General features: G+C 54.7%; 1 protein-coding gene and 1 long non-coding RNA gene across 2 annotated transcripts; both read right to left on the bottom strand.

The window, feature by feature from the left end:
* Positions 1 to 51,906: 51,906 nt before the first annotated feature.
* On the bottom strand, positions 51,907 to 104,876 carry LOC116574369. The gene is made up of 4 exons (XR_004279247.1): positions 104,714 to 104,876; positions 54,768 to 54,960; positions 54,374 to 54,534; positions 51,907 to 53,449 (listed from the first exon to the last, which is right to left on the bottom strand). It is a non-coding gene; the product is annotated as an uncharacterized LOC116574369 (long non-coding RNA).
* Positions 89,651 to 94,788, bottom strand: SOX1 (SRY-box transcription factor 1). The gene has a single exon (XM_032315098.1). It carries the CDS (start codon positions 93,997 to 93,999, stop codon positions 92,812 to 92,814), a length of 1,188 nt encoding a protein of 395 aa, XP_032170989.1. The 5' UTR covers positions 94,000 to 94,788; the 3' UTR covers positions 89,651 to 92,811.
* Positions 104,877 to 142,166: the final 37,290 nt, after the last annotated feature.

Here is a 142,166-nt window from a genome sequence, read left to right on the forward strand (position 1 = left end):
ACGTGGTCTTGGTTGCGATCACCGCCAAGCTAGGAAGTACAGAATTTCGCGGTGCGACCCACTCCCCCGAAGGAGGGTGTCTGAGAGGGTGTCCTCCAGCCCTCCGTCAGGATCGGTCCGCAAGTCACCAGAGAGGGAGGCGCTGGTCTCTGGGCTGGGCTGGGTGGGGACGTGAGCCGGGGACCTCGCCTCGGGGCCGACCCGCCACCGCGTCTTCCCGGAGCCTGGCTGCCCAGTGACCGTGAGTGCCCGCACCCCTGGGCTGGAGGCCCGCGTCCCTTCCCCGTCAGGGACGGTGCCGCGTCCTCCCTCTGTGCCCAGGGCGCTCCCTGCCTGTTTCTCCCTCAGTCTCACCATGACAGGCCGCGGCTGAACCTCCGGCGTGTCTCTAGTGAGTCGACCCACGCAGGTGCGGGCGCTTCCCCGTGAAGCTGATGAACTCATGGCACAGTTGGGCGCAGAAGGCTAAGCCCTCCGGCCCGCCTCCTCTGGGGACAGTCGGACAGAAGCAGGAAAAGAGCTGAAGGACCAAACCATGGAGGACGAGCGGCTTGGGAATAACCCGGAAATGACAGCCGGTGTCTGCGAGCGTGGCCAGGCCATCCCCGCGGGGAGTGACCCACCCCAGAGCAAGACACAGGACAGATGTGTGGCACCGAGCCCTGAGGCAGGTGCCCGGAGGTCTCGTCCACACTTGTGCCGCCCCGCAAGCTGCTGAGAAACCAGACTTGGACTCCATGGACGTCAAGCACTTCGGGCTGGGTGAGATCTTGCTGTTGCGTTGTACAGTGTGACCCGTGTGCGTCACTGAAGCCAAGGACCCCGGCCACGCAGAGCCGGCCCCAGTATGGGGCGGACAAGATGCACGGCCAACCGGCTGGCCGCAAAGCCGTTAACCTGGGTGCTCGGAGGCTGGGTTTGCAGAGCAGGTGGACGGTCCTGGGCAGAACCACCAAGACCAGGGCAGCCGGCGCAACCCCCTCCGTCCCGGCCGCTCGCAGGCTGCGGGCAGTGGGCGCCCAGCAGAGCTCTGTGTCCTGAAGTGAGAGCCTTCCAGCGGGAACTGAGACTTTGCTGGGCGCAGGGCTCACCCCACGGGCCGGCGTCCCCCGCGGTTGTCGTCCTGGCTTTCCTCGTCTTCTCTCTCGCTTCCTCCAGAGCATCCCTGCCTCGAGGCGACATCGTGGAAGTGGGTCACAGGAAGGGCCGTGGGACAGGAGCGGCTGTGGCCGCGGTATCGCCGTGTGGACGGACATCGTCCCCTCCCCGCCCCCCTCCCACCGGCCGCCTTCCTCACTGTCCTCTGTCTGTACCCTTCATCCTGGGCCGGGTCCCGAACGCAGGCGCAGAAATCAGAGCAACGGGTTGTGAGGAGACGAGGGGGCCGGAAAGTCGCCACCGAGGCGAGCGCATCACGCGCTTGGCCGTTGGGCTTTCTCTCCGAGCAGCTTCCCTTTGGCCGTTGGCCCAGAAGTTATTTATAATCCAATAAAAATTAAGAGGACTTATGGGAAGGATTTGCTTACAGACTGGATTGGCTCTGGCATTCAATTCATTGCTAATGTTAATTCCTGCTCGTTCTAAAAATTCTGAATATAGAGCCATTCTCTCTGCAGAGAAATCAGCAAGTAAACAGCTGAAACGAGCCTTCTTTCTTCCTCGGCGCTGGACACCGCGGGCCCAGCCCAGCATTAGGACGCAGCAGGTGCCGGCCGGCGTTTACCTCGGGATGTGGATGTAAAAAGCCAGGAGAGCACGGGACAGGCTGTCATCGCCCCAGCTGGGCAGGACCCCACTTTGCAGAAGCAGAAGGGACGGAGCTCCCAGGCTTTCGGCGGAAGGAAAGCTCAGAAGAGGGCAGATGCCCACGGGAGCACGGACATCTGGATGCAGGCGGGCAGCCCCTGTGCCAAGGACCCCGTCCTCAACTGCTTGCTCCGTGCTGTCCATCCATCTTTCCATCCCTGCTACTCCGGACACCCCAGAGGGCTTTGAGTGCCACGTAAACAAGGCTGAGGGAATGACCAGGTGCGGGCACGTCCGAGCCCCCAGGACATCAGTGCACAGACTGGTCATGAGACAGAGGCAGAGTGGTCTTGCTTTCTCCCGCGACCACACGCACTGACGGTGACCCTAGGGCGTGTGGCACGTGGAGGCCTGCAGGGGGGCTCACTCACAGACACCACAGCCCCGACCGTCAGGGGCTGCAGCCGTCTCTGGGCCCCACTGAGACATGAGGGGGACCCGCAGCTTTGACCCCGGGGGACCCTTTCTGGTGACCCCACGCTGCCTCCGGGGAAGAGCCCTGTTTGCAGTCGGCGCCATCGCCTCCCTAGATCCAGGGCGCCCTGGGGGCATCGAGGAACCTGTCCTCTACCGAATGTCTGCAGGACACAGAGAGGACCCACAGTGGCTCATTGGCCACTTTATCCCTCTGTGCACACCGTGTCGGCGTCCTAGGGCTGTTGTAAGAAGTTACCAAAACGCAGACAACACAAGAGAAATGTGTGTCCCCCAGTTCGGGAGGACACACGTCTGAAATCAGAATGTCGGCGAGGTCGGGCCTTCCCTGAAGGCTCTGGGGTTTCCTTCGCTCCTCCTGCGGCTCCGGGTGGCTTGTGGCCGCGCCCCTCCTCCCCCGCCTCTGTCCACACCGGCCGTCTTGTCTGGTGCCCGTCTTCTCAGAGGGACACCAGCTGTAGCCGACCCTCGCTTGGTTACAGCCTCACTCTGCTTCCTACTCCCATCCCAGGTGCTGCGGGTTAGGGACGCAATGTACCTTTGGGGGGACACGGTTTAACCCGTAACACAACCCCTGAAAAGTAACAAATCGGGGAACGTGGGGAAATCAGCTCCGGGAAGGCCAGCGTCACCGTGCCGGGGGCCGCAGCCTCGCGGGTGGGACGTGTTGTGGCGTGTCCTCGTGCACACCCGCCCGCTGGCCGGAGCCGGTGGCCGAGAGCTCGCGGGCATGATCTCTGCCGTGTGGCTGACCTCCGGCCCAGCGTGCGGGGCACGGCTGACCCCAAAGCAAGGAGCATATCCCTTAAAGCAGGCGGACCTGGTCCAGATGTCCAGCTCTGGCTCTGCTCTGGCTCGCCGACAGGTGGACTTGGTGCCGTGACGCCGAACCGTGCCCGGGAAGGCCGGCGCTCTCGCTCCGAGCTAGAGGTCCTGGCCGGCGCTGAGCTTCCAGAACGGGCAACGACCAACGCGGAGCCGCATTCCTTCGTCGGCTCCTTCACCCAACCCTGTCGGCTCAGCTTCCGGCCGGCTACCGGCCTCGCGGCAGCCACGTCCCTCGTCTCCCGCAAGTGCGGAGCTGTGCCCCTGACCCCCTGCTCACCCCTTTACAGAGGCCCCGGGGACCTGTCTGGAGGCGCAGGACGAGGCTGTCACGGCCTCGCAGCCAACAGCAGAGCCGTGTCCGGTGTCCGGCGCAGGAGAGCAGAGCGCCCGCCGCCGGCTTCCCGGGTCCTCCCCCTCGGCACTCGCCATCGCCTCACGCCAGAGCCATTGTCCCCTCCTGTCTTCAGCTCGTTCTTCACTGAAAGACTTTTCCACTTACTTCTTCAGTTGCGAGCGTGTGCGTGAGCAGGGCGAGGGGTAGAGGGGAAGCAGAGGCCCCAGCCCGGACCCTGAGTCGTGGGTTCCGTCCCGGACCGGGGAGATCATGACCTGTGCCAAAACGGCCGATCTTCAGCTTTGCCGGCTGAGCTGCCCCTGCACCCCCGTCTGAAGTGTTGTAACACGTTATTTGGGTGCCTGTTCCCTGTGCCTGTGGGCTTGACGACCCCCGTCTTTGCAGCATCTGTATCGCCAACAATGCTCGGCTCAAAGACTCGGGGGTGTACCGTTGCTTGGGGGAGAAACGCTCAAACCCAACCAGAAGAGGGCAGGAGGCGACGGTCCTTCCGCACAGCCGGCTGCCCCATCTTGGGCAGCGCGTCCTATGCACCCCTGCGCCCCCGGGTCCCCGTGGATCCCAGAGACACCAGGGAGGACGAGCTCCCATTCTGTCCCGAATCTGCAGCTCGGCCTGCCTGGTCTTCATCAGGGAAGCTTTCCGCACTCTCGTAAAACCCCACCGGCATTACACATCCTCCCCCCAAGGAACGAGACGTATTTCCATCTTAAAGGAAATGTGCTCCTCGAAACATCCGATTGCGCTTGCCGTGCGAGGAGGGTGAGATCCAGCTGTTACGTCCGTCCTCAGCCCCTCGTGCTCCGAGCTGGTGCACGCGTTCTGTGTAATTACCCGGCTTGTGTTTCTGGGTTTTAACGATTTTCCTGGTAGTTCCTTGGATATTTTTTCTGGGCTAATTGCTTGCTTTGCATCTCACTTCCCCAGGACTTCAGGGGGCGGCGCGCTTCCCGGGGGGTTCGCGCGGCCACCCCTCCCTCCATGCCCCATGCTCACGTGATGGGGGTGCGGCTGGCCTGGGCGACGCGCTGACCGCGGGCAGGTCCTCTGCAAGTCGCCGATGCCGGAGCTCTGGCGGCTGTCTTCCCCCGACACCCGCCCCCGCGGTCAGCCTCGCGCGTCCACACAAGGACACACTGTTCGCCACCATCTACTCGGGCTAAAATACCTCAGCCACCGACGACCTTGAACGAACCCCACGGAGAAGCACTGAATACAGCAAAGCCGGCCTCCGGCAGCTCGGAGCGCTCTTATGTAACCGCGTCAGTTGGATCTGGAGCTTCTCATTAGCCCAAATTACAGACTTGCGGCCCGCTTCTCGGGCTCCGTGCCGCCTTGCGCCCGCTCGCCTCGCCCCTGCACGGCGTTGCTGGGGGAGCCGCTTCCTTGGCAGTCGGGGTGGGGAGGCTGAGGGCGGCCGTCTGTGTGGTCCATCCATTGTCCATCCATCCGGGAAGCCATCCAACCTGCAACTTTAACCCCAGATGTCCAGTAAAGTCTGAAACGTTGGCCGACTCAGGCTGGCTGAGGAAATAAACACTTTTTCATCAGGGCCTTTCAGTGGGCCCAGACAAAAGACTTGGCTTTTTCCGATGGACATGTGGAGTACGATTTGCAAAAGATCGTCTCTGCGGTCCTGGTGACAGGGAACTAGAAACTTGGTCTTGCATTCCAATAATATACATTTGTAGCCCCCAAGAACCAGTGCTGTGAGTTCTGTCCCCCAAAAAGGTACGGGGAATTCCTGACCCCCAGAACCTCAGACATCCCTGTATTTGGAAATGAGGTTGCTGCACGAGTAATGGTTAAGATGAGGTCATACTGGAAAGGGCGGGCCTGAATCCAGAAGCCCAGTGTCCTCTCACGAAGTGGGGTCTGGGCTCACGCCGGCCCCCAGGAGAGCAACAGGTAGAGATGAGGGCAGAGCCCTGACCTGTGTCCACAGCCCCCGAAACACCAGGTGTTGCCAGCAACACCCGAAACTGGGGGAGCCCAGAACAGATCCTGCCTTGGCCTCAGAAGGAGCCATTCCTGCCCCAGCTGGGCCTCCGGCTTCCAGCCTCCGGCCTGGGGGACCAGCCCTTCTGCTGTCTGAGCCCCGTGTCTGTGCTGCTTTGTTACCAGGAATGATAATGCAAACAGCATCCGCTAAGGAAATACAATGAAACAGGAAATGTTTGCAGTGGATTTGGATAAAAAGAAAATGATCATTCACCCATTTTTTCCTACAAAATTTTGTGCTACCTGCATGGATCCTGGGTCTTTAATGAATCGTCTCTTCCTCCCTCTGCCTGTCCCCCCCATCACTGTCTTACACTGATGTCGAGGGCCCCCAGAGGCCCCCAGAGGCCCCCAAAGGCCCTGTCTCCCACCTTTCCATGGAGCCTGCTGGGCCCCTTGTGGACTCCGCACAAGAACATCTTCCAGAACAAAGCTGGAGGTCCTGAGGGCCCTTTGGTCTCACCCTGTCACTGGGGTCCCCCACCCCATGTTCCGTTCCCAGCAGCTTGTGTCCACCCCAGGCCACGTGGCTTGGCTCACACTGTTCCCTCAAGCAGACAGCAATGGCCTTCCTGCCGGCTCCGGCTGGGACATTCCTGGCCTCCTGGGCTCCGCTCAGACACGGCTTTTGTAGAAAGCGTCCCTGGTTCTCCCCTGCCAATGTCAGCACTGACGGCCTGGAGTCTGCCTCTCTGGCTTGGAACCTTCCAGAAGGAAAGCTGTCCATTGGACGATTCTGCCCACAGCGGAGACCCCGCATCCCATGGGCAGGAGGCCCTGGAAAATGTGGTTCTCTCCCTAGGCTTGTGACTCATGGCCTGTGAGCACAGGGTCCCCCCAGCGATTTCGGGGAGCAGCCCCAAGGAGCCTGAAGTGCATATGTCTGTCCGTCGCGCGCTGCCCCCCGCACCCCCTTCCCTTTCCTGCCCCTCCCTGTCCTCACACGCCCAGCTCCCCCTTCTGAGGCTGACGGCCGAGCGTGGACACACACCCGGGGGGAGCCGAGCCACTCAGGGGCAGAAGCAGCTGGATGGCCTCTGGCTGCTGTCCGCATGGCGAGGTAAGCCAGGTTTCCCGAATTCCTCTTCTTTATGCTTAAAAGTCATCTGAAGCCCAGGATTACCTTCAGGTCTCCGTCATTCTCACTGACCTGCGTGAGACACGGAGGAGGACCTTGACCAGAGCTGCGCACGGGGGCGGGGGGGCTCTCGCTTGGTGCCAGAGACAAGCGGCAGGAACCGGTGCCGCGGCGTGCCTGCCGGGCCGCGAGGGGACGGCCCCTACCTGCCTTGGGCCTCACCCTCCCAGGCTCTTGGCACAAAGTCCCTGCACGGAAGGGCGGAGAGCCCGGAGAGATGACCAGAAGACACAGGAGAAGGAGGACGAAGACAAGGAGGAGCCCACGGCTTCCCAGGGCGGACGGGCCCGTCACGCCGGGTGCCGCCGTCACCCACGGACCTCCGCCCGCACTACTGCACGGCTGGGGCTGGGCGTTCCCGCTGGGGCGTGTGCAGAGGCGAGGCCGCGACTGGAAGCCCCCGCACAGGCTCTGTCTTTCTTGGGACACCCCTGCCCCTCCGCCTGGATCTCCCCACTCCGAGCCCTTCTCCTGGTCGGCCCCGGCCCCGGCCGGCTCTCACGGCGGGCCCGATGCCGTCCTGCTGGCCTCTCACTCCCTTCTCACCTGCCTCGTCGTCTGGCAGCGGTCGGATGGGCAAGGTGGCATTTCTCGGGCACGCAGTCGCTGGGCTCATGGAGGACCTGTGGCCGCCCGGAGCCGGGAGCGTCCTAGGGCCTCGGGCGGGCTGTCCGAATCCCAGGCCCAGTTGTGTGGAGTCAACCGGTAACTCGGGTAAACACGAGGCGAGGCGGCACCTCCTCTTCCTGCCTTCGCATCTGGGATCCCAGAAGTAAACGACACTGCTGGTCCAACTTCCCTGGCTTGTGGGTCCCGAGAGGGGCAGGAAGGCGAAGAAGAAGGGGCTTCCAGTCCGAGCGCGAGCGCTGTCGGGGCAGCTACGTGAACAAACAGGAAACAACGAGTCAGGCGGGAAGTTCGTCCCTGCAGTGCCGCGGGGCCCAGCAAAGCCTGCCGCTCCGTGGCTCGGGGGCCTGTGGTGGCCGCAGGGGTGAGCTCCGCCTGCCGAGTAGGAAGGTGAGACAATTCTCGAGGGCGAAGGGGGGTCATTTAAAGGTGCGGAGGGAGCCCTGGCCTCCCGCGGGCTGCTGAGAGAGGTCAAGGTCAAGCTCTTGGACAGCGAACGCGAAGAGCTGTCTCCTGCCGGGCTCTGGCGAGCGGCTGCCGGGCTCTGGCTTACCGGGGCCAAGAGAGGAAGGACAACGCCAGAGGCGGCCGAGGCTCGGAGACACTCGGTTAAGGATCCTGGGTCAACGCGTCTTCTTCGAGGACCCGTTTCAGGATGAGACGAACAGTTCCCACTTCACGTGGCGACTAGAAGACCTGGAGCTTGTTTCCCTCGATGAACTTTGAATGAACTTGCCCCGTGTTGGTTCTGGAGCAGGACGCACTTCTGTTTTCTACATTTGAAGGGTTCCAAAGAGGACCGTCGTCCTTTAGATGGGTTTTTTGGTTTGTTTGTTTGTTTTTAACTGCAAGAGCGACCTTTTCAAGTCGTCTTTATTTCTCAGGGTCTCCACACCCAATGCAGGACTCAAACGCACGCCGCGATATCAAGAGTCCAAGGCTCTTCTGGCCGAGCCAGCTGGACGCCCCGGGTTTCTTGAACATCTCACTTCGTGTGTGGTTCTGATGAGTACGGTTGCACATGCACGTGTGACAGGCCGTGTTGTGCTGGTCTGGATGACGTAAGGCCAGGACCCCAGGGCGGCTGAGGCCCACAGTGGCTCTGACTCTCCGCCAGACCCGGCCCCGCACACACACGGGGCCTGTGGGGTGACGCCCCCGGCCTCAGGCTCCGCACGGCTTCGCTGCACTGGTGGGAAGACAGGCAAGGTCGCGGCCCCGGCTACCTCCTCCCCACCCCGAGGAGGGTCCCCCCGCTGGAGCAGATGCGCGAGTGAAAACCAAGCTTGTCTTCACCTAACAGCCCAACTTTGGAGAAGACGGAAGAGGGCAACAGGCCCGGCCGCGAGACGCAGCCGGAGAGCAGGCAGGGGCTTTCCTCGCCCTTCTCGACCCGCCAGACTTCGCAGCCACGGGCGCGTCTGTGTCCATAATCCTCCAGGACGCTCTTCTGCCACGTGAGCTGGAGACACGAAACCCAATTAAAGGACATGAAACCCAATTAGAGGACAACTTACACACTGGCGACTTTTCCTGCCCTACCGAGCAACGGCCTCCTCGAGCTTGCCGAGTGCGGCTGGCGTTCCCGTTCCCCAGGCGGCACACGCACGAGGAATTACCGTGACCGCCTTCCCTGCGTGTGCGCGTGTGCGCGTGGCCCTTCCAGCCCTGCAGCTGGCGGGGGACGATGCAAGTGGGCTACTCGGGTTGCTCAGGGGGGTGGGCAGGGAAACAGGTGGACGGGACGAGCGGCGGGGCAGCCGGCCGGCTCCGGCATGAGACACCAGCACCTCGGCCCCGACATCCACCGGGCTGGGCTTGCCCTGGGAGAGGCTCGGAAACTGGCTGCGCTTGAGCCTGTTCTGGAAATACAGCTCTTGGGCGGAGGATGCGGCCGCCGGCAGACACGGGGTTTTGGGAGAAGCCCATCCGCTGCCAGAGTGCCTGTGGCATCCCAGGGTCCCCGGGGCTCCGGGGCTCGTCCCCAGCAGCTCTTCTCCGCTGTGTTTTCTCGTGGGGACGTTTCCCATCACGAACGCTCTCGCCCGCCATCCTACGCTAAGGGCTACTCAGGCCGCGTGTGAGATGGTCCCTATCTGGGATGAAAACACGAGGATCATGCCCATTTTACAAGGAATAAACGGGGGCTTAGTAGAAGCACATAAAGAGAAGAAAAATCAGGATTTTAATACAGACTACATCTCCGGTTATTGGGATTTCTTTTCTAACCCTCATAAATTTTGCTAAAATCTGGTGGAGACTTTTCGAGCCTTGAGAAAGGTGCTCCCTAGATGCGCTGGGTTTCCGTGGCTTGTTTGGATGCCGGAATCCCCGGCTTGCGTCAGAACTCTGGAAGTCATGGAGGCCCACTCAGCGGCCAGCAGTGCTCCCGGGGCTGCTGCGGTGCGACGGGTGCCGGGGCCCTCCGTGCGGGACTGACTCCGTCCTACGTCCGAAACTCTCCCACGGGTCAAATGAGGCTCTTATTTTACTGTGGTGGAAATGATGCCCAGGCTGACCATAGCCAGTTCTATACTTACCCGTGGGCTCTGAAAAGCTAGCCCAGAGAAAATTCAGAAAAGAAAGAGGTCAGTAAAGATAATGTTGCTTTACAAGATAAGTGGGGCGCCTGGGTGGCTCAGTGGGTTAAGTGTCTGCTCGGGTCACGGTCCAGGGTCCTGCGATCGAGTGTGTCTATCAGGAAATCTGCTCAGTGGGGAGTCAGCTTCGCCCTTCGCTGCCCTTTCCCCCTCATGTTCTCTTTCTCTCTCTCTCAAATACATAAATAAAGTCTTAAAAAAAAAGATGGTCGAATCACCCCCAAGATCGAGCTTATTTCGCCCAGTGTGTGTTCAGGATTCATAATCACTCACCAGTCACATACACTTTTTGAAATAATTCCTTAATAAAATATTTGGCATCTCATTCTTCTCAGTGAGTCAAAACCACACACTTTTTGCAGATTCTTGAGTCTCCAAATGGCAGCACTTCCTTCCCGGTTCAAGTCGAGTCCTGTTACACCTGCGCCGTCCTTGTGGGTGTAAAGGGCCCCCCCCACGCCGAGACGCTCCAAGTGAGATCCCCACGACCCCCTAGATGTTCATCAGCTGCATTTCCGTTACTCGGCTAACTGGTCCACCCCTGCTAGTGTGCGAAGAAATTGTCCCAGCCGCGCACTGACTGGGGTGGGCTTGCGTCCCGGTTTGGTCTGAGAGGTCACTCCGCCCGCACTGCCCGCACTTTCATGCTTGATTCTGTCCTTTCCGTCTGCGCTGGAACTGTAGGCCGCTCTTGGCTGTCCGCAGTGAGTAACCCAGGCCACCCCAGCTGCTGCCTCCGCGGCGTGGGTGAGCTCAGAGCTCCGCTGCCCAAAGCGGTAGGACCCCGGCCCCGCCCGGCAGGGGACCCACGCCACGGAATTTGGTGGAAGCAGGCGTCCCTTGTACACAAGACAGAGGGACTAACTGGGCTCACCATCCTTGCTGGTGTCCTTTTTCATCCTTGGATTGACAGGAGAGACTCTGCAATTCCCAAAGTCATACATTTCAAATTTGGCTTAATAGGGCGCTCTTCAGAAGCTGTGAGGAGAGAGCGTTCAGGGTGGGCTCCTGGGGTCCAGCCACACGACCCATCCTCGCCCAGACCAAGTCATCAGAAGGCTGGCCCAAGCCTTTTAGGGCAACCTTTGTCCCTCTGCTCTGCCTTTCGGGGGTTCTGTCCTAACAGGTGTTACCCGCAGGTGTGCTCTTAGAAGAAAGATAAAACCCAGCCGGTGCCACGGAGACCAGGGAGGCCCAGCCGGGAGCGTCGGACGCTGGGTGCGAGGGGAGGGTCTTTGGGGGCTTAAAGCAGCGGCTGTGCTAAAGTTGGAGCAAAATAATGAGGAGTGTGGGGGAGGAGAGGGGGAGGGGCCGGCCCGGCAGGAGCCAGGGCACAGGAGCAGGCTCCGAGTGGTGCTTGTGCGGCAGCTCTGTGACCTTGGGTAGGACACGTCACCTCTCTGAGTGCCCGTCTCTTCAGGTTGGAATCAGGTGAGTTTGGTATTCCTAGCTCTGAAACCCTAAGTAGTACCAACGGGTTAAGAAAATGTCAGGGTAATTCTAAAGTGCTTCTCTTTATGCCAGCATGAAAAGGTTTTTTTCTCATATATGATGCAAAATTTTAATAAGCTCATAGTACCCCAGCTCGACGGATGTCTTTTCCTTGAGTGAGTCTGAGTTGACAGGTAGTTTGGTGCTATTGAAACAATCTGAATTTTCTGAATTAAATCTCACTCTAGTTATCTGCAGGATTTTAACAACTTTGTGATTTGGAGACAGCACTCTTGTCTAAAAGTTCACGGTAGAAATCAAATTAGCAATTCACCGTGATGCCCTGGTTAGCCAGGGCCCCACTGTCTGGTGGCGATGATCTTCAAGGGACAGAGACGGAAGTGAAGGGGTCAGCCCGGAGAAGGCGGGAAAGGGGGACAGGGACTCCGCACTCCGAGCCGTTTCCACCCTGTCCAGCAGCCCCGCTTCCTGGAGTTGTGGCACTTGCTGTCGGCCACGGAGAGCCCGGGAGGGGTCAGCTCTTCTCTCCAAACATCTCAGAAAAGACATACTCCCATTTACCCCCGAAAGTCTTCTAGCCGTAAACATGGAAGTTCAAATGGGCTACGGCTAAGGCCAGATTAGGGAAGAGCGTCCAGCCTGGCGGCCGGGGCTGGGGGCGGGGGGCAGGGGGGTGTTGGGCCCGTACAAGAGGACCCGAAAGCAACACAAGCCTTTAACTGGAGCGTGTGGGGTTTCCTCGCCCACCCCCGCTCGCGCACTTTTTGTTGCAAATAATTCAACATCTCATTTGCCCTAATTTTCTTTCTTTATATCTTTGTAGCTGAGCTTTTCTTCCCCATTCATGTCCCTTACTAATTGGAAGGTCTTTTAAAGAAAGTTCTCTTTGACGTTTGGTCTCTCAGATATTTTGTGTTCCTCTTTTTTTTTTTTTCCTCCCTTAATAGAGAAGTTTTAAATTCAAATAAGAATTAAACTTTCCTCAACAGGGGGCAGAAAATGCTGAATGGATTGAGCTACAAAACTGAATTTTTTATAATATTTTTGTTATGCAAAGAACAGTTTCCTGAACAAATACCGTGACTATTTGTATTAAGTGGAAACACCTTGGAGTATAAATGCAAAACTCCTCCAAATCCTTTTTGGGGGAAAAAAATCATGAAAGTCTTAAATTAACAAATGAAAACATCGCGTCCAGTGAAATTGTTTCCTAAATATGCCTGAAATCTGTCATAATCTGTTTTCCTGGAACAATACAGACGTGGCTCCAGCCCGGCGTCACTATCATTTTCCAGACAAAGGTTATCTGTGCATTATACTCAATATAGAATTTTCAAATTTGGAAACATTTTATTATTACAGTAAACGGCTATTGCTGTTTTTAACAGACACCCTGTCAGAAGGTTTAAAAAATGTATGCCTCGGTTCATGCAAAAAAAAACACAAAGGTCAAAACTTTTAAAATGTCACTTCTTCTGCAGTTTTGCATAGAAAATACAGGGGATCAGTGGGAGGGCTCCCTGCCCATAGACACAGGCAGCGAGGGAAGAATGTTACCCTGCTGCCGAGTTTCCACTTTCCCCGCAGCTGCGGGCTGAGCAGAAAGGCACTGTGGGAGCCTATTGTTATCCCAGCTGGGTAATAGTTTTCTTATTTTACAGTCAGCAACCGAGGGGGTTGGGGTGTCTCCGTAAAGTGCCGGAAAAAAATACATAACTCCTGCAAATAGATCACTTTCTCCCTCCTCTGCGAGAAGCAGGAATCTATAAATTGTGTACTTCGCTTGGCCCTACCCGTGTCATTAAACAGCACAAACAAAGCAACCCCCCCAAGGACGGGAGTCTCGGATTCAACGACGTGTTCCTCTGCCAAGCCGGGCTGTTCTCAGCGTCCGCGGGCTGCGGGCCACGGCTGCCTCCCCGTCCGCCGTCCGCCGGCGGCTCTTCCCTTCCCGTTTGATTTGGAAGCTGCCTTCCATAGAGAGGAAGGATGGGCTAAAATTTTCATTTCAAGTGTTTTCAGCCAGGAGAGGGCCGGCACGCAGGTCCCCCAGCTCGCGGGCTCCCGCTGGGCCGCGTGCGCACCGCGCGCTCTGCAGAAGGCGGTCGGGGGGCGGCTGAACCGTCGTGGCCCAAGGCCCGGCACGGCCTGGACTTCAGGCTTGTTTTGCTTTTGCTTTGTTTTTAACTGCGAATCACCCATCGTGTTTTTGTTACCATGGAAACCCCATTTTTAAAGGTGAAAAGTCACCGACCTCTCACCATTTCCGCCGCCAGAATTAATATTCTAGCAGCTTGGCAGGAAGGAGGCGCCTGGCGCTCGTGGGGCAGCCCCGAGGTGAACTATCGAATCTCCAGCCTTGAAGTCACGAGGGGACGGTGCTTGCGTATCTCATGAAGCCAAATCACCTTCAAATTGGGTGTTTCGAAAATAATGAGACTGTTTGGTGCAGAGACAGATGGCGTCATGACGGGTAGAAACCACTTGGATTTTTCAGTGACCGACAGTGTCAGCTGTCTCGTTTCTGCGGAAGTTGCCTTCACGAGCTCGGCAAGGTCTGCTCTGCTTACCTGGATCTCTGGGAACCAAGAACGGAATTTTTTAAAAAACAGCAATGAGTAGGGAGCCGTCCTAGAACCTGCCGCCGGCTGCCTGGGGACTCGGGGCTGAGGAGAACCCCGGTGGGTTTGTCTCTTAAAAAGCCCGAGTACACGAGAGCTCTGGCCTTTGTTCTCGGGACTGGTCTGAGGCGGGCGTCGTGTCGGTCCTGCTCTCGGAAAGGACGAGCAAGTCGCGCAGACACGCCGCTGCGCGTAGACGCGCCCGAGCCGCGCGCTCAGGGAGCGCTTGCCCGTGGGGCTCGGGGCGGCCGCGGAGGGTCCGGAGGACCGTCCAACGAGCCAGCGGACACGGGTGTCGGCGCGCACGTGCGGGTCACCGTTGGGGTGTTTTCTGAGAGCGCGACGCGGTGCCCTTGAACGGGACGGAACAGCGGCAGCAGCAGGCAGAGAAGCAGCCGAGTGTTAGCGTTTTGGCTGTTTGCTGTGTGTGTCAGGACCAAACCCCCCGTCGCAGGGCGGGTGTGAGTGACCGAAGGAGCCGGGGCGCGTCAGAGCTCACGGGTCCTTTCAGGAGACGCTTCTCCGAGATGTGCCGCGTCCCCGGGGACCACGATGTGGGGACGCGGACACGCGCGACCGGCCTGCGGCTCCTCTCCCCTCACCTCCCTGCACAATGACGGTGAGGATTAAGCCTAACATACTTCCCCATCACTCTTTGACCGGAATTTGCATACTCTGTTCATTTCTAGAAGGCTGGTATGCAAAACAGGCCGAAACAAAGATCCCGAGGCATCGAGGCATGGGCGGCTGAGGCTCGAGAGTTGAGCTCAGGCCCTGCCCCACGCGGATGTCAGGGCAAGGGGCCTCTGGTCAGCTCCCGGGAGAGCTGAAGGAGGAGAGCCTGTCTCGGGTGACAGCCACTGCGAACAGCAGCGCCCACGGGAAACCTCACGCGCCGCACCATTTTGTGATTTCCAGTTTTCTTGTCTGTCTTCCCTACCAGGCTGTGAGCTTCTCAGGGTCGACCGTGGGCACGTGCATCCCAGAACTGCAAGTCCCAGCCCCGTCCAGAAACCTCTACTGAACGAAACGACAGGCCGATGGTTGAAATCGCAGCACATGGCTGAAATCTGGGACCAAGGGAAGCGAACCCCAGCAGACCTCTTCACCATCAGACCCCACCCCCCACCCCCCACTGGTCTGCTCCATCCTTCCCTGCCGTGTCCAAGTACCGATGTAAAGATACACCAAGTCCAGATAAAACATCTCTGCTCTAAAGAGACAATAAAAACTGTGATACAAAGAGATAAGTGATTTTGAAGAAAATTAATATTCTGTTTTGTCTCTTTTATGTAAGTCTCACTAACATCAATTGTTGCATTTCAATTATCCTATTGGGGCAGTGGCCTCTTTTATTTAAAAAGCTTTTGTTGACTTCCTGGCATTTATCCTTGACATATGAACACTCCCAGAGACCACTTTTGGCAAACAAGAAACTCCTTTTGGCATCTTGGGGAGGCAGAGCATTAGAACAGTGGGGTGGGGCATCTAGCATTAAGACATGATTGTGTATCAATTTCCTCACTGGTAAAAGAGGGGTAATAATATCTAGTTCCTTAATTCTCCAAGTTATGATGCTGACAATAGGATAATGCAAATGAGGACTTCGGAAAGATCCACGCGAATGCATTTTAAAGCAAACTTGAGTGTCAACCTTCCACTGGTTGCCAACGTCAGGAAAGGAGACAGTAAATAAAATGAATCCTGGGTAGCAATGAACTCTGTACCCCTTGGGGTCAGCTCCAATAATAATCATAAGGACTGAACACTTGCAACAGAGAGTACACTATTGCATTGAGTGAAAAGGCATGGTCCACAGAAAACAAATATTCTTGTGCTAGAATGCTAAAGTGTCTAGCAAAAATGAAGAGTCACAGGAGGGAATGGGTTAGAGTATGACTGTCGTATCCCATCTGCTTTGTGTTAAGGGGGAAGGGAGGGAATCAAGGTCTTCGGTTTCTGGTTGTCATCCAGCAGTTGAAAGTGTGTATGAATCATCAGAATGAGGAATGATGCATAGTCACTAGCTGCATGGAAAGCGCAGAAACGCCAAATTAACAGAAGGAAAAATCAGAAAGACTGTCAACTAAATCAAACCATCCAAAATGAAGAAAGGGAAAAGAAAGCAGAGTAAAGTTTAACTGAAACTAATAATGATCATTGCATAAGATAAGAGAATAAAATATCTGTTTTACACTAAATGTGAATGAGATAAATTGCTCTCTTAAAATCAGAGGTTGTTAGACTATTTTTTTTTTTAAACCAGCTGTATGTTGTTTCCAAAAAATCCTTCTAGAAAAGGTAAGGAAAAGTTGACAGGAAGGAACATGCAAACAATATAAACACATGCAAACAGAAAGAAAGAAGTGGCAATATTAATAACACACAATGAAGAACTTAGGACTAATGGCTCTGAACCAGATAAAAACAGTCATTATGTAATAATAAAAGTCACATTTGATAAAAATGAGCCATTAATCGGAATTGCCAAAGAATGCAGTAATTAAATATAAACAAAAACAGTAAAAATAAATAAAATCATAAAGTAACGTGATATAAGTCAAATGAACATTGACCTATGTGACATATATGTTAGTGAGAGAGTTAATGAGAGATTCCAATGCATTTGGTTTTGATGCGCATTCAATGGCCTGAAGTAATTAGAACTCCCAGAAGTGCAGATCTCACTTGGGTTCTTCATTCAGATCATAACAGGCGATACAAGAGCCAATCTCAACAACTATCTTGGGCTTCTCAGTTGCCCCGACAGTCTTAACATTAATAGGTGACCCAGACAATGAGGTAGCCCACTGTGTAAGCGGTCAGTAACTCGGCTGATCTGCTCAAAGTTAAGGACTGGTGCTGTGTGGGAAACTGTCTAGCCGCCTACCTTACGAATGGGAGTCTAGACCTTACAGAATAATTTTGCTTCCTTAAGAGAATTAAGATCATCACTAACTGTATTCCTAAATATGTGCAATCTTTCCTCAATAGACATGACCTTGCTTCCTGCGTAGACGTGTTTGTGAGTTTTATGTAAATTAAATCCCATTTTCCAGTTGACTAACCTACCATTTCAAATTTGTTTTATTTCTTTCTTGATTGATTCTCAATTGACAGTGGCTCTTACATTCTAGCTGTAAGGTTTTCTTCCCTCAGCTTTTCTACTGAAGCATTAATGATCACTAAACAAGGGATTAGCTGCCTTTGGAGACAACGGCTCAAAGGAAACCTTCAGTGAATCCTTCTGTAAAGTACCCTTTTGTTAAGTGAAGGCTCCTCGGTAGTGTGAATAGTAACCCCATAATTTATCTGTTTGGTAAGTGTAGTGGAGCTCTCTTTTTGTTCTGCAGCCTCATAGCCCTCCTCTGGTAACTACACCTTTGGCAAGGAAAGCTCTGAAATCACCTGTTCTCAGTCGACGTGGTCCCTGGGCAGGGTCCCGTTCCCACCTCCAGGCCCAGGCCCTAGCGGTGAGCGCAAGGCAGTTTCCACCCCCGGTGGCTCATTCCAGGACAGGCCGCTTGCTCAGCCACAGGCAGAGATGTGGGGACTATGGAGCGTGGCCCCCAGAAGAGAAAACTCCTTTGCCATTAGAGCTGAGACCCAGGAGGATGTTGCGGATGGAACCAGTGACTCCATCTTGCTGGTGTACGAAGGTCAAGACTGAAGCCAACCTTGGCGAAATCAGAGTGAGAAGAATTCAACTCCTAATTACATGGTTTGACTCTTAAAATGCTCGTGCCTGAAACCAGTCCTACCCCTGAGATGTGCTTTTCAGGTGAGCCAACTAATTTTTTTTTTTTTTAGTCGAGGCAGGCTGAGGATGTGTTTGCTCTCTCTCACAGCCCTAGCATGCTTTCAGACATTGAACGTTCCAATTTCTGTGGACTAAATTTTCTTACAAAAGCATCCACTTATCTAACAGGGTAATTACTGACCTTTCTTTAATTAACATAGTTGTAATATTTGTGCAGAGAATAACACAAGGAACATTACTCTGAGGTTCTAGGGTCCTTTTCATAGTCTTGCCCAGAGCTGGGGATCCCCAGCGGCTGCAAGACTGTATCTGGGTGCTTTCTTGATCAAAGGAGGAGAGTTTTCTGACGACACCATAGAAATTTCTAAAAAGTAAATTCCTGGGCTTTCATAAGTCCTAAGTCATGTAGCCAGTGCATTGAAAGCATTTGAAAAAGACGACGTCTGCATGAGAGCGAAGCAGCCAGGGAACTCTGTGCATGTCTGGACAGGAGAGTCCGTGTTCAGAGTGGAGACACCCCAGCCAACTGCCTTCTTGTATTTTCCATGATAGTGGCAGCCATTGGTCTCAAGACATATTTGGAAACAGGCTGTGGCTGTGTCCCGGGGTCGCAGAGACGGATCGACGGCGTCTCCCAAGGGCTCGGGCTCCTGTTGAGGTGTCTGATGGAGCTTTTGCATTCGGTGGGTTAGAATGAGCGGCATAAGACCCAGAGCGAGAACCTGAGAGATGCCGGCTTCTGTCCCTGGCGAGCAGTCGGACGTGTGCTCGTCACCGGCTCCTCTCCCTCCCTCGTTTCTCAACAAGAGCTAAAGGTCGGAATCCATCGGAGGTCCCAGATCCTCCCTGACAATGACCTTGATGGCGCACGTGCGATTTGAAAGGTGCGTGGGAGATTCCCTCATCTCCAAATACTGCCAAGTCCCGTGAGCTGGCATGTTTGGCTCTTGGGGAGGCTTTCTTCCCGGCGTGTAGACCCTCCTTCTCTGCTGGGTCCTCATGGGGCCTTCCTTGCTGTCTGAGCAGTGGGGGCGGTTCTCTGGTGTCTTCCTCTCATAAGGGCAACACTCCCATCACGGGGACCTCGTGCTCTTGAGCGTGTCTCAAGCTAATCGCCAGCGCTATGCCCAGTCCTATCGCGTTGGGGTTCGGGCTTCAACATAGGAATCTGGACGGGGACACAGGCATTCAGTTCACGCCCCGTCGACGCTTCGCCTCAGTCCGCGCTTCTGCTCCCTGCTTCTCTCTTCTCTGCCTGACCTCCCGGGATTCAAGAAGGAGGAGCTCTGTCTGCCTTTGTCCGTGCTCCCAGCATGACTCTGCCCGTACTGAGTCCTCCATAAATGTTTGTGGAATCAACCAACGCATCACTGGTTCGTCCCCGAATGTGTACACTCTCCGCAGGAAAAGACTGGAAGGAGCAGTCCTGGGGGGAGAGTGAGTGGCTTCCAGACGTGGGGGCCCTTCCTGATGACTGGCTTTGGAAGGAGCTTTTGGAACTCTCAACTTCTAACGGGCCATGTGCCCAAGAAGCCAGGATGGGCCACTGAGGAGTGGGAGTAAGGACATTGTCCATAGAGCCCGTGAGGCTGGGATGAAGGGGTTTGTGTTTTGTTCTCCTCACCCAGCCCACGAGAGAGGCAGTGACTCAGGGTAAACGCTCAGCCTGCCTGAAACAGCCCCAGGATCGCGTCCTGCAAGAATCTAAACGTTGTGGGCAAGAGACAGGAATGTGACGGACTCTAACAGCCCCGTCCCCCCAAATCCTGCAGCCTCTGGGTCCCGTGTCCCCTCTTGCTTGTACATCCGACTGCAAGCATGCCCGCGGTCGCCTGAGCATTTCACTCAGCTCTCACTTACGGCCGACTCTGGGAGAAGGCATGAGGGACCGTCCACGTTCGGCGTTCTGTAATTGTGAAAGGCTTGAGTGTGTGGCTTTATAATCAGAAAATAACCAAGAAAATATCTAAAATCATATTCCAGTAAGGTGGAGGAGGGGGCAGGTGTAAGGAGACCCCAGATGGCTGAGGGCGTCGGACGCCATGTTCTCATCCCACCCGGACCCCGGTTCCGTCCGGCTCTAGCGCTGTGCGTCTGGAAGACTTGGGGAGCGTGAGGTGAAGAAGGGCCAGCTCTCAGGGCACGGATTCTGCCGGAATCACCCTGTCGGCTTAGACCGACCGGCTCCAGAGTGTGCAAACCTCCCTCAAGGGGGCCCAACTCCCGCGGGCTTGCTTCTGCTCCTGCAGGCCCCGAGAGCAGCCGTCCGCTCTCCAATCTCCCACCAGCAGCACACGCTGAAGGTCTGAGATCAGGTGGAAAGACCGCCTTCTGGTTCTCACTCGGCTCTGGACGGCTTAGCTATCCCACAGGCCCCGCGAGGCACACAATGTTCTTTTGAACGTCAGGTCTCATCCGTACGAAACAATACTAAAATTACTAAAATCCCAGAACTTTATAACCCAAATCACTGAACCCCAGTAGGTTAGTTCCCGATGGCTACTGGAACAAAGCACCAGACTGGGTGGGTGAAAACACAGGGGTTTATTTTTTAGGGTCCTAGAGGCCGGTCCTATGCACCGGCCTGTCAGCCGGGCTGTGCTCCCTACCCGGAAGCTCCAAGGGAGGACCCTTCCTGCCTCTTCTGTGCCGCCAGTTGCTGGCCTTCCCTGGCCTCTGGACGCCGTGATCGCGTCCACCCCTGTGCGTCTCCTGTTCTAAGCAAGACCCCCACCGTGTTGGCTGAAGGCCCGCCCTACCCCAGGAGGAACTCATCTTGACTAATTTCGTCAGCTGTGACCCTCTTTCCAGATCAGGTTGCGTCCTGAGCTGCTGTGGTTGAGGACTTCTACCCGTCTTTTTTGGGAGATGCGACTGAACCCCAAAAGTTCAGATTTTCACTGCTGGCAACGTAACTGGACCTACCGCTGGAGCATCACGGCCTAATCTACCTTATTCGCTTAACAATTGGTTGTTTGCTCATCACCCTGATCAAAGAGGGAATCCTGGGCCTGAAATGCCCGGCAGATCCTTTCACCTGTGGGGACCGGCTGCTGCACTCGGGAAACGGGGCTGCTAGGGCCACCCCCTCTGCGGGCGTCGTCAAGGCGAATCCACGCCCGGGGTCCTGGCACAGAGCTCTCCGTCCTACCCCCGCCTTGCCTAGCCGAGAGGGAGTGTGGACGGGCCCGCATCGCCCGGAGGAGAGAGACCGCGTGGGAACGGTTCTGGGGAATTTCAGAACCAGCAGCGCTGACAGCCGAGTGCTGGGGCTGAAGGACTCCACCTTTGTTCCCTAAGTGCCATCGAGCCCGCTCGCAGGAGGTGGGTGGGCAAGGCTGTCGGCGGCAGGAGGCAGCCGCTTGAGTCTCATCCGCAGCTCCTCTGTGACCTTGACGTGTGACCTTGCAGAAGCTTCTTCTTCTGTTTAATATGTCTGTGGCTGATTTCTTGTTCATCTTTCAAGAGCAGGGGTAGTCATGAATATGTGTTTCCTGCAGGTTTGGTTTTGTAAACCTCTTCCTGGATGAAAAGCTCCGTGCAGCTGTGAAGCATTGTTCTTATTAATAACCTCATTTTGGCATAAAATCTCCCACTTCTCATACTTCATGTTAATATTCCACTGCAGAAAATATGCTACAATAACAACTTGTAGGACTTTTTGTCATCTCTTGTGGAAACGGGTCTATATAAGAAAATAGCTAAATTGTTCCAAAACAGAATATGTATTTTTTGTCTTTCCTTGTCACTGTGCGAACACGGCTGTGTCTTGTATATAGAAACGTCAGTTCCGCTGCCCTTGGACCAGCGAGAAGTTGCCGTAACACAAACATCGACTGGGTGCTTCAGCAGCAGGAATGTGTTTATTACAGCTCCGGAGGCTGGGCAGGGCAGGACCAAGGCTCTGGTCCGCTCGGACCCTGGCGCGAGCCCACTTCCTCACGGGTCAACAGCGTGTGCTCACGTGGTAGAGAAGGAGAAGAGAGAGACGGACAAAGTGCAAGTGCTCTGGTCTCTTCTTATGAGGACACTGATTCCGTCACGAGGGGCCCCGTCCTCATGACCTCGTCCAACCCTAATTACCGCCCAAATGTCCGCATTATGTCTGGAGTTTGGGCTTCACAGGGTGGACCTGGGCGGGGAGCACAGGTCAGCCCCTGACACCAGCGAGACTGTTTGCAGCAGAATGACTCTGTGCCGACCCCCTCAGCATTGCCGAGAGCTAGCGCCCGGAGTTTGTGTGGCTGTTTGGAGCTGAGCTACAGAGAGCAGAATCACCGGTTCATCACGCTGATGTCACCACCACTCTGCCCCCTGGGTGGGCCGTGGTCAAGGCTGCTCCCAGGACGCCCTGCACGGGCACAGGGGAAGAGCTCCCAGAGCTTTGGTGTGGGTGCGGGAAGCAGGGGGAACCTGCCCTGTGTGAAGTAAGGATTTGGGAGCCTCTTCCTTGACCAGCTTCCAGGCGAAGAGCAGAGATCTGAGCTCACTGGGCAGCACCGGGCATCCTGGATGGGTGTCTAAAAGGCGTGGACCTCTGGTTTTGGGCTCCCCAGAGTCAAAGGACTTCTCTCTCCCCCTTGGCGGCTAAGCCCCCGTGATTGTGGGCAAGTGTCAGAAGACACAGCACAGGGTCTGCCTGCCAGCCTCGCTCCCTCACTCACACCCTCTGTGCGACCTCCCTTCAGCTTTGGGATAAAGGGGAAGCGACCTGGATGAAGGCCAAGGTCATTCCCAACGCCTGTGAGCTCAGCCCGGAGCCCGGCTGTAGGTCTTTCAGATGCCAGGTTTCCTGCAATGGGAGCATCCTCTTTGGACACGGTCCTAACTTCAGACACAGCGAAAAGGAAAGCCAGGTTTGCTCAGGAAGCCCATGGAGTTGCTGATGGACTTTGTTAAGCCACACACTTCCCAGTAAGTCCTTAAGCTCTTAATACAGAGAGACGCACACAGGAACTCCTCCAAAAGTGTACAGAAGCGGAGAGCCGGCGGTTAGGTGTTTGTGGGTGTCGAGTTCACTCTGTGTTTGTGGGGGGTTCGCCCACACCCCAGACTAGGAGGAAAGTTGTGGCCGTTCACTGCAAGCTCTTGACCTTCTGTCTGCGGCGTCCGACAGCATCTGGCTTACGGAGTCGGACGGTTGGCGAGACCCAGGATGACAGAGCTGTAAGCCAGATCAGGAGAACCACGTGTCGCAGGAAACCTTCCTGCTGGAGGAGTCACATTCCTAATAGCTGTGCTTTTCCATAAAATGCAATTAATAATTCATCCGGCCTTTGTCTATCTTAACTCTATTGTCTTTGCACAGAATGTGACATACCCACAAGTGTTCGGTTCCAGATTCCGAGAGCACACAAAGCAGAACTCCTCATGAGGCCAGCCTCTGGGTTTGGTGAGAAACACACAGAACCATCCTAAAAAGACTGGGCCCCGAGGGAGGGAGCCGGGAAGCTGTCACGCCTGCTTGACCACGATGGAAAGTAGTATGTGTGATCGGGGACGGCCAAAGGGTTGAAGGATTGCTCGACCCATTAAACCGGCTGACCGCGGCGAGGAGCTGGGCTGACCCGATGATCGTTTCCGCAGGAGATGTGGTTGAAAACAGCCTCGTCGGGGCAGGTAATCGCGGGAAACTGGCCTCGGGAGAAGGTGCGGCCAGTGGGGCCAGAGCGCTGCCCCGGATTCTATCACCTGTCATCGTTCAAGCACAGTAACGAGATTGTAGTCACCCTAAAGCGGCCGAAAGCGGCGGCCTGGCAGTCTGCCGCGTGCCTCGAGTGTAGAGCGATCCAGGTCTGGCTCCCCGGAAGCTGTCCTGGCCACCTTGGAGGACGTCCTCCGAGAGACCCCGGTCAACCTTCCAGCTTGCATCTGAGCAGCAGGTGCGAAACTTGCAGACGCTTTCTTCCCCGCCGCGTGACTCAGACCCGAGTGAGAATATGACCCCGTCCCAGGCCGCGCCTCCCCGCACCGGTCTTCCCTTCCCGATGCGGCGCCACACGCGTCCTTGGGCCCCGACTCCGCACCCTCCCCTCCCACGCCGGGGGTTCCCCGGGGTCGCGCCAGTCCCACCTGCAGAGGGGAAGCCGGGAAAGACCAGAGCCCCAGACGAAGGGTCAGGATCCTCCTTCGTGCCTGACAGAAGGCTGACCCTGCGCGACGGGAAGCCGGTCAGGCCACCATGCGGGGCCGCCGCGCTGTTGGATGCCGCCCCCCCACCCGCGCTCACACTTCTCGGGCCTCAGCGCGGTCCGGCGGGTCCGTAATCACCGCCTCCCCCTTTCCCGCCGCTTCTGCTGCCGGTGCTGCCCTCAGGGCCGCGGTGCGGAGACGGCGTGTGGGGTTACGTGTTGGACTGGGCTTTTAGCAGAAGAAACCCGGGCTCTGGCGTCCAGCTCCGGGGCCACCGTCCCTTCAGCGGCGCCGAAACTGGAGCTCGGAGAGCGCGTCTTTAGAGACCGTGGGACACCCTGAGCTCCTGTGTGCCGCACAATCGTTCAGGACACGCAGGAACGTCCACAAACGGCGGGTCTGGCCGACCCCGGGCTCCAGCGGGACGACCCCACGGGACGCTGTTTCCAGAGCGCGCGCAGCCCCTTCCTTTCATCCTCCCGGAGACCGTGTGCTGACGGCCACCTCGACGACGGCCCGCCAGCTCCAGCACGGTCACAGGAAGGAGACCGTCGGGCACAAGCTGCATCCCGGGGAGGGAGGGACGTGCATGTGTCAACAGTCTTCTGTGGCCCACGCAGCAGAGCGCCTGAGGTGCTGGGATGTGTGAGCTCAGACAGCCTTGGGATTCTGGATGCTTCTTTTCTGGAACTTTCCCTGTGTCGCGGACTGGCCCTGCAGTGACCTCTCTTGCCGTGCATTTAGTGTTTCTCATCTGTAAAATGGAAACGGTGGCTCTCGCCTCGTCATGTCCCGTCCCCACGTCCTCGGCCACCACCCTGAGGTCACGAATGTGTCACATGAGACAGTTTGGGTGGAAGAGCCTTCACAGCCCAGGGCCTGACCAACGTGGGGCCTCACGTCTGCACCCAGAGCACTCAGCGGCTCAGCCCAGCCGGTGACTCTGGGAGGGGCTGGCTGCAGGGCCCCGGCACAGCCCCGCGGCCGGGAGCTGGGGGAGAGCGTCCTCACGGACCCCCGGGCCCACCCACCATAAATGGACTGTGTGCCATCAGTTCGCCGTTCCAGTGAGAATGAGTGCACGCAGCCCACGGCGACAGGCTCAGAGGCTCTAACAGTGTGCGTCGGCACGAACCCCTGCCCTGCTGGGTCCTCAGCCAAGGTGGGCAGCGCCGGGGTTTCCGTCTGGTTCTGACCCTCCTTCCTGCATCAGCCACTTTGGATCTGCTGCTGCACCCGCCTCTCGCCCCTCATCACCTGCCCCAGCAAGTGTGCCCCTCGGGAGGCACCGGAGTCTGCAGGAGTCCGGGTCCCCTTTTGCCGCCAGCGATCTTGGGTCACCTGAGAACGTCCAGTTCTGCTGGACCGGCCGAGGTCCCGGTCAGAGCTCCCCTCCCCGCGTCGGGGCATAGACATGCGAGAAGTGGTCCCCACAACACCTGTCTGGAACCAACAGACCTGAGGCCCTCCTTGCTAATGTCCCGTCTGTGGCCCCGTCACGGCTGACAACACCTGTCTGGAACCAACAGACCTGAGGCCCTCCTTGCTAATGTCCCGTCTGTGGCCCCGTCACGGCTGACAACACCTGTCTGGAACCAACAGACCTGAGGCCCTCCTTGCTAATGTCCCGTCTGTGGCCCCGTCACGGCTGACACCAGCTGGCGTCCTCTCTCCTCTGGGCTTCTCGTCGCTAGCAGCACGGCGAGGACAGATTGGTTCCCTGGTTTCCTCCCACAGGGACAGGACAAACGATGAGTCAGTGCCACAGCTGCAATGACCCAGCAGTCAGAGGTGTCCCACCATGGAGGGGCCTGCCCCCTGTCTGATGTGATTCCCAGGGAGGGGCTCTCGGGCCCCCAATTCCTGGACCTGCACTGAGCTAAGATGTTCTGTGGTTGCCTTGGCAGTGCACGAACCGGAATTAGGAAACACAGAGGCGATCGGCGCGGCCCCTGCCCCAGGACCCCACACAACTTGGTGGAGCACCCATTAAAAAAATCAATAAAAAAATGATGCAGGGCTCTCTGTCATCCCAAAAAGGCCAGGAGGGTCTCTGCCACAGCTGGTCACCGGTCTCCCCTCTGAGGCTGTCCCCCCAGCCAGGCTCCTGTCCGTCACCAGAGGGCCTGCCTCCCGCCTGCTCACGCTGGTGGATTCAGCGATGATTCGGGGACCACCTTGCGACTGTTTCTCACCAACGATTTCTATGACACATAGCAGAGGAAGGGCAGATACAGCAAGGTGAGCTGTGGGTGTAACCACAGGCACCAACACTGATCTCTGAAACCCCATTCCTCGCGGGGAGGACCCGGAGCTCCTTGGAGAAGCAGCCGACCTGGGTGCCGACGCCGACCGAGGCTTCTGCCGACCGAACACAGGACGACCGGGTCATCCAGGTGTAGTGACCACAGTGGAATGAAACGCAGCACAAGTGTTTACATTTATGCCCCTAAATGCCTAATGAACACTTAAAAAAAAATGTAGTTGGTACCACCGGAGCATGCGAATGAAGAATCCACTACTGTGAAAACTCGCAAGCGAAGGGGGGAAATCCAGTACTTCTCCCGCCTTCCCAGTACGAGGCCCACCGCTGGGCAGCCAGATGCAGCACGAGGAAAGTTTCGTCTTCGTGGAAGGGCTCCGGCTTGCCAGTAAGTGGAGGAGAAGGGATGGAGATAGACAGCACCGAGCTCCCACCCGTCGTGTGACCGCGTCTCGCCACCAAGCAGCGAGACCCACGAGCATCACCAAGACGGAGGCCCAGCCGGGCATTCGCTGCCTCCGGACGGAGAAAGCGGCCCCGGACCTGACCTTGCCCCCCCGCCCAGTCAAAATCTGACCGAAACCCCAGATGGAGTTTTAGTCTACCGAGGAGGGGACCATCCCACCAACCCAGCGGAGGCACCGGGGAAGCTCCCCCTGAAGGCACGACGGGCCCATGACCGTCCCCTTCAGCAAACGTATCCTCCGGTAGAAGGAAGGGGCAGGGGCAGTGACGCGAGTCCGTCGCCAGCGACTCCGGAAGCATTCCGACCAATCACAGGACAGGAGCCCAAGTCGGATCCTGGTTCCTGTGAATCTTCTTAAAAAACTGAAGAAATGTCCTTATTGTGACCTACCAAAGTCAGACACGTGGCCCTAAAGGAGACGACTGGGTGGAAAATGTAAACACTGACCAGGTACTTTATGACGTCTTGAAATTATTGTTGATTTTTTTAGGTGTGATTATGAATGCAGTCATGCTTTTTAAAAAAATGATCCTTTTAAAAAACTTTATTGTATTTTCTTATATATATACATGTTTAAAGATTTTATTTATTTATTTGACAGAGAGAGATCACAAGTAGGCAGAGAGGCAGGCAGAGAGAGAGGAGGAAGCAGGCTCCCTGCCGAGCAGAGAGCCCGATGTGGGGCTCAATCCCAGGCCCCTGAGATCATGACCTGAGCCGAAGGCAGCGGCTTAACCCACTGAGCCACCCAGGCACACCAATCAATGCCTTGTTTTTTTAAAGATCCCACATAAATATTTGCACATGAGAACATATGGCACGCGGGGTTTCCTGGAGCGGGAAGTGAGGCTTTCTTGGGGCAGAGCCAGGTCTGTGAATTGCTGACTGCCCAGATCAGTGTGGGTGCATGGGGTCATTTTACCTACTCTCTCCACTGGTGCACGTTTGACACCATTTTAGAAACGAAGCGTGTCCTCACTGATGTGTAGTCTCAGATTCCTGGAAACCGGCACGTTCTTATGGCTGAAAACCCGGCGCCCTCCTGCCCGAGCGGCATCGCGCCGGGTGCATGTGCTCACACCGGAGTGTGTCCCCGCCCGTGTCCTGGAGCCCATTTCTGCACGAGAACAGGGCACGGATTCTAATTTGCTCTCTCTGGTGAACAAGATAATGAATTCTGGAGCCATTGATTCAAAACGTGTGAAATTGTGCCGCAAAGTTTGGAAAACTTTCAGAGGTTACATTTTGACACCCTGGGATCTTGCCTTTAACAATGACAGAAAGCCCCACAAAAATACTGCGTCTCATCTGGTGTGAGCCTTTATCTTCTCTTGACAGGTTATTGCTGGTTAAATTGTAATGCTGACTTACAGGCAGGACTCTTCACGGAAGCCAGAAATTAAGGCTTCACCAAATGGTAATAAAGCTATTAAAAATGCAAACAGCAAACAGCTACACTGTACAGGTTAGACAGCTAATCCAAACTAGCAGTTTAAAAAGCAGAGCAATTACACTTTTATTTAAATGCAAGGAATATGAGCAAGAGCAGAAAGAGCAGCCTTGTTTAAATGCATTCTTTTGAATATTTATTAGAAATAATACATGTAGTTAAGCCACTTATCTGATTTCAGTGAATAAGTAAAATGCAAAAGATCAATTTTCATAATTATACCAAAGAAGTCTGTCTTTCATAAAAATCTCATTAATAACACCATTATTACTGAAAAAATATCTCAGTATTATTATTGTTATTCTAATTATCAGCAAAATGCTACTGATAATGTTGTCATAAAATTCCCTTTTAGTATCCTATTAGAGAGATAGACTAAGTAGTGGTTTAAGTTAAATCTAGACCCTAAGTGGCATTATAAAGATCTTCTTTGTGTATTTGGTTAAAATACATTATGTGTATAATTACGTAAATTACCACAAGTTTGGCAAACAGGATTTCATGTGCACGCACGTCGGTGCACCGCCCATCCGTGTCGGGCGCTCGGCGCGCCGCACCCACGCGCCGGCCCACGGACCGGGCGGGCAGTGTGGGTGCCGAAGAGGTCACACCACCGGCCGACCTGATGTGCAATAGTGTTGCTTGTCGGCCAAGGTTGGGCGCTGCTTCCAAGAGTTTTTCTACCTTCGCCCCCGAGTAATAATCCACCTGTGCTTGCCAAAGGGCCCCATTTCAGAGGAGCTCCTTGCCCAGGTCGACGGCCCAGGGCCACTCCGGCCTGCAGGGTGGGCAACCACCTCGCTGGCCTGGGTCGGGTCCATCCCCAAAACCCTGAGCGGAGGAGGTGAGCCTCCCGCATCACTTCGTTCCCAATCGTTTCGAGTGAAACAAGGGGTTACCTGAATCTCTGGCAAGTGTTGTGGCAACAAAACAAAACAAAAGGCGTTTGAGGCGTCTCTTTGTGTGATGCGCTTAGGGAGAAACGGACCGAGGCAACTGAGGGATGCACTGATCACTGGGGCTTTGCTCCGAGCTCGGAGACAGGATCCTGCAAACCCAGGTGTGCTTGTTGGCCCGGCAGGTTCTGCTCCCGACTCCACGGCCGCCCCGCGCAGGGGACACTGGCTGCCCTTCTGGCCGGACCTGCGGGGAGGTGAGCGAGCGCCCCCAGTCCGTGTTTGAGAACGACACAGACTGGATACACCCGCAGACAAACCCTCTCTTACTTTAATTCCTGTTTGTGAGCTCATCTGGGGCTCACTCTGGCTGCAAACGAAGATCTCCGATACGTGAGGCATTTAAAACGTAAGCCGTCGGGGCTCCCGGGTGGCTTCGTGGGTTAGGCCTCTGCCTTTGACTCCAATCAGGATCTCAGGGTCCTGGGATCGAGTCCCGCATCGGGCTCTCTGCTCAGAGGGGAGTCTGCTTCCTCCTCTCTCTCTGCCTGCCTCTCTGTCTGCTTCTGATGTCTGTCAAATAAATAAATAAAGTCTTAAAAAAACAAAACAAAACAAAACCTTCACTAGACTACAGATTAAGCGGGCTTTGACAGGGTTACCTGGGAGCCTAATTTCACTTTCTGTCCCAACAACAACTGCGCTGTTGAACTTGGGGCGTGACCTCCTTGTAAACGGGGCAGTGCTCACTGCTAAAGGGGGCGGCGCTCAGAGAGGGTGGGCCTGGGGTGTTGGGAGCTTGGGGCACAGGCTGGGTGTCCCGGGGCCTGTTCAGGGTCAGATGGTTTCTCAACCAGCAGAGTCCCTAGACGGTCTCCCCGCTGGGAGCTCCAGGACAGAGGGGATGGTCCCGAGCTGGTTTCCATGACACCCCAAGGTCACCAGACCAGAAAAACAGAGACGCTGGCCCCTCAACATGGTTTCAAACAAAAGGTTAAAAGGTGAGCTGTAAAGGGAACCCCTGCCAGAAGCTGTGACCCAGCTACCCGCCGGCCTGGTCCGGCCTGGTCCACGCTCAAGGAGGGCCTCGTGGGTGCTGCCCCCGTCTGGACGCTGCCCCCACCCGCGTGGAAGGGCCAGTCTTTCCTTTTAATTTCCAGTCAGTCACGGAATGACACTTGTGTGAAACGTAACGAACACTAATTACTACACAAATGAAAGCAAAGTCACCAACGAAACAGGCCGATTGTCACCCAGGGCTCGGGAGACACTGCGGCGCTTCGCAAAACTGCGGCTGAGCACTCGGACTTGTCCCCTGCGGCGGGCCGCCCCCCCCGCCCCCCCCGGCCCTGTCGTCCATGTGGGGACCCAGCGAGGGGCCAGCCCCGGGCAGCGGCGAGGCGCACCCCCATCCCGGCCCCCGTCGGAGGCACACTCGGCTCCCGCCCCCGCATCGCAGCGCGTCCCCGGTCTCCTGTCCGTGTCTCGTTCTCACGTGGCTTCCAGAAACCGCCGCGTGGCCGCCGCCGTTGGAGATCTGAAACCTGCCCCTGGGGCCCCGCTCCTCTCAGGGACTATTGTCCTTCCTGCCAAAGTCGCCCGGGACGCTGCGGAGGAAAGCAGACCACGGCTGTTTCCAGACGGAGGGCGACGAGAGCCCACCTCGACCCCCCTCGGCCAGGGACCGGGAGCCCCGCAGGAGCCCGTCGCGGAGGTGAGGTCACGAGCGTGTTGGCCTCGGGCCGGCACACTCCGTCGTTCCCAGGGTGGGGAAGGGGGGGCTTTGGGAAGCTCTCCTGACCCTGCTGAACCGGCTTTCGCTTCGTACCCCGAGCTTGTCCGCAGACCCCCGTGCGCCTCAGGGGAAAGCCCTGGACCACGCACCAAGGAAATCCTCCACAAGTTACCGGTTCCCAGAATCAAGTGACCGTCAGGTTCCTCGAGGCGACCTTTTTTTTTTTTTTTTTTTTGGACAGAGATCACAAGCAGGCAGAGAGAGGCGGGAAGCAGGCTCCCCACTGAGCAGAGAGCCCGACGCGGGGTTCGATCCCAGGACCCTGAGATCATGACCTGAGCCGAAGGCAGAGGCTTAACCCACTGAGCCACCCAGGTGCCCTCGTGGCATCTTTCTGTTGACGAGGACGGGGTGTCTCTATGCAGGGGGGGTTGAGTGGACACGCCATGCAGGGGACCCACTCACCCGATTTTTCTGTCTTATCCGTGAAGGTGTCAGCAAAAACCCCTCGGACTGTGTTCTCAAGGAAAGGGCCCACCAAACACAGTGACCTAACGAGTGTCGTCCGGCGGGAAGGGCCATGCTCCCCCGGTGACTGATCCGGCCGCGCCCAGCCCGGTGTGCCCACAGAGACAGGCAGCTCGGGACCCAGCTCCTCGTGTGGAAGGTCACGGCTTCCTTCTCGGTGTCTGTCTGGTGGGTGACGGGGAGGGTGCCACCCCGCCCCGCCCCGCCCCGCCCCCCAGACCCCCGACTCCGGGATCCCTGACCGGCAGGACGGTTCCATTCACTTTGTGCGTGTGAGGCCTTTGATCCCTCCCTGTTTCCAGACTCCCCCGGTCACTTGCTAATGGCAAGAAAGCACCTCTCGTGGGTTATGACGGCCACTGCGCTCAACAAAGGCAAAACGAGCCGCGTCTCTCGCTGGTGGCCCCGGCTCGCCCGGAGCGGGGTCGACGTTACTCCTGCCCCGTGTGCACGGGTGCCTGAGCTGCCGTGTTTGACAAGGACTGGGGGAGGCTGTTTGCTGCTGCAGGTGATGCACCGACGGGGCCTGTTCTGTTCGAGGACACGGCTCCGAGCGCCGCCGCGGAGCGCAGCCCCCGTGTCCCTTCCGTCAGCACGGACACACGGACTCCCAAGCTTCACGTATGACATGAGGGTTGCTCATCAGTCGCCGGGGGCGTTGCGCACCTGCCCACGCAGGGTCAGGGACGCACTTTGTCCTCAATCAGAAATGCGTTGGGCCTTCGCTCGCACAAACCCCTTTGCTCGATGTGGCCTGGGTTGCACCCTACTTACCACCTGTTGAGGGAGACGGGTGTGGACGGCAGGTCATGCCACGGGACACCCTCGCTTGGCGTCGGCAAGGCCAAGCATCTAGGCTCCCGGCAGTGCGGACCCTGAGGTCGAAACTGGAGCTGAGACCCCGAGTCTGACGCTCAACCCGCCGAGTCCCCCCGGTGCCCCGAGGCACAGGCATCTCGGCCACGCGGAGATACACGTGCCACTGTTGTCTACACCCATAGCGAGGCCGGCAGGGACAGCAGCTGCCCCAGGATACCCGCCGCCGCACAGACATCCTGCAGACGCTGGTTAGACACGTTGACACTCACAGGGCAAACCTCCCAGTGGTCAGAACAGACAGCCCTGGTGCAGACGCCAGGGTCGCCCAGCAGACACACAGAAGCCTTGCCGTCCCTGCCATGCGTGAGCATAGTGTGAGAGTGGCTGGGAGCCGGTGGCAGGGGAAGGACCCCTGCCCCGGGAAGATGTCCATTGTGGCCCTGAGACCCTGGCCCAGTGTCACATGTCAGGCGGACTGCGTCTAGGGCATGTGGGCGCTGGAACTGCCTGGTGCTGGAGGCGCGGGGGTGACTGTCCCGCCCGTGCTCAGCACTTGGGGGCTGCCGCACTCAGACACGCCGGCACGCTGGCGAGCACTGGGCCTACTGCGTGCAGCTGGCATCCACTCCGGTGACAGTGCGGTGACGTGGCTCACCTCCCGTGTGAACGTGGGGATGACGGGACCAGAAAGGCCCAGATCTGCGAGTCTTCAGGCTGTGTGGATGGCTTTGGCCCCTCGTGTCTCATTTACCAAGTGTCACGGGTCAAGAAAAGCTACTTGATCAGGTGCGCCCCATGGGAGCGTTTTGCTGTCGATCTACCAGATCTGATGATGCGGGGCTCCCCTGCGGGACGGTGGGGACTTAGCACTGGGCCACTTGTTCCCCTGCCCGCAGAGCTGTGTCCCAACCATGCTCTCTGCTCCAGGCTGTGAGGTCCCGGCCGGCGATGCTTCTCCTGCCCTCCCTGCCGTGGTGACAGCCACCTGCCCAGGCAGCAGCTGCGGGGACGTCTGTCCACCCGTCCGTGTGTCTGCCATCCTCCCGCTCTCTGGCGCCGGCCAGCCTCAGGGACGACCTCCTACAGAAACACTCGAGCAGTTTCCACAGACCCTCGTGGCTGCTCCTAGCCACAGACGGGGCTCCTCTGCCTCAGGAGACGTCTGGTGTGCTGTTCCGACTGGCGACCGTTTCCAGGCACTGGGGACATGTGGGCACCGGATCCCTGGGCGGGCTGGACAGCTGTCACTGTTGTAAACCAGATGAAGGGATGGAAGAAGGAACAACCCCCCCAACCCCCCCACCACACACACTGGGGCGCAGACGCCAGAGCAGGTGAGAGCAGTCCAGCACTGAGGCGGGGCCCCGTGGAGGACCCAAGAGGTGATCCTGATGCCCTGCAGGGAGGGACCTGGGAGCAGGAGGCTCCCGTCTAGCTGGGGAGGGCAGTGGGGGGTCGTCTAGCTAGGGAGGGAGGTGGGGGGTCAGTCTAGTTGAGGACGGTGCTGGGGGGATGGTCTAGCTGGGGCAGGCAGTTGGGGAGACCATCTCTCTGGGGCAGGTGGGGGGGTCGCAGGGGCCCTGGGTGTGTCTGGAGGGTGGGGCGGGAGCGGCCAGCGCCGGGGCGTGGCTCCTGGAGGCACCAGGCCGCCGTCTGGGTGTGTTGAAACGGCAACCAGAGGCTGCCTGGGTTTTTCCTTAAAGGAACTTCGAGCTTAACTCCGCTTCGGGTCGTGCCACGTCACGATGTCACAGCGTGCAGGCCCCTTATGGTGGCCGACATCTGGCCGGTGTCCCTCACTCCAGGGCCTGCAGAGGCGGCAGTTTGTTGTTTGTTCGACTAATTCACCGGCCCGTTCCTGCCCCCGGATCTCGTACCTGCAGTGGAGACGTTGAAAATGTGTGTTTGCGAAATCCTGACCAGATGTGGCCCTTATCAGTCGAACAAAGACCCCCCCTCCCCACCCCCTCCCCGCCCCACGTCCTTCTCTGTGCCTCGGGCGCACGGCGCTGAGGGCCCAGGGGACGCATTCGCAGGGGTCCTGCGGGCTCCTGACAAGCCGGCTTCCGGGCCCTCTGCCGGGGGACGGACCAGGGAAGGGGAACACCCGGCCGAGGGGCTTTCACGGACGCCCGAGTCACCAGCGGCTTCTTAATTAACTGGGCAATTTAACAGGAAGAGACTATTCAGCTACGGCCGTCCGGGAGCGCCAGGTGAGCCGTTGTATGACTTTGTGTCCTCAGGATGCCCTGGCGTTTTTGTTCGGTCTCTTCTGTGGCTTTCCCTGTACGGGGACTCAGCCTGGCCTTCCTGCCCCGTTCCTGGCCCCTCTCTTCCCTGGGGGAATGTTTCTGCGGACTCAGCGCCCACTCCCGCCCTGACAGGAGGCCTGTGACCTTAGTGACCTTAGGGTCTCTTCAGGGCATTTTTATCTTGATTTTAAAAGGACGACTCTAGGGCTTGTGTAGCTTCTTTTATTTAAAAGAAAAAGTCAGGGGCGCCTGGGTGGCTCAGGGGGTGAAGTCTTTGCCGTGGGCTCAGGTCATGGTCTCAGGGTCCTGGGATCGAGCCCCGCGTCAGGAGGGGATGCAGGAAGCCTGCTCCACCCCCCTCCCCCGCCTACCTGTGATCTCTCTCTGTGTCAAATAAATAAATCTTAAAAAAAATTAAAAAGAAAAATCAGAGAATAACTGGACAGAAAGGTTCTGTGCAGCGATGGGGGGAAAGGCCTGGGGGGCTGGGGGAGGGGTCGGAGGCGTCAGGGGCGGCCAGCAGGGACGTGGGATGAGCCCAGCAGCAGGGGCGTGGAGGGCAGAGCCGGTGCTGCGGTGCTGCCAGGAGTCCTGAACGACCGGCCGGCTGTCCGGTAGGGAGAGACCCCGATCAGCCAGAGACCACGTCCTCAGGGGCCGTAGAGCGTCTGCAGATAGAGCAGCGGGAGCAAAACCCCAGCGGGCCGCATGGACAGCGAGGCTGGCAGCTTGGAGCGCCCACCCCGTGCCCCCGTGGGAGGCTCATGACGGGAGATGGCCAAATGCATGTGGACGTAGCCCAGGACTTAGTGTGGTTCTTTAGGGACACATCAACGAAGGACACTAACAAGACCAGTAGAGAGGGGCAGCCGGCAGAGCAGAGGGCGGCCAGCGTGGGCTGGATTCTGTCATTTCCCACCCACGAGAGCAGGGGTGAGGAGGGACACAGCCACAGCCTCTGCTGGCAGAGGAGGACGCAGAGTGGGGTCTCGATCGCCACAGCTGAGAAGTCACCCCGGTGCGTGGCAGGCCTGTTGTCACAATGGGGCAGAGAGCCGGCCGCGCGGAGCCCGGCACCGGGGGCCTCCCAGCACCCCACGGGCCGTAGCCAGCTGACACGGAAGCTGCTGAAAGAGGGCTCGATGTCAAAGTGACACACTTCTGCTACCTTTCCTGTGAGAGAGAAGTGGAGACGACACGCACGCACACGCGCACACACACACCCCTACTTTGTAGAAGGAAACCAGGCTGGAGAAGCCGACCAGCCAGAGGTATTTGTCTCTGGGGTGAGTGGAAATGAGGCGGAAGGAGGGGAACCGGCTGAGGTTTCCCGCCACACGGGGTGTGTGTTTTCCAGCTCGAAACCACGCACAACACAAGGAGCCGCGAGAAGTGCCGGCCTTTGCTTTGTGAGTTTGTGCCAACAATGCACTGGCTCTGAGTGGTTTTGTTCCTTTGGCATCTGGGAGGCAGGGGTGTGGGGAGGGAGGGAGCTGAGTGTGGAGCAGGGGAGCTGAGGGATGGTCTGCAGGGACCTGCACGCTGCAGGGTGCGCATGAGTCCGAGCTCTGGCCCGCAGCTCCAGCCAGTACGCACGCCGGGAGGCACGGCACACCACAGACGGCGCGTGCCCTACCGCTCAGATCTGCTCCCATAAACTCTTGTCGGAAGCAACACTCCTCGGAGAAAATTTGATTTTAGGTCTTGAACGCAGAATAGCCTTTTGTGTTGGAAAGTGAGAAAAAGCGGAAAAATGAGTAGGCTTCTGCTGGCCGCGAGGCTGTGAGGCGCTGTTGCCTCGGGTCTGCTGGTGTCCCGGACACTGGTTAGAATAGCAAACGAGCGACCTTGTCCTTGACAGCGAGCACGAGAAGGCCGGCTGGGGAGGACCCGCACACTCAGGAGCGACGGCCGTGTCCGTGGGAGACGTCTGGATGCTCCTTCGGCCTCCGAGTCTGCCGGCTTTGACCCGCGCCGCACGGCCCGGGGACGGCCACACTGGCCGGGCTTCTGCAACAGAACTCAGGAGAAACACAGGCTTTTACCGGACAACAGGCGGCAGGCAGCCTGGGAGCCAGAGGCTCTGCGGACGGTCCCTGTGTTCTCCCTGTATGTGTTTTTCTCTCCTGGCCCCACCCTGAGGCCAGCCCCACCTTGGACCTACACAGGCACAGTAATGGGGCCATCAGCTAAGATCCCAAGAGAAAACCCATCTCTGCAGAGGCAGGGTCCAGGGGAAAGGACTCCGTTCTCTGAAGAATGACAGACATCCCTGTTGTGTCTTACTCTCTCTCTTTCCTATTGTTCTTTGGCTCCCAAGCAGCCAAAATTCTAGAGAAATTCTGAGCAAATCCCATTTATCTGGCCAGAGGTGTTTGGAAAAGGGATCACGAGATGCTGCCGAGTGTGGGAGAAATCGCAGAGGGGAGAAAGGGTCTCCCCGATTCTGCATGAGGCTCACATGCCGGTAACGGCCCTGAAGCATGGAAAGAAGGCGTGTGGGAACGGAGCTGCGACCGAAAGCAGCTCCAGGACGCGTGGGAGGCCGACCCCCAGCACCGCACAAGCTTTGCAAACCTCACTGGCATTGGGATCAGCATCCCTCAAAGTCAGGAGGGATTTGCATTTTGGACCCAACCAGGTGGGCTGCCCGCTGCCAGACCAGCAGGAATCAACGTCCTCCACAGGGTCCGGAGTCTCAGAATGGTCTCTCGAAGTGACCAGCATGGAGTCCTAGCTCGCTTCACGTGCACAGAGCAAACCAAATCTGGCCAGTTCTCAGAGGGAAAAACAACCAAAGGGCGTCACCCCTGAGATGACAGAACAGCTGGCAGACGGGACGTTTCCTGAGCCCGCGCGCGAGGGCGTCACGGGACAGCTCGCGCTGCAGGCCAGCAACCACGCCTTTAACGACTGAAAAGAATCGAAGCATATAAATCGTGTAGTTTAAACACACTGGCATTAAGAAGGAAGTCAGGGGGCGCCTGGTGGCTCAGTTGGTTAAGTGTCCAACTCTTGGCTTCGGTTCAGGTCATGATCTCAGGGTACTGAGATCAAGCTCCATGCTAATGCCTCCCCCTCTGCCCTCTCCACACTGGCACGGGCACACAGTCTCTCTCTCTGTCTCAAATAAACCTTAATAAAAAGAAGGAGGAGGAGGAGGAGAAGGAATTCAGTAACAAAGGATATTCCCAATTATTTGAATACTAAACAACACATTTTTTTAAATCACCCATAGGTCAAGAAGAAACTATCAAGCAAACTCAGAAAATGTTTTTATCTGAATAAAAACTAAGATATAACATACAAAAAGTAGAGGGATGAAGCCAGAACAGTGCTCAGACAGAGAGAATGAGATTTAAATGTTCACATCCAGAAGTAAACAACGTCTCAAACCACAACTCTAGCTATCCACCTTAAGGAGCTGGAAAAGTACAAAAAAAAAAAAAAGAAGAAGAAGAAGAAGAAGAAGAAGCTGGAAAAGTAAGAGCAAAGTAAACCAACGCGAACAGAGGAAAGAAAACAATGAAGCGACCTCCGTGAGGACGGGGAGCCACAGAGGAAACTAATGAAACAAGAAGCTGGTTCTTGGGAGAGATCTGTGAAATGGTGCGATCCCGGCGAGACCACCCCCGAGAAAAGGGGATAAGATACAGGGATGAGCACGGGAGGAGGGGAGAGAGGCTGTCGCCACGGGCCGAGAGACATCACAAACAACTTCAGAAATACTGAGAACAACTCTTTAACCATACTTGATTGCTTAGATGAAAGGATCAATTCCTTGAAAGACACCCAAAACTCACTCAAAAAGAAAGAGAAAATCTTAATTGCCCTATATCTTTAAAGAAATTGAACTCAGACTCGAAAACTTAAAAAAAAAAAGATAACCCTCTAAGTCCAGAAAGTTTCGCTAGAAAATCCTATCAAACATCTAAGTGAAATATGACACTGATTTACACAATCTCTTCCAGAAAACGGAAGAGGTAGGAGTCCTCCTCAGCAAACTTATGAGGTCAGCATTACCCTGATACAAAACACACAAACACATTATAAGAAAACTGCAGACCAACATTTTTCATGGACATTAGACCCAGAAGACCTCAGCAAACAATGAACAGAAAAGAGAAAAGAAAAGTAAATAAATACAATTTAGCAATTTATAATAAAAACCATATATCATGACCAAGGAGGTCTATCCCAAGAACTCAAGTCAGGCTCAACATTTAGAAATCAATAAACATGCTGACATACTAACAAAACAAGAAGACTCATATAATCATCTCATTAGGTGCAGACAAAGAAACAACCATGCTCGACAAAAACCCTCAGCAAGTTAGGCATAAAAAGGAACTCCCTTAATGTGATAAAGGTGATCTGTGAAAAACCCATAGCTTACGTCGTACCTAAGGGTAAAGACAGAATGCTGCCCTCATAAGACAGGAACAGGGCAAGATTGTCTGGTCTCACCACTTCTGTTCTCTACTCGACATCATACTGGAAATGTTTGCCATTGAAACTAGGCGATGGGAAGAAATATAATCTGCAGATTGTGAAGGAAGAAATAATCCCCATTAGCAGAGGACATGGTCATTTCTGTCACAAACCTGTGAGATCCGTATTAAAGGTCCCAGCTGTGTGGAGCAGGGGCACGAGTTGCGCAGTCCAAATAGAAAACAAAATTCGTTGTACACCTACATACTAGAAATAGACAACTAGAAATAAAATTTTTATTTTTTAATATTTTTATTGATTTATTTGAGAGAGAGACAGCGACAGAGATAGAGAGCACAAGTCGGGGAGGAAAGGAAGAAGCAGGCTCCCCACTGAGCAGGGAACCGGATGCAGGACTCAATCCTGGGACCCTGAGATCATGACCTGAGCTGAAGGCAGAGGCTTAACTGATTGAGCCATGGAGGCACCCCAAAACAAAACTTTTTAAAACTACCATTTCTGGAAGAATATTGTTAAAATGTCTATGCTACCCAGAGCAATCTACACTTTCAGTGCCATCCCTATCAAAATACCATCAGCACTTTTCACAGAGCTGGAACAAACAATCCTAAAATTTGTATGAAACCACAAAAGACCTTGAATAGCCAAAGGAATGTTGAAAAGGAAATCCAAAGCTGGTGGCATCACAATTCTGGACTTCAAGCTGTATTAGAAGCTGTCATCATCAAGAAAGCACAGAACTGGCACAAAAACAGACACAGATCAGTGGAACAGAACAGTGAGCCCAGAAATGGACCCTTAACTCTATGGTCAACTAATCTTCGACAAAGCAGGAAAGAACATTCAATGGAAAGAAGACAGTCTCTTCAACACACGGTGCTGGGAAAATTGGACAGCCACGTGCAGAAGAATAAAACTGGACCATTTCCTCACAACACACCAAAAATAGACTCAAAATGGATGAAAGACCTCAATGTGAGACAGGAATCCATCCAAATCCTAGAGGAGAACACAGGCAGCAACCTCTTCGACCTCGGCCACAGCAACTTCTTGCTAGACAGGGAAGGCAAAGGAAAACAAAGGCAAAAATGAACGACTGGGACTTCATCAAGATCAAAAGCTTCTGCACAGCAAAGAAAATGGTCAAAAAACCAAAAGACAACTGACAGACTGGGAGAAGATATTTGCAAATAACATATCAGATAAAAGGTTAGTATCCAAAGTCTATAAAGAACTTATCAAACTCAACACCAAAGAACAAATAATCCAATCAAGAAATGGGCAGAGGACATGAACAGACATTTCTGCAAAGAAGACATCCAGATGGCCAACAGACACATGAAAAAGTGCTCCATATCACTCGGCATCAGGGAAAAACAAATCAAAACCACAATGAGATATCACCTCACACCAGTCAGAATGGCTAAAATCAACAAGTCAGGAAATGACAGATGCTGGCGAGGATGCGGAGAAAGGGGAACCCTCCTACACTGTTGGTGGGAATGCAAGCTGGTGCAGCCACTCTGGAAAACAGCATGGAGGTGCCTCAAAAAGTTGAAAATAGAGCTACCCTATGACCTAGCAATTGCACTACTGGGTATTTACCATAAAGATACAAATGTACTGATCTGAAGGGGCACGTGCACCCCAATGTTCATAGTAGCAACATCCACAATAGCCAAACTGTGGAAAGAGCCCAGATGTCCATCGATACATGAATGGATAAAGAAGATGTGGTTCATATATACGATGGAATATTATGCAGCCAACAACAAAATGAAATCTTACCTTTACAACAACATGGATGGAGCTAGAGTTTATTATGCTAAGTGAAGTAAGTCAATCAGAGAGAGACAAATACAGTATGATTTCACTCGTATGTGGAATTTTAGAAACAAAACAGATGAACATAGGGGAAGGGAGGGAAAAAGAAAATAAGATAAAAATAGGGAGGCAAACCATAACAGACATTTAACTCTAGGAAACAAACTAAGGGTTTGCTTGAAGGGGGATGGGGAGAGGGGGTAACCAGGTGACGGGCATTAAGGAGGCACACGATGGAATGAGCACTGGGTGTTACATTCGAGTGATGAATCACTGAATTCTACTACTGAAACTAACAGTACAGTATATATGTGTAAACTAAATTGAATTTAAATGAATTTTTAAAATTTTTCAAAAAAAATTTAAAAAGCCCTACCATTTCAAAGGTAGTATGAAAAATGAAATATTTTGTATCACAAATATGTACACTATCTGTGTGTTGATAACTACAAAACACTGACAAAAGAAATCAAAGACCCAAATAAATGGAGAAAAGTGCACGGGCTGGAGGTCTTAATGTGGTGAGCACGTCAGCTCTTCCAAAGCTGGTTTCTCTGGAACCAAGACAAACCCCAGGATCCTTTAAGACAAACTGACTGTAAAACCTTCACGAGAGGGCAAGATTACCAGAATTACCAAAACAATTCCGAAAAAGAACAAAACCGAAACTATCTGACTTTGATACCTACTTCAAAGCTCCCCGAAGCAAGACAGTGTTGTGCCAAAAGGACAGGTACATAGTTCACTAGAAATAGAGGCATACAGACATGGTCAATTGATTTTGGACAAAGTACAAAGACAATTTTGTGGGGGAAAACATAGTCTTTTAAACAAATGCCTCTGGAACCATGTGAGTTTGTATGAAAAAATTTAAAAAGAGCCTTTAACTGTTAAATCAGAATTGATTATAACCCCAAATGTAAAACATAAACCATAACCATTTTTAAAAATGTAGAAAAACTTTGTGAGCTTGAGTTCAGTGAAAAGGTCTTCAATTCAGCATCGAAAGGATAACCCACAGAGGACAGATGAACGATACACCGGCCTTCCTCAAAATTAAAAACTTCTGTTCTGCTCCCACCGTGCTGAGGAGAAGAAAAACACAAGTGCAAATTAGGAAAGGTATTTGTAAAGCACATGCCTGACAAAGGACTCGTGTATAAAGTATAAGAACCCTCAAAACTCGGCAATAAGAAACCAAACAACCCATCATCAAATTGGCAAAGTACAGGAATGTAGGTTAGACCAAAGTAGATGTCTCGACGGCCAGCAGGCGCATGAGGAAAGGCCCGCGCGTGAGTCAGCGGGGAGCCACACATTAGAACCCATGAGATGCCTCTATACTTAGTGTCTTTAGTGTGTCTATTAAATGGCTAAAAAAAAGTAATTATGCTACTAAGTGTCAGCAAGGCTATGGGGCGACTGGGATTCTCATACAATGGGAAACGGCGCAGCCATTCTGAAACACAGTCTGGAAGCTTCTTACAGACACAACCTGACCATAAGATGGAGTGTCCCTGCCTGAATGCACGACGGTTATGCAGAGGAGATGAAAACCAGTGTTCGGTTTTAAAAAGTCACGTTCACAAATGCTTTTAGTGTATTTTTTGGCAATGGTCAAAAACCGGGAAGAACGCGGGCATCCCTCAGATGGAAACTGCAAACGGGCTGGTGCCCGCCGCGGACAGGTGGGCAGGCGGCAGTCAGGCGCGCAGGTCAGGTGTGCGGCCGGTGTCGGACGTGGCGGGCAGAGCGTAAGGAGCCAGAAGCAGAAGGCTTCCGTGTGCCGCCGACCTGGCCGAGGCGGCGCTGGAGGGACAAGACCCCATCAGTGCCCCTGGCTTCGGGGCGGGGGCGGGGGGTGAGCGAGCCTGAAGGGCGGGAGGGCGTCGGGTGGTTTTGTCTCTCGGCTGTGCTGGGGATCACATGTTTGCGTTTGTCGAAACTCGTACACCCGTGCACTCAAGCAGCTGAGTAACGTGTGCGAATTTTTCAAACGCTTCAGCAGAAAGGTACATCCACTTTGACCCATTCTTCCCTTAAACATTTAACTTCTGATTGTTTTGAATTAACCCTAAAAGGAAGGGGAAGTTACTGATGTCCTTCGCCGAAGATAATCACAACTGACGCCATGTGGGTTTCTTCACATTCTCCGATGCAGACATTTTTCCTAGTTGGTTCTGATTTCTTTGTTTGCAGGTCACTGTGTACATGACCTGCGCGCGCTCGGCCTCACGCAGGCTCCGAGCTCTTCCTCCTGCAGGCCACGGAGCCCCTCCGCCTTTGCCCATCCCCCCCATCTGCCCGTTTCTTCACTTCTCTGGGGGTCCTCCAGCAGCGGGCCCTCGCCCTGCCACATTCGCTCCGACCTCCTTGCTGGTTCTCATCCTCCCCAGCACCGAGAAGCTGAGAGCTGCCCCCAGCCTGACCTGCTTTCTGCAAGCCGACACCCCCCACCCCCTTCCCTCCCCCCCTGCCCGGTCTCCCCCAGCTGCTGACTCAGAGTCCGAGAGGGGGGCAGTGCCTGCTGCTGGGTTCCAGGCGATGATGTTTTCTAGCACAAACAGGAGCTGGGCAGACGCAAAAGAGAAAAATGCCTTGGGATCCGAGTGAGCCGTCCATCTGTTATCTGGAAGTGCGACACTCTGAACTTAACAGTATTAGCTGTGGAACATGAGCTTGGAGGAACAGACTTTTCTGGTATTTTCTTCAAAGCAATGAGGTAAGTCCTGGGTGGGTAGCCCACACCGTCCCCAGGAGAACAGATGTCCTCGGTCCCCTTCCCCGCGGACCTTCCCGTCAGTCAGGGAAGACGGCGGCTCTGAGGCATCCAGACAAGGGTCGAACTCTGAGGAATTTCTACAGCCGCCATCCTTGGTTTCAGAAGCGTGTTTGTCGACATCCTTTTAAGCGGTATAATGAGCGAACACAAGGCATGGGTTGGAAAAGATGATTCCTCACGTCCCTTACTGGATTGTAAGAAATAAATTATTCTTTACCTTAGGAACACTCATATGGAATTCTGAAACGGTAATGTTCCAGGTTAAATACAGGCGCGGGACCCACGGCTGTGCTGTGCGCGCATCTGCCACACGGAGAGGGAGGAAAGGTGAGCCGGGGTCGGGGGGCGCTGAGCACACAGCCGCAGAAGGCAGGCGCCTCCGTCCTTGGCACAGAGTCTGAAAGTTCTGTCTTTGTTTTCTTAGCTCAGTCCAGGGCCTGTGGACACAGTGCCACTCGGCTTGGCAGGAGAAAGAGCCTCACCCCTGCGATCCCGCCTCCCTCCGGCTGCCCGGGGGTCTCCAGGGGGCAGATCCCATTCCTGCCCCCACAGACGCCCAGAATCCAAAGACCAGCCTGCACAGTAGGGGCCACTGGTGAGTCCCGGGCCAGCTGGCACCGTCGCCGGTGTCCGTGGATGTGGTTCTGACTCACGGTCTTCGGACAGCCTTCTTTCTCTTCGTCCTTCTCCCAGAGAGTGCTGCCTTCTGAGATTAAAAAAAAAAGAAAGAAAGAAAGAAAAAGAGGAAAAAACTCTTGATTTCAACGCACGCACACACACACGCGCGCGCGCGCACACGCTTGCGCCCTACAGTACAGAGCTTGTATTTGGAAGTCTGCACACAAAAAGAAGTCATTCATTATATTAGTCATTTCTTCCTGCTATTTCCCGAAATAGCCGCAAAATGAGTTTAGTACTTCTTAATTCAAATAACCAAAACCCACAGTAATTATGCTGTGTTTGCGTGTACCTTGATAAATTGAGCGCGATCACAAAGCGGTTTTCTGGCCGTTTCTCTTAAACAACTGTTTTCATGAAATCTAAAAATGACTATAATTAATCTTTGTATTTGGGAATTTCTGGAACATCCCTAAGTAATTGTCTTCAACACTTCTTGGAGAACAGAATGATGGCTCAGTTTCTAAGCACAAACATGTCTTGGAGAAGAAGCCCAACTCCCAGGAAAGTGACACGTTCCACGCACGTCCCTGGGGTCACTGGACCCACTGAGGCCCACGCGTTTGTCCCACGAATACGCCCCCCACCTCTGCCCAAAGACTTCATCAAGTTAGAACCGTCGTGGCTGGGTCTAGGGTCTTCCGTCAAAAGTAAAATATCGCATTTCCCTTGACCAGAAAATCTTTTTTTGCCTCCAAATTTAGAGCTTTATAGCTTAAGGCTTTGAATTGGAGATGCTATAGCTCTTGCCCTGAGATTCTCCAACGGTCGACTAGGTGTTGGCAGATTCACACCAAGAAAAAAGCGAAGACCTGAGCGCTTCCTGTTAAGGCCAAAGTCAATGTCTCTCCCTCTCTGAGAGCACTGGTGAGTCCCGGGCCAGCTGGCACCGTCGCCGGTGTCCGTGGATGTGGTTCTGACACTGGCGGATGCTGCCGTGTCTGTCCCTGCCCAAGAGTCACTGTCAAAGTGAAAATCCAGCAGGGGCCTCCCCAGGGGCTGTGCCTTCCCCTGAGATGGGAGGAGCTACTGCCACCATTCCCCCACTGACACCCTCCTTCAGCCGTCCCGGCAGAATGTCCTTCTTCCTAGGGAAGGACATTAAGGGATGGTAAAAACACAAACAGGAATTCCAGCTTCCCAGCCGTCGCGGTCTGTGGGAGAGCCTCGACTGTTTGCAGAGGGAAAGCTGGCCTTTGCTGGGCCCTGTGGGAAGCAGGGGCATTGGGGGGGGGCAGGTGGGAGGGGGAGGGGGAAAGGGTGCTGCGCTCTGCTCTGTCCCAGGAGCGCTCGGAGCTCTTTCCGCAGCCGGTGCTAGAAGCCTCTCGCTCCTGCTCCTGTTCTCCCCCGGTCCCTCCTCCCCTCCACCCCCCATCCCCCCTCCATCCCCTGCCGCTGCGTCCAGCACATGCAGGCGCTGTCCTCAGGGCAGCAGAGATGTGGCCGATGGAGGCCGGCAGCCCCTCCTGAAGGGACCTGAGGAGCACAGGACAAACCCATGATGACGAGGCAGTGTTGCAGGTCCTCACTGAGAAGCGGCCTCCGAAGCCACGGGGCTGGGGCACAGTGGCTGACAGGCTCAGGGACAGGGGTGTGCAGCGGCCCGACCCCAGCCGGCTGGGCTGCCTGGGCTCCCTGAAGCCACTAACAGTACTCGTGTTTTTGTTTTTGTTTTGAAGTGTTATTTATTTATTTATTTGACAGAGATCACAAGTAGGCAGAGAGAGAGGAGGAAGCAGGCTCCCCGCTGAGCAGAGCCCAATGCGGGGGCTCGATCCCAGGACCCTGAGGTCATGACCGGGGGCTCGATCCCAGGACCCTGAGGTCATGACCTCAGCCAAAGGCAGAGGCTTTAACCCGCGGAGCCACCCAGGCGCCCCGAGCACTCCTGTTTTAATACCCAAATCGCCCACCTTGAGGTGTGTGTCCATGAATCCCCCGGCTCATCACGCCCCTGAAGTGGTCCTGGCTCCCGAGGGTCTCTGGAAAGGGGGGCCTCTGAGGGGTCCCTGCCCACCCCCGCCTGGCTCCCGACTCTGGGGTGAAGACTCACCGGAGCCTCGGCTACCCCAGAGCTCCGAGACCCACGCATTAGGGGCCAGCGCTGCTTCAGTTTACAGTAATCCTGCGGTTGGCCCAGCCCCGGGCCCGCAGTGCTGAAGCTGATCTCCTGGACTGACTGGCCCTTCAGAGGCGCCATCAGGCCCGACGTTGCCCAGGGCCTCTCCTCCCCGCGGCCCAAGCGGTGTCTGGCCAGGCAGGGGACATCGGGCCAGGAATGCAGGCTGCACGCTGGGGCTGGATCCCTCCAGGCGTGGGATGCCCTGGTCGGGGGCGGAGGTCAGGCCTCAAGGGGACCCACCTGCTTCCTCAGCAAAGGAAAGAGAAGTAACCACATAAGAGGTAATCCACATAAGAGGGGCAGCTGTGAGCCCTTTGGGGTTTGCTTCTAAAGCAGGGAGCCTCCTTGCCGTCCCCCTGTGCTGGGCTCCCGGGGTGACGTCACGGAGCCCGCGGGCTCCCATCTCCCTGCTGCCTGCCGGTTGACAACCCTTCCCCTTGGAGGTGGACGTGATGCTTTGTGCTCCCAGAACCATGACCGGCCGGCCAAGCCTCCCCTCCATGGAGAGGGAGCCCAAGCCAACCAGCCAGGGCCCATCTCTGTCCCCAGGAGTGGGGTGGAGGGGGCTCTCCCTGCCAAGAGGCTCCAGCTGGGGGCCCAGGATGGGGGGGACGCAGAGAGATAGCGGGATCCACACAACCTCCTTCCCCAGCACCCTGCTTCAGTGACTGCCTCCGACCTCCTCCCTGGGGCCTGGGGTGTGGAGCCCTCATCAGGCTCCTGCTTTCCCCATGTGCCGACCCACCTCTGAAAATGGGGCCTCTCTGGGGGCCCCTCGCAGCAACCCCTACCAGAGCTTCCTTGCCTCCTCCTGGATTCCGGGGCTCCTTGGCAATCCTGGGTATTCCCTGGCTCAGAGACAGAACACTCCAAACTGCCTCCCACTGCGCGTGGCTTCCTGCCCACGTCTCTGCTTCTCTCAGGGGTGTGGTCCTGTTGGCGGAGGGCACCCTGCTCCGGGCTAGTCTCACCTCAACTAATCACATCTGCAGCAGCCCAATTTCCAAACAAGGTCACATTCAAAGGTGCAACATGTCTGTTTTGGGGACACAAGTCAACCCCTAGCCCTGCTGCTGGGCTGGTTGGCCCTCCCCGAAGCTCACGCCTCCTGCTCCCTCCTGCTCTGTGCACGTCAGGCCTCAGGCACCCAACACCATCCTGGTGGGTCTACAGTCCAGTGTCCTGCCAGTCCTCACGGGAGCCTCGTGACCACCATCCTACCTTCCTGCGCTTCTCTCCTGCCCAGGAAGTTGTGTGCCGTGAGCCCTCCTGGGGCTGGAAACAGGCTGGAGGACAGAAGGGAGCCAGGACTGCCCCGGGCACACCTCCCTCCTACCCTCTTCCAACTCATTTCTCCAAGCCTTTCTCTTTCTGGGAGGGTGGCATTTTCTGTGTTTGCAACCTGTAGGCATGGCCAGCCTCCTGGCATCATTTTTCAGAGCCTCACTTCTAACTTGGGAAGGAAAAAACCCCATGATTTCTCCACCAAAAGACGCGGAGGGCACTGCTGTTTTATTTTTCCTCACTGATCAGCAATGACGGGTGATAAGAATTTCTCTTTCTTCTGTGTTTCTCTGCAGAGGTCCGTGAGCTGCGAGGCAGAGCGCTTGTGTAGCCTTGGAGCCGGTTGCTTGGATTGAAAACCTGAGTCCCACCCACTCAGAGTCCTCCTCAGGCTGTGCTCACAGCCCAGCTGCAGGGGGCCACTCACGGTGGATCCGGGGAGGTCCTCCAGCTGGGGGCCGGCAGGCAGCGGTGCATGGGGCCGGGGGCAGACTCCAAGCCCAGTCTCTTCACACCCACCCTTTGCCTCAGATCTCCCACCAGTTAATTCTGAAGCAGAGAAAACCTCGTCTTGAATGGTTACACCGTTTCCACGTGTACCAACTAAGGAGGCCACAGAGTTCTCTCCGCGTGTGCACTAACTGTTCAATCATAGGTGTCTCGAGTGTGGCTTTCACAAGGTTTAAAAGGGAACCATTTTTCCAGACCAGAACATGAATGAGATTGAAATGTCTCTTTGAAACTCCATAGTTTCATTCGTGTCTTTAATTCCTTGAAAAATCAACAAAACAATGACATCTATAAATATGTAAGCATTAATTATGTATTTGTACCTTTATCACCAACGTTTAATTAAAAGCCCCTCATGGCAGGAGAAACATTTTATGCTTTATCAATTGTGTTAATTTGATTTTTTTTTTTATTAAAAAAGCCTGGAAAACTATCTTCCCAACAAGCCTCATGTCTGCATAGCTCCATGCTCCTGAGTGTGCAGGATCGTGTCTGCTTGGTCCCACCTCCCACCCTGCCGGCACATCCTGCTGCCCCCACGTGGAAGGGCAGCTAGGCACTCTACTGAACCCCACACCGGCCTCACTCAGCAAACTCCGGCTGCAAGACCCCTCATGCCTTCCTCCCCACTGAACGGCTTGAGAAAGCATACACCTCCTTGTATCACCGTAAGATTGTGACCATCTGCCTCCAGGGGCCCCAATGCCATGGCTCGAGCACCCCACTCTCCACCTGCAGCCATCCTCCGTCTCTGTCTCCTCGTGTCTCTGTGTCTATCTCTCTCGGTCTGTCTCTTTCTCTCCATGTCTCTGTGTCTCTTTTTTCCTCTCTGTCTCTGATCTTCTCTCTCTCTGTCTTTGTCTCTGTGTGTGTGTCTTTGTATCTCTCGCCTATCTCTGTCTCTCTATCAGTCTCTCTCTGTCTCTGTCTGGGCTCAGTTGCTCTCAGATTCTTGTCAAGGACAATTCTCAGGGACCAAGGAGCAAGCCATACCATTTACAATGGCCCTAGCAGTGAGAAATCCTGGACCAGGAGACATACCCAGAATTGCAAATCTCGCATCTGCTCAGAATCACCAGACGGGTTCCCTGTTGCCCAAAGAGTCGTGCACAACCATGACCTACATTCACGCAATTTGGTCAAGGCCCCCCCCCACCGCTTGATGTCTTCCCCAGTATCATCACCCTCTTCACGTGGTCAAAGCTTTCTGTTCCAACCAAACCCAGGGTGCCCCACCCCAACTACACTGCAGCCCCCCCTCCATGCTCCCTCTGCCCAAAAGATGCTACCTGCCACTCGGGCTTTCCAGAAGTGGCCTTCGTTTCAAGGTCCAGAGCCAACGCCATCTCCCTCAGGAGCTTTCCCTGACTGCTCAGCTCCCAACCCTCCTCCCCCAGAATGATTAAGGCATTCCTTCCTGTAAACATCCCCTGTAAACACCACCCCCCCAGCTTGCACTTTCCTCACTGTGACTCTCTTTTTTGCCTCTGCATCTTTGTACATGCTGTTCCCTCCTCTTGGTTCAAGACGGAGGTCTCTGGATGTCCTGAGGTCTCTGGCTGTCCCCTGTGACCTCGTCCAAAGCAGATGCCCACTGGCCTCAGGGGGGCTGACCCACCGCCCCATTTCCAGACTGCTCTCTGCCCCCATAGGACTGAGAATTTCTTTCCTGCTTCTTTTTCTTAAGAGCATGGATCATAACCAGGATCTTTTTGAGTTTCATGTGCCACCCTTTGCAAATACCATGAATATAACAGATCCCTAACCGACGGGATAGATCACTGAACCGAAGGCTGACCCTCTGGTCTTCTCCTTTCTTACGGGAAGAGATGAAAGTTACTGTTGTAATTATGACTAAACCGCAGCAAAGGATCTGCTCCCGCCCGCAGGTTAGGAATAAAAGGTGATGCCACGGGTCTGCGGAAGGTGCTGTCTGGGGCTGAGCTTGGCCAGAGCTCCCTCCGTGTGCCCCCATGTCCTCCCCGAGGGAGGCGCACACGGAGAACAAGCTCTAGTCAGCCCCGGGCCTGCTCGGCTCCGGGAGGAGGAGCGGCCTACGGAGCTGGGCCCCTGAATGGGACCCGCACCCGCCGGCGCTCGGGTCCGGCCGCAGGAGGGAGGCGGGAGCTGGTGCGGAGGAGGCTCAGCTGCCCCGCGCCGCAGACCCAAACCCTCGTGCCGTGCACGCGGAGGTCGAGGTGCAGAGAGCCGGGGCGCTCGGGACGCCACACCGGCAAGGTGCCTACGCGCCCGCAAGCCTTCCGCTAGGCCTAGGAGGGCGTCTGTGGCTTGAAGACGAGGAGTGCTGAGACGCAGCCCCCGAAACTCCGAAGTCGAGTCAGGACGGCGCCCTGCAAGCGTCCGCGGCCCGGGGAGGGGTGAAGGCTGACTGCCGTCCTTGGTCGGGGCCAGCGGCGCGGGGGGCACCGTTGGGGGCGGGGGCCGCGGGGAGTCAGCCGGCCAGCCCAGACCCCTGAGCCCAGCGGGCAGATTCGCACCCGTCCTCGCGCGAACGCAGCGTCTTACAGGAAAACACGCTCTTCGTTCCGGATCGCAACTCGGATTTATTTCTATTTCCGTTCGGCAGCTGCTCTCGGGGCGCAGCTGCTCCGGCGTCCCCCGTGGCGGGCTCGCCGGCTGTCGCGGCAGCTCGGATGCTCCGCTTGCCCGTGGACTGGCGTCGGGGTTTCGCGCCCGAGCCCGTGGGCCCGTCGGAAGCCGCGCCAGCCTGACCCCGCGGGCAGAGCTGCGGCCGCGCACACGCGCCCGAGTCAGGGGCTGCGAGCGGGGTCCCGGCCCCGGCTGACCGGCCGAGCGTCCTGGAAACCCGTTCACGAGCAGCCGTCCCGTTAGCGAGAACAAATGGTCCACTTCTTCGGTCTCCCGTGATGGCAAATAAAGTCTGGCGGCGGCGTGAGAGCCAGGAGGGAAGCCCTGGAGGGAAGGTTCCAGGAGGATGGCCGGGGGCGGGGCGGGGGGGCTGGCGCTGCCCTCCCCCAGGCCCCGCTGGTGAGAATCGCCTGCAAGAGGGTCCTGCCCCCAGCGCCCTGGTCTCTGCAGGAAAGGCCCCGGCATCTTCCTCTCCAACTTTTGTTCCGGTCCAGGGAATCTGGTCAGCACCGTCGGTTTTTTCAGAGAGAAGCGAGGCCGGAGGTCAGGTGTCAGAGAGAAACAGGTGAGCAGGAAGGGCCTGACACCGAGACTGGACATCACCAGCCTCTTGTCCATCCCAGAAGGAGTTAAATAGTCCAACAGCGTGTCCTGAACTTGGTAACATTTCAGCCTTTCTACAGAACGTACTTTGAAGGAAAGAAAAAACCCAAGAGCAACGGACTGATATGCAAACTCGAGTGACTGGCTTAGAATCAGAGAAACTTGAGAAATGTCCGCTTCCCATATAAGTTGTCTAACTTGCAAAAAACATGTACAATTTGCTTACCACCATATTAAATCTAGATAAGCTCGCTCATTTACCACAGGGCTTCATTGCTTATCTGTTTTTGAGACATCTTGTAATAAGACTTTTTTTTTGGTCGGTAGTGCTTTTTCAATCAATGTAGCTGACACCAGATAATTTGAACACAAGGGACATATCTCACTGGCCTTGTGTGGACATTGACCTAATTTAGCTAATCTTAGATTATTTATCCAAAATATCTTGTCTGCAAATATTTGAAAGTGTATAACCATTATCGACTTTAGGGGGAAAAGAAAAACAGGAAAGTGAATGAGAGTCTCTCTGGTTTTATGATATGATAGAGCGAATGAGAGCACGCAGTTCGCATATTAAAGCAGCAGCAGGAGAAGTTAGCTGGGAACTTTGCTAACGTGTAGAATCTGCCCTGTGCCCGGATCTCCCTCCCCAATGCTGGTCAGTCACGTTTGGTTCTTTTACTCCGAGATGATCCCAAGGAAGCAGAAAGTGGTTAAATTCTTACACTTTGTGGGCGCCTGGGTGGCTCAGTGGGTTAAGCCTCTGCCTTGGGCTCAGGTCATGATCTCAGGGTCCTGGGATTGAGCCCTGCATCGGCCTCTCTGCTCAGAGGGAAGCCAGCTTCTTCCTCCCTCTTTGCCTGCCTCTCCGCCTACTTGTGATCTTGTCAGATAAACACATAAAATATTAAAAAAATAATAAAACAAATTCTTACACTTCATTTCTTAAAGTCATCCCAGTAAGTTCAACGCCAGCAAATGTGAAATCAGCCCAGAGAGCCGCCTGTCACACTAACACCAATGCCGTCTTACGGATCTGGAGTGAGTTCAGATCAAGCGGGACGCCTGAGGCTCCTCAGCCGCTCCACGCTATAGTTCTAGTTCTTTCCCTGGAAACTTTGTCAAAAACAGGCAGTCAGATTAAGTATTTCTGTTAGTTTCTTATTAATTAAACATAAGCCTCAAAAAACAAAAGTGATATTTTCCAAGGAATTAGTACAAGAAATAAACCATTTCCTTAGTTTACCCATAAAATCTGGATCATTCTCAGTACTCTACATTTTCTCTTTCCCTTAGTTAAATTTCATTTGGCCAAAAAACCAGAACTAATGGATGTATCCATGAGTAGCAGGTAGAATTCCTTTTACGATAAAAATGATTTTTAAAATTTTATGCCGAATTGTTTATGAGATGGGTCCGATTTGTTGGCACATAGACTCAGCTCACACTCGTGCTGAATTGGTTCTTCATTAATTACGCAACACTCCAGAAGTTAATGTGTAAAAATACGACGTGTGCAGACTGAGTATGCAGGCATGCCCATGTTCGTGCCACAGTTACGCTGAATTTATTTAAACAACATTCTCGGCACAAAGTCTCCTTTCTTGCTGTCATCAAAGGATGAAATGTCATTTCTAAGTTTTATGACTTTACTGCTAGAAGTCTTGTCTCTAAACTGTTAATGCAGACCATTTAAGAATATTTTATTTAAAATAAAACATGTTTGCAAATATGTTTTATTGTCATCTTTTTGACCAAGGTGTGACTCCCCAGGTTTTCGAAGCCCTGGGTCCATTGTAGGAACAGACGAATCTGAAATGACTTGCTTTCTTGCTCGGCAGAAAGCACTTTGAAGGGCTCTGAATTCTCGCTCAGGTCTCCTGTTTGTTTTGTGCAGGCAGCGGTGGGGGTAACGCCCTGCAAGGGAGAGGTGCTGCAGAGGGCCGCCCACACGCTGGCCTGAAATTCGAAAAGGGCCGGAGAGGGTTGCTTCAGCCCCCCCCGGGGGGACATTACCGGGTAGCCTGTCGCCATCTGCATTTCATCAAGACCCAGCACTTGTAGCCAGGTCCTTCCAGAGCTACTTGTGAGTGCATCAAAGATTGACGACTGGGGTCACAATACAGCGATTAGGCAGAATTAAAGTTAAAATGGGAAGAAAATGAATCGAGCAAGAAAACACACTCTGCGTTGCCTTTCCACTCCACTGCTCACTCCCGCGGAAGGAAAGCAGCCTTGATCACAGATGACCTGACGGCAGCACCAGGAGCTCCGCAGGTTCTGCTTTGCCTCCTGCGAAACGTCATGCTCGGCCTCGCCCTCCAGGTGAGCTTCTCCTCCTCCATCTCTTGAGGGCACGAGGAAGGTCCAAGACGGCCCCGTGGGCCAATTCAAGTCTCAGGTGGGGGTCCTGGGGGTACCTGAAATGCCCCATAGCCACATTTTCCAAAGTAAAAGGAGCAAGTGAAAAGAACTTCAAAAACGTGTTCAGTTTTACCCCCTACATCCACATTTCACTCATTTCAACATGAAATCAAGAGGTTTCAATGTCCCCTGAGGCATTGTACAGGCCTTCTGTCCACCCCCCACCTTCACAAGCTGGAGGGTCCGGCTGCCCCCTGCACACCCCCGCGTGGACTGGTCATCTGTAAATGCTCCGGGGCCACCTGTGGCCGGTGTCCCCCAAACTGGGTCACGGACATGTGAGTGGGCAGCTGGGGAGAAAGAACCCAGCACATGGGAAACAAGCTTGGAAGGGTCTGCCTGGAAAGCTCAGAAGAAGGGGGTCGGGAACATCCCCTTGTCCTCACGGCGTCCCTTCATTGTGGGACTTGGTGAGTTCCGTCAAGGTCGGCTCACGCATTCTGGGTGTGTCTCTAACAGGAGCCAGGGGGTCACTGGCCACATCACCCCCCCAAGCAGCCTGCCCCACAGAACCCCAGACGAGCAGCATGTGTGGGAATGTGCAGAGCACGTGCGTGTGTCTCTATGTAGCATGTGCATCTGTAGGAGAGAGAGCCTCTGCCTGTTTGTGTGAAGGTGAGTGTACACTGTGCGTTGGGTGAGGCCCTGAGTGTGTAAGGTGTGTGTGGCTTGTGTGAACATGTCGAGAAGGGGAGGGAGGCAAGGGCGACTCCAGGCTCACAGCCCGGGGTTGGGCGCCGGGCCACTTCCAAGTGGCCTCTGCCAGCAAGATGGCCACAGGACCACTGCAACTTTCCTGTGCCCATTGGCTCTACCCACGGCCACGGCCTCTTCGGGCCTTTGGCAAACCTATTTTGGACACCCCCAGTGAACCCGACACTGTCTACGCCCTGCAAAAGCCCGGTCTCCCCGGAACTCACATCTCCACGTGCAGCACAGGCAGGATCTCGAGACAATGGCGGGGGCTTCCGGCTCCGCCTCAGCCACTGTGGCCCTTGTGGGAGAGGTTCTGGGCCCAGCGATGCAGGAAGAGGGAAACACAGAGACTTTCGAGAGTAGCCACAGGGTCCAGGCCCAAATCCTACATTCGGGGAGAAAAAGGAGTGTTCTAGGTCCCCTCCCTAAAGGCACCCACAATGAACCAGAGCCGCCTGCAGTCGGGGCATCTCACCGGCACCCCGCCCCCAGCCCCCAGCAGGACACCGGTGGGGCCTCCTCTCCATTCATCTCAAGTTCTCCACGTGTCTACGAACACATGATTTGGTTGCACCCCTTCCAAATCCTACCCCCTCAGTCTGTCAGGAAATCATTCACCTGGAGAGGCTTCCGGGTACCCCCGGGAGCCTCTGGGCACCCAGGAAGACTTGACCCTGGGGCACCTTCAGTCTCCATGTCTGCCTCTCGCTCCGGGGCTGGGAATGGCCTGGAGCCTGTCTCTGTGTTGACTGCCTTCTGGGAAAGATGTCCATCCACGACGAGGAAGGGAGAGGACAACCCACACGGAATCCTGTGTAAAGAGGCAGAGGAAGGACAGGTTAACAGGTCAGTTGTTGGAGGAAGAAGCCACCTTCGTGGGTGCCCAGGCCTCCCTGGTCCAGCCGGCCTCTGCGTCCTTGGAGCTGGCCTCGGGGAGGCTCAGGGATGCAGTGGGCCAGAGCAGCCAGCACAGGCCGCCCCTCCCGCCACACGGTTCAGGAAAAACGAGGTCACCCTGGAAGGGGGGGGTGGGGGCGCAAGGTGGCCGAGAGGGAGAAGGGTGGCCATATGGTCGTGGTGCGGTGGTAGCCTGCGATGCGCCGGGACGGTGAGTGGTTCGGAGCGCCGCCGTCGAGCAGCGATGTTGCCTTCCTGACCAGCTTGTTTGTTCTGGGCCAACAGCTCGAGTATGTGTTGTTGGGAGTTCGGTCTAGAGAGAAGCCTTCAGGGGCTCTCACTGGCCTGTCCCGAGAGCAGAAGCTGGCGCCTGTGTTAGACGCTCGCCACCTGTTACGATGGCTGCTCTCGGGAATTTAAACTTGCAAGCCACACTCAGAAAAACGTGAGAACCTCGAAAACTCAGAGTTGCTTGAGTCAGACATCCGAGCTCCGGAGCCCAAGGACCGTTTTAAAGTTTTCAGATTCTCCAGAGAGAGGAAAGTGTGGATCATCGGTGTCTGTCCCTTGCCGAGCCCCTCCTTCCCCTCCCGACAGGAGGGGGTCTGTGGTTTGAAACTTGTCAGGGAGAAGAGAGACTTCGCCGAGAAGGCTGCTAATGAATTCGGATTGTATGGTGCTCAAATGTGATGTTTTGCAATGATGACATTAGTGTGGCAAGCGAGGGTCCAGGGCGACAAGTCTGCGCAGCTGCTCGCACTTTGAAACGCGCGGACAATGGGCGCCAGTGTTCCCGGCGCTCGGCCTCCCCGCCGCATCTGCATAGTCTGTTCTGCCTGATTGACCAGCGGCTCTGTCGCGGGGATCAGTATTGTTCGCAGATCACTTCAAGACGGCCGAGATGACGAGATTCAGGTGAGAGATGAAGCCGCCACAAAAAGCCGCCCGGGAAACTCCGCCCCGGGAAACTCCGCGCGGCGGCCGCCAGCTCCCAGGGTGGATTTACTTGTTTGCCTTCGAGACCTCATCAAGCTGCTGGAAGGGAAACTGAAGACCACGGAGTGTAGCGGACCTCACAATGCCCTGCTGGGGGGCAGTTTCGGGTCCTCCTTTCCGTAAAAATCCAGGACACTTATGGCACTTTATTTCAGTGTACGCCTTTGCTCTTAGAATTCTAAGAGTCTGCCAAAGGAAAACAAATAGTTTCCTTCTATGAGGCCCCAAACTGTCGCAAGAGAGACCGAGTTTCTCTTTTCCAAAAACACCATTTTGAAAAGTGGCCATGGCGCTCCGTTGGCTGGCGACTCTGAGCTGAAGGAAACAGAGCAGGTTTACTTCCAAGTCACCAGACACAGGGCAATCGGCCTCCTGAATCAGGCTCACACTCGAGTCACAGGCACTGAGACCTGCTGGCCTGGATTTCATGACACTGATGCGTTGACTTCTGCTCCGAAGACAAAATCTTTGTCATGCAAGTGCCTTTCCGCCCAAGAGGCCTCAGCTCCATCCTCCTACCCCCAGCACAGGAGCAGGGTGGGGACTGAGGCCCTGGGACACGCTTTCACACCCCAGGTCCTCTCCTTGGGGGTTTCAGTCACGGGAGTGCAAGTATTGCCAATAATCTGCAGATTTGCGGATCCTGGAGGAGGGACCTACGGCGGAACAGGTGGCCGGGGCAGGAAGGGAGGGAGAACCTCTTCTGCAGAAAGTAAGGGGCCGCGGGGCTTTCTCCCAATCAGGACTTGATTATGGCACCGACAGTTCCACCGCGTGGACCTGCAGGCCGCATCCTGGGGCCGGAGCTCCCAAGGGCCAGGCCCAGCTAGACCCCTGGCTGTGCCCGGCCTTGCAGCTTGCAGGACCTCCTCCTCCTCCTCTCCACCTCCCCTTCCTCCTGCTCCTCCCTCCCTGTCTCCCTCCCTCCTCCTCCTGCACCCCTCCCTGCGACACCCCCCCGCCCAGGAAAAGCAAGACCCACAGAAGGCGCTCTGCTGCACCCGTGGGCACCAACCCCCGGAACGCCGAGCTGCCGAGTTGTAGGCAGTAGCGGGGTTGGCCGGCAGCCGCCCCGCCAGCGCGGGGGAGGCCTTTCCCTGTCCCCACCCGCGTTCGCTGCCGATCGCAGCAACGCTCATCTCGGGAATATAACGATTAATCCAGCCGCAGGTTCCCAGATAAGTGATTGTGATGGAGATTGTTGGCGAGAAAATAGACAATTATCCGCTGTTAGCTTTACATAAAGATCGCATTAACTCAAATTAGTTATCAGACAAAAGAGCTTCGGCGCGCGCGCCCTGCCCGGGCCCTGCCCGCGGGACCCCCGGGCGCAGCCAGGCCCAGCGCGCAGCGCAGGGCGCAGGGCGCGGGGGCGCGCACCAGGCGGACCTCCGCCCGGGCCTCACGCAGGGACGCTAGTACCGCGTGCGCCGGGCCGGGACTCGCAGCCCCGCACCTGATGCGGTCTGGGGCGGCCCCCTGGGGACGCCCCGTGCCCGCGCCTCCCCCACCCCCTGCCTCGGCGGCGCTGTCCTGGGCCCGCCCTGGGGCCCTGGTCCTTGAGAGCGAGCAGGGCACGTCCTTCGTTCTCCCAGAGAGGCCGGACCCTCCTCTCCACCGCGGAATCAGACTCACTGCAAAGGCCTCTTGATCTCTTCGAAGGGGCGACCCCGTGACCTGCCCCCACTCCACCCCGCACTGTCCCTCCCACCGCACTGGCCAGGAGGACTGATGGGAAAGGGGGGATGGGAGAGAAAGGGCACAGAATGACCCTTGGAGCTGAGTGTCAGTGGCCTGGGGGACCGTCGGGGACCCACAGCGCCAGGCTGGGGCAGAGACCCTGCAGGGCAGTCTGGACGCTGGATGACCCGGCGGTGCGTCCTGTCCACACAGCCGGTTGCCTCCTGCGCACTTTGACACGGGCACATGGGAGCACAGGTTTTGCTGAGGCCGTGGGTGCAAAGGCAGCCCCCCTCTGCCCAGCGCCCCAGGCCAGCCCACGCCCGGTGCGGACCCCAGTGGCACAGGCGAGCTGGTGCTCCCCCGAGGTCTGCCTCCGGGCCCCCAGGGTCCCTGGGCCCTGCTGAATAGGGCGGATAATGACCCCCGGTTCCCAAGGCAGGCTTTCTGCTGCCTGGTGAGCTTGGATTTGTGTGGTCCAAGCCCTTCCCAGCTTGCCCCATTCTGTCACCAGGATAAGGGGCTCCCTCGGCTCGTTTGCACCTGCGTCGCTTTTGGCTCCTTCAGGAATGCGCTGAAGCTTGTAATCAGCTTTGTGAAGCCATTGAGTGCACGGCTGAGCGAAACTTCCAAAGCTCGAGGAAAACTCGCCCGCTGAATAGGAGCCAGCATGGGGCTGCTCTCCAAGCCTCCGCGCTGCCAGATTCCAGCAGAGCCCCTCACAATCCCTCACAATCGCTCCGCGCCGGCTCCGCGCTTCCCCACACTGAGAAGAGTGAGAAAAGAAAAGCGACAATCCCAGTCACCGAGGTTAGCCGTTTGTTCCCAGATTAATGGCAAACGGCTCCTTCTCCCTGCCCTCCCCCCAGCTTAGCTCCCAGCCCAGGAAACAGGGCGGCACAGGGACCAGAGGCCAGTTTTTGGAGCACCCGTCTGATTTCGCATTTTCCGCTGAGCTTCCCCCAGCTCTGGTCCCCGGGGAACCCCCGCCTGGGCCCTGTTAGCCGCGGGGGCCCTGCACCTCGCTGGAGATGAAGGCGAAGCTCAGAGTCCCATATGTCAGCCCTGCAAACTCTCCTAGCCCACGCCCCCGAAAGGAAGACACAAGCTAGTCTGACTCCTTCTCAGGGGCCCCGCACCTCCTTGGGCAGGAGAAGGAAGATTCAGGCAAAGCGGAAGTTCCCGGCCATCTGCGGTGTGTTTGTGCTTTTCTAGACACAGATGACTTCAGGACCTGAGGTGCTGGGTTGTCGCAGCCCCCGGAATGGCCTCCAGCCTGTGCTGACGGCCCTGGCTTGGCGGGTGGGGGCTTCCTGGCAGGCCCCGGTTCACTGTCCCTGCCCAGGTGCCTGGAGGAGAGGCCGGCCCAGGCTGGCTCTGGCTCTGAAACAGAAAAGTCTCGACAGCTGAGAAATGAGGCAGCTTGCAGAAGGCAAACGCATACTCGTCAGCTCAAGACAGAGCAGCACCAGGGCCGGGTTCTTTCCTAGTACCGTGCCCGGTGCCAAATGCTGTGCACTTGCCTCCCCGCCCTCAGAGCCCGGAGGCAGGCCTTCAGAAGTGTGGACTCGGTTTCCCGACCGTGGATCGGGTTCTTCCGTCAGTGAACCCTACCAGGCAGGACTTGGAGGAAAAAAAGGGAAGGCTGCTTAATGCTCTGCGTTCAAAACCGTTCACGGTTGCTGCGGATTTCTTTAGCTCCTGAATTTTTTCTCACCTTGAAGTGGGAGCCTGTCCTCTCCCGCAGCACGTCCTGTGGAAGGTTGATCTGGATTTGCACGCCTGCGCTCCGCCCTGCAGACGGGTTTCCCCTGCAGACCGGCTTCTGGCCCCCAAGCCTGGCTTCCGAGGGTGCATCCTCAGGCCGGGCTGTGGCTTGGTGCTAGAAATAGTGCCTGGCGCGTGGAAGCCCTTCAGGGGCCTCTTCCAATACCCAACAGATAGTGCAGCCCGGGGCAGGGAAGGAGCGGAGGGCTCCCTCTGTGGACGCCCCCAGGGCAGTGGCCGTGGTCACACTGTTCTCTGGGACCTGGAAGGGGCAGGAGTTCTACTCATGCCCCTGGTCGTGCATCAGGAGCCGTAGGTGGGAAGTGTGTCTGGGTGTAGAGGGGCTGGTACCCCAGAAGCTCTAGGGACGGGCCCACAAGTCCTCGGGGGCACCGATTGTTATCAGCAGTAACAGGAAGCAAAGAAGCAAAGGCTTGGTCCTGTCCTGTAGCGCGTCAGACGGCGCTGCTTGACAGGAAGAGATGCTCCAGCTCTGGACCCCACCGGGGCACAGCGAGAGGAGCTGGGGGCTCAACGTGGAGTCAAACATCTCTCCGTGCCAAGGCTCTGTATGTTCATTCCTGGGCGGCGAACCTGCTTGAAACACCCCAAATCCATACCACCCATTTTGGCATTTTAAGTTTTTTTGTTTGTTTGTTTTTGTTTTTGTTTTTGTTTTATTGTCAAGTTTGATGTGTTGTTTTCAGCAGGGGTTTCTCCTTCTAACCATTCTCGGTAACAAGTCAGGGGGATATGCGGTAATTCAGAAATTAGTGAAATTTTACTCTTGGTGGGGGCGTTGGATTAAGAGGCTGAGAGAGTGTGAAACAAGTCAACGTGTAATTGTATGATAAGGCTCTCACGAGGAATTTATTGGCCAAGTTGCTATTTCTATTCCTTCCTAATCTCGTTTAGCACATTCATTCTCTGCAATCTGTCTCCATAATCTTCTGTGGCAGAACGGCAGCCAATGGAAGCCCGCGTGTTTGGAGAGAAGAGAAAATATGCAGAAGCATGATAAACTGACGCTAATTATCCATATTTAGGACACCGAGTGCAGAAGATCAAGGTTTACAAATAACAAACCAGAGCCAATGGTGATGGCTTCCTCGTGTGGAATATGTTGGCGGGGCCAGATAAGGCTTTCCCGGGCAAGAGAGATTTATTGGTCAAAGAGCTCACCTTCCACTTTTCCACTTTTCCATAGCAGTAAATTATTTAGGCCAAATTCACCAGAACATCACTCTTTCATTCGGCCGGGTGCCATGGCTTGCTCTTTGTGTCCTTTGAATGCAAACCCTTGTAGAGTCACCTGGGTCCCTAAGGGATGGATAATTGAGGGAAAAGGTAATTCCCTGTAAACGGTGCCTAGAGGACGGTGAGGCGATGCCACCAGCGGAACAGGATGAGGTACGGAGCAGAGGGACCGACCGTGGGGCAGCGGCGGCCTCAGTCGTGGACCAGCCCTCTGCTGGAGAAGACGGGGACAGAGAGCCACCGACCGTGTGCGCACGGGGGGCTGCTCCCCTCCAGCCAGTCAGCTGTGCTAAGAAGCGGTGTGGGAGCATTGCGCCAACACGTCTGTTTTCCTGTATGGAACCCCGATCGTTTAAAAATCTAAAGATCTCAACTTGTTCTTTCTGTCCTCTCTACTGTCCTCACACCACCTCCAACTGACCTGACGTTTTAAAATTGGCTCCCAGTCCTCTGCAAGACTTCTGGCTCTGAGGAGAGACGTGGCAGGAATGCAGGCTGGAAATACCGTGTGGCACGGACGCGGGGTCAGCGGCGCAGACTTTTCTGTATTACAATAATTGCCTTGTCAGGTTTCCAGAAAACAAGCCCAAATATAGCCCAAAGTTCTGCTGCACATTTGCACGCTCATCTTGAAATTTAAAATATTAATTAAATCCCATTCAGTGGTACTAACTGGGTGATTTTTTTGTTTTGAGTCATCATCACGCTTGGTACCAGTTGGGAAACCGATCTCCTTGCTTCATCCTTTGACCGTTTTCCAAAGTCTTCCTTTGTGAATTTTCTGGTCCGTGCTGGGCAAGGCAAGAGGAGCCCTTGTCAAATCCCCAGGGTGATCCAGTGGGAGCCCCTTAAAAATACAGGACTTCCTAGAATAAAAATAGCCATGCTGAAGTTTGGGGACACGATTTACAATTCCTACATAACGAGGTATCGGGACAGAACAGGTGACCTCTGACACACAATCTCTCCTCGCCGTAAACCACACGGACAAGAGATTATCTACAGGTTAGCACGCACGCACACCCGCTTTCTTCAACACACGTAAGATGCCGGTCGGCCGGGGACGCATCTTTACTTTGGGCGTCTCTGAACCGAGGCAGTAGCGAGACGAGTTTGTCACACTCTGCTGCAGCATGTTCAGAATTACCCGCTGTTCTGCAGACATGAACTTCGCTGAAACTCAACCGATGGGCTAACATAACGTGTGATTGCGCAAGCAACGCGCGGTCTCTATGTTAAAAACGTGGGATTGAGATAATTATCCATTCGCTTCACCCCCCGAACAGAAAAATACTCCTTCATCAGTGATAATAGAATAGTTGAGGCTAAAGACGCAGGTTGCTGGTATTTCTAGACTTACATAAGCTGCGGGAAGAACCCGCTTCTGTAATGTGTCTGCTGCACCCGAGTCAGTGTGTCACTCCACACACACGTGTGTTTGGTGAAGGCCACGGTGAAGAGACCCGTCTCGGCGTGCTGTGTTGGTTGGGTTCGGCTTTGGTGCTCCAGACGGGGGTGTCGACCTGAGTGATGTGGGTCCCAGACTCAGCTCTTCTCCCCGCGGTGCAGGACGGCGACCCGCGTGCTCTGAGTAGTGCCCGGACTCTCCCCGCAGATGCCCTCGTGTCCCTAAGCCCCTTCTCCCCTCACCGACCGCCGCCAGGCTGAGGAAACCAGCGGCTGTTGTGAGAACAGGACCCCGCTCAGGGGGAGAGCAGCAATTCTTTTAAATGAACACGATAAACTACTTACCAAAGTGAATTTTTAAATTTTAACTTCTGTCTAAGACTAACTTGAGTGTGCGGGTGTTCAAGCAGCAGCGAGTCGTGCACTGGATGGGGACAAACTTCACCCCGACCAGAAGCGTTATCCTGAAGGACGTGGGAAAGCCACGCAACCGACAGACCACAGATTCCAACTGTGGCTGCGGCCACGTCCTCCCGGGCCGTGCGTTGGCGCTTCCATGCCTCCTTTCCAGAACCTTCCTCCCTCCGCATCAGCCGACATCACACGTTTATTCAGTGCACGTAAGCCCCAGCAGGTGTCTCTGACACAGATACCTCCTTCCCGCTAAACATTCAAATGACACCGAGGGTGTAGTGCTCCGCCTTCCTGGGGCACTTCATGACGGCGTCAGAGTGCCTTAAGGTGTCTGCGGGCTGCAGTGCGGTCCGTGGGCACTAGCCTTGGAGGAAACTGAAAGAGACAGGGGACCCCAGTCCTTGTTTGCCCGGGCGCTGGTTAGCGAGAGGAGTACGAGATACAGTAAATGCGCTGGGCATGTTGAGACATCCTTTCAGCTCCAATGACTTCAAATAGCTTCTAAGTAAAACAAATAAACAGAATAATGGTGGGATTTGTTTGGAATTATTCATTATGAGGCTACCCAAGGCATGACATTTCCAATCACGTCTTAATTCTCTTCTTCAGAGCAGAAACGGTTTTCGTATCTTGACACGTTCGCCGCCCTGGGCCTGAGGCGGTTGGTTCTCTCGCTGGCTCGTTCTGTGGCTGCGAATGCCGACAGCGTGCTGTGGGGTCTTGCCGACCACGCACGCTTGGCTCCCGCTTCTGCCCATTACAAGTGAAATAAACCCCCGGGCCGACTGCCCCAGATCCTGATCTGTGAGCTGATGTGTTAAATGAGCCTGTTGCTCTAAAGGTTATAAATGACAAGGTTTTTACTATTACAAGTAATTTATAGCTATTTCCTGTTTGACGTGACAGATCCTCCTGGAGAAGTCCAAATTTGTCTGCTTGACATACATTTATTTTAACATTCTCTCTTTCTCCAAATTCTAGAACGGATTAACTACTGTTTCCCCGGGTGTCAATTTGCACCTGTGGGGACTACCTCTCGAGGCTTCGATGGGTCCCCTGGCCTCCACTCCAGATGGCTGCCTGCATTTCAGCTCCTAATGTGGATCATTACTGCATATTTACTGTAATTTATAAAAATCACAGGAAATGACATTTTTATTAGTCACTGACTCCACCACCACCGACTGCGGTGGATGTTACGCGTACAGATCCTGGATCGGAAGCTCTTCCCGGTCCTTCCTTCTGTGAGATGATCCTGCTTGCTCAGCGGGTGAGGTCAGGAGGAGCTCCGCTCCCAGCTCGTTCCTGACCGCCTGGACCTTCCCGGGCGATGCCGGGAATGAGGTTCGGGGAGATGCCCTGCCAGGCTGAGAGAAAGCCGCAGAAGTGTGTGGGCCTCGGCAGGGCGGGCAGCAAGGAGCCCGAGCCCGGAGGTCGGCGGCAGCCCCCGGAGAGAGTGACATGCGCGGGGCGGCCGCGGCCACCGTGGGGCCCGTCAGTGATCCTGCACCGGCCGCTGTGGCAACGCCGCCGGCTGCAGACAAGACCTGGGAGCACTCAGAGCCTGCCTCCCCAGGTCCCTGCTGCACGCCCGCGGGGACGGCCTTGCTGATCTCAGAGGGCGCGCAGGGACGGGGCCTCGCGGTCTGAGAGGACATTCTGCAGCTGGACACGGGCAGAGGACGCAGGACTCGCTGCCGGCCTGGATATCGGGGTCTTGGTGTTCGCGCGTTCGAGGGACAGCAGAGGACAGGCCGGGCGCAGGGGCAGGACCCGGCGCGGGGAGCCTGGGGGCCGCACGCGCTGCAAGACGGGTCGTCCTGGCACGGCCGCCGCGAACACGCACGAGCGTCCGGTCCTTTCCGGCCGGGGGACTCCCGACTGCAGAAGCCGCCGCCGGAATGATGCGGCCGGCCAGGAGGAGGACGGACGGCGGCGCTGGGCCCGGCTCGCGGGGAGATGTGCGGCCCCGCCGGGAAGGTCAGGGCAGGAGAGGCCCCGACACCCGCAGGACCCGGTGGCCGAGTGGGTGGGAGCCTCCAGGGGCCCCCGCGGTCCTGCCCGCGGAAACGAGGCGGCCAGCGCGGCCGGAGAGCCCCGGGGCAGGGGCGGAGCAGCGCGCAGTACGGGACGGGGAGGGCGGCGGGAGCGCAGAGCGCCGCGAGGGCAGGGCCGGGAGGAGCCCGGAGCTCCGGCCCGAAGCCGCCGAGAAGAGCCGCCGGGAGGACCGAGCCGCGCCCCTGGCGAGGAAGCGCCTTCGCGGCGAGCACTGGGGGCAGAGCTGCTCGCGCTCCCGGACGCCGCGGGCTGACCCCGGGCCACAGGAGCGCGGGCCGCGGCGTCGGTGCTGCTGGCGCTCCGGGGACCCGCCGCCGGGCAGGGAAGCCGCGTCCGCGCTCGGACCCGCGGGACCCCACCGTCCCCCGCGGCCCGGCAGCCGCCGTCGGCGGGACCTGCGCAGCGTGAGAAGGGACAGTCGGGGACAGTCGGGGGACAGCCGGGGGGACAGTCGGGGACAGCCGGGGGGACAGTCGGGGACAGCCGGGGACAGTCGGGGGGACAGCCGGGGACACAGTCGGGGACAGCCGGGGACAGCCGGGGACAGTCGGGGGGACAGCCGGGGACAGCCGGGGACAGTCGGGGGGACAGTCGGGGACAGCCGGGGGGACAGTCGGGGACAGCCGGGGACAGTCGGGGACAGCCGGGGACAGTCGGGGGGCCAGCCGGGGACGCCGACTGCGCAGCCGCTGAGCAGACGCGGAGAGTCACCGGCGAGCCGCTGAGGACACCAGCACGAGGGACGCCGGCGCCGGGCGTTCGTGGGTGCCCGTGGCCAGCGGCGCCGGCGAGGCCCCGACCGAGGCACGCGTGGGAGCCTGGGCGGAAGCGCGGGCAGCCACGTGGACGACCGTCGGCGAGTCCCTGACGCCACTGACGCCGCCCACGCGGGGCCCACGCGGACACCGGCCGAAGGTGCGGTGCGGTGCGGCGGGCGCGGCGGCCGAGTCCGGAAACGCAGGAAGAACGCGGCGGGGCGCGGGGCGCGGCAACGGGGTCGGCGGGGGCTCGGGCCCGCTGAGTGTCCGAGCCAGACGCACGGATGTGCCCCGCGCCGCAAGGACGACCGCACGGCGGGGTCGGGGCGTCGGGTCGGCGCAGGACGCGGCCGCCGGACGCGCGGGGTGGCGAGTCCCGGCGGGGTCGCAGGGTCCCGCAGGCAGCAGCCCGGTGCAGGCGCAGGGCGGGGGCGGGAGGAGCCGTGCAGTGGGCGGAGCCGAGGCCCATTTCCGCTTCCGGCTGAGCCGCCCGCTCCCTCCGGGCCGGAAGCCGGAAGTGGGAGGGAAGCTGAGAGACGCGGGAGAGACGAGGGCGCGGGGGACGGCGGCTGCGCAGACGGAGAGGACGCCCGGAGGGACGCGAGGGGGCGGCTGTCGGGGCGCCCGCCGCGCCTCCCGCCGCGACCGGAGCCGCAGACCGCGTGGACCGGCCGTCCGCCGCGTGTGCGGAAGCTTCCGACCGGCAGGGCCTCGCCGAGCACCGGCCCGGTCCTGCGTCGGGGGCGCCGCGCCGGCCCTCGGACCGATGCGGCGGCTCTCGGGGCCGTTGTGCGGGGAAGGTCGGACGCGCAGACGCGGACACTTTGCCTCGGTTTGTGCAGCTGGTCAGCGGCGCGGGCCCTGCCCTGCCCGCACCCCAGCCGCTCCTGCGAGGGTCCCCGCGGGCTTCCACGTGCCGCGCGGGCCGGGCCGGGGGGAAGCCGGGCCGGGGGGAAGCCGGGCCCGGGGCCGGGGACGGGGCGGGGGATGGGGCCGGGGACGGGACCGGGGAACAGGGCGGGGGATGGGGCCGGGGACGGGGCGGGGGACGGGCCGGGGGAACAGGCCGGGGGACGGGGCGGGGGACGGGGCGGGGCACGGGGCCGGGGACGGGGCGGGGGATGGGGCCGGGGACGTGGCCGGGGGACGGGGCGGGGGATGGGGCGGGGGACGAGGCCGGGGATGTGGCGGGGGGACGGGGCGGGGGACGGGGCCGGGGACGTGGCCGGGGGACGGGGCGGGGGACGGGGCGGGGGACGGGGCCGGGGACGTGGCCGGGGGACGGGGCGGGGGACGGGGCGGGGGACGGGGCCGGGGACGTGGCCGGGGGACGGGGCGGGGGACGGGGCGGGGGACGGGGCCGGGGACGTGGCCGGGGGACGGGCCGGGGGACGGGGGCGGGGGACGGGGCCGGGGGACGGGGGCGGGGCCGGGGGACGGGGCCGGGGACGTGGCCGGAGGACGCGGGCGGCGCCCACAGGCCCCGTGGAAGAGCCGGAGCCCAGCCCCGAGTCTCTCCTTGGTCTGCGGGACGGGCTCGAGCCGCTCCGGAGGTCGCCGCACCCGGCAGCCGGGGCAGCCGCTGACCCCTTCGCAGGGTCGCGCTTCAGCCTGTGCGCCGTGGGCGGCGTGAAAGGACCCGCGCGGCCGTGTGGACACTGCAGCGACCGAGGGAAAGAGTCCGGAACGTGCACTCTGACTTCTCCGCTCGCTCTGGCCCCGGGCGAGCCAACGGCTCCCGGAGACCCGCTGTCCTCGGGGACACCGTGAGCGGGGATGGGCCGCAAGCCCGGCAGCCCGAAGCCGCGACGCATCTGAACCCGGGACGTGAGTGGCTGCGGGCGCGGAGAACCGGGGCGCATCTCGCCGCTGCTTCTGCCCAACAGCTGGCGGCGTCGAGCCTCGAGACCCACATTCAGTCGGCGAGACCGAGCCAAGCGGGGCGGGGTGACCGCGCTTCGGAGGCAGCCGCGCCCCGGACCGCTGGACACTGCAGGGCAAACGGCCTGCGGGACGTCCCGGAGTCACCGCGGGATCAGGCCGCCCTGCCGAGGACTCGGGGGTGTAGTTGGAGGACGGCTGTGTGGGGGTCGGCTCGTCGTTCGGTCTGCTTGTGTGCGTGTTCTGAGTTCCTCACGGGAGATTAAAACTGCTGCTTAAGATGATCAAGGAAACAACTCATATTCGGAAATGCAAATATCAAAATATGTTTTAAAAATATTTCCCAAGATAGTAACAATTTCCCCCCGTAATGCGCTCAGTAATAAGGTCTGTGGCAGTTCTGAAGACCACCGCGATGTCAAAGTGGCGGGGAGAGGAACGCCGTAGTAGGAGATGAAAATACCGATTATTTCCGTGGGTGACAACACCACAGGAAATGCTCAAATGCTCATCCCCCCGTGGTTTGCCGACTACTTTCCTAACAGAAGAAAATGCTAAATTTCACTTGGGCGTTCATAGACATAAAGGGGAAGTTTTCTCCGTGCAAGCGCAGGGAGTCATTCTGAACTCTGCGCGGAGTCCTTCGTCCCAGGTTGACAGCCCCCGGCAGAAGGGCACAGAAGATTCTGCCGTGAACACACTCCTTTCCCCGGGGCGAGAGCCATCCCGAGTGGCAGAGGGGATCCGAACGGACTGAAAATCGTGGTTCTTATCCGCTAGAGGCACTCGCGAAACTGTCTCTGCTCTGCTCTCCTCCCTTCGGAGACCAAGGCACCCCGGCTCCAGAGTCCGGCTGGAAGCTCGGCATTGCTTCTTCGCTCGCCTGATAGAAGTGACCTCAATAGCGTCCCACCTTCACTGTGCCACGGAAGAACCACTTGCAGCCACACAGAACCATACAATCTCAAATGTTTAAATAACAAAAAAATTTAACGCAACTCCTTTGTCTTCCAAGTGGGAGGAGCGATGCTCAAAGGAGGGTCCTACACCTGCCACGAGCTCGGTGCCCTCTGCCTCTTGCTTATTGTGTCACAGGTCCCGGTAGTTCTCTGTGAGTGGTTTCAACTTAAAGTACTTTCATGCACTGAGAAAATAACACATGTAAGTCGAAGGACGAAAGCGATGCTGTCATTACGTTCACAGATGAGCGCGAGAGGCGCGTGTGCCTGCTGCTGGAACCAGAGCTGGCTGCCGCCTCCCCGTCATGTTCCATGTTGATTTTTGTGTTTTAAGCACCAACCAACCAGGCTGGAAAGACCACAGAGAACACACGGAGCTCTCAGCTAATATCCCAGGAGAACAGGGCTCTGAACAGGGCAACTCAAGCCCTAGAGGGAAGACTCCTTGGGATGTGTCCTAACAAAGCTTAGGAATAAGCCTTCACAGATCGAGCTGATCCACAAGTGAATTAACTGCTTCAGAATTAAATCCTATACTCTAAAGACAATAAAATTGGGACATAAAACACTGTAGCAACCACTATGCCCAGGATACAGTACAAAATTTCCAGACACGTAAAGAAGAAAAAAAAAAAGTGAGGAAAACGTAAGTAGGAAAGTCAGTTAAAAGGAACAGACCTGAAATGATGGAAATATCAGACTTTATATTTATTCTTTTAAGCAGGCTTCATACCCATCGCAGAGCCCAACATGGGGCTTGAACTCCTGCCACTGAGATCGAGACCTGAAGTGAGATCAAGAGCTGGACGCTTAGCTGACTGAGCCACCCAGGCACCCAGAAATGACAGACTTTAATACACCTATTATAAATACATTGATGTTTTTAAATGAAGGGATGGATGTCTTGTGGGAATAGATGGAAAAATCAGCAGAGAAGTAGAAATGATCAGAAAAGAACACATGGAAATTCTGGAACTGAAACATACAATCTGAAATATTTCCAATATAAACTAAAAATCAACCATAACAACAACAATAGGAGATCAATAACACTGGAAGCTGATTCTTAGAAAAGATAAGTAAAATTGACAAATCTTTAGATAGACTCATCCAAAAAAAAAAAAAAAAAAAAAAGGAGAGAGAGGGAGGGGGGGATGCCTGGATGCCTTAGTCAGTTAAGTGCACAGAGCCTGGTTAAGATTCTCTCTCTCCCTCTCCCTTTCACTCTTTAAAAAAAATAAAATAAGTAAAGAGAGGGGACTCAAGTACATAAAAGTCAGAAATGAAAGAGGAGAAATAACACCTGACAGCAAAGAAATTCAGAAACTACCAGAGGACTTGATGAGAAATTGTACACCAACAAGTTAGACAACCTAGAAAAAAAATGGATAAATTCCTAGAAACTTATAACTTCCCAGAGTTAGGAGGAAAGGCAAAATTTTAATGGATTGATTACCGACAATGAAATTAATCAATTAAAAAAAAACAAAAACCTCCCAACAAACAAAAAACAACAAAGATGGCTTCAAGGGCAAATTCTAAGAAACATTTAAGAAGAATTAGTACCTATTCTTTTCAGACTTTTCCACAAAATAAAAGAGGAAGAAAAACTTCCAAATTCATTCAATGAGACCAGCACTACCTTGATATCAAAACCTGATAAAGACTTCACTAAGAGGAAAAAAAAAAAAAAAAAGACTTCACTAAGAGAGAGAATGGCAGGGGCACCTGTGTGGCTCGGCCGGTGGAGCGTGGGACTCCTGATCCTGTGTTATGGGTTGACACTTTGAGTGTAAAGATCACTTACAAATAAAATCCTTAAAAAAAAAAAAAGGCACTATAGAACATACCTCTGATGTACATAGGTGAAAAAATCCCTAACAAAATACCAGCACACCAAATCCAAGAATTCCTTAAAAAAATCCTTTACCACAATGAAGTGGTATTTACTCTGGAATGCAAGGGTAGTTCAGAATTCACAAAACAATCCGTGTGATACATGGCATCAACAAGAGAAAGGATAAGAACCATATAACCATTTCAATAGATGCAGAAAAAACATTTGACAAAGTACAACATCCATTCATGATAAAAACCTTCAACAAAGTAGGTTTAGAGGGAACATACCTCAGTATAATAAAGGGCATACATGAAAAACCCGCAGCCAACATCATACTTAATGGAGAAAAACTGAGAGTTCTCCCCCATAAGGTCAGGAACAAGGCAGGGATGTCCACTCTCACCACTTCTATCCAACTCAGGACTGGAAGTCCCAGCCTCAGCAATCAGACAAGAAAAAGAAACAACAGGCTTTCAAATTGTTCAGAAATTTGCAGATGACATGATGCTATATATGGAAAATACTAGAGACTCCACCAAAAAAACTACTAAAACTGATAAATGAACTCAGGGCATAAGATACAAAAGCAATGTATGGAAACCTGGTGCATTTCTCTACACTAATAATGAAGCCCCAGAAAGAGAAATTAAGAGAGCAACCTTATCTATAATTGCACCAAAAATAATAAAATTCCTAGGAATAAACCTAACCAAAGAGATGAAAGACCTGCACTCTGAAAACTATAAAACATTTAAAAAACTCAAGATGAAACAAAGAAATATAAAGAAATTCTATGCTCATGGGTTGGAAGGACAACTATTATTAAAATGTCCATACTAAAAAAATAAATAAAAAAAATAAAATGTCCATACTACCAAAAGCAATCTACAGATTTAATGGAATCCCTATCAAAATACCAACAGAACTAAATACCAAATATCAAAATACAAACAGAAGAAAATACCAATTTCACAGAACTAGAACAAACGATCCTACAGTCTGTATGAAACCACAAAAGACCCTAAATAGCCAAAGCAATCCTGAAAAGGAAAAACAAACTGGAGGCAGCACAGTTCCAGACTTCCAGCTCTATGACAAAGCTGTGGTCATCCAAACAGTGTGGTGCTGGCACAACAATAGATACATAGATCAATGGAACAGAAGAGAAAATCCAGAAATAAACCCACAAGTATAAGGTCAGTTAATCTTTGATGAAGGAGGAAAGAATGTACAATGGGAAAAGGACAGTCACTTCAAGAAATGGCATTGGGAAAACTGGACAGAAACATGCAGTAGAAGGAAACTGGGTCACTGTCTTTCACTGTGCCCAGAAATAAACTCAAAGTGGATTAAGGACCTAAATGTAAAACTTGAAACTGCTAGAAGAGAGCTCAGGCAGCAGCTGCTCTGACATCAGTCACAACAACATCTTTCTAGATATGCCTCCTGAGGCAAAGGAAATGAAAGCAAAAGTAAACTACGGGGACTTCATCAAGATTATAAGCTTCTGCACAGTGAAGGAAACAATCAACAAAACTAAAAGACAGCCTACTGAATTGGGAGAAGGTATTTGTAAATGACATATCTGATAAAGGATTAATATCCAAAATATAAGAAGTACTTGTACAGCTTGAGTCACCTGGCTGGGTTGGTTGGTAAAGCACGTGACTCTTGACCTTGGGGTCATGAGTTTAAGCCCATGTTGGGCATACAGTTTTCTTAAAAAAAGAAAGAAAGACAGACATAAAGAAAGAAAGAAAGAACTGTTACAATGTAACACCAAAAAAACAAACAGTCTAATTAAAAATGGGCAGAAGACATGAACAGACAGTTCTCCAAAGAAGACATACAGATCACCAACAGACATATGAAAAGATGCTCAACATCACTTATCATCAGGGAAATGCAAATCAAATTCCCAATGAGATATTATCTCACACCTGTTAGAATGGCTAAAATAAAAAACTCAAGGAATAATCCATATTGGTGAAGGTGTCCTCTTGCTCTGTTGGTGGGATGCAAATGGGTGCAGCCACAATAGAAAACAGTGTGGAGTTCCTCAAAGAATTAAAAATAGAGCTACCATATGCTCCAGTAAGCCCACTACTACTTACCTAAAGAATACAGAAACACTAATTTGAAAGGACACATGCAGCCTTATGTTTATGGCAACATTATCAATAGCCAAATTGTGGAAGCAGTCCAAGTAACTATCATCCATCTATATGTCTATCCATCCATCTATCCATCTTTCTTTCTTTCTTTCTTTCTTTCTTTCTATCTATCTATCTATCTACCTATCCATCCATCCATCCATGTATCTATCTATAATGTGTATTATTCCACCATAAAAAGGAATGAAGTCTTACTATGATTGCACTCAGAAGTGGGATTTTTAAAGATTTTATTTATTTATTTGAGAGCAAGATCACATGTGCAAGAGCAGGGGGAGGAACAGAGGGAGAGGGAGAGAGAGAATCCCTAGGCATACTCCATCCATCCTGAGTGCAGAGCCTGATGCAGGGCTCAATCTCATGACCCTCAGATCATGACCTGAGCTGAAACCAAGAGTTCGAGGCTTACCTGACTGAGCCACCCAGGCACACCTCACTCATATGTGGAATTTAAGACACAAACAAATGAGCAAAGGGGGAAAAAAGAGAGAGAGAGAGGCAAATCAAGAAACAGACTTAACTATAGAGAATAATAGGCTGATGGTTACCAGAGGGTAGAGGGTAGGGGAAATAGGGAATGGGAATGAGAAGTGCGCGTGTGATGAGCACAGAGGGATATACAGAACTGGAATCACTACACTGTACACCCAAAACTAGTATAACACTGTGTTAACTATACTTGACTTTTAAAACATGGTAATAGGGGCGCCTGGGTGGCTCAGTGGGTTAAAGCCTCTGCCTTCAATTCAGGTCGTGATCTCAGGGTCCTGGGATCCAGCCCCACATCAGGCTCTCTGCTTGGCTGGAGCCTGCTTCCCCCTCTCTCTGCCTGCCTCTCTGCCTACTTGTGATCGTTGTCTGTCAAATAAATAAATAAAATCTTTTAGAAAAACATGGTAATAAAATGAAACAAAATATTTCCATTCATCTGTAAACTTTCCAATAATAATTTCTGTCTTGTCCATACATGTAATGTACTATATGAAATACACCGTCTCCATAAGTAAAATGTGTTGTAAGACCAGTAGCACTAAGCTTTACTCCGGGAGACTTCGTGAACACAGCAGGTGAGCTCAGAGTGAACTGGGCACCACGGGACACCACTCCTAAAGACAGCACTGTTCAATGGGACTTTCCATGATGACGACAATGATCAGGATCTGCTCTGTCCCATGCAGTAGCCACTAGCCTCACACAGCTCTTCAAAGGTATTTTAATTAAAAACTCAGTCTCTTGGGACACCTGGGTGGCTCAGTTGGTTGAGCGGCTGCCTTTGGCTCAGGTCATGATCCCAGCATCCTGGGATCGAGTCCCACATCGGGCTCCTTGCTCAGCAGGAAGCCTGCTTCTCCCTCTGCCTCTGCCAATGCTCATTCTCTCTGACAAATAAATAAATAAAATCTTAAAAAAAAAAAACTCAGTCTCTTGGTCACAATAGTCACATTTTAAGTGATCATAGCATATGGCTTTGCATGCACTAATGTCTTAAGGAAGATGTTTATGGCCTTAAAGGCAATTTTGTTAAAATTGAATGCTTTGTGTGTTGAAAGAATTAATTCAACTTTCAAAGGTTAGAATAAGTCAATAACTCCATGAAGAGTAGTTTATGCCCTGGGGAAATCAAGCGGGACATTTTTTCTCATTTTATTAGCCAATATGTTAACAGAGAAGTGAAGGCCTGATCTGAACACGGTGGTTTTGAAACTTTCATGAGCAAGGCAGTCACTTGGAGAGTTTGCTGCCAGTGAAGATTTCTGAGACCTATCCATGCTCACATTAAGGTGTGTCTAATCTGGGTGTCTTCCCGGATGGGAGTCAGGAATCCAGCTTCTTAGGAAGCATCTCAGGTAATTCTGGTATACGATTACCCCTTAAGAAATGCTAAGAAAAAGCACACAAACATCCAAACCAAATATTAACACCTCAATCAGTATGGTTTTCTGTGCATGATGTGGGCAATTATTAAATTTTTGCTTTTGTTACTTGTGTTGTTATTCATCAGCTAAGCTCTTCTTAAATGTAGAACAATATTCTTTTCCCATTTTTACTTTGTTCTATTCGAAGTAAATTACATTTTCTAGGTGATTCAAAATATTCTGTTTTTGTACATTAAAGCCTTGCATGCACCAGGTGCTGTTCATTCATTGAGTGACTCTACACGATGGGTGTGCCGTCTCTGAAAACACCTGCCCTGCACACGCTAATAAGTTAACGACGTGAGAACGGAGATACTGGTTCCCAACTGAGTACTTTCCCTTTTTACGTCAGCAGAATGCATTTCACAAGTAAACTCATCATTAGAGAGTTCTGGATCATTAGTCCCTTTCTCTTTGTAAATAAATTATAATAAAAATTTTACTCACGGACTCACTAAAACGTGTTCTCTCTGGTTGGTGACTGGAAATCCTCTCACATGGTAATGCAGACTTGGCTTTCAGAATTCGCTTTATGAACCAAAAGAGAAGTGGGAGGGAGAAGGAATAGGAACGTAAAATTGTGAAAATCAGAGGATGATACAGAAGACATGGCCTCAGCTAATAGGAATTCCAGAAAGAGAGAACAGAGAAAAATAGAGGAAGGAAACTTCAAAGAAATAATTGATGTAATTTCACGGAATTGAAGAATCTGACTTTCAAGATCGAAAAGATCCAAATATCCAGTATAATTAATGAAAAAAAAAACTGACATAAAGCACGTGATCATGCAATTTCAAAAATCAGGAATAAAGAGAGGGGATAAAAAAATACCCAGAATAATTTACATAGAAAAACCAAAAAACAAGCAAACAAAATAAAAACAAGTCAAATATAAATAAAATATAGACAAGTCAAAATAAATATAATAAAATATAAATATTTCATAAATACTTATAAAAATCTATTGAAATTATTAAAATACAAATCTATCAAATTTATAAAAATTTATCAAAATAAAAAATAAACAAGTCAAAAATAAAATAAAACAAGTCAAACCCAACACAGTGGATTGTCTTCAACTGATGTGATCCTTAATGGTGAAAGAGTGAAAGCTTTCTCCCTAAGGTCAAGAGTAGGACAGGAATGTTGCTCTGACCACCTCTCTTTGACATTTTATTGGAGTTTTTTCTAGCCAGTGCAATAAGGTAAGAAAAAGACAGGTTAAAAAGGTAAAAAACAAAAATGTCTTTATTTGCTGATGGTAGAATTGTTTTTGTCAAAAATTTTATAGAAGCTGGGGAAAAAAGCGAGAAGAACTTAGAAGAAACTTATCAGAGTTACAAAATATAAGATCAAAATTCAAAAAACTAATAGCATTTCTCTATATTAGCAATGAACAATCAGAAGCTGAAATTCAAAAAACAGTACCACTTACAATAGCATAATCCAATATGAGATTGTTTGGGGTACAAGATCTGCACACGGAGAACTACAAAACCTTGCTAAGAGACACTAAAGAAGATGTAAGTAAATGGAGGAACGTAACGTGTCAGTGAGTAGGAAGACTCAATAGTGTTAAGATACCAGTTCTTCCAAAATGCGTCTATAGATTCCATGAAATCCTACTTAAAACTGCAGAAAGCTTTTTGTAGAAATGGACACACTTAATCTAAATTTTATATTTTAAAAAAAGGCATAGAAGAGCTGAAACTATTTTTGAAAAAAGGTAGGATTTACACTGTCTGTTTTCAAGACTTATAAAACGGTAGTAAGCCGGACCGTGCAGTGTTGGCAGGAAGATAGAGCAGCAGATCAATGAATCGGAGCAGAGTCCACTGGTAGACAACATGTGCATAGTTAAGTGACTTTTGACAAAGATTCCAAAGCAATTTAATAGGGAAAAAAGAATTTTTTCAAAAGTGATATTAGAACAATTGACTAACCATAGGCAAAAAATATTAACCTTTACCTCGTGCCACATACAAAAGTTAATTCAAAATGCAGCATAGCCCTGAATGTGGGAACTAAACCTACAGAATGTTAGGGCATGGTTCTCCAGAACTTTCTGCCATGAGAAAACTACTCTCTTTGTACTGCACAAGGTAATAGCCATTAGCCACATGTGACTACAAGTGCTTGAAATGTGAGTACTGCGATGAAGGAATTTTTTAAATTCAGTTTTACTGGGGCACCTGGGTGGCTCAGTGGGTTAAGCCGCTGCCTTCGGCTCAGGTCATGATCTCAGGGTCCTGGGATCGAGTCCCGCATCGGGCTCTCTGCTCAGCAGGGAGCCTGCTTCCTCCTCTCTCTCTGCCTGCCTCTCTGCCTACTTGTGATCTCTCTCTGTCAAATAAATAAATAAAATTAAAAAAAAAAGAAATGTTTAAAAAAAATAAATTCAGTTTTACTTGATTTAATGTGAAATATAAATGGCCATGTGTAGGTAATAGGTACAAGGCACCACAGTTCAGAAGAAATCACATGAGACAGGCTTAAGGACCTTGACTTTGGCAAAGATCCCTTAAATATAACATGAAGGCACGGACACTTAAAAGAAACCAATAAATCCAACTTTATCAAAACTTAAAACTTTTTTTTTTTTGAAGATTTTATTTGTTTATTTGTCAGAGATAGATAAAGGGCACGAGCAGGCAGAGAAGCAGGTAGAGGCAGAGGGAGAAGCAGGCTCCCTGCTGAGCAAGGAGCCAGATGTGGGGCTCGATCCCAGGACCCTGAGGTCCTGACCTGAGCCAAAGGCAGACGCTTAACCGACTGAGCCACCCAGGCGTCGCAAAACTTAAAGCTTTTCTTTTTCAAAAGACAGTGTAAAGAAATGAAAAGGCAAGCTGTAGACTGAGAGAATATTGGCAAAACCGTTACCCAACTTGTGTCCAGTATATATTACGAACTGTCAAAACTTAACAACACACAAAAAAATTTTGAGAATGAACATGTTTGAATATTTGTCTAGAAATATATATACATACTTCAACATACAGCGATTGTACATTATATACAATGTGTAAGTATATATAATATATATGTGGCTAAGAAGCACATGAAAAGATGATCAACATGATTCATCATTAGGAAATGAAAAGTGAAACCGTAAAGGGAAACCACCAGACACACAGCTGTAGAGCGAAAATTGAACGGTGTTGGGTGCGAATGTGCTGTAATGGGGACTCTCACGCTGCTGCTGTTGTCCTGTAATTTCTCAAACCTCTAAGCATGTACCCGAGACCCGACCATTCCACACTCAGGTAATTCCAAGCAAAAGGAAAGCCCGTATCTGCACAAAAACTGGGACGCAAATTCATGGCAGCCCAGAACAAGAAACAGATGTGCTTCGCAGATGTCTAAACAGCTGTAGACGTCCAGCAGTGGGACGCTACTCGGCCATTAGAGGAGAAGCCTGTGGATAAGGTGACCCGGATGAGTCTCACAACTGTGTACGTGAAAGAAGCGATGCGGGGTTATATTCTATGTCCTTCCGTCTCAGTGAAATTCCAGAAAACGCAAACCAACCCATAGTGATAAAAAGCCCTTTCACAGATACCTGCAGGCAAAGATGGAGGGTTCGCAAAAGGACTAAGGAAACTTTGGGGGTGATGGATGTGTTCAGTATCTTGATCATGGTGATGGTTTCGTGAGCACATACATTTATTGAAAGGATTATGTCAAACTGTGCCCTTTACAAATGTATAGTTTATTGCACATCCAGTATCCCTTAGTAAGTGGTAAGAAACAGTAGTGTGAACTACTAAAAAGCAACATAGTGAGTTAGAGGACAACATTTCAAGGGAAATTACTTTTCACCTAGAATCCTCTACCTAGCTCAACTACCCTCTCGTGTTGCGCAGCCTGCTAGAAGACAGAGCTTCCCAAGCAAGGGAGTAGATGAAGCAGGAGGGACAATGTGGGGTCTACGAGAGGGGAGACCCGCACGGAAGAACAGCAGCGTGAAGACTAGCAACGATAGCTGTGTACCGACACAGCGGAGCAGCCCGTCCAGCTTGGAGCTGGGGGACGGAGGGCCTGGGCAGGAACAGCGACAGGTGGAAAGTGAACTCATACATGCGTGATGGGTTTGATTTTGCAGAAGATAGTATCAAAGATGTTTACGATACTGATAACGAGCCTGGGAAGCATTTGTGATGTGAAAAGAGGAAACTAAGTGAAGGAACAACTTTCACAGACCAAGAATGTTACCGACTCTGGGAAAAACGACGTTTCACCAGAAAGGACATATAATCATTGTTCGCCACTGGGCTCAGCCATGAACTTCCATTTTCGGACTAAGATGTACCCTGAATACTGATGTAACATAAAACAATGATACAGCTACTTTGGGAAGGGATGGGGAAAGAATGTAAAAGAACGTGAGAGCTTTATAGTTCGTAGATAATGTCTAAAATAAAATTGAGACTAATCATCTGGAGGGTGGATGGCCAGGTGGAACCCAGGAGATTCCCAGGGCAGTGGAAATGCCGTGTGTGACACTGTAACGGTGGACACAGGACGCTCCATTTTGTCCAAACCCACCGAGTGTACAACACCAAGACTGATCCCTAATGTGCACTGCGGGCACTGGGTGATGGTGACAGATGTCCCGCTCTGCTGGGGGTGCTGCTGGTGGAGGAGACTGCGTGTGCAGGGGGCAGGGGTCCGCAGGAACTCTGCTTTTCTCAGTATTGCTGTGAGCCTCAAGCTGTTCTAAAAATGCCGTCTATTAAACATGTTCCCATGCACTACACTAATTATAACCATCAGGATCTGTCCCTTTTAGATTTTAATCTGAGTCTCCTCTTCATTAATGATCTGCCCTTTGATATTACTTAACCTCTCGGTTTCTTCATTTTATAAAAAGGGGGAAAGTTATAATTTGGAGGCGTAGCGAGGATTAAAGGAGATTCTGCATCTGAATTTCAATCCTGATCAATCCTGCGTTCTTCCCGCAGATAACAGGAGCTCACAGAGATGCACTGAACTGAATTGCAAGACAATTCAATCAAAATAACTAAGAAAAATCGGGCAAGTCTGGAACCCAGGACTTACTCAGTTCTCTTTCCCCTGTGATTGAAGCAACATCTTTGAGGGAAATTTAACAAGTTCCTGTGCCCACTACATGCTGCCTTCATGTGGCCACAATAGGCCCCGTATTGTCCGGCAGCTCTGTGGGTGACTTATTCAAGGTACACCCCAGGCCAGTTTGAGGGTCCTGACCGGTTGTATTAAGGGGTTCCGTTTACAAATAGAATAGGGGATAATGGCATACAGATTTTCCAAAGCTCGCCAAAGCCTAAATTTAAATTTTCTAGTGGAACCAGAGCCTTCAGAATGCAAAGCACTTCCTGGGCAAGAAAATGTATTAGTGTCCTAATCAAACAAGTGGACGTTATGGCTTGAATGGTGTTCCCAAGGAGATGTGGCAGTCCCGAGCCTCTTCTGAGATCTGCCTTGGAAACAGGGTCTTTGCAGATGATCATGTTAAGATGAGGGCATTATGTAGGTCCTGATTCAGCATGACAGCTACCCACACCAGAAGGGGGAATTTGGACCCAGAGGCACACAGGGAGATGCTGCATGCACATGAAGGCAGAGACGGGAGCTGTGTCTACAAGCCGAGGGGTGCTGACCATCTCCAGCACATGCCCAGAGGCTGGGGACAGAGAGAGCTTCCCCTCACGGGCGCCTGGGAACTAGCCTGCCCCCATCTTCGCCTTGGACTTCGGGCCTCTGGGCTGTGAGGCAATGAACCTCTGGGGCTGTCAGTCACTTGGTCTTTGGCCCTGTGCTCTGGAGGCCCCGGGAGATGACCAGTGTGGGTCAAGAATCGCATACAAGCTCGGGTAGAGACAGGGCCAGGCTCTGGCTCCCAGTCCTGGAGCCCAGCTGCCGCCGAGCAGCAGTGCCTGGTCTCCAGCCCTGAGGCAGAGTGGCCTCCTTGCCTTTGTGACGCGTCAGTGCCTCCAAGGTGACCCAGCTGACTGCCTCTGCTCTGCGCCCACTCGAGCTCCGGGTAGCCCCTCCTTCCTGCTCACTCTCCTCACGTCCCTGAAGGAGGTTCTCTGCTCGTTCCTATGCTCCAGTCCTTGTAGTGCAACGTCCAGCCCAGCTATCCAGTCACCGCGGCTCCACACACAATTCTGTATCTGTGACAGAGCCGCGCCAGCGGGCGACAGCTGGTTCAGAGTATTTCTACAGGGAGCAACAAAGCTGTCTCCTCTACTCCCGGGACTGGGGGAGAACCGGCCGCGGAGCAAGGGCCTTTCATTCTGTGCTCAGACTCGCGGGTCCTGCAAACGGCTGACCCAGTGCCAGCTGCCTCCTGCCGCCCGCCCGTCCTCACAGCGTCCCCGATCTCCTTGGGCCTCCTGAACCTCACTCAACAGAACACAAAAATAGGAAGTAAAATTAGGTTTAAAATAATAACAAGGTTTTGAAGAAAGTAGTTTAATATACGGGGTGAAGAGCGGCCCCTTTCAGAGGAAGCCTTGCTCCTCCTCGCGTGTGTTTGACGAGCGCGCGGGCCGACGAGTCATGCGAGAGAGCGAGAGTGAGAGCCGCTTGGGTTCAGAGTCCCGGCGACAAGCCCTCCCGACCGCTCTGCTTTGTATGCCGCCTTCACACAGCAAGTGTCATTAAGTAAGAAACTTTCCTGATTGGTAAAAAAAAAAAAAAAGAAAATATTTTAGTGTTTCAACCTGAGAGGACTCCTCTTAGTGTTTAAAAGTGTAAAATTTGGATAACAAGCTATATTATCACTTATTAAGGGAAATTATTAAAGAGATTCTTAAAACAGTTAAACCAATACTTTATCATCCAACACGAATATGTCCACTGTAGTGAGTCCCGGCAGAAGAATAGGATTTTTTACAGTTGCAGCTTCGATTAAATGATGCCATCATATTGATACAATAAAAGAAAAAATAGATAATTTTATATCAATCCATAAGCTACAAATTCGTATCAGTTTGAATTGTGTGCATTTTTACCTCTTAGCGTTCCAGTAATTACTGATAGGGGCCCAGGCTGCAGAATTATCTAACAGTTCTGTTTGTTAAGTAGTGAACTCTGAACAACTTAATAAATATTTATGTCCTAATAATTTAGCAACATTTTCTTTAAATCACATAAGCTGAATGAACAAATAGCTACTTTCACTTCATTCCCCAACCTGTCACGATTCCTGATTCCAGCTCTCCGGACTGAGAACCAGGGTGGACACTAACCCCTCGTTTCGGGGTCCACTCTGATTTTCCCAGGGAATTACTTTTGACACAGTAACGGCTGAAAACCCTGTTTCACAAAGACGTGCTGTCAGCAGAGGGATTTCGCTGTAAGTGCACGTTCAGACGGTGCGTGACCTTGACGTTGAGCTCGCCCAGCGTCCCATCAAACAGCGGGCATTGCGGTGATCCCTGCAAACGTAAACACCCTGAGCTGGGTGTCTGAGTTCTGTGGGGCCCCCGGGGGGCCTCAGCTCACCGTTTGGGGAAGCACAGGAGTAGCGATGAGGTTGGGACCCGTCATGTGGCCGCAGCCTGTGCCTAGTGCTTCCCCAGCACCCAGTGCTCTGAGTCCGAATAATACCATCGCGTTCTGCGGTTTTCCAACACAGGAGCAAGGGACCCTGCGGGATTCTCCGTGGCACACGGAGGGTTACAAAGAAGAGGAGGAAGTGTGCTTCTGGAGATGAGGCTGGCTGGGACCTACACACCGACCAGCTTCCCATCAAGGGTCAAGGTCACCGCCTGGGGAGCTCCTCCTACAGGCCTTGCTAGGACTGTGACTGGAGCGGGGCGTGGTGGCCCCCCAGCCCCCCCACGTCTGGTCTGCAGCCTCAGAGGACACCTCCCTGCCCGCTTCCCTTCCGGCAGGTGCCGGAACCATCCCTGCCCCTAATGGTCCTGCCAGGACCTTGACCTTAATAGACTGTGAAGTAGCCCAGCGTGCTAGGACATGACACAATACCGCGGAGACCGTAACACCTCCCCTGACTCAGGCATTCCTCCTACCCCACTACCTGCCAGGTCGGGTTGCAGGTCTTGGGGAATTCAGAGTTGAAAAGGAGCTCCCCGGCCTCCACAGCCTCTCTGTGCAGCTTTATGTGATATAGGGAACCTGCGCTGTCTCAGCGCTGTGCCGCGGGAGCGCGTGTCCGGCTGCCCAGACTGGACGTGGCTTTCTGTGTCTCCTGAAGAGCCACAAGAATGAGGGCCACGAAAGCCCTCCTGCTCTCCATGTCCTGGGATGTGCTGGGCACCGTGCTGAGCCCCCGAGGGGCCCTCTCCCCTTGGGACCCTCACCTGCAGAGGCGGGACCCTCTCCTGGGAGCCCAGGGGGCCAGCCTGGCTGTGTCTGGCCCCTCTCAGCAGCCCACGGCCCTCTGTGGTGTTCCCTCCGCAAGCAGCGGGTTCGCTCAGCAAGGTGCCTGGGAGCTCTGTGGTGTGTGTGTGGGGGGCGGTGTGGGTGGCGGTGGTGGGAAGAAATCAAGCCGGACACAGTTTCGGTTCTCCAGACTGGGTGATGCCAGGTGCCACCCTTTGCCTGTGGTCTCTGCTGGGGGCACACCGGCTCCCTGGGCGTCGATTCTAGGGGCTGCAAGGGCCCTCACCTTGCCCAGGCACTCGAGAGGAACCAGGGCGGACTGTCCCCGCTTGGCTCGTTACATATACACCATGTACACCCCGATGTGGGGACTTCGCCTCGAAACGTTACCACCAATGTCTTGGTTTTTTTCAAACCTAGTTTAATGTACTCATAACTGTTTCGAATTCGGTTAAAATTTTAATTTGTTCAAATTTATATTGAACTTGTATATTATAGATTGATTTTAAGTGATCCGTTTTCAATGCAATTATACGACTAAACTTAAGCTGTGACTTTAAATTATAATTTGAGTTTTCTGACAATAGTTACTGCAGGTGATATATTTGTTTTTGAGAATAAAATATGGTCTAATTATTTCAAAACTTATATAATTTCCCTCAGTAAATGTATAATTTAGTTGGTTATCTAAATGTCATAGTTTAAGATTGAGATTATACCTCTAGGAGTCTTCTCAGCTTGAAAGACTAAAACAAATTTTTTTTTAATGATCAAGAAAGTTTTTTACATTAGCATCTCGCTCAGATGATCATAACCGAATTTAAATCCATGCATCTGAGAGTGACAGGTGACCCAGCACTGGCATTGAAGCCCAGCGGCTGAGGACTTGCTAAAACAGGGTCATTGGGTTTGTGCCCCGTTGGGGGTTAATGCCCCCGAGCCCCCGGGTTCCCCCAACTTCCTAAACAGAGGCCGAGTCGGATGGTTCTGACCAGGGCGAGTCTCTTGCAGTCACCCAAGGGGCTCACTCCACTGTCTCTTTTTTGTGTCCCTGTTTCATGCCATGGACTCGAAGAGTGACAATTCTGTTTCCTAGCATGCCCGCTTTCCTTCTGAGAACGGGGTCCTCCCTGGTCTGTGTAAGCCACGTGGTGACAGTGTGTCCGGGTCTGGCTGTGGGGGGCAGGGTCGGAGAGACGGGAGCAGCTGGGGTGTTCCTCCCGCGGGGTCATGGTCACAACAAGTCCGTCTAGGAAACTCTGCCCTCCCCACGGCCACGGCGGCCTGGTTATCTGGACTGACATTCTCATCCATTAAAATTATGAATGATTTAGTCAACAAAGGCAATGCCATTTTCTCCAAAAAACTGTAGTTAAAATGCATAGATTTTCAGGTTTCCTGCACGGTGCCCTGTGTCCTGAAATCACCTGAAAGTCATACTGGAATTCTTCTATTACTAAATAGTTTTGATTCCTTTTATAGAGCATTTTCTCTCGTTCTATCACATTTAACATTTATTTTCTCACATGCTGTTCAAAGAGGTTGTGATTTCTTCCACGACCACAGCTTCATCTGGGTCTGGATCTAGAATTCTAAGGAGTGCTGGCTTCACGGTGCTCAGCAGGAGGCGTGACCTCCGAAGGCGGACCGTGCTCTGCCGATGCTGTGTTCATTCTGGGCACAGGGCCGCCCCCCCACCATGTTTGCAAGGCCTCTTCCTTGCAAAGTCATGTCAAATTCTTAACGTGCTGAGGTTTTTTGGTTTTGCTTTTGTTTTTTAAACAACAAATTAGTCCCATTTCACAGACGACCCTAACCATCCCCAACCGCTAAATGGTTCCACCAAACCGACTCAGTCCACCTCGTGTCACACACCCTTCCTCACGGAAGTCGCACGGGCTATTAAAACAACTCGACCACCTGACAGGGGCGTCTGACCGCACGTGGCATTCACCAGGGCTACCCAGACCAGGGTATCCGGATGCCCACCGGCTTGGTCAACTTAGAACTTGGTAAGCAACACGTGGCTCTGTTTACCCCTTTTATCATCCGATCCGGGAAGCAAAAGGCGCAAGCGGGGTGCGGGCTCCTGGCGCCTCACTGGGAGGGCTGCTCGGGCACGGCCAAGTGCGTGTACAGGCCGCTGGAGCACTTGAGCAGGAAATGGAAAATAAAAGCCATGAATCAGTCATGCCTTTCTATTTATGAGATTCTAATAATCCAGCTTAATTTTTTTTTCTTCTCCCACTAATTTAATTTTTTCAAAAGCCATCTAAATGGAACAATTAAGTGAGAGCACTTTATAAATAATAAGTCGCTATTCAACGTTAAGCGATCGACAGTGTCAGCTGCTCTTCACCACACACATTTTGGGGCCCATCTCCTGACACAGGTTTCCCGCGATCCTGCACGACCCCCCCACCCCCCGCCCCGTGTCCTGGGCAAGCACAGGCACCAGTGCCGACTCGGCCTATTGGGGGCACTGGGTCTGCGGCCCTGCAAGCTCTTCTGGTGCCTTCTGCACCCCAAGGACGAGAGACCACCGCCCTGCTGAACCCCCAGATCTCCCTCCCTAACAGCTCAGAGCCGGTCTGCAGCCGCCGTTGGCTGAAACGCGAAGCAGGTATCGTACACACTCTGCTCCAGTGGATGTCTCCGTGTTTGCTGGTGCATGAAGACACGCAGTACGGGTGCCTCGTGCGTGGACAGGCCGGCCCCGGGGGGATGGCGACGCCCCCAGGATGTCGGGCTTCCACTTCCTCTGAGAAGCCTCCCCCAATTCCCCCAAAACGGCACAAGGGATCAGGGAGCATCTAGCAGGTGCCTCTGTCCCTCAACTGTAGCCCTTGGTGGCATCCTTGCTGGTGCGACAGTGAGTCTTACCTGCTGGGCGGTGAGCCCCAGCGTCTGGCCACACACCTCCATGTGCTCTTATCAAAACCTGGCCTTGTAATGTGCCGTGATGGATCTTGCTGGACAGGTGAACGGGTGCGTGAGACGGTTGTCATGCAGCTCTAAGGAGGGACTGTTACTAACACGGACATCGGGGCGTGCTGGTGCCCATGGACAACACTGTTCCACTCGGACCTACTTTGGCATCGAGGCCACCATTCTCCCCCCGTACCTCTGCCTGAGCTGACACAAGCTTATACGTCAAGCGGCCATTTATTAAGGGTCTTTTCTAGTGACAGCATGCACCTTAGATCACCAATCCTGACCATATTCTTAGGACATTGGTTTTCTTGTTTCTTTTTGCATATGAGAAGAGGGACTCAGGGTAAGGACCGTTGACCAGGGGCAGGAGCTGGATGTGCCCCACAAGCCACAGCGCAAGGGCAGTTGTGTCTTACTCCAAATCCCATGTTCTCCCCCAGGTTCACCAGGGGTCTTAAATACAATAAATGCCGTAGTGACTAACTTTTCTCCTCCGTTCTTCCTCTTCTTTGGGCACACGCATGTAGCTTCTCTGTAGTGTGAAAATGCAGATAGTCAATTTTTACAAGAATAAACTTCGCTCTTCGGTCCAGTTTTTCGCACGAACGAAGCTGCTGCTTCCCCATCTACGTGGCTCTTCACCGTAAATTCACTGGTGGAGTTTGGGCTTTTCTGTGTCCTGGAATTTCCCCTATAGTTTGGATGACTTAGGAGCATGAGGGTTTTAAATCTTTTCCCAGGTTCAGACAGGCTTGCCTGGATTCCCTCCTACTCTGTTGCTTAGAAATAGGCTGATGAGTTGACCTCCGCTTTCGGTTTCTTCACGCCAGTCTAGAGGCGGCTGCTGAAATGCTTGTAGGTTTCACGCATCTGCACCGAACGGTGCCCTATATTCTGGCGTTCCTCGTAGGAAATCCTGGGTCAGTCCTCCAGATGTCTAAGACTCTTCTTTCCGTATCTTTCAAGTGCGTAGGACGAACAGGGAGTGCTGTTGCTGCCTCTAGATACCGTCTCTAGTTAGCATTTCCGGGGTGCTCAGAGAGAAAACAATGTCTGGGTGATAACTCTTGTCAGTTTCCCCATTGTCAAACCCAATCTTGCATTCCTACACACTCACAATATTTCCCCATTGGGAACATGCCTGACATTGCAATTCCGCAAAACTGCAGCTCTGCAGGGCCTAATTCCTGAAACTGCAAAATCTAACAAAAGCTGATTTTTTCCACTGATTTGACTGGCTGACTATTTCGAGACTTCGCATGTGATGACCTGCTGTTCTTCGCAAACAACATCTTTGATGTGCCCACATGGTTGTTCCCAAGTGGCTGTGGGCAATTAAATCCCCAAGAGCTGCCTGCGGGGCACATTCAGGATTACTCACGGTGTCCAGACCCAACCCCAGGTGACATTCACCACCTTACTGAGTAGCGATGGGTCACTTGCTTTTGAACCCAGAGACCATGGGCCACCTCGGGGCACCCTTGAGACCCGGGGAAGGCTGAGTGCTGGGCTCCAGCCTGGGGTCTGGAGTGTTTTTAAAACACTCAATCCGTGTGGATGTTTTCATATTTAAAGATGAAAAAGCAACTTAGAGTGACAGGTGGCAATCCCAGTTTTTTGTTTGTTTTTCATCACTCAAATAGATGACCTTTTTCTGTCTTGGCTTAATCACTTGTTTGGGGTATTTTCTCTGTTTTTCATATTTGTTAAAACTCTTGGTGTGATTTAAGCACAAACTCTGGACCCGACTACTAGGGAAGGCAAAGATTTGTCTACTTTCTCCGCCCCCGACCCCTCTTATCCTTCCCCCCAAACTCCAGATTTTATTTCTTCTCTAGATCAGCGCCTCCACCCCCCCCCCCCGCCCCCGTCCACGCCGCCCGGTTTCACTCCCTGATGAAGTCGGCCGGGTTCATCACCCTGACGGGTGTCTCACTCTTTCACGCTTGTGGACCAGGTACGGGGGGCCGAGCACACTTCGCCCCCACCCCGCCCAGTACTGCTACCGGCTGCTCAGGGTTGGCTGGGGCCTAAGGGAGGCGATGGCCGCGGGGAAAGCCTCGGTAAGACCCGGCAGCACGGCGCCCCAGGACCTGCTCTTTCGCTTTGGTTTCTCACGGAAAGAGAGCTGCGGCCCTGAGACGGGGCCTCCGGGGCAGGGAGCCCACTGAACCTTCTCCCGGGCGCCCATCCCAGCAGCCGCCGAACACGGCCCAGGAGGCGGGAGACGCAGGCATTCTGGAGAGGAAGGAATGCTGTGGACAACCCATCCCCTTGCAAAGCCCAGACCTGCGGGCGGTTATCCGCGCCCCCCCCCCCGCACCCCCTCCGCGCTGGTGCCCTCCAGTGCGGGCTCGGGCCTCATCTCGGCCCCCCGCTCCGCCCTCCACTCTGCAGCCCGGGGGTACGGGTCCCCGCCTCCCGCCTCACCTCCTCCGTGCTCTCCACCCCAGAGTCCTGGGGTGCGGGCCCCTCACCTCTCCTCCGCCTCCCCCCTGCTCTCCGCCCCGCAGTCCGGGGGTGCGGGTCTCCCGTTTCGCCCCTCCCGCCCCACGCCGGGCAGCCCCGGGGTGCGGCCCCTCGGTCGCCTCGGTCCTCCCACGTGTTGCCGGCCGGCCTGGAGACAGGCTTGTTCCGCTAGCTGATTGTAAAAGGGTTTGACTCGCCGCTGACCCCGGGTCAGGACTTTCTCTCTGCTAATCCTGCTCTCTTTAAACACAGAAACACTCTGCCTCTTCCCTCGCATCAGTCACCTTAATCCCCCGCGGCTGACACCGCCGGCCCCAGAGCCCAGGCTGCACCGGCGGGTCGGGGCGGTCGCCCGGGCCGCGGGCTCCGAGTCCGTTGCCCGGGGGTCCCTCCCCTCCCGCGCCAGCCCGGGGGTGGGGGGGGGGACCGGCCGTGTCCGGGTACCCGCGGACCTCGACCCGACTGGAGGCAGCGTCCGGGGCTGCCGCCGGGGCGACGAGGGGCCGGGGCGCGGGGCGGAGACGGCCGCGCCAAGGACAAAGGGAGGCCGGGCGCTCAGAGAAAGGAAGGGACTGTGCCGGAGGCGGGAGGGGAAGGAGCTAAGGGAAGAGGGAGGCGAGGAGGAAACGCAGGAGAAACGAGCGGCTAGCGGGACGGGAAGGGGCGCGGAGGCTGGAGGGGGAGGACGTGACCGGGCGCAAAGGCCACGAAGCCGCCCCGACTCGGGCTTCAACGGAGCGGGGCCGGGAAAGGGCGGCGGGCGAAGCCGGGAGGCCGGCCCCCCGCGCTGGAGGGGACCCGGGCCGCGCACCGTGCGCTCCGGGCGCTGCCGCCCACGCCGCTGGGTTCCCGGGGGCGGGCAGAGCAGGGTCCCGGCGGCGCGCAGCTGGAGAGGAAGGGCCGGGCGGGGGGCGGAGGAGGGGCGGGGATGAGGGCTCTGCGCCCCCCTCCGGGCCTCGCCCTCGGGCTGGGGGGCTGAGGGGCAGAGGGGCTGCGGGGGGGGGGGGGGCGGGCAGGGCCGGGGCCGAGGCGGAGGTGAGGGCGAGGGGTCCCTGCGTCCCTCGCCCGGCCCCCGCGCTGTCCCGACCCTTCAGGCCTGGGGGCGGGGACCGGACCCACCTCCCTCGGCTGCTCGCCCCGGGGCCTGCGTCCCTCTCCCCTCCCCTTCTGGCCCGGCCTTTCAATCCCGCCGAATAGTCGTGCTGGAAAAGGAGCTGCGCCAAGGCCAAGTCTGCTTTTCACTTGAAGTTTCCAAGGAATCAAACCTATTATTACATTCTGCTGCCGACGTTTCTGGAGCCTCTGCCCCGCGGGCCAGGCTGCGGAAGCGGGGAGGGGGGTGAGGGGGACCTGGGAGGGGGCGGGCGAGCAGAGCGGGCGCCGCGGGCGGTGGGAGCGAGAGCCTGGCCGCCCCGGAGCGCGCCTTCCGGGGCCGGGGATGGTTTCTCGAATTAACCGGAATTTTCCGGAGACAGATCTCCGCGTGGCCCAGTCTTTGTCGGGAAAATGAAATGCGTGAATATGCGCGTTCTTCTTCTCCCACATGCACGACTTTAATAGACCCATCAGTCACGCTACCCGACACACATCTGCAGCTCAGGCGCGCGCCGAACCCGCGACTGGTTTTAAAATTAATTCATTTCATCTAGCGGCTGGTGGGTTTCTCTGGCCGGGCGTGGGGGGCTGGTGTCAAAGTCTGAGCAACAACCACAAAAAGGGCCCGTTAGTATAAAAAAAAAAAAAAAAAAGGGCGGGGGTGGCGGTGAGGAGGAGGAGAAAACCCCCTCCGGCAAACCGCACCCCGCGCAGCGTGGACGGCCGGGCCGCGGCCAGGGCCGGGTTTAAGAGCGGTTCTCGCGGTCGCCGCAGCACGAAGTTCTGCAAACTTTGTACGAGACCCCAAACGAGTCCCATTCGCGTTCTCCACACGGTCTCCGAGCGGAATTGGAGGAAGCGCTAGAAATACCACCCCGTGGTTTGGGGAGCGAGTGAAGCCGCCGTGTAAAAATCATCGCCACGACGTGGTTTCGTGCCTGCGGGGAGCAGCACCGGGCCGAGAAGCAGGCCCCGCGGAGCGAGACGTCTGCGGGGCCTCGTGGAACCTTTCTTCCACCAGCGTGAGCTGGAGAGGCGCAGCTGGGGTGATGGGGTCTGGATCCCGAGATGAATCCTAGCCACCGTCGGCTCCCCCCAGTCCGGGTTAGTTCTACAGAGAGTCATGAGCCAATTTAAATTTGCCTTTCACCACGTTCTAGTCAACAAAACAAATACAATCACGCGACGTTCCAGGAATCCCTACCGGAAGGTCTTCCTGGGTGTTTACCAAAGTGGCTCCCAGCACCTGGCCTTGCATTTCAGCCGTGCAGGAGACACCTGCGCCCAAGGGCCAAGCCGTGAGCCCGCCTTCCAAGAAACCAAGGGACAGCTCTGCTGGAGCTCCTGCCTACTGCAAACTTTTTAGTCGGAAACACTTCCGGGGGACCCACATTGCTAACAGTGTGGTGAGCCGAGACTTGGATGCCAGCAGCTGAGCCCACATACAAACCGGCTGTGAACGCATATGTGAGCATGGCCGCATCTGTCTGCCCCTTTAGTAAATGCGGGGGACGCAGAGATTAGGAGGCAGCAAAAGAACCCAGAGAGTCTATTCAACTGCACATTTCAGTCAGCACGGCCTGCTCCCTAAGCTGGGTGTGGTGAATTCTCAGAGCCTCGCAGGCTCTCCCAGAGGAGACCCCATGTGGCCTTCATTCATGTATCCCCTGACTATCTCAAGGTGCCGATCGCCTCAGCAATCCATATATATCCAAGCACTTTCAGGAGCCACAGCTTCACAAAGGATCGGATTTCTAAGGGTTTTTTTTTTTTTAAAAAAAAGGGAAGAAAAAAGAAGGGATTTTATTATCTCGTTAGAAGCAGTGGACATCATTCTTGAGATTTTTGCACTCACTTAAAAAATGCACGGTTTAAGCAAAATTATCAAAATGACTCCAAAAAATTACACATGTCAATTGCCAGGTCAGCATTTTACTTAAAGCTATTCTCTCCTGCAGGCTCAGTGCAGTGTTCATTGACCTGCTAGCGGAGGCCCATTCTGGGCTGGATCATCTGTGCTCATTCCCGGACAAGGAAAGAAAATGAAGGGGAGGCCTAGGCTGATGAAATCAACATGTTTTGATGTGGCCTCAAGGCTTTTTTTTTTCCTCCAAAAATATAATTTCATCTTTATGTTGTGACTAAGTTCAAAATGTATTGGCTACAGTATAACTTTTAAATGCAATATTTAATGCTGTCAGATTACTTGAAGACAAAGTTTTACAGAAAACTTTAAATTCCAGAAAAAAACTGCAGTGTGCCCATAAACACCTAGAAAAAATAGAATTAAAAAATTTAAAGCATCAAACACCCTCTGATCTCTTCGAGAATAATAAATGCCACATTCCATGTGCCCCAGTTCACTCTGGGGATGGGGGGTGGTCGAGTGAATGTGTGTGTAGGGGGGGGTGGCAGAGAGAGAGAATTCAAGATCCTTTTGCCCTTTCCCAAGGAGAAATAATCCAGAGGGAGGGGCTGAGGAGAGAGGGAGTGGGCCCCATTGCAGGATATTTTGGTTCAAAGAGTGTTTCCTTGAGCCAAATTCAGATAAACTCCATTTGCAATCTTGTTAATTGCAGGGGAAACTGGGGGCATCGGTGACCCTGCGGTGGTCTTTGTCATCCATCCGAGGCCGGTCCCGCCATTGGGGTCTTCCTCCTCCAGACCAAACTGGGCAGATCCCAGGCCAGCTGGAGGACGCAGAGCCCGCCGGGTCAGCCCACAGTTACAAATAACACACCAAAGAGCCAGACTATAAAATGAGGGGGTGGTGTTTTTTTTTTTATCCTGGTAATTATTTCTTGATCCGTATTAACACAGTAAACATTACAAAATAATCTATGATTTAAACTTTCTTCCCTTCCACTGAAAGAAGCTCCCTGAAGATTGTACCCTCCCCCCTGAGGAACCCTTACTTTTAGTTTATGCTGATAATTTCTTCCTCCTCCGTCAGATTTGCTAATTGTATTTTGAGCTCACAAAACATGCATATAAAATTAGCACGTTCCAAATTATGGGGGGAAACTGGGCTTTTTTTTTCTCTCTTAAATTTATTGACTCAAAACTCGATGCATTTTTTTTCTTTTTTTCTTTTTTTAAGGAGAGGTCTTTTCTCGGTCTTAGAAGAAAGGCTTTTTTAGGAAATTATGTACATAATCTGAATCCCCCTCCCCACACCGCAACGCCTAAAATAAAAATTTCACAATGCATTTACAAGAAATAATACAAAACAAAAAAAAAAAATGGAAATGCTCAGATACAGAAAGTTTTACAAAAACCCAGGGTATAACGCTGCCATCTGAAAGGAGTGGGGAGATCTCTTTGTATAAATTAACAAACCAACCCAAAAAAGCGGTAACAACTACAAAAAACTCGTAAGTGTTTGGATCTGCCTTACTACATCGATAACAAATGAGAGCAGCTCCCTGGCGCCGGGTCTAGGGCCGCCAAACGCCGGCAGGAAGCGATGCAGGATGAGAGCGGGCGCGCTGGCCGGGCTAGAGAAGTTGGAGTCGCCTCTCCCTGGGTTTGGGCTTTGTCCCCTCGAGCAAAGAAAACGATTTCTGCCTCCTCCGTGAATGATAAATACTGTACAAAAAGTCTCAAGAAACACCGGAGTCAGTCCAGACCGCAGGCTGTGTCCGCGCCCGGCGGTCCCCCGGGGCTCCGGGGAAGGCGAGCCGGGGGCGTGCGTCGCCCGCGCTCGTGGCCAGTGTCTTCCTCCTCCCGAGACCGTGGAAGCGTCTGTACAAAAGCAAGGCCGCTCGGGCGGGCCGCGCGCTCCTCCTCGCGCGTCGCGGGCGCGGGCCGCAGTGTCCCCGCGTCCCTAAATGTGCGTCAGGGGCACCGTGCCGTTGACGCCCGCGCCCGCGCCCTGGTAGTGCTGCGGCAGCGAGTGCAGCCGGCTCTGCGCCGCGGCCGCCGCGGCCGCCGCCGGGTCTCCGCTCTCGCCGGCGGGCAAGTACATGCTGATCATCTCGCGCAGGTCCCCGGGGCACGGCGCCCGCGAGTGCGCGGGCGCGGGCGGGCTGCCGCTCGGCTCCGACTTGACGAGCGAGCCCAGCGCGCCCAGGGCGCCCGACGACGCGGCCGCCGCCGCCGCCGCCGCCGCCACGGCCGAGTTCTGGTGCGCGCCGCCCGCGGCGGCGGCGGCGGCGGCCGCGGCGCCGTAGGGGAGGCCGCCGTAGCCCGAGGGCGAGGCGCTCATGTAGCCCTGCGAGTTGGAGATGGGGCTGTACTGCAGCGCGCCCATGTCGTAGCGGTGCATGGGCTGCGGGTTGTGCGGGTGCGCGTGCGGGTGGTGCGGGTGCGGGTGCGCCGGGTGCGCGTGCGGGTGCGCGCCGCCCGCGCCCGGGTGCTGCCCGTAGGCCAGCTGCGCCTCCTGCATCATGGCCGCGGCCGCCGCCGCCGCCGCCACCGAGCCGGGGTAGGCGCCGTTGGCCCAGCCGTTGACGTGCGCGTAGCCGCCGCCCGCCGCGCCGCCCGGGCTCTCGAGGCGCTGGCCCACGGCCGCCGCGCCCACGCCCACGCCCACGCCCATGGCCACGGCCGCGCCGCCGCCGCCCGCGCCGGCCGCCAGCAGCCCGCCGGCCAGCGAGTACTTGTCCTTCTTGAGCAGCGTCTTGGTCTTGCGGCGCGGCCGGTACTTGTAATCCGGGTGCTCCTTCATGTGCAGCGCGCGCAGCCGCTTGGCCTCGTCGATGAACGGCCGCTTCTCGGCCTCGGACATGACCTTCCACTCGGCGCCCAGGCGCTTGCTGATCTCCGAGTTGTGCATCTTGGGGTTCTCCTGGGCCATCTTGCGCCGCTGCCCGCGGGACCACACCATGAAGGCGTTCATGGGCCGCTTGACCCGGTCTTGGTTGGCCTTGGCGACCCCGCCGCCGCCGCCGCCGCCGCCGCCGCCCCCGCCGCCGCCGCCCCCGCCGCCCGCCCCGGCCGGGCCCGACAGGTTCGTGGGGGCCTGGGCGCCGCCAGGCGAGTGCAGGTCGGTCTCCATCATCATGCTGTACATCGGGGCGGCCCGCGGGTTCACCGGCACCGCGCGGGGAGGGCCAGGAGCATAGACGGCCGGGGGGGTGAGGGATGGACAGGAGCTCAGTGGAACGGAGCGAGACGTGGGGAGGGGGAGAAGTCCTACCAGAGAGAAGAGTGGGGGGAGGAGGAAGCACTGACAACAAAACAAGAGGCAAAAACACACGCACTCAGCGCAGGTCCGGCTCACAGGTGCAAAGTTTCTCCTCGTGCTCCAACCACTCGCCGGAGAGGGGCGATGGCCGGGGTCGCCGCCGCCGCCGCAGCCCGGTCGCCTCGGCTGAGCGGTGCAAACAGGTGCAGTCGTGGCCAAGTTGCAGCTCCACTTTTCGGGACGCGAGCGGTGCGCGGGGCCTGGCCCCGGGCTCTCTGCCTCCTCCTCGCCGGCCGCCGCCGCGCGCTGCCTCCTTCCTCCTGCACTGGGTCCTCGGCGGCCTCCCAACTCCGGGGCTGCAACTTCTAGCAGCGCGGCGTGCCGCGTGCGCTGGGCATGTGCCGGTCCCAGGTGCCCGGGGGGAGCGAGGCGCCGAGGGGGGCGCGGAGGGGGGCCGTTGGGGAGGGGGGCAGGGGGCAGCGCCGGGAGCGCAGGCGCGCGGAGAGGGCCTGAGAGCGGGGCCGCCGAGCCCGGGACTGGCTGCCCACTGCCTGCCCGAGGCCGTGCGCTCGGAGCGGAGGCGCACGCGGGGCCGGCGGCGCGCGGGGCCCAGCAGCCATACGCCGGGCCCGGGCTGCCATTAAATGAGCGCGCCGCGGCCAATGGGAGCCGGCGGCGGCGGTGATTTGCATGGCGCGCTGGCGAGTGACGTGGGGAGGGAGTAGATGCTCGGGGCGCGGGCGGCGGGGCGGGAGGAGGGGAGGAAGGAGGGGGAGCAGGGGCAGGAAGGAGGGGGAAGGAGGCCTGGGAGGGGGCAAAGCCACGCTGCTTCCTGAGCGCGCGCGGCGGCGGCGAACCCCGAGCTCGCCCTCCTCGCCTCTCCCGCCCGCGCGCTCCGAACGATTAAGGTTGGGTTTAAAAGCGGAGCCGAAGAAAGAATCGTCCGGGGCGGGAGGAAGAGCGGGAGGAGGGGCGGGGGGTGGGGAGGGGATGCAGCCTGGAGCCTGCGTACACCAGGGCAGTGGAGATCCGGCCTCTGCACCCCCGCCGGCCAACTCTGCGCTTGCTGGGAAGGGGAAAGTTGGGACCGCGGCGGGAACCTCACCCCCAGCTGGGCCCGAGGCCTCGGAGGGACAGGCGCGCCCTCGGGAGCCAGAGGTAGTTGGGGGGCGTCTGAGATGTGCAACTCGAAAGCCCCGCATGGGTTCTCCTGTGAGGCCCTCCCAGGGGTACCTGGTCCGCCGCCGCGCGCTCGAAGTTCTCCAGTGCCCCCTCTCGTAGGAAGGCCTTCCCAGTCCAGGCCCCAAGAATTCCCCTAAAGGAGGGGGCGGGCGTTCTGTCACACTTGGCTCCGTAGCTGCTTTTAGGATCAGCCCTGAACTTTTTTTTTTTTTTTTTTTTGAGGGTCTTTTAATGAGCCTGGGGGTTTGGGGCGCGTACTCTTCTCAACCTGGCTTCTTCCTCCTGAAAAGAAATTGCCAGGGGCTCGGAAACAACAGATCTATCTGAAATCTAGCAGCAACTCAACAACAGCTGAGAAAGTTTGTTTAAATCGCAAAAGAACGGTGGCTCCCACGCTCTTCTGGAGCGAGTCTAACCGCATCTGTTTATCTAAGAACTGTGAAAACTGTGAGCGGAGCGGGGCCCACTGGACACGGAGCTGGGGAAGTGGGGCCTCGCGACTGAGCGGCAGATGCGGTGTTCCTACACCGTGCGAAAGGAAGGCCTGGTTCTTGGGAGGAGGAAGCCCCCCCCCCCGCCCCTGCGGCTAGAATTCCCAAACTTTAAAGTGTCTTCCATCTGGGTACGCACAGGAGATTTCCAAACCCAACCTCAAAGCCCCCCACCATTGCGCCCACGCTGCTGATTCCGTCCGAATGATTAGCAAGTGGCCCAGAGACTTCCTGCAGAGAATCCGTTGATCCCAAGCACCCGTCAAGTGTGCTCCGCGCGGGGGTCCGTGCGCCCCGGACAGGGAGGTGCTTGGAGGCCGCGGGTGGGTAAAGCGGAGCCGAAGCAAAGCGGCGCGACTGACCGTCTTGTAGTCCAAGGAAACGTGCTAGGATGCGCACGGCCCTAGGCGTACGAACAGGGTGTTCAGGTGGCTGGGCGGTGCCCACCTGACACTACCCGCCCATTTAAGAAAAAATTCTGAGGTTGTGAATATCCCGAGCCCTTGGCCTGTCCAGTGTGCAGGAGTCGTCCTTCGGCTCCTGTCAGTAACGCGATGGGTGCTGTAGGCTTTTTATCACGATTTCAAGGTCGCTGCCGTAGCCAGTGCCCCTGCAAATCGGTCTCTGCAGATTAAACTGCTTCTGTTTCAGGCCATTCAACGTTTCATAGTGAACTCATCAAATATTACATAATTATATTAGGAAGGAAACTTCATTTTGTATTTAGTTTTTCACTGAATATCTAGGTTATAAACTTGGTTTGCAACTACCTTCACATTTCATCAGTCGAGTTTGTTAAATCTTTTGATCTGTTGTGTATGCACTACCTCCAAATATCAGTTACATTGTGCATGAACAAAAAAAGGAACAAGAACATGGTTTAAGAATGCTACAGCCTCGTTTTTCTTCTGATAATTTAGGAGACGATGGGTGTGCAGTGAGATCCAGTGTGTTACGGAAAGTCAGCAAGACTGAAATAAAGGAAATGGTTTACAAATTATAAACTATATTATCCATTTAGCAATTGAAAGATTTCTTTTCCTCTGCTTTTCAATTTAGATTTTAAACTAAATAGCCTAAGACCCCCTGAAAATGCTTTGTGTGAGTCAGGCTTGGCACATTATTTTCCATATCAATGGAGCAATTTATTTTATAAACACCCTGCACTCCGGTTAGCATTGCTGGAATGCTTTCTTTATGCTTTGGGGAACTTGGATAGCCGACTTTGAAATGGTCTGGTTTCTTTCTGCCACAGTCCTGAAAATTGTTTCCAAATACGATGTTACCCTTGTTCTCCAGGGCATCTAAACAGGTGGTCAATGGTTTCGCCTTGTGTGAGATCTTGCTAGTGCTTAGCGTTCGGGGCGCACCCCATAAGCCCTTTTTAGTGACGAGATGTTCCCTGGGCCCAAGCGGGCGCACACACTATGGGTGCCCACGTGCAGAAGCATTAAACCGGAGCCGCAGGTGTAACTTGTTGCCAAGGGAGAAATGATTGGCAGCAGCCGCCTGTGCCAATTAGGCAGTGGCAGGGCCGTGAGTGCCAGACCTCTCAGTGCCTTCCATCCTGGCATGGAGACCTAGGAGCGTCATACCAACTCCTGCCGGTAATGGCTTCTGGGAGCCTCACCGGCCTGCTCCTTCCGACTCCTCTCCCCAGTGACTCTTTAAAGGGAGAGAAGACAGTCCAGAAACCAGCTTGAAAACCCACCTCCTTTCCCCAGTTTTGTGTCTCCCTGCCACCCTCCACCCAGGTTGGCAGGCGCCTCCTTCAGACGGAGAGCTTCTCAGAGGCAGGGCCCTGGAGGGTCTGGAGACAGGCTGCGTGGCTTCCCAGGGATGTCAGGGCCCAGACCCCGAGTGGGGAGGGTGAGTGTGCTGTCCATGGACCAGATTTTCTCTCCCGGCTTCTCGGACATCTCTGCCCTCAGAATGCCTAAGTGAAGACCAGCCTGGGAGTGCGGATGAGTAAAGATACTTTCTGTTCTTTTGTTTGACTTGTGGGCATGATCCTGAAGGAAAATTCAGAGCCAAGCGCCCTTAGAGGAAACGAGAGACACATGTATGCTGATGTATCCGCACATGTGTGCACACAGAATGTGTGTATGGACGTGCACACGTGTGCATAGATGTGTACACACGCAGGATACGTACACAGATGCATACATGCCCCCAGAGGATACGTGCATACATCGACACACACGCGTTCAGGCAGGATACACGCATACGTGTACATGGGCATGTACACATACAGAATATGTGTGTATATGTGTATGTGGTGTATTTACACGATTACACAGAAGCCTTTGCCTTTCAAATAAACTGATTACTGAACTCCAGCACCAGTAGAGTGAACTGTTTTTGTGGAGTCACTGAAACTTCTGGCTCTGGCTTTGCCGCCCTCCCTGTGGTTGGCGCTCAGAGGAGATGTTAAACGCAGAGAGGGTCCCTGTGCCTAGCGTGTCCGCAGATTCTCCCCAGCGCTCTTCCAGGATAGCTACATTTCAGGCCCCTAGAGGTGACTTTCCGGTAGCAGAGACAGTCTAAAGCCCCGCGCAGTAGTGAGAGGGACAGGTCTGGAGTTGGGGGGTGGGGACGGAAGTCAGTGAAGGGTCCACGTAGGGGAGCCGCGAAGCCTAAAAACGCCCGTCCTCCGCGGCCTCGGCGCAGTCGGGCCGTCCTGGGGACCCCCGCCCCGGGGATGCGCGCAGACCGCCGCCGCCGCCCTCCCGCGGCTGGGCTCCCGCGGCTTCCCGGTCGCCCGCCGACCGAAGCCCTGCGTCGGCGCCTCGGTGCACCGCCCCGGGCGCAGCCTTGCAGGCTCTGGCGTCGCCCCAAGGGCTCAGACCGGAGTCGAGGGAGGTAGATCCCGAGGGACGGAGCCGCCAGCTCAAGGCCGGATTTGGGGCGAGAAGACGTGCTCGGAGGAGAGCGAGCGGGGAGAAGGCGGCGGAGCGAGCGAGCGCGGCGGGGAGGAGAGGACCCGGAGGCAGCTGGGGCCTTCGGGGTCGTCTCCGCCGACAGGAGGCGCAGACCAGGAGAGGCGGGAGGGACGGCGGCGCCGGCGGGGGCCGCTGGAGGGGGACAGCGGCGGGAGGCGGCGGGGCCGGCCGCGCGTCCCCCCAGCCCGGAGCCGCGGGAGCGCGGGCCGCGATCGCCGTCTGCTGGCCGCGGCCGCCCTCGCCGCCTCCACGCTGCGGGCCTCCGGGCCCCGCTCCCCGCCGCGGCGCCCCGTTTCGTTCCCGGCTCCTGCAGCCTCGCGCGCGGCTCCGGGGCTCGGCGCGCGCCTCCGGGGCTTTTGGAGCCGGGGTGCGCGGGAGAAGTCTGGGGGGTGGCGGGGCGGTGCCGCTGGTCTGTCCCGGGTCCCCCCGCGCCCTGGGTGCCCCCTCTGCGCCCTGGCCCTGCTAACTTGGCCCTTGTTCCCAAACAAAGCCAAAGGAGCCAAAGTAGCACAAAAGTTTCTTTGTTGATTTTTTTTTTTCTTTTAAAGGGGAAAAATAGTCATGGAAGAGGGGAGAGAGGCAGGAGGAGAAAAAGAAGCGCTCGCCAGTGTGGAACTTCCAGCCGCATCTGTGCCGTTTCGGGGTAGCAACGGACCGGGGACCTTCGCAGCCGCTCTGAGCGCGCAAGTCCCGCGTCCACTCCTCCCGCTGGGAGCGTCGGGGTGAGCAGGGCTGAGCCTGTGGCGTCCGCGGGAAGGGGGGAATACAGGCAAGCAGGGCTTTCTTTCCAGCCACCAGTGTGGAGATCTGTAAATTCACCCTGAAGAGCAAACAGCCCGCGTGCGCGCGTGTGTTGTTTTGTGCCTCCTCGCTCTCTGGGTGAAAGCGTTTGGAGAATCTCTGGGAGCTTTCGAGTAGGGGCCCATCCTGTGAGCGGTACTCACACATATAATTCAAATTTCACAGCTGACCTGCTCTGAAAACCTCAATCAGCTTCTAATTGAAGGGAAAACAAAATATTGCTTCCCTACAGCAGAGCTAACGATTTAATCATTATATCAGACATTATAGCTTTTAATTAGGCTAATGCTGATACTGTATGGGAAGAGATAATTCAGCACAGTTCTTGATGAATTCTGTAATTGGGTTAACGGCGGAGCAGTTGGGGGAGAGACGTCAATATTCAAGCTGCGTCTGTAGCCACCAGGTTTATGAATGAAAGAGAGAAGACAAGGGAGGGAAACACTGGGACCCGAGGGGAGCCTCGCGCCCTCGGACCGGCGGCGCGCTGCGGGCGCTCAGGAGGGAGGGTGGCGGGCCGGGCGCGCGGAGCTGGGTAGCCGCAGGGTGCCAGGCCGCCGGGGCCTCGCCGCCTGCGCGGGGTCCTCCTGCCTCTCAGCCGCCCTGGCCCTTCTGTGGGAAACTTTCCCAGCAGAATCTCGGCGGCCACCTGCCCCGTACACCTGGACGCTGCCGTCTCCTCCTTCAGGGTGCCCCCTCAGCGCAAACCAAACCAGTGCTGGCGGAGAGCTGGGCCCAGCGCAGCTTTGACACGCACTCCCGCTGGGCGGCCTTTAAAGACGCGAGCGCAGTCCGGGTTCCCATCCCTTGCTTGGCCCGGGCGCCGGCCGGGAGGGCCCAGCGTCCCGGGTCAAGGGCAGCGGTCGTCGGTCCCCAGCTCTGGGGGCGCGATGGGCACGCGGGACACCAGGTGCCTGGGCGCACGGCCCACCGCCTGCATTCTCATGTCCACACTGATGAACAACTTGGCGAGAAGGTGGCTTGAGTGGGGACCCGGGTTGGTGCCCAGTGGCCTGGCCAGTGGGCCTGGGCCAAGCCACTGCCTGACGCTTAGGCTGCGCGGAGCTTGCGTCCCGGCCTCCGGCTGTCCCTGGAAGGCCCGAAAGGGAGCCGGGAAGGAGACGGCCGCCAGCCGCACCCGCGGAGAGCCAGCGGGGCCAGGGGGTGGGCGGGACCCCACCCCTCCCCTCCCCTCCCCTCCCCTCCCCTCCCCTCCCGTCCCCTCCCCTCCGCTCCCCTCAGCGCCCGCCTGCCGGTGCTGGCCCACCGCGGCTGCTGCGCCTTCCCGCCTGTCCTCCCGGGGGCGCGTGTGGCCCAGGGCCGAGGCGAGGCAGCGAGAGCCCCATCCCCCCACCACCCCCCGCCACGCCCGCTGGCCGGTAGGACCCGCAGAAGCCGCGCTCAAGTTCCTGGGTCCGCATAGCTGCCCCGGAGGGTGACGCAGCCCTGTGTTTGAAGGAGAAACGCCAGGGCCTCTAAAATTTGGATGGGCTTTTTTAAAAAGAGGCCACCTGAGTCGCATTTTCTGCGGTTTTAATCCGTATGATTTCACGGTGTGGTTTTTAGGTACTTTTTACATTTCTGCATTCCCCCCCCCCCCCCAGAAATCTTGTCTTACTCCTCGGCTTAACCACCTCGCTCACCCCAATCGTCTCCTTCAAGATAAATGTACCGCATTGTGAGTCACCCTTGTCTTATTTTGTCAGTAATTACCACAAAATTAAATGGGTCACTGGTAAAGTTTCATTTACACAAACCCCCATAATTAACAGTTTGAATACACCTTGTTACATTGTACAAAAGTTGTAATTTTCTAACGCATGTGGGTTTTTATTGGTAAAGAATGCTTGTGTCCCATGTGATCATAACACAAAGGTCCTCTTCCGCCGACAGTAGGTGTGTTTTCTAAGCTCCTGTGAAGACTCATCAGAAACCAAACTTTCCAGGATGGGGGGGGGGGGGCTTCCTAACTATTCAGATTAAAATGTGCAGAATGCCAAGATCTGAGAATACATGACATCTGCTGGAGCTAAGTTCTACAGCCAAGGTCCTTGGGAGAGGCAAGACGCCCGGCCAGGTGAATGCCAGGCAAGCAGGCTGCACAAGTTCATTCCCTCAGAACTGCTCCTTCCCGACACACACAGCAGCGACCCCGCCCGGTCCAGGTGAGGTCAGGTGAGCCGGTGACCAGGGATGTTTGCAGGAAAGAGCTGCTGGGAGCGGGAGACAGCCCTGTCTCACATTCTCTCATTAGCCTACTGTAGAAAAGGCATCACTCACAAGAGGAGACAAGTCATAAGGAATTTCTATATGAAAAGAAATAAAGTGAAATCAGAGATGCTTTCTCTTACAGGCCGTCTCTGTCATTGCAAATTAGATTAGCTACACAGGCTTCAATATCAACATGACACGGGGTTCACAGGAGTGAAAGGACCATCCACTCCAATCTCTCCTTTCATCGAAGCATCGCACATAAATTACATCTTGTCCTTTAATACACTTTTCAGTGAGATTAAAACATCACTTTGACACAATTTCAAGCCTTTCAGTTGCATGCGTTGCTTACTCGAGAAAACTGCAGACACAGAAGGAGGTCCGCGGAGCCCTTCCAGCCCCGGAATTGGGCTGGGAAGCTGGCACCCCTGCCTTGCGATCAGAGCTAAGAGCAGGCCCACTGGCTCCCCTGGAAGGCTGGGTATTCACCTGGCAGGGACAGACACCAGCTGTCCTCAGAGGGAAAAATCACATTTCCCTCCCATGGGGTGAAGGCCTGGAGACTACCTGGGTGTGTGGGCCTCTCTGGAGAGCACGCTCCTGTTACTCATTAGTCATTATTTAGGGTGGCAGCCTTGGGACAGGAGGGATGGACAAGGACCAGCAGTGACCCCAGAGCATCTCCAGGGATGCCCCGTCCCCACGGGATGCTAACTTGGGGAGCAGGCACCAGGAAAATGAGACGGAAGGAGGTTTGGCAGATCAGAGAGAGAAACAGGCTTGTTTTAGTCTCTGAAACTTAAGTCTTGTGGGCAATGAGGAAAAAGTGGGGGAACATAGTTTCCTGCAAAACCAGCTGAAGGCAGAGTCCACCTCTCTACCGGACTGCGGGCACTCTCTCTCCCTTCGGGGACTGGTGCAGCTCTGGGCAGTGACCCCCAAAGGACAAAGGGCCCCACCAGGCTGCAGAGATGGGGTGTTCAGGTGGCAGGGTACAAAGTCTATGCTTGCTTTATACTTTGACTAAAATTGTGTTGAACCCTCAGAACATAGCCACGTTTGCTCCGGGAGGAGAGGCTACTGCCCACCCTTCCGGTAGATCGGGTTGTCTGCCAGGGAGCAGGTAGGCCGCCCCTGGAGGACAGCGCCAGCCCCTCCTTCAGCTGGTGTGCTGGGAGAGTGTGGGCTGCCGGTCTCGATGCTCCTGGTTCCTCCCAGGGTCCTCAGAGGGAAGCCGGGCCCTTCCAAGCCCACTCCTGGCCTCCATCCTCCCCGCCCCCCGCCCCCGCACCTGCTGACTTCCACACCTGGCTTCCTCTTCTGCTCTATCCTTTCCAGTAATAAAAAGGACCAGAACTCGAGGCCACCTGGATGTTTTGTGTCATTTTCAGGGAGCAGGGGAGCTCAGGCCAAGCTATCCCGCCTGCCTTGCCCCTTCCAGGGGAGACTCAGCTCTGGGAAGGAATCCTGGGAGCACCTGGGGTGGGGGGTGGGGGTAGAGTTCCTCGCCTTAATCCTGGGTCGAGGGTGTCTGGGACAATGGCCCGGGCAGGGCAGCGCACTTCTGCCTGTGCTGCGGCATCACAGACCTCCAGGCCGGAGCTGGGGAAGGGACCTGGGTAACAAGATCATGGTCCTGGGGTAGAATAGAGCAGGACCCCTCCCTCCCCAACTCCAGTCCAAGGAAAGACCCCAACCTGGCCGCCTGGACAGCACCGCTGCGGTGGTCAGGGCGTTGGGGGTCCCCTGCGCCAACTGGGGGTGCCATCAGTGCGGCCCCTTCCCCCTCACGCCCTCGCCCTTCACAAAGGGGCTTTCAGGACGTCAGCCCCTCCGCGCTCTGGGAAATCAATGCGGTAAAGCGGGCTTTTAATGGGTTAATTGACTGGCGGCCGCTATCGTGTTCAAACACCTGTTTCTTGCTGGCTGAGGCAGCCAGCCCCGTTCTGAAGCGGGTCGATGGCTGCCAGGCCGGCCCCGCCCGGTCCGTCCACTCCATCACCCGCCCCAGCCGAAAATCCATTTTCACCTTTGAAACTTGGCGACTTTCCTCTCCGCGGGCGCCTCAAACCTGGGAAATAGGGGCGGAAGCGGCCCGCGGGCCCGCGCGGGTGGGGAGGCTCCCGGGCTGTGCGCTCGGAGGACCGAGGCAAGCGCCGCGTCCTACCGCCCGAGCTGCCGAGCGGGAGCGATTTCGCAGGAGCAGGGAGGACGCGCCGCGGGGGCCTGGGCGCCCGCGCCGGGGTCACCTCCACCGCTCAGCAGGCGGGGCTTTGGGGCACGCCGGACCTCACCTTGGGGCGCCCTCCCCTAGCCGGCGGGACCAAGAGCTGGGCCACGCCCGGGGGGCTCGCGGCCGGGCGCCGGGCGGGTCCGGGCTCTCTGCTCACTGGTGTGCGTGGGCATGTGTGTGGCAGATTTCACACAGTCAAGACCGTCGGTCAGTCAAAGTTAAATTGATTCTTTGCCCAAAACACCTCTCACTGGCACACGCTCTCCGTGTTCATCTTTAAAGCGTAATTTCCACCGGCGGGTTTCGTTCTCTGCGCCGCCGGGTGCGCACAGCCGAGAGCCGGAGCCAGCGGCGCCACGAGCCGGGAGAAGGGGCCGCCGCCAGCCACGGGGCAAATCGCTGGCCCGACCGTCCTCCGCCCTCCCCAAAACGGGCGACCCAGAGAGAAACAAGTCTCGGTCCATTGGTCTGCGGCCAATCCCAAAAGCCGAGGACGAGGGAGGAGGGAACGTACAGGGTAGAAAATGACAAATGCCCCCCCCCCCCCCGCCCCCGGCTCGAGAATAGCCCGCCGCGGTCACCACGGCTACGCACCTGTTCTCTGCCGGGGACGCCGCGCGGACACAGTACACGCCTTTCGGGAAGTCGCCCTGGAGACCTCGCGCCCCTCCCCGCGCCTGTCGCGCCCCCGCCCCAGCGTGGTCCGGCCGGCCGCCCGCGCAAGTTCAGGCACTTACAGTGAGTTCCTCCTCCCGCGCCAACGGTCCCGCGCTCTGCCCGCCGCACCTGCCGGCCGGGCGCCTCGGCCCCGGTGGCCCGCCAGCTCCGTGCGCGAGGCGCCGCTGCCCGGGGACCCCCGCCGGCCGGCTCCCGGCGGCGCCCGCACCGCAGACGCGGCGCCACGCGCACGCACACTCACACGCGCACACACGCTCCCCGCTCGCACACTCGCACACGCACACGGGGCTCGCCCGCCTCGCGCACACCCTCCCAGACACACACGCTGCGGGCGAGAGAGACAAGAAATGAAATTTATTATTGATAGGGAAGACTTTAAAGACAATTTCAAGTTATTGTTTCTCTCTGGAAAAAGGGGGATCCCTGCACATAATGAAACGCCTTTTGTGTGGCGCCGAACAATACCAAACAAGTATTCTAATAAATAGCCACTTTTTTGTTCCTACTCGACAGTGAATAGAATTGAGCAGTTGGTTCTCGAGCAGCTGCGACGCCTTTTTGAGCGGGAGGTGGAGCCGCGCCCCCCGCGCCCCTGCGCCGCGCCCCCGCGCCACTGTCCCTCGGGCCGCCCGCGCTCCCTCGTCCTGGGCCCCATCCCTCCGCGCCTCACCCCACCGGTCCGGCCTGGCCTCAAATTCGGGCTCAGCAAAACTGCGCCTCTGCCCTGGGCGCTCGGAAGGCTTTGCCCCCCTCCCCATAAAATAGATGTCACTCCCGTCAGCACGCTGGCTTCTGATTTTCGCCTCCAACTGCTCTCCAGCCTCGGAGTGGGAGGGTGTCAGTCCCCACTGGCAGTCCGGAGTCACCTCTGTCGTGTCCTAGGGTTATCAGCGCAGCGCCCTTTTCCCATCCCGCCAAGACCCAGCTCCAGGCTCGCTCCTCTCCACCCAACTTCAGCTTTGTTCTCCCGCCCCCCTTCCCGGGGGGGCACCTTGGCCTTGTTCCCCCCTCCTCTGCCATGTGCTCCTAAGCCCCCACCCCCACACTCCTAGCTGCTGAGCGAGGACAGTACCTAAGGATTAGTGTTATGGACACAAAGCTCTCCAGGTGCAGGCGGCCTGGCCTTTGGCTTCCTCCGAGGCGGGTGGGGAGCCTTCTGCAGGCAGAGCTCCCTGCCACCCCTTTGGAGGTCGCAGCCCTGCTCCCAGGGGCCCAACAGGCCGGCAGAGGAGGAGGACACCTGAGACGGCTCCTCTGTCTTCTGGCCTCCCCCGCAACTTCCTCTTCTCTTCTCTCTCTCTCTTCTGTTATCTCGGTCTCTCTCTGCCTGCGCCTCGGTCTTCCCTCTACCCCACTCCTCTTCTCTATCTCCCTTCTGTTCTCTCTGTCTTCGGAAGTGCAAACATGTCAGCACTTGGCACTTAAAACCAGCACCCTCTGATCCCACCTGGAAATGCATCAGAAACTGTCTTTCTCAAAATGATGACCCTATACTTTGCCCAAAGCACTTATGATCTCCGCCCACCAGAAGGAAAGCTATCTGCCATTTAAAAAAACAAAGTAGTAGGAACAGAGCACAGAGGAACATTCCATGTGTTTGCGAGCCCCCTCCGGTTCCAGGGAGCGGGACCGCCGTACTATCCACATATCTTGGACAAATGCAGGATAATTTTTTTTCATTGCTTGCAGCTGCAGTTTTCAGGAGATCCTTCTCTGTCTGGCTGTAATTGTAGAGACAAAAAACCCACATGACTTTTACTCAATGGACCTTAATCTAGAGAAACACTATGTCATTTGCAAATTATTTCTTAATCGGACTAAGCTACTGAGGAGTGTGAGGAGAGGAGGTAGTGTTCTGGGAGTCGAGGACCAGCTCCGATGGTAGCTGGGATTCTATTCTCCGCAGATCGCTTACCCCAAAAGACGCATCCGCATTAACTGTCGAGTGCAAAATAAAGCATGGAGGTTGCTTTACTGAGGATTATTATTATTATTTTTTTGAAATCTACTTTTGAGAAACTCTGTTCCCTTGGAGTTTAAGGCAATTTAGTTCTGTCATCTGAGATGTCGGTGACAAGAGGAAGAGAGAGTTGGTCCTTGACATTTTTTTAAAAACCGGGTTTGTGCAGGAATCCGCTGGTGGGAAACAAGGAGGCACGTTGAATTGGACCCATTCCAGCAGACACCCTGAAAGCTTTTTCCTTTTGTATGGAAAATGGAAACATTTTGGAATCCAGATTTAAAACTTTGACTTATATTTTACATGTTAAATCACTGAAAGATTGGGTACAACACTGCATAAAGCTTCAAACCCTGCAAATATTTGAATGGTTTTTGTAAGCGGAGCAGCTGCCAGTCAGCCGGCTTTGACAGGCTGCCACAATTTTGTCACTTAATAGTGGGTGTTAGGCTAAGTGCAAAACACTCTGGCAAACAGATGTCAAACCGTATCTCATATCAATGGGGGCTGTGAAGTGGAGTTTTCACCTCCATCTCGGTCTGGCGTCTGGGAGCCCCGGTCTACGCGGGTGTACAGCATCGGGAGCTGGGGGCTCTGAAAGTCACGGCCAGGGGCGCCGGGCACAGGGGACGCGGCCTGGGAGTGGGGCCAGGGACAGCAGGCGGGAGGCATGGGCGCGGCCTGGGATGGGCCAGCGGGAGTGCCTGTGCCCCAGCCCGGCCTCCTGGTCCTCCCCGGCCCGGCCCCGAGGTGGCAGCTCTGCCTACGTGGGGTGGGGGGAGGGCACCGGCCGCCAAGAGCAGCCCCGCGCTGCCCTCCGCCCGCAACGCTCCGGAAGCTGCCCCGGCGCCCGGGCCTCTGCCCTGGGGAACTGGGCCCCGCTGCAAGCCTGTGGTGGGCTCACGAGTGGGGCGGGCGCGGCCAAGGTCAGCCCGATGTCTGCGGTCAGTCCAGGCCCGCAGGGAGGCCCCGGCCGCAAGGAGAGCGCGGCGGCGGGGGGTGGGGGGGTGGCACCCGCAGTCGCCCGGGCCCACCGCCCCAGTCGGATGTCCGGGTGGACAGGCTTTTCCTTGTAGAGATGCGGAGGGACGGGGAGAAGGATGCTCGCAGTCCCGCTGCTCAGAGAGGAGGGCGGAGGCGCCAAAACCTCCTCTTTGTTCCCGGGGCTCTCCCCGCCTCTCCGGAGCAGGCTCTCCTCCCCAGAGGTCAGAACTGCCCTCGCCCGCTGGGCTCCCGGAGCATGACGCCTCCCGCTCCTTTCCTAAGGCTCCAGGGTCCCTTTGCAGCTCAGGCCCCCCGCGCACTCTCACGACCTGGGCGTGGCTGCGGGCGAGGGGTCCCGGTCCTGGTCCTTGGCTCGCCCCTGTCGAAGCCCAAGGCACGGGCTCCGCGGCAGTGAGAACATGTTCCCCTCCTCACCAGAGGCTGAGGTCCTCCCAGCACCCCCAAACGTCTTCCCCAATTTTCACCTCTTGGTGATGCCCAACTTGTACACAAAATGCGGGTGTGTACGAGATCACAACCTAATTCACACAGGAATGCACGTGTGACAGCTGATTAATTAAGATTGTTAGATTATGGATTCCCTTGGACCCCCCTGCCTCACATTCCTCCTTCCCTTTGCATAACCTCCTGCCCGCCCTTCAGGTTTAGAATTTATTCTTGAAGCTGGAAGGTCAAAATGAAAAATTTGGATTATACTACAAGATGTGCTAAAAGGCAAATGTGTCAGTATGAAGATTAAAAAAAAATTCTCAGTACTTTCCCTTGAAGAAGGGAAGCTACTTCACTCTGCCTTCAAATTCTCTCATGATAGGCATTTTAAAAATGACTAAGAGTCTAGGCGACTATCTACTTTATAATAAATGGAGTTCAAAAACACTAGTCTTTATTTGCTTTGCTGTAAAGTCAGCCAGAGGCTCATTCTTATTTTCCACAAATGCATACACAGTTAATAAGTGCTTGAAATAAGACCTTTTCGTGTTTCTCAAATTCTCGCTGATGGAATGGAATCAAAACACATCTTAATGCCCTCCCCCCCAAACCCTTTTAGATGTACAGAACAAATATTCTACTAGGATTGAACTTTTAGGGGAACTAAAGCTTCTCTGAGTCCATTTATTTTAATTATATTGGAATGAAAAGCCACATACGTTCACTTCCTGAAAGCAGTTTTCACAGGCCTCTAGGATTCATTAATCCTAAACGTACCGAGAAGATGCGAACATTTCACTTTCTGACCACGGGCCACTGTTCTCACAGGCAGAAGTACCCGGCCTGCTGCGAACTTAGCTGTAAGCCTGAAGACTTCGCATTAAAGTCGCCGGGGCCTTTTAGAACTTTCCAGTGTCCTATCCCAAATCAACTGACTCAAGCCCCTGAAAAACCCATCAGCATTCTCAAAAAGGACACGAAGTGATTCTGATTACAAGGCAGAGTTGAGAATCCCTGGCTTACACGAGTATTTCTAAGAAATGACTTAAAAGTCCTCCAAGAAACCACATCTTCTTGTACTTATAATAAATGGTATTTCCAGTGTTGTGGGAGAACTGTCCTGTGACACACCGACTGCAGCCTCGGGGGTGCGGCTGTGTAGACGCGGGCTGCTGGCCTGGACTCTGGATGCGGCCGTGTTGGCGCTTACACACGGCGGGCCGTGATGGCGCGCCTCACCGTCCTCCCGCGGAACCCTTGTCGCTCTTCTGAAGCGCATGGGCTTTCTGGAAAGCCAGGGGTGGGCGGTGGGAGACGTTGGGACGGGTGTGGCTTCCAGCAGGCACACACACCGCCTCAGCTCGTGTGATCCCCGACTTTGAGTTGGGAGGTGGCCCTCAGTAAGAGGGGGTCCTTCCTGAACCATTATGAAGGGTCCAGGGCTGTGTCTTTCGAGGGAAGGGCGAGGCCTGCTTGCGGGCTGTGACAGGTGGAAACGTGTGCGGCAGCCCGGGCCTGCCCGAAGGAGCTGGGTTGGGAGAAATGGCTGGGGAAGGACACGGCTGAGGGGCCTGGAGGGTGGGGACAGGCGGGCAGGTGGCAGGAGAGGGCGGCTTCCTTCCGAAGGGTGGCCTGTCCCTGCGGGGGCGGGGGCGGGGGTCTCCACATTTGGGGTTCGTTGCCTCACAAGAATTATTTGCGATCTGTCTGCCCACTCTTGGCTGGCGATCACGATGTCGCTCTCGTGGCACTCTTCTGGCCACCCATCCAGGGATTTACCCGGAACCGGCTTGTGCGCCACAAACGAAGGAATTCTGCTGATGGGCCAAGTGTCCACGCTCATGTGTACCTGGCATAAGCCCCGCCCCCAGTCTCCCCTAACAGGCCACCCTCCCAGCAAAGCGGCGGCCGGCCCTGGGGAGGAACGGATTCTACGAGCTGCTGAACGGAAAGGGAACGGGAGGGCGCTCTCAATCAGAGCCCGGAAGGGTCGGTGTTTCCGTGGATGCCGGGCCTCTAGCAGAGCCGTAATCACGGGGGACCCCGCCAGAGGGCTCACCGTGCTCAGCAGAGAAGAACTTGGGTAGTTGTCCTTAAAAGGAAGAGGCGTGTGGTGACTCACAGCCGCACCTGAACACAGAGCTTCCTCTGGAAGAGTATACATATATGTGAATAAGTGTTTGAATAAAGACCTTCTCAGTTGATCAACTCATAATTGAAACCCATGATCTTTGAAAAGCTAAAATGACTTTGGGAAGCCGCTAGTACTTACAGCCTTGGTCTGCTTCGTAGGTGACGTGCACGCAAGGGGTCGAGACCGAGCTCTCCAGTCTCCGTGGTCGGTGTGGACGGCCGCCACCGCCTGGGAGGTTGGTGGGAGCACAGGCGGCGCAGAGACGTTCGTTCCACGCACGGGAAGGCATCCTGACGTGGCTTTAGCGCAAGACCACCTGCCGGGAGCCTGGCTTCGTTCTGCTTTATGCTGGGCAACCTTGAGCAGGTTAACTCGCCTCTCAGTTCCGTGCCCTGGTCTGTGCGGTGGAGAGAGTCCGTCCTCCGTCATGGGATCGTTGGGCCAGCGGAGCGGCGCGGACCGTGCAGAGGCGCCTGAGACCCAGGCCGAGTCCCCTCCTGCGGTCTTCCTGGCGCAGCGGGGCCCCGGGAGTGCGCAGTCAGGCCCAGCCCGGGTCTTCTCCAGGGAGAGCCCCGCCGGTGGGGCCGATGCCGCACTCGCTCCAGGGGCAGCCCCTCGTCCGGCCGCAGGCACCCGGGACTCTGCTCACATGCAGGGCTTTTGTCTGAAAACCCAAGATGAATTCGTCTTCTCGGAGGTGTTTTGAGCAGCAGTCTGTAATATCAACTTGGCACGGCGTCGCTTGCTGGCCCGCAGGCAAACTGGCCTTTTTGGGGAACCAGTGACTGAGTCTTAACCTTCACACTCTCTCCACCAATGAAGGCCCATTTAGTGACTTGGCTTAAAACTCGGCTGGAATGGTCAGGGCGGTCGCTGTTTCATAAATTAGAGGCTTTGGATCTTACTGCTTTTTTGTTGGGGAATTTTTTTTTTTTTTTTTTTTTATAGAACTCTGTTCATCCATTTCACAAATATTTACTCATCTCCTGCTGTGTGCCGGGCCCTGTGCCCACGGGCCTGACCCTGATCTTTGTCCTCAGGGGGCGCACAGTCCCGCTGTGGAGAGCGGGTGTGCAGACGGGACTGAGGGAGACCGCGGTGTTTCTTGGGGACCGGCCCCTCTGCCGACTCCGATGCTCCTGCTTTTCCTCAGGCGTGTACTTCCTGAAGCTTTTTTTGCTTTGGTTTGAGTTTTGTTTCTGGGGATGCATTTCTTTTCCTCTTTTCCTTTTAGGTCCATGGTCATGTGGTGAAGGTGAGCCTTCCTTGGAAAAACAATCGATAGGACTTTTCTCTGATTTTGAGTCTACATGATGCCCAAACCCCTGAACAATTCGGCCTAAAATAAGGTTGTCACATGTGAGCTCAGGGCAGGCCAGCGCCTGACTTCGAGGGGCGGTTACCGGACCAGTCTGGGACCTCCATTTTCCAAGCTCCGGAGAAAGGTGGCAGGATTCTGTCTTGTCTGTGTCTCCTTTCTAGAGCGAACACTTCAGGATTCCAGAACGGAGTAATGGAATAGTTTGTCATGGTCAAAACCTCTGGGGTTTAATTTCTTCATCTGGGAAGTGGGTACAAAAGTGTTAGTCTCCCAGGAGCAGTAGTGATCGAAGAGGAATTCGGAGGCGCCTGGAGATCAAAGCTCATTATCACTGAGAATTCCTGCGCTCACCCGTCCATGGCGCGGGGTGTGGGGGCAGATGGGCACGGGGCACAGTGCTGGCCCTCGCGACAGGAGTACTTCTGCTATTTGAATTTTGCAGCTCTGGCAGGGTACTGAGTATTAGGAACTCAAAGAGTGATTTCATAAAGAAAAAAAAAGTGTAGTTTACACCAAAATGGAATAAACCCCCTTTTGAGTAACAACAATCTGCATAAATGCTTTAAGAAAGCCTGTAATTATGATAAAAATGTTGCTCAAAGTTAAAATTATGAAGCAATCAAGATTTATAAACAGTCTCTCATCGACTTTTAATCATTCTTTCTTTTTTATATACAAACTGTACACAATATATGTTTGCAATATATCATGCTACACATCTTATTTTCAGTAATTCAGTGGAGTAAAATATACGTGAGGTGACATTGAGAAGCTAGGTTCTATACGCACGTGACCGTGAGCATATAGCTGCCTACAGTGCACGCACACGCACCCACACGCGCACCCACACGCACACACACAGACATTTACACATCTTTTTGGCTAGTATCTTACACAGAAAAGACGCAGGCTTTTACTGCATCAGAATATCTTTCCAATTTTAATTAACCAAGCTCCTTTAACAAATCTGAAAAAGTATCCCATGCATATGAATATTAATTTCTTTCTGCCAAAAAGAAAATATTTAAGTCACCAGATGACTGAGGTCCAATTGATCAGATTGACCAATAGTTGTTCATCCTGTGCAAAAACGGCCTCATTTGAGTGGATGGAAATAGCGAGCAATTTGGTATCCCCATGAAGGGCTGACCTAAAACACGAGTTTGTAGATGCTGTGTTTGATAGAAAAATGATATGATGCTGTTTAAGCTGATATCAAGGAGTAGCACGATAGCATAACCTTGACACCAATAGATATTTATTAACCTTTTTCTTTTCTTTCTCTTTGTCAGGGACCCAGAGAAGACTATGGAAATGTTTCTGATAATTGTATGAGGGTGCCTTCCCTGCGGGCCGTCCTTGCCTCCCTGGACACTTCTTCCTCCCTAGTGTCTTTATCCCAGCGTTTGTGCTCGGGGGCACCAGCCTGAAGCACGGTGTTGTCCTTCACCTAGCTGGTCCTTGTTACAGCAAATTAAACCCATAAGAGCCCAAAGAACCAGTTTGTAAACGCTAGGTGAACTTTTAGGCAGGATCTCGTCACCTAGACATTGGCAAAGATTAACTACCGAAACTGTATGGTCTCTCTAGATGTCGACCTCTAGCATGTGGACTCCCTGAAGGCAGACACCTGCAGCTGTTCTTCACGCTCTCTGAAAGCTTGTTTATTCTTGCTGTCTTGGAGGACGGCATATGTATTAGCGCTAGTTAGGGGTTTGTCACCGGCACTTCAGAACACTATGCTGACCCCAACCCTGCTCAGAACATGTCAGTGGTGCTCCCTTCTTCTGAAGATACAATCTCATATTGTTTACAAGGCCCCGTTGAGCTTTCCAGCATCATCTTGGACCGCGTCCCCACGCACCGACACCCAGCCCTTGGACCTCCTCCCAGAATCTTTTCTTGGTTCTCATAAGCTCTCTCAACCCCAACACATCTTCCCTCAAACTTGTGTCTGGCCCATGCGTCACTCATGTCACTTGCTTAAAGAGGCCTTTCCCTGCGGTCTAAATTAGGGCGCTCTGTTACATTCAAACATAGGATAGCGATTACAATTTTAACTATGGATTTATTTCTGTGGTTATTTGTTTCATATCCACTTTTCAGCACAGATGCTGAACTTCATGAAGGCAAGGATCATGTCATTTGTTCAACCGCATGTTTCTAATGCCCAGCACACTGCAGACACTCACTAGATAGTTATTGGCTAGGGAAACATAAATGATAAGGGGCAGCTGCCTATGATGGAGACTGTGCTCCAGCCACAAATTACTGGAAAATATCACAAGATATACAAGGCAACTGTTCTCCAGCAGCAGCAGGTGCCAGGCACAACAAGGTCATGGCTGTTAACAGAAGGACACTCACAAGGTGAGCTCACGCCTTTGCTCTCTGCCTGGGGACCATTTACTGGACATGGTGCCAATGGCTGGAAGCCAGAGAGAGCACTGTGGTCCCTATGAGTTGAGGAAGTGGTAATCAGAGCTATGCGTACCAGAAGTGGCTGGAATCTCTGGGGTGAAACATCAGAAAGGAGAGAATCACGCCACAGTGTCCCGTGGGGCTGTGGCTGAAGGGCAGGCTGTCCATGCACAAGGCAAACCAAGCCAAGGCTTGTCAAATGGAAGCTGTTAAAATAGAAAACTGGAAGATGAGCCATGCAGCTGCTGTTAGAGCTCCAGGCCCGCCAGGGGGTTGGGGGGGAGGGGGTGGGGGTGAAGGCAGGGAACTTTCACTAACACCACTAACACCGGTGGCATCCAGGTGAGATACCAGCCGGATGCCCTTAGGAATTAGGAACACACACTTGTGTAAGATGTTCTCTGGTCCAGTCCCAACAAAACCAAATACCAGGCTGTGTAAAGATTCACAAGGGAAATAATTATAGGTTGACAGTTAAGTTTGGCCAAGTTAGAGGGCCTTGGGAGACACTGGACCTCCACAGAAATGCACCAACAAAGCACAAAGACAGGCAGCGGCTCCATGTGGCGTTGTGTACATCTCTGTGGCTTTGACTGCAACAACTGTTCACCTCTAGGGTTTATTGTCTCTGATCCAGTTTATATTCCATTCACCTGTTAATGGCCACTCCCTTGAAAATACCTTCAGCCTCCTGGCTCAAATCTTGTTTCACTAACTCCACTACGGCTAGACCACAAGCTCAGTTAAATGAACCCTCCACATTCCGTCTGCCGAACGGACGGCTGAATGTGGTTGGAGAAAACAAACAGAAACAATTAAAGGAATGGGTAGATATATTGGGAAATAGGAAAATGAGCTCCATAGTCAAGAGAAAAAACAGTCAATAGAAACCAACCCTGAGATGGCCCAGATACAGCATTCAGCAAAAATTTTAAAGCAGCTTGTATATGCTCAAAGAGCTGAAGGAAAATATGGTCTTAATAAGCAAACAGATTGGAAAACTCAGCAAAGATTTGGAAATTATAAGTAAGAAACAAATGAAAGTTATGGACCATTAAAGTATAGTAACTGCAATGAAAAATCCACTGGGTAAGGTTGGCAGCAGGTAGGAAATGTCAGAACGAAGAGAAATTAATTTGAAGATGTTAGCAGATATTGTTCAATCTCAAGAACAGAGAGAAAAAATTAAAGAAGCATAAACATAGTTTTGGGGATCTATGGACATTATCAACTAGTCTAACCTACATGTAATTGGAGGCCAGAGGAGAAGCAAGTGATTTAAAAATTTTTTTTTATTTATTTGAGAGAGAGGGAGAGAGAGAGAGAGAGCATGAGCAAGGGGAGGGGCGGAGGGAGAGGCAGACTTCCTGCTGAGCAGGGGCCCGATGCAGGGCTCATCCCAGGATGCTGGGATCATGACCTGACATGAAGACAGACACTTAACTGACCGAGCCACCGAAGCCAGTGATATTGAGGTATGAGCAACTTTTTGAGAAAATAATGGCAAAATACCTGCCTAATTTGATGAAAAACATGACTTACAGATCCTGGGAGCTGATCAAACTCTAAGCATGATAAATACCAAGACCGCCGTACTGAGCACATCATAGTTAAACCGCTACAAAGATAAAGGGGGAAATCGTGAAAGAGCTGGAGGAGAAGACGCGTGTACAGTGGCATATGTCGGTCCCGCGACACACAACAGAGACCAGAAAACAAAGGAAGGATGTCTTAAAATTAGGAAAGAGCTCCTACCCCACCAAATTACCAAGCCACAGCAATTTCATATGAAGCAAATACACCCTTCAAAAAGAAACGGTAAAAAGACATTTTCACGTCAGCAAAAGCGGAGAGGACTCACAGCCAGCAGACTTACTCCAACACAAATGCTGAACGATGCTCTTCGTAGCGAAAGGACATAACACCAGGTGGAAACTGGCATCAACAGGAAGAAATAAAGACGAACAAACATGTAAAATACGATTGTTTTGTGTCTTCCCATGATTTGCTTAAAGGATAACCATGTGTTTAAACAGTAAGTCTGCGATTCAGAACTCGTCTGGCATTAACACACCCACGTAACAGTGACTCCATGTCCTTGGCTCCATTAGTTCCAACAAGTTCATGTTTGTTTACAAATAAAGGAAAAAAGGGAAGCAAAACTCAATGTTGAGAATGGTAACACTTGATCACGAAGTGAACCAAAGTGGGGCGCCTGGGCGGTTCAGTGGGTCAGGCGTCTGCTTAGCTCAGGTCATGATCCTGGGGTCCTGGGATTGAACCCCATGGGGGAGCTCCCTGCTCAGCGGGGAGACTGACTCTCCATCCGTCCCTCCCCCTGCTCGTGCTCTCTTGTCTCTCACTCTCTTAATGAAGATTTTATTTATTAATTTATTGTTCAGAGAGAGACCTAGGACCCTGGGATCATGACCTGAAGTGAAGGCAGCCGCTTAACTGACTGAGCCCCCCAGATGCCCCTAAATCAATAAAATCAAAAAACAAAAACAAAAAAACAAGGTGAGCCAAAGCATTGGGAGGTCGTGAGCTTTCTGAACAGTTTACCAACGGAGAGTTTTTAACTCCATCTTGTGAAATCTCTTGAGGGTGAAATGCCCATTACCGTCGGGTGAACACTAGCCTGTGTTGAAGGGACGATTGTGTTCTTTTAACTACAACAGCCAGCCAACCTCCCTCGCGTTGTCAGCTTGATTCTCTGCCCGGTCCGAGCTGTCCTCGAGCGCCCTCACTGGCTGAAAGAGCGCCGCGCCAGGAACCTGCCCCATTTTTACAAACTGAGATTCGTTCGCAACAGACGTGGATTTGTTAGGTTTCCTATGCTACTGCCCAAGGGCGGTCAGGCCCCTATTTCTTCGTGAGAGGTCCGTGGGGAGACTGTAGAACTGAGGAGTTCTTTGACTCTGGAAACCTATACGAAGTGACAAAATACAGATGCTTTTCTTTTGGGAATAGACAAGGAAGGGGTGCTTGTGTGGCTCAGTCAGTGAAGCAACCGGCTCTTGAATTCGGCTCAGGCCATGATCTCAGGGTCCTGAGATCAAGCCCTGAGTCGGGACTTGCTTGAGATTCTCTCCCTCTGCCTTTCCTCGGCTCTCTCTCTCTTTGTAAAATAAATAAATCAATCTTGGGGGGGTGGGAGGAAGAGTCAAGTATCCACGTAAGACGTACTCAGTCTTTCCTCCTCCTCGTCGGTCCGTCCCCTTCTCGCTCTGGCTCTTCTGTCTCTCTCTCTCTCTCTCTTTCTCTGTTACTGGATATTGATCGTGCATTTTTTTTTTTTTAATAGTAGGTGATTTTCTGTTTGGGGTATGAGTCCTCTCTTAAGTGAGTTATACCAGAAAGCATGCTGAATCACACTAGACTTAGTTTTTAGAAAAAAGAAATACTTCCATTCATTAGGATAAATATAGTATTGCCTCTGAAGACACCTGGTTTCCATTTGTAACTTGACATAAAAACATGTTTTTATCTTACTGTCTTCATAGGCTTAAGGGTGCAATGTTCTGTCTGTCTGTCTCCCTCTTCTGATAACAGACAAACTTACCGAGGTCTTTTCTTTGAAGCTGTATAGATAGGATCGTCTCTCAAAACCTGAAGTTCTGAGTATCAATGAGAAAATCTGAAAAAAATGTGTTGCACACGCTAGCTTGACAGTCATCTGGAGTGCTAGAAAATACTATGCAACCATCAATGCTATGTCTTATCTAATTTTGTAGGCAAATTGACGTATATTTAAAAATAACTAGAATATTATTGAACGTTTTTTATTGGTACAATTACTGTATTTTTCTTTCATCTCCTATATGTTTTTTGAGGACGATGTTTCTGAACCTGCATCCTAAAAAGAAAATATACCATGACCAGCAGCATTTCTGATGGAAATGCAGAATCTTGGGTTCCACTGAGTCAGGATACGCATTTTAAAAGGATCCCAAGAAGCACCCCAGGGTTCAGGCCTTTTAGACTGATGTTGACTCGAGTGGTTTCAGACGAGAGCAAGGCTGTGTCCTGTCTGAGCGGCCTCGTGCGATCAGTGTCCAGACAGGAGCTAATGAGAAGCTTTTATTATTGTTTTTGATACTTTACTAAGATTTGTGTGTATACCCAGTATTTTTTTTTTTAAAGATTGTTTTACATTTCGAAATAACGATAAAAGTGCATTCTGAGGTTCCTGAAAGATGGCTCCTGAGTTACTTGGGGTGAGACTACCACAGATCCCAGCTCCGCGCGAAGTATGTGCTCACTTAACATCGGCTTCCTTACCGTCCGCCGTTCCACGTGGCTGCCTGCTCACTAAAATATCAACCCGCTTCCGTGATTTAAAAACACAGAGCTTGTTTTTCATCCTATATACTTCCTAAAATAAACGCACACTCGTGTTGTAACTCCTCCATCATTTCGACACCGAGAGAGAGTGAAGGAAAATTGAAAGGAAGTGCATATCGGCGAAACCGGGTGAAGGGTTGAGAAGCCGAGAACGGGGGTTACAGCTGAAGACTGGGACAATCGGCCTCTAAATTAATTTTGCCTCTCTTCGCTCTGGATTTCTTAAGCCATTATTTACAAGCTGTCAAATTTTATGGTTGAAGTAATTTGTATAAAATATGCAGTGAAAGCACATTTTACCCATTGATTTCTGGGCTGTTCATGGATGCCACTCATCTCCTGAAGAACTCTTTCCTGCGTGCACAAAACAGATTAAAATATCAGTTTTCTCTCCTGTCTTTAATGCAGAGATAAAGAGAATGGGCTACGGAGTTAGGCAGGCCTGGGTTTAAATCGCAGCCTGGCCCCTGATGAATTGTGTGTTCTCGATCTAGTTACTCTGTGTCTCTGGACCACAATTTCTTCATTGAAAAGTGGAGATAATCATGGTATAACATCCAAGATGGTTGCAGCGCCACCGGCTGAATTAATACAGTGACGCTCTCTCACTTGGGAAATGCTTAAAGGGCTTCGAGAGGATTTTTTAATGGAAATTTTTATCAGTACAGCTTCGCCTCAGCTTGACCTTATGGAGGGACCTGCCACTCCCGGTCATGGCGCAGCTTCCTACAGCGATGGCTGTGTGTGCATGTGTTCGAATATAGTTAGCAAATTATAAAAGCAAATGTAATAATATACATTTATAAAATACATAATTACAATCAAATATGATTTGCAAATTACAATGACACATATAATGATACATACTATGTAACTGACTCTGTCCCACAGAGCTGGGCACGCTGTACACAGACAAAATCCATTTTTTTTTTAAGCATCAGAGAACTAGTAGGATAGTGAGAGTTTGCTGGACCAGATCTGGGAAAGGATGGAGCCCAGAGACAGACTCTGGCACAAAGGGCCTCTGTGGATCCTCTAGGTGTTGACGGAACAGAAAGAGGGACTGATGGGAGTTTTTGGTGGCCTTACAGAACTAAGGGCACAGGTTAAAATTTGGGGCCTACCAGAAGGAAGGCTTGGCTGGAGCACCCGCACTGTGAGCGCGCCAACCCGCAGGACGGTGGCTTCCCATGCAGCCGCCAGGTGGCCAGGAAGCCCCGGGGCTCCACCTTGGTACAAGAGGGCCCCAACTGCCACCCCCACCTGTGAGCTCCAAGAGCAGATAATCTTTCTTCAAGGAAGGTGATATCACCCTAGGCCTCCGGCGACTTCCTCAAAGAGCACTGTGTCCCAGTCCCAGTCCAAGGGCGGCGGGCGGGAGGGGACCGCACGACGTGGGAAGGAATGGGTGACTCCAGGAACCAGGAGGGTTGGGTGGGATGTCCGCGGTGACTGTGTTTACCCTGTTGTTGGAGACCAAGCCAGGCTGAAAGCAAGGTGCCTGGAATTGGCAGCTATAAAAAGTGAAATAGAAGTTTCTAAAAATTGAGAAGAAAAAAATGACAAGTCAATTAAGAACTCACTGATAAATTTAAGACCGAATCCGATAGAGAGGGAGAGAAAGCTAGTGAGCCGGGAGAAGGTTAGAAGTATATCCGAACTCCAGCACGGACGGACAGCCGAAACGCCAGAGTTAGGGTAGGGGACAGAGAGCGCCTTGTGTGCAAGCAGGAGACACAGAAGGAAGAAGAGACAGTGGGAGACACAGCGGCCCACAGACGTGTGACAGCCCAGTGGAGAGTGCCGGCAGCGGGTGAGCTCCGGGTGCGTCCTGGTGACACCGCGAAGACCAAGGACAGACAGGACTGAGATGCAGCCAGTGGAGATGCATCCCCTGCCTGTGGGGTCTTTCTGATGGCCCCAGTGGATCGCAGAAGACATGGGGTGATGCCGAGACACCTGACGTCAGGGCCAGCCAGCCAGGGCTCTGACAGGGCAGATGGAGCCTGCAGGGGGCCTTCCCCGCGTTTCCAGAGCATTCACGCGCTTAGCTGAATCTGAAAACCCATGCAGCCTGGGAACTTTTTTATTAACCTTCACAAAACCTTAAGCGACCTATCAACATCAGATAGAATTGGAGGATTAGAGAAAAGAAGGTAAATGGGTCATTCTACGGCTCGGAATGATCTTGTTTTCACGCTCCCTTCTAACCCTGGCGTACGTCTGGTTATGTTCTCATGGTTAGGGCCGCCCATCTGGGGGTGGGGAGGCTTCCTGGTCTCCCTCGTGGGGTGGGGGGGGGTGAGGTCGCAGGCCTGGGTGTGTCCTGGGGCCACCTTCACGAAGATGGCCGAAGCACGGCTCAGAACAACAGACATTCCTGCATGGTTCTGGGGGGGAGCGGGGTCAAGCCAGCCAGATCCTGCTGCGCTGAGGCCCTGGGTGGTGGTAGCTGCGGTGACCCAAGGTGTCTCGCAGCCTGGACGTACGCCCCTTGGTCTCTGCCTCCATTGTCACACGGTGTCCTTCCGTCTGTGCGTGCCTGTGTCTCCTGTCTTCTTCTTAGAAGCCCCATCATACTGGGTCAGGGCCCTTCCTCCCATGACCTCATCTTAACTAATTATAGCTCTAAAGGCCTCTTTCCCAATGGGGCCACATCGGGGGTGCCGAGCGCTGGCCATGAACCTGACTTTTTCGTGGAGATGCAATTCGACGTACAAAGAGGTTAGGCCAGGAAAGGTGGCAGTGGCCGGCCCGGGAGGTGAGGGCCCTGCTGTGACAGGCCGCGGGCGGGGGCAAGGACAGCTGCGCCGGCCTCCTATCACCGTCCCCTGCAGACTCCAGGTGTGGCCACCCAGGTCTGCCTCTCCCTGCTTCCTGAAGGAAGCTCCTGGGAGGGCTCCAGAGGTTTTCACTGTTGGACCGGAGTCTCATGGATCCACTTCTCAGGAAACAAAAAATTGTGCTGATTTTATGCATTTTTGTCCAATTCCACTGTTTCCCAACAGGAAGCGTGTTCTCCCCCCGGCATCAACCGAAATTCACCACCTCTGTGTTCTGGGCACTATGGGTCCGGTGGGACTTTGCTAGGGGCTTAACACGCTCTGTGGAGCCCACGGGTGTTCCGGACGCCGCCTCTGGGAAAGTCAGCAGTCTCTCGGCCCTCCCAGGACAATGGCCCAGTCGCTCTCGGAAGGGTACAGGTGGGGACGCAGCCAAAGGTGCAGCGTCTTCGCAGCCGGTAGTGGCACATTCCAGCCCCAGGCCATGCGCTGGCCGCCGGCGGCGTGTTCTACGGTTTGCTTCAGCTCCGCGCTTCCTTCCGCGCTCCGAAGTGAGCACTGGTCAGTCACCCCAGAGGAGGCTGCGGAGGAGGCTGCCACGGGAGGTTCTTCCTCAATAATCCTGGAGTAAAAACCACTTATGCGAACGCCATTTGTGATGTGCGGGTGAGAAGCGCTGCCGGCCAGGAGCACCGAGGCGGCGCCTCCCCGACCTCTGGCTTTTAGTCTTCCCTTAATGGGCTCAGGTCTGCGTCAGGATAATTTTAGTGACGTATCAAAGTCATTTAGTGCGGAGGATGAAGTTTCTTGCCAGCGAGTGCAAAGCCTTTGACGTAAACGAACTCAAGCAGTTCTCTGGGACACAAGCTGGGGAGGAGGTTTCCTGAGCTGACGGGTGTCCTGTCCCGGGTTCCAAAAGCAGCCGTCGGGGACCAACCACAGGCCTGTCGGTCAAGGCTTGGAAACTCTGCCCAAGAGGCGAGAGTCAGAGAATTGGAGGTTTGTACACATTTCCGATTAGAAACGGAGCAGGAAGCAGCACGTATGTTGCATTCCCTTCGCCAGCCCCGTTCCACACCGTCTTGTGACGACGGTATCGAGACAAAAGCGTGGCCGTGTTGCACCCACGAGGGTTTCTGTGCCTTAAATACCGAGAGGGTCGTGCACGGTTACCCGCCGTGGGAAAGTGGGAGTGGCAGCCCTGGGCAGGGGGCAATTTAATACACATTCCGGTGTCACGCCATCGTATATGGTCACGCGTGCGTTTATCGCCTTCTTGTCCAGGCACACAGTCACGTGGCATCTGCACAGATTGCAGGATGGCGGTGGACGTAACTTTTTGTGAAGCTCATCATTTTTGTTATTTAAACGGGATAAATTATTTTCTTCCTCTCTGCATTAAATAACCCCAATTTATCCCTAAAAATTTGGAGACACAGAATGCTTCCAGGGAATCAAGGTTTCAGAACCAAGTTGTCAAAGACCTTGGTGATGACAGCGATGTCCTGCATCTGGGGGACTCACTGTTGTGACCACTAACTGGTCGTGATGTCCTGCATCCGGGGGACTCACTGTTGTGGCCACTAGCTGGTCGTGATGTCCTGCATCCGGGGGACTCACTGTTGTGGCTAGTAGCCGGCCGGGGCTGCTGAGCGCTCCACGTGGGGCAGAGGCAGCTGAGCGGCTGAGACTTTTCCCGCGCCCCCTGCACGTTACAGCCGCACATGGAGTGGCCGCTGGGAGCTCCGCTGGGGGAGACACACAAGGTCGCTGTGATCTCCTTGGCAGAGCGCCTTAGCAGGGGAAAGACGTATTCTCTACTCCCTCCAGAGCAAAGCCGAGACAATTCCAGTGATCGCTGTTCTCGGGAAGAAGGCGAGGGCCTTCGCCGTGCGGAAGCTGCGTGCGGCACGAAGAGATGGGCTTCGCATCGAGGAGAAGGCGCGGATTTATTTTTCCCGCTGACGGCGTTGGGGTGAAAGCAGCTCAGGTTTCATCCACTCAGCACACGGAGGATGAGGGTCACTGGCCCGGCGGTCACCTAGGTGCTGGACGTGCCGCTGGGAGCCGGCTGGAGTGCACTGCTCACGGAGCCCGCTCCTTGGCTGCGGAAAGGGTGCCGAGCGGACAGGGATGCGTGTCCCACGCTTGTGTGGCACGGGGAAGCTCGCTTTGGGGAAGAGCAGAGCGAGGGTGAGGGGAGAGGGACCATGGTTGGTCAGGGCAGGCCTCGGTGAGCCGAGCAGAGCTTTCTAGACAGCGTGAGCATCACACACAGGGGCCAGTGGTGGGAGAGAGCTTGGAACACTCCAGAAACCACAAGCAGAGGGTTTTCTGGAGCAGAAAGAGGCGGGAATGGCCAGGTCAGGTCCGTGGGGTGGGAGGTGGCCTCGGACGATCCCTTGAAGGCTTGTGCTTGAGTTTTGAGTGATCTGGCAGGTTCCGGAGGACCCTCAGGGGCAGAGTGACGATACTGATACGTTCTCAGAGGTCGTCATGCCACTAGCTGCGGGGCTGACCATGGGGACAAGGTGGGGGCCAGCATCCAGGCAGGAAAGCCCTGCACGTGGTGTGGGGGATGGTGTCCGCGGTGGCCGTGGGACGCCGGCGTGAGCAGGGGTGGGACCTAGCTGCCCACGGATGGGGTACGAGCTCTGACAGGTGTCAAGGACCCAGGTGAGCTGAGGGGCTCGGCTGGCCCTGGAGATGCTGACTGCAGACAAGGTCAGATCCAGGGTTGAGGGGATAGGTCTCGAGCACCTGAATGCTGTGGGGACAAAATTCAGCCCATAACAACCCCACTGCCTGAATAATTTACAAAAAATTGCTGGGCGTGTGGCGGACGACGGGGCTGAGCCCAGGTGTGCTGGTGGGTCTCTCTGCCCTCCCCGGACCTTCAGCTCTCATCGGCCGAATGTAAGAGACCCTCCAGGTGTGTCTGCCGCGGTTTGCATCCGGAGGCCGTTTCCAAGGCAGGGGAGGTGGGGTGACGAGCAGGGCAGCCCCCCGGGAATGCCCCTGCCCTGGGCCTGGCTGGCAGAGGGTGTCTGCCTGTGGGGACCAGGGGACCAGTGCTCAGGCTCAGCTTTCTCGTCCAAATGAACCACGAGCCCTCTTACTGTGGGAGTCGGTGCCGGCTCTGATGCGAGCCAGGCGTCAACAAACATCACCGTTTGTTCTTGTTTCAACGGAAGCAAGTCTGTCTTCCAGTAAGATGCGAAGATCCCCGGTGCTGTGTTTGACGCCGGACGGCACACCCGGTGTCATTGCTCTGACCGTGGCTGTGGGAAGCCCTCTCCCTGGCTCCAGATTTTCATCAGTGGAATAAGGTATTTGGAGGAGACTAGATGAGCTGTAAGGTCGGCTTCAGATACTCGAGGTGGAAAACGTGTCCAAGTGTGACGCCCAGGGAACAGGAGGTCCCGAAATGGGGTCAGGGAGGGAGTCGGCGTGTTCGCTGGTGCGTAAGGACAGGATCCCAGTTCTGCTTTGGTGCTGGGGGCGGGTTCTTGTCCTTGCAGAGATGCGGGTGCCCGGCACGCAGGTAGACACAGGCCGCCTCTGCTCCCTGGGACCCAACAGAGAGGGAAGGGCTGGTCCCTGCTCAAAGCGGGAGCGTCCCTGCTTCCCACCTCCCAGGCGGCTTCTCTGAGGGTGGCCGGAGGCTTCCCTGCAGGCTCCCAGGAAACAAGGGCTCTTCCAGGGGAGGACACTCCCACTGGTGGGGACAGGTCGGGGACAGCAGCATCGCAGACCCGTGGGCCTATCCTGTGGCCTTGGGCTGTCCTGGAGAGATGGCCACATGTGCGCTTTATCGCCAGTGGCCAGACCATCAGAGACCAGCTGCCGAGGTACAAACAACTCACCAATCCCTAAACATTCACCGAGCTACCAGACAGCTGCGCTTAGATTTCAAATACAGGCCGGGGTTCGGACTGCTCTATGCCATGCCCTCGGTCCCATCGCTGATCTCTGCATGAGGCCAACAGACTTCCGCAGGTGACATGAAATGACCCAGAAAAGCAGAAGTAAAAGCTACTGTTTGCTGGCAGAGCTGTGGGCCCAATGAGGAAAGCGTCCAGGGGAACTCCTGGAGGTCAGCAGGGGAACTCGTGTGTGGGTTTGGATGGTGTGGCAACCGAGGCACGTCCCGTGGGAGCCAGAGGCGGCTTCCGAGCACAGGCCTGCACCGTGACATCAGCTTCTGCTCCCCAGCAAGACTGTAGGATTCCGGTGGCTTCAGGGCGGGTGGGCATGAGGCGCGCGGAGATGTGGCATCCCACTGGCTTCCCCTGAGCGCGCACAGTCTGGCCCTTCTCCACTCAGAAGCAAGCGTCCGAGCTGATGCCTGAGTTTCCTTTTCTGTATTCTAGAGAAGTCTGCAGGGAGTCTGAGGGAGGGGAGGAGGGCCTCTCCCTGGGGCTCTGGGGCCCGCCCTTGAGACTTCTGGAAGCACAGCTCAGGAGTGCTCCTGTGTCCACAGCTCTGTGTCACGGCTCCATGGGCAAGGCCATGGTGGGATCACGCAGCCTGATGTGGGGTCACAGCTTCTGGGGGGTGGTCAGGGGCATCCTGGGGGGCAGGCAGCTTCCTGATCCCGGCAGGGCATCCTGGAACCTTGCGGCTTCCGAGCTACCTCGCTTTTGTGACTGGGACAAAGGTTCCCGGCGGGTCACTTCTTCAGGGGTCCAGACTCCTTCCTGGGATGCAGGCTGGAGCCTTGCTCCCGGCCCCCGCCCAAGGGTCCTCAGTTCTCACGTGGGGCCCCTGGAGTGGTTTGCGTGGCTTTGGCTAAACCATCAGGGAGATAATCCCCGCAGCTGGGAACGCTGGTGTTTTGTTCTTTCGTCCATTTGCTCTTTGACCAACATGAACACTGATGTCCTGTGAGCTTTCCAGATCTTTGGGGAGGCAGGATGCATAAGAGCTGCTCTTGAAGGCTAGGCTGGTCTCGGGGAGACAAGCTGTGACAGACCGCGGTGATAAAGCACATCATCCCGCTGAGAACGTCGCAGGGGGCTGCCCAGGGAGAAACCAGAGGGACACGCCCCTGGCCTCGAGGAGCTTGTAAGGAAGGAATGAGTGTCTTCTCGTCACGGACACGGAGGCATCAGGGACGCTCACGTCAGAGCTGTAACAGTGACGTGGGAATGTGGAAGTGAGCTTGGTTTCCAGAGGGAAAGAGGGCAGGTTTCTGGAGAGGAAAGGGGTCAAGGCAGGGCCCGCCTTCGGTGTGTGAGGGGTGGGGGGCTGGGGGACCTTGTGCCTACGGGCCCCGCCCTCCCCAGCAGCCAGGGTCCCCGAGTCTCCGGGCCTCTCCTCTGGTCTCACTTGCCGACCGGGAATGGAGGCGCACACGGCCTGCTCCAGAGCCCGACGGTAGCTGGGGTCCCTCCAGATGTGGCCTTGGCGCGTGCTCCCCACCTCCCTCCTACCCACATCCAGACCCTCCTTCCTGGCCACTGTGCCCCGCTCTGTTCCTGAGTGCTTAGCAGTAACCCTGGGGCAGGTGGCCTCGCTCTTGGCTCCTACCCTGGGTTCTGACCTTGACTGTCAACCGGGCAAGGTCAGGGCCCACCTTCCCCTCCATGATTCCATCCGGGTCCGGCCTGGTCTGTGACGTCGCAGCTTGCCCGCGGAACTTAGGACAGTGGCAGCTCAGCCCGGGCCACCAACTCCTCCGTCACTCCTCAGAGACCAGGGACCCGCCACCCTAGCCCCGGACGTCAAACTGGGTGAGATCACCAGGAAATCTGTGCATGGGAAACACCCACCTACAGAGGAGGGGAGGCTCCCTCTGAGTGAGAGTGACGGTCTGGCGGGAGGCAGGCATGCTGGGATCCAGGAGCCCGGGGCTAGCATCGGGGCACACCCTGGGGGCAACGAGTGCGACAACAGCAGAAACTGGGGGGTCGGGGGATGCCGACAGCCCACATGCGCCCGCTGGCTTCCGTGCTGAGCGGGTGTCACCCACAGGGGTGACTGTGGGGTCTCAGGGCAGACATGGTGCGGACTGTGTGGGTCCCCAGCCCCTGCTTGCACAGGCCCGGAGCAGGGGCAGGAATGGGCTGCGGCAGCCTTGTTCTGAACCAGGTTCTGGAGCCCGAGCAGGAGCTCACAGCGGACGGCGGGGAGGAGGGAGCGGACCTTGGCGCCAAGGCTTGGAGCCGGCGTGACACGGAGCAGGCACTGGGGAAAGCCTGCCTGGATGGACGGCTGAAGCTGGGGGCCGGGGGCGGGCCGGGGGCAGGGTGGGGGCGGCCAGAGCCGCGGGGGCGGCGGCACGGGGTCAGACCAATCAGCTTCTGTTGGCACTGACACGGCCAGGAACTCGGGGCCTCAGTTCCCAGGCCCCCCGTCGGGAGCCCAGCATGCACTCGGGGGCCTCATCCTGAGTGTGGCCCTCAGTCTACACGGAGCTCCTAGCTCGGCGCCTGGCAGACAGCAGGGGCAGCAAAGGGCACCATCAATGTTCCCTCGCTCCGTGCACAGCGGGTCAGCAGGGGGTAGATAGGACCCGGGGTTCTCCCCTTAGCCGCGGGGTACCCAGAGCGTCAGGACGGGGAGCCCGGACCCGAGCCCGGAAGTGATGCAGCGTAGTCTGCCTCTGCGGGGGCTCCCTCATTTCCTTGCCACTCGTGTCCCCGTGAACACCAGCAGCAAAGCCCCCGAGAGCACCCGGAGAAGCCCCCCACAGAGCTGAGGGCCACACCTGCTGGACGAGGCCATGGCAGACCCGTGTACCCCGCGGAGAGTGCTGTCGGTGTGCGGGGCGCCGCGCTAGGTGAACGGCCAGCACGGCATCGATGCCGGCCTTGAGGCCATGTACCCCGTGTACCCCGCGGAGAGTGCTTCGGTGTGCGGGGCGCCGCGCTAGGTGAACGGCCAGCACGGCATCGATGCCGGCCTTGAGGCCATGTACCCCGTGTACCCCGCGGAGAGTGCTGTCGGTGTGCGGGGCGCCGCGCTAGGTGAACGGCCAGCACGGCATCGATGCCGGCCTTGAGGCCATGTACCCCGTGTACCCCGCGGAGAGTGCTTCGGTGTGCGGGGCGCCGCGCTAGGTGAACGGCCAGCACGACATCGATGCCGGCCTTGAGGCCCCCGTCGTTCTCACCAGCGACAACCGCCGAGTATCAGAGTTGGCGGCCACCTTGGAAGGTGTTTCCGTGACACAGCAGCCCCTGGTTCTCCTGGTCGCCTGCTGGTTCCCCCGTGCCCCCTGCAGCCCAGCGTGGAATTAGAGACTTGGGACTTCCTGCTGCCCGAGCCCTGGGAATCCAGATGCAGCATGACCCTGCAGACGCCCAGGCCAGGGCCCCGTCCGACAGCAGAGTGGCGCATGGTCCCCTCCGCTCGAGAGCGCCCAGGACTCCCGTGCCTCAGTGGGCCTCCCGCGGCATGAAGGCTCTTCCAGGGAACGTGTCTTCCACACCCGCCACTTCCCTCTCCACCCGTGCATGTTCTGCTTCCCTGTATCGACTCGGGGCCCCTCGAGCTGGGCAGAGGGAGAGGAGGCGCACCGCCCCTGAAGGGCGGATGCCGGCGGCCCGCAGGACTGTGGGGGCTGCACCTGCCCTCCTGGGAGCGGTGAGAACAGGCCGGCCTGGAGCGTGGCCTTCCATGGCGCCTGCGGAGCTGTACCCAGGCTCTCGCCAATGGAGCGCATGGTCCAGTACCCGCGGCCTTTTCCTTGGACTTTGACCTCATGGGAAACTCCATAGGTGTAAAAATATGTCAGTCAGATAGTCTTCCTGAGAAGGAGCCTCTGCTGACAGGTGCAGAATCCAACGCGTGTGGCAGAACAGCTTTCTCCCACACGGGTGGGGTGACGTCTGGCCCCACAGGAACCCTGGGAGAATGTTCTAGCTCGGCTGCCAGCCGACGGCAGCCAGCCGAGGGGACCGCTCTGTTCTGTCACCTGCTCGTGTGAGGGGAAGAGCCTCGGGAGGCGGCAGCCTGTCTCTGCCCCATCACTGTTCCCCGGGGGAGGCCGGCCTGTGGCTCCTTTGTGGCCCTCTCCCGTGCGAATCAGCCAGAGTCAGGCTCGCAGGACTCACCCGCTCCTCACGGCAACATCCAGAAGCCTGAGGGGGCCTCGTCCCTGTGGCCTTGGCACCCCCGGGCCCTGTCTGCAGTTCCTGTCAGGACGGCATCGGTGGCCACCGTCCCCAGTGCTCGGCCAGGGTTCTGGGGACACGGCCTGTTTGGGGAGACGTGGAGACCTTTGCAGGCCTCAGGGAGGAACTTCAAGGAGGACAGAGAACGGACGCGCGGGGTTTGCTGGTGGAAATGCCGTCAGTGGAGGTTTCGAGCCTCCCTTCCAGCCCTCCCGGAGCCCGCAGGTCCAGGGGCAGGAGCCGTCCTTCTCGGACGCAGGCTTAACTCGGAGGCTCGCATTTGCCTCCTGAACTGTTCTAACTCTTCAGAACAGCAGCAAGACTCTTCTCGTCTGAAAACCACACGCACGCCCCCGACTCGGGGAAGGGGAGGTCCCGGCGAACAGGCGAGAAGGTCAGGCCAGCGAAGCCTCGGGTGGTCGTGGCGCATCTGCCCGCAGGTCATTCGTTGGGCAGAGCGGGGCCTTCTGGGACTGAGTGTCTGGGGCGTTCGGCCGCTTCTGTTCTGACTGGGCAGCACTTGCTGCTGCCCCCTGGTCCCAGGTACCAGGCCGTAGCCCACCTTCTGGTTGAGCCTCTCTTGCTTCCTAACCTCTGACCTCGCTGACCCGTCCCTTCCTCCTGAACGCTGCTGGCTCCCGCGGCCCAGTTCCCAGCCCTGGAGGCCTTCCCTCACCCCGTGGAGCCGACGTCCAGGCCGTCTCCCTGTCTCATGCACGGGGTCTGCTGAGGAGGGGGCTGGCCCGTGTTCCGCAGAGCCGAGCCCTGCTTACCTGGGGCTCGAGCATCTGGCCATGAACCGGTTAGTGAGAATAATGTAGATGCCACCCCAGAGACGGGGAAGAAGTACTTCCATACGCAAAACTAATTAATTTTATCGTGTAAGTTTTAGGGGATAATGAATCTTACGTTCAGAGCAATTTCCAGGGTCTGTTTTCCTTGGCATCATTTTCTTCTCCTGAGACGCTTCCTTTTCTGGAACCCACTAATGCTTCCAAGCCCTTGGGGATCCCTTGTGGCCCGTCAGTGGACAGAGAAGTCCGCGGAAACCGAGGTGGGGCTCCCAGCACACGGCCCCGTGTGCCCCCGGTGATGGAGGTGGCGTGGTCCTTCATGGGGTGCCTGCCGGATGCCAGAGTCCACACCCCCGTAAGTGCTCAGGGAGGTCACTCCTCTGTGGGGTCTAGTCTTTGGCTCCGTCTGCCAGTGTTTCGTCCCCGATCTCTTTCTGTCACACGCTCCGGGGCTCTCCTTGGCATTGCCTTGGCCACACGCCCCTGTGCTGCATGGGCTGTGCACCTGCCGGCCCTCTCTGCCCGGCGTCCAGCTGCATGTCCGCTGGCTTTGGGGTCTGCTGTGTGGGTCTCTGATGCCTCCAAAACTCAGATCCCTCCCAGTCGTCTGGCCTGGAGGACCCTGCCTGCCCGTGTGTTTGGGAACTGGAGCCTCGTCCAGGATGTCAGAGCGGCTCTGGACAGCGATCACTGGCCGCCCCCGGCACCCGACAGCCCCTCAGCCCGCTTGCCTTCTGCACCTTTGCATGCCCTTCTCCCTTTGCGTGCCAGCTCACGAGTCTGAAGTCTTTTTACCTAAAAGACAGGGCATAAGGCAGGCACTTGTCATGTCCACTCACTGTGGTCACATGTCCACTGGCCATCTGTCCTTTGCCGCTGTCCCCCTGCTGTCACACACTGACTTCTCATCCTTGCCCCTTTGCTGATGTCCTGGGGGGAGCGTCTGTGTCCGGGGGGATAGAAGGCCCAGGGTGCTTGGTTTGGGCAGCTGCAGGCCCAGGCTGGGGGCGCCGGGGGCCAGGTGGGGAGAGACGTCACCTTCCGCCAAGTACTGGGTGTTCGTGGGTCAGGCCGTGTTGGTGCAGACGTGAGCGATCCGTGCACCGGGGTGTCTAGAGGACTCTGCACTTCGGTGGGAACCGAGAGACACTGGAGCCAAGACAATGCCCCCAGGGTCTGTGGGGTACAGGGGGGAGACGCCCACAGACATTGAAAGCCCTCCGTGTTTGCCCTACAGTTCTGGTCCCGTGGGGATGTGAAGCCGTCCAAACAGCGTCGCCACAGACACACACGCTGAGGGGACCCGAGTCTCTGCTCTGCCCATCTTTACTCAGAAACGCCTCAAACTTATGGAAACGCAGAGAGGACGATGCAGTGGACACTGTGTGTTTGTCGAATACCGACAGGCGTGTCCACGAACAAGGACGTCCTCGTACAAATCCACACCCGACCCCAGCCCGAGCGACCAGCCCTTGATTCCGCACGGACGTCTAGCTACACAGCCCGAACACGGTCTGCAACGGTCCGCAACGTGCTCTTTGTCTGCTGTTCACAATGCGGATCCAGACAGGAATTCACATGGTGCGAGCTTTGAACAATTCTCCATTGGTTGTGTTTTTTCCTTTTTTTCCCCCCCCCGGCTTACACAATAGTGTCATTTTTGAAGAGCACAGTCCGGTTGTCTTGTACTCGTATTTAAGGTCCGTATCCACCACTGACACAAGCAAGCTGGAAGGTAAATGAAAGAGAGACCCCAGGCGTCCCGGCGAAGGGAGCAGCAGCCCCGGCGCCCACAACGGCAAAACCAAACTGACCGAGAGGCGTGGGAACCGGGCACGAGGACGCAGCCTGCGCAGAGCGAGATGCTTCTTCTCCGGTAAGCAGTCTCGAATCTAGAAAGACACCAACTCTCTTAAGTTTGAATTTGATACGGTCCCATTTACGTCACATACCTGCGATTTTTAACACCAAACAAGCTAATTTCTAAGTTGATAAGGGAAAATAAGGAATAGCCAAGAAATCCTGGAAAGAGCCCCAGCCGTGGGCCCGGGGCCACCCGACAGCAAACACGAAGACTCGTTGTTGAGGGCCGTGGTGCTGACGCCCCGACACACGGACGGACAGACAGAAAGACAAGGGGAACAGAGGAAGGCTCAGAGCTGAGCGGGAAGAGAAATGTTGGTTCACGTGTCACACCTGAAACTAGAGCAGGCCCCAAGAGCACCCGGAGAGTAGAGGTAAGCAGAAGAAACCACGAACACTAAGAGGAAGCGGACCCTCCCCGGCCGGGCTGCGGAAGCCCCGCCGAGGCGCCGGTGGTCAGACGCAGGCGACGCGCGTCGAGGACCGACTTCCCTGAGGCGCGAATCATGCAGATCAGGAAAAGAAGACGACGACCCGGCAGCAGTGGGCGAGGGAGCGAGCGAGGCGTCCACAGAAGAGGACGCAAACGACCCCTAATCCATGAGCAGATGCTCCGGTTCCGCGAGCGCCGCGGAAACCCCACGGCGGCGGCCGGCTCTGTGCGCCGGGACCGGACCCACGCTGCCGCCGGGGCTGGGGGGGCGCGAGCCACGGCGTGGCCCTCAGATGCGACCCGCTCCTGGGATCTGTCCACAGACGCAGCCGCGCGTCTTGGAAGGAGACTGAGGCCGGGCGGGTCCGCGGCGGGGTCCGCGGCGGGGTCCGTGCTCACCAGCAAGAAGCGGAGGCGCCGTCCTGTCATCGGGGAAGTCACGGCCTCGCAAGGAGCCCTGTGTGTGGAGGAGGAGGAGGGCGGGGAGGGAGAGGCGGGACGCCATGAAGACAGAGGAGAACGCCCGAGTCAGAGGCCGTGAGGACGCGGGGGAAACAGGGGGCCCTGCCCAGGGGAAGGGCCCAGACGCAGGGCTCCCACCTCGAGGGCCCAAGACTCCTCCAGGCTGGGGGGCCCACAGAGGCCCCCTCCCAGGCTGTTTCTAGATGCTTCCTCCATGGAGGGCCCCGGTTCCCACTGGGGGTGAGGGACAGGCCATGTCCGGGGTGAAGCCGCCCGGTGTGAGGCAGGTTTTGGGGCTCTGGGTCTCTCTGCACCGAGACTCGGGAGCTGCAGGGCCGTGGGTCCCGGGGACCTCCGGCAGCTCCATGGGCAGGTCCGAGGCAGAAAGCCGAGCCTCAGTCCCAGCCTGTGCGGGGTGGGGCAGGGTGGCTGCGGGCGCAGGGACTCCGGGGCCGCAGGGCTGGTGAAGGCCTGACAGCCTGGCAGGGGCGGGCGTGGGAGCCACAGGCCTGGCCGGCAGCGCGTAGCCATGTTTGGGTTTTTTTGCATACTCTGCCCATCCCCAGGTCTGATTTGTGTCCTGAGCCCGATGTCCTCTCTGATCTGACCACTGAACTCGTTTCCTGGAGCTGTGACATGGCTTCACAGACTGGCTTCCGTGACAGGAAGGGGTCCTCCCGCCATCTGGGGTCACAGCCCGAGGTCCTGCCTGCCTCCTGCTGAGACCTCCGTGCTGCGCCTGCAGACACGGTCTTCCTGAGCCCGGGGCATCCTTCTCGGTGCCTGTCTGCATGAAATGTGCCCTCCCATAAGCCCCCTTCCTATAAGGGAGGCAAGGGACCAGCCCAACGGCACCACTGTCACCTGATCGTCTCTGTAAAGACCCCATTTCCAAATACAGTCACCTGGGAGGTACTGGGGACTGGAACATCAACACGTGAATTCTGGGGGACACGGTTCAGCACCTGGCACCTTGGTCTCTTCCCTCCCCCACAGGAAGGACACCTGCAGGCGGTCGCCCCGAATTCCCATACTGACTCCCCCCTGCTGACACGGAGGTGCTGACTCCTCAGAGACGTCCCTGCCGTGGCTTTTGTGAACCTACAGGCAGGACTCGGTTTTCCTCGATGAGCCCCACTGAGCAAGATTCCTGAGACAGGAGCTTCTGTTGGCTTCTGGACACCCGCCTTACACCGCGCCACTACAGCGTCTTCTCCCGCCGTTCTTACGGTGACACGGCCATTGCGCACACGGTGGTGGGACTTTGCCACCCTTTTATGGACCAGGGAGCCGGCACTCGGGAGGCGTCAATGACTTGCTCACAGTCACACAGGACAGCACACCACTGGGGTCTGAGCCAGCTTCCGAGGTGCATCTCCCCACCATGGGCCCCTCTGCCATGGCCGATGATGGGCGGGGCCTCTGCTTGGCTTCCTGAATGAAGTCCTGCTGACCCAAATGTCAAGTCCCCGAGGGGAAGCTTGCAGCCTCCCCACGCAGCCCTCAACTGTCTTCTGCCACCTTGCACATCTGCGCACATGCCATGCGGAGGGGCATGCGGGTGCTGCCGGGGCCTGGCGCGCCATCCCCATGGTCAGTGGCCCACCTCAGTGGCACGGGGCACTAGCTGCATCTCGCACCATTGCAAGCTCGCTCACTTAACAGAATGCAAACAGCTGGCCGAGAAGACCCACCAATGCATTTATACTTTGCGGAGGTGACTGTTTTTAACGGATCAGACACCGGCGACGGTGAAGTCAGTATTGACAGCAATTCCAGGCCACAAAGGGAAAGACAGTAATTGTGCTGAGCCACACAGAAGGGGGTTTTGAGACCTTCCTGTGTTCCTGAATTTCAGGTCCATGAGGAGATGACACAGAATGAGGGGGAGACCGCAAGAAGATGTGTTCGCCCAAGGAAACAGCACATCAAAATGCTCCTTGGGGGCACCTGGGTGGCTCAGTGGATTAAGCCGCTGCCTCCGGCTCAGGTCATGATCTCAGGTCTGGGATCGAGTCCCGCATCGGGCTCTTTGCTCAGCGGGAGCCTGCTTCTCTCTCTCTCTCTGCCTGACTCTCCGCCTACTTGTGATTTCTCTCTCTGTCAAATAATAAAAAAAAAATGCTCCTTGGACAAAACCCCCACAAAAACGAGAAAACAAAAAGCTTGAATCTGATCAAGTCTCCAGGACTGCGCTGTTCTAGACTCGGGATTTAAAAAGTATTTAATATTGAATTATTTAGGACCAAAATAAACTAAGTATTCATTCCTCAGTGGCAGAAGCCACATTTCAAGGGCTTGATAGCCACATGCGGCTGGTGGCTGCGGTAGGGGACAGAGCCAGTATACAACACTCCTGTCACTGTAGAAATTTCCACTGGACAGTGCAGTTCTAGAAGAAATGATCCGCTTATGGAAAACCCAGGGGAAAGAGAATTGTATAGATGCAATCAGCAAATGCAAACTATGGAATTGCTCTGGGACAAATGACCTGGTTCTTCAGGGAATAAGCAGCGAGAGCGCCGGGGGGGAAGGACAGCAGTCACAGGCCAAAACAACGTGCAAGGGGCCTCGGCCTCATGCGGCGCGTAGACCTCGTGCAGGCCGTGGCTCGAGCAGACCACCGCCCACAGAGGCATTTACGAGTCAACGGGGGACACGGAACATGGACTACGCATCTGATCTCCTGGACGTCTGTCAATTTCTAAAAATTTAAAAAATTGTGGCAAAATACTCATGAGATAAAATTTTCCATTTTGACCCTTTTTAAGTACACAGTTCAGCGGCATCAAGTACGTTCACATTGTTTTACCGCCTCCCCCCGACCCGGTGCCAGAATGTTCATCGTCTTACACAACGGAAACTCTGCCCCCGGGAAACAGTCAGTCTCTAGTTGCCCGTTCCTTCCATCCTTGGCATCCAGACGGGCCTTCCGTCTCGTGACGGACCACTCAAGGTGCATCCTCTGAGTGGACTCCGACACTATTGGTCTGTCTGTGACTGGCTTTTTCCATTTAGCCTAATGTCTCCAAGTTTTACCCATGGCACAACTTGTGTCAGAAATTCCTTGCTCTTCTTCTTCTTATTATTATTATTTTAGTGCAAAATGGTGGTTTATCAAAGGACGGGGACAGGACCCATGGGCAAAATAGAGCTGCTGCCTCCTGGCTCCTATTTTTAAAAAAATTTTAAAAGATTTTCAAAATTTATTTCAGAGAGAAAGAGAGAACAAGCAGGGGGAGGGCAGAGGAAGAGAGAGACGCAGATCCCCCACCGAGCATAAAGCCTGATGCCGGGGCTCCATCTCACGACCCGGGAGCGATCATGACTTGAGCAGAAACCAAAAATCAGGTGCGCAGCCTACCGAGCCACCCAGGCGCCCCAGAATTTCCTTGCTTCTAAAGGGCAAATATTATTCCACTGTGTGGAGTGACCACATTTTGTTGATTCATTCATCTGTGGTTGGACACTGGGGTTATTTCCACGTTTTGGCTGTAGTAGACACTGTCGCTGTGAACATGGGTGTGCAAATATTTTTTCAGGATCCTACTTTCTTTTTTTTTTAAGATTTTATTTTATTTACTTATTTATTTTGAGCACAAGTAGGGAAGGGGGGAGAGGGAGAGAGAGAATCTTAAGCAAACTCCCGGCTGAGCACAGAGCCTGATGCGGGGCTTGATCTCACCAGCCTGAGATCATGACCAGAGCCAAAATCAAGAGTCAGATGCTTTACTGACTGAGCCACCCAGGCACCCCAGGATGTTACTTTGAATTCTTGTGGGTGTACACCCAGAAGTGGAATTGGTGGGTCATATGCTACTACGATTTTAAAGTTTTTGAGAAAATATCGTACCATCTTTCATAGTGGCTGCACCATTTTAAAGTCCCACCAACTGTGTACAAGACTTCTAATTTCTCCATATCCTTACCAAGACTTGTTATTAATAACAGCCATCCTATGAAAAACTGAGAGCTTTTTCCTGACAGGAGCAAGACAGGGATGTCCACTCTCACCGCTTCTACCCAACTCAGGACTGAAGTCCCCGCCTCCACAGTCAGACAACAGAAGAAACAACAGGATCCGAATGGGTAAGGAAGAAGCAGAACCCTCACTGTCTGCAGATGACACGGTATCACACATCGAAAACCCCAGAGACGCCACCAAAACACTACAGACCTGATCGATGAGCTCAGTAAAGTCTCAGGATACAAAATCGATGTTCAGAAATCTGCTGCGTTTCTCCGCACTAATAATGAAGCAGCAGAGAGAGAGATTAAGAGAGCAACCTCATCTATAATCGCACCCAAAATAGTAAAATACGTAGGAATAAACCTAACTGAAGATGTGAAAGACCTGCACTCCGAAAACTGTACAACACTGATGAGAAAATGGAAGACAACACAAAGACGTGGAAAGGTGTTCCATGCTCGCGGATTAGAAGAACAAATGTGGTGAAAACGTCGATGTTACTAGAGCAACCTATACAGCCACTGCAGTCCCTCTCAAAACGCCAACAGCATTTTCCAGAGAACCAGAACGAATGACCCTGCAGTGTGTATGGAACCACAGAAGACCCAAGTAGCCAAAGCAACCCTGAAAAGGAAAAGCAAACCGGAGGCATCACAGTTCCAGACTTCCAGCTCTATGACAAGCTGTGGTCATCGGAACAGTGCGGTCCTGGCACAAAAACTGATACATAGATCAATGGAACAGAGCAGAAAATCCAGAAATAAACCCACAATTATAAGGTCGGTTAATCTTGGACGAAGCAGGAAAGAATGTACACGGGAAAGGACAGTCGCTTCAACAAGTGGCATTGGGAGCACTGGACAGCCACAGGCAGAAGAAGGAAACCGGGTCGCTGTCTTTCACCGTGCCCAGAAAGAAGCTCTAAGTGGATTTAGGACCCGATGTGTGTGACATGGGAAACCATAAAAATCCTGGAAGAGAGCACAGGCGGTAACTGCTCTGGCACCAGACACAGCGACCTCTTTCTAGACATGTCTCCTGAGATGAGGGAAACAAAAGCAAAGATAAACTCTTGGGATGTCCTCAGAATAAAACGTTTCTGTACAGAAAGGAAGCAATAAACAAAACTAAAAGGCCAACTATTAAGTAAGAGAAGGTGTTTGCAAAAGACATATCCAATAAAGGACTAGCATCCAAAATATATAAAGAACTGATACAACTCGACAGCCAAAACCAAATAACCCAATTAAAAATGGGCAGAGGACATGAACAGACATTTCTGCTAGGAAGACATCCAGATGGCCAACGGACACATGGAAAGATGCTCAATGTCACTCGGCATCAGGGAATTGTAAATTAAAGCCCCAAGGAGATACCATCTTGCACCCGTCAGAATGGAAATTCAACAACAGCAGAAACAAGTGTTGGTGACAGCGTGGAGAAGAAGGAACCCGCGTGCACGGCGGGAGGGAACGCAAGCTGCGGCAGCCGCTCTGGAAAACAGCATGGAGGTAGTCCAATGTATATTTTCCTTGTTTCTTGTGTTTTTGGTGTCATATCCAAGAATTTATAATGACATTTGTTACTTTTTCGGTGTAATAGCGATAGGAAGGGCCTGTTCCTTCTAGAGCAGAGGGCGTTTCTGCTCACGCGTCACAAAGATGCTCATGGTCACGGAGCCAGGGCTCTTCACCCAGGTGGTTCCTGGGGGTCCTCTCGAAAGGCACCGGCCCCCAAAGACATGGTTTATAGAGCAAGGGTGCCAACCCCCATCCTTCTCTGGGGGCCCATCATTGTGGTCTTCTGAATAAAATACCTTAATGCTTTGGTCGGTCAAAGACCCAAGTAGAGAGCGGATGTGGGAACTTGAGAGCGATGTGCTGTATCTTATTCCTTTGTGTCTGCTCTGGGCCATGTCATGAGGAGGGGAGTTTGGAACCCCACTGTCTGGTGGTGTTCATCTCTAGGCGGCCCAGTGAGTGAGCAGTGAAGCAGCATGACCCGGCGACGGGCCGCCCTGCCCTCTCCCTGCAGGAACGTCACCTCGGCCCGCGTGCCTCAGTGGTGTCGTGTCACTCAGTGAGCACGAAAGGAAAGCTCAGGGTTCATACATCATGCTTTCCAAAGGCAGCCACAAGAATAGGCAGCACTCTCTATTATGCACTTACTGTATACCAGGCCTAATGCTAAACTCATTCTGTGCTTCGCTGAAATCGTCTTTACAACAGCACTATGAGGTAGGGGTTGTCACGATGCTCGTTCTACAGGAGAGGAGAGAAGGGCTCAGGGAGAGGACGGAATCTCTCCAAGACCACATAGCCAGGAAGCACAGCGTTGCTAGGTCTTCCCAGCAAATCTGTGGAACAGAGCACCATCTTGCATCTACTTAGTTAAAAACAATTATTTGGATGTAGTTGACTCACAGTGTTAACGTTGGGTTCGGGTGTACCACGCAGAATATTCCGTTGGTTTTGGGCGTAGCGCGTGGTGGTTGGACGTCTGTGCTCCGCGCTGCTCAGCACCAGCGCAGCCCCCACCGGAGGCCGTAGCGCGTCCCACCACCGCCCGTGCTCCCTGTGCTGCATTTTCCACCCCGGGGGCTCACTCAGGCCTTAATGGAAGCCTCTACCTCCCGCTCCCCTTCACACATTTTGCCCAACTCCCCCAACCACCGATTTGTTTTCTGTATTTCTCTGTATTTACAGTTCTGTTCTCTGATTCTGCTTTTTTATTCGTTTTGTTTTTTAGACTCATCAAAATACCAAGCTTTTGCACACCAAAGGGAACCATCAATAGCACAAAAAAGCTACCTATAAAGCAAATGATGTATCCAAGACGGGGTTAACATCCAAAATACAAAGAAAAAAAAAAACAACCTTATACAATTTAACACCAAAATACCCAAATAATCCAATTAAAAAGAGGGCAGAGGAACTGAATAGACCTTTTTTTTCTAAAGAAGACATCTAGATGGTCACCAGGTGCATGAAAAGATGCTTGACGTCACTCGGCATCGGGGAAATGCACATCAAAACCACAGTGAGATGTCACTCACACACGTCAGAACGGCTACAATCAAAATGACAGGAAATGGCAGGCAGGGGTGGGCATGTGGAGAGAAGGCGCCCTTGGTCTGCTGGTGGGCGTGCAAGCTGTGCAGTCGCTCCGATTGGAGGCTCTCCAGGAAATTAAAGGTGGAACTACCCCGTGCTCTAGTAATCCACTACCGGGGATTTGCCCAAAGGAAAAGAACACAAAGTTGAAAATACATATGCACCCCTCTTTTATCGCGACATTACCTACAGAAGCCAACCTGAGTGCCCAGTACCAGACGGAGGGGTGGAGGAGACGTGGGCGGCGCGTGCGGGCGCGTGCGTGTGTACCGGAATACGGTGCAGCCACGGAACCGGCGAGATTGTGACGTTTGTGGACGTGGATACCCACAGAGGAGATCAGGCTGAGAAAGACAAATGCCGTATGACCTCATGCATGTATTTAGTTTTCCAGAGCTATTTGAGTATATAAAAATATATGCTCTGTATAAGCTTTTAGGGAGGGAGGGTTTGGTTGTCTCTGTCTGTAATTTCCATTTTTCCTCCTGTTTTTCCTAAGTTTTATTGTTGATTCACACCACACACATTATGAAACACACAGATGGTCACATAGAAAAAATATCATGTTTAGAAACTGCAAAAATCACCCCATGTTTGGACCGTCAGATCACGGGTGCTCAGCGGGTGCCCAAGAGCCCACAAACAGGACAGGGTATTAGCCCCCATGGCAGGGGCGTGTGGATGTTTCTAACCAGTGAGTTCTGAGAACAGAAACCCCTTTTTTATTCTGGACTTGCCTCCCAGGTCCGGTAACTAGACACGGCTTGATATCGTTCTGGAGCAAAGGGAATGGGCTCAGGCAGCGATTCCCCGGGCGGGGGGAGCTTGGTGCTGGTGGCTGGGTTTCTTGGCTACGGATATTCTAATTGGATTTAGCACATTTATAAAATAATCACCCTTATGGATAAAATGTGAAGCCACCATACATACAATTTACCATGCCTCAATGACATAAAAAAACACATGGTAAATACATTATAATTATTGGTTAAGAAACAACAGAGACAGTTCTCTCTTTCTAAGTGCTCATTTCATTGTAAAGGGTTTAATAAATAATTATATTGCAGTTATGTAGTCTCCTCAATGGCTTATTAAACGGCGACAAATGATCAAACACCTTGCTCGCAAATACTTTGCAACGTGTCTGCTGTGTAAACTAGTTACGGAAATACCAATATTCTTAAAATATCAATACACATTAGCGATGCATTTACTTTCCGTTTTTAGACGTATCCAGTTCTAGTCCAAAAAAAGCTTATTAACGACCCTTATAATCAGATGCACAACCTTTAAAACAAATGAGCTGAGAGGGCTGTCTTTGGCATCAATCTGGGAGTTTTATAATACTGTACATTTTCAGCCTTGTTTTGCTTTTGCCTGAATTGAAGCCAAAAAGCTTTCAAAAACGTGCGTTCACCAAAAACAGAGTAAACTGCCAAGGCATAAATTGAATTCTAAAGATTAACTGCGGCTCTAGCCATTGTTAGCTTTTACTGTCTTTGTTTGCTTAAAAAAAATGGATTCTGGTCTGAAACGTGGATTGCCTGCACACTAACATTTTGCAAATTTTACCTACTTGACTAATATGACTTTTTTTACTTGCGAAAATTTTTATTGTTTTGTTTTCTGAAGGATGCAAGTCGCACCCCCCCCCTTTTCTTTTTCAAAAGGAATGCTGGCTTATATTGAAATTAACTACAATTCCGAATATATTTAGATTCGTGTGCCCCTCCCTGCCCCACCCCCAGCGGGGCCAGGGGGCGCGGAGGTAGCCCTTCCCTTGAAGAAAGGAACATACAGGTTGCCACCCCCTAACCAGCCCAGCGGGGCCTGTTCGGGCCCTGAGTTCGGATTCACTCGTCACCTGCCATCGCACAGACGCGGTGTTTCCCATCGCGGACACTACGCAGGCATTTACCGGTCAGTACACGAATCACGCATCTTTTCCAGGCACGGCTTCCCACGTACATCGCACATTTGGTTATTTCCAGAGCTGACGGTCCTCCCCCACCGCAGGGCCTGCACTGGAGTCATTCTTCTGTTTGTTCCTGGAGTTCTCTTAGATTTCTAGTAAAATAATTGCTTAAAAAACAAACCCTTGCCCAGCGTCTAGTTTAGCGATTCCCTCCTCCCTCCGTCCCTTCCTTGCTTCCCTCCGTGCTCTCCGGGTTTTATTCTTAAGTCCTCTCTACCCAACACGGGGGCCAACTCACAGCTCCGAGATCCGGAGTCACGCTCTACCGACCGAGCCTGCCAGGTGCCTTGCATTGTGTGGTCCATAAGCACCTGGGGGACCCCAAAATGTGGTCCATAAGCACCTGGAACCCAAAATCTCCATAAAGATTTCCACAGTCCACAAT

Source organism: Mustela erminea, chromosome 15 (genome assembly GCF_009829155.1).
Source record: "Mustela erminea isolate mMusErm1 chromosome 15, mMusErm1.Pri, whole genome shotgun sequence".
Classification (NCBI taxonomy): domain Eukaryota; kingdom Metazoa; phylum Chordata; class Mammalia; order Carnivora; family Mustelidae; genus Mustela; species Mustela erminea.

What these genes read in the sequence shown, in the direction of transcription:
- SOX1 (XM_032315098.1), bottom strand. Translation starts at nt 93,999, where the DNA reads ATGTACAGCATGATGATGGAGACCGACCTGCACTCGCCTGGCGGCGCC.